General features: G+C 36.8%; 1 long non-coding RNA gene across 1 annotated transcript; it reads right to left on the reverse strand.

The window, feature by feature from the left end:
• Positions 1 to 66,575: 66,575 nt before the first annotated feature.
• Positions 66,576 to 121,497, reverse strand: LOC148223393 (uncharacterized). The gene is made up of 3 exons (XR_015804665.1): positions 121,329 to 121,497; positions 120,875 to 120,978; positions 66,576 to 69,125 (listed from the first exon to the last, which is right to left on the reverse strand). It is a non-coding gene; the product is annotated as an uncharacterized LOC148223393 (long non-coding RNA).
• Positions 121,498 to 121,896: the final 399 nt, after the last annotated feature.

Consider the following 121,896-nt stretch of genomic DNA (forward strand, 5'->3'; position numbering starts at 1 on the left):
GTATGACATTGTGGGCCACTGAACTAAGATGTGAGTACACGGAGTGAATATCTAACCCCAATGAATCGATAGCAGAACTTACTTACAGTTAAGGTAGGATTTCATAGCTCTGTGATACTTTGAGCAAGTCACTGAACTTCTGTTGGCCTTTCTTATGCAATGTATATATTCCCTCTGGTACAAAAGCTTCTGGTTATGTTGTGGTAATATTCTAATACAGATGGAGTCTAGATCTCAAATAGACATCAAGGCAAAAACAGATTGTGCCTATTGCACTAAATTACCAAGTCCAGAGAAATTCCTAAATTCAAATGTGGTTGCACACTATGATCTGCTGAACATTTCACCAGAGAATAATTCTTTAGAGTTCTCAGTCCTGCCCTGGACCATCTAAAAGGCAGAAAAACAGAGCCAGTTGCTACCAGCAGTTAATGTTGATTTCCAAGACCCCATCAAAGCCAAAATTATCCAAAGAAAAAATTGATGCAAGAGTCTTGCACTACCAGAAGGAATCAAAGGGAACTCCATCTGTTTGGATGCCCCTGCCAAATGGAGAATGTCCACTTTCTAAAGACTCTGTGCTCTTTGGCCTGAGAGCAAGCAGCACATCAGGAGGTAAAAACACAGGATTCAGCTGGATGATATAACCAAATGAACAGCAGGTAGATGAACACACTGCTGTGCAAAACAAAACACAAAAGCAAAAGACAAAGATCAGCCTCCAGAGTCATAAGACTATGGAAGAAGGGAAGTGACACAAGAAGAAAATAGGCACGTTTAGACTCTTATTTAGTGTTTGTGATAGTGGGTTGCTATATCAGGGGCTTTAATCACCACTGAAAGGAGCTTGTGATCACAGAGAGAATTGGCTAACTTGAGTGTTTGCCACTTTTGAAGAGTTCTGCATTTTTTCCCAGGTGACAAGAGTTCCAGGATGTGAAAGAAAGACCTCTGGACTAAAACTAAATTCCCTAGGGTTTTAAAATAGCAAATTCACAAATCATAAGGACTTCTAAACTCTCTAAACCTTGAGCATAGGAGGAACAACAGATTCACGGCCAGATCAGCTTCACTATCCAGGTTCAGTTGAGAAAAGAGGGAAAGAAATGTATAAGTCTAGCAGAAAAATATTGGAAGTGAATGAAGCAGCACTGATTTATTTAACTTGGAGTCCAACAGATTGCTAGAGTTGGGAGTTCCCCTCTTCTCTTCAGGCTTTAGATTGCAGCTACTTATGTAGTTGACTGCCTTAAAACCAAAGCTTCTAATTTAGTATGGATTGCTAATTTTATTATTTTTCTTTTTTTAATTTATGTCTTTAATCCTTATTTGTAAATCATTAATCTAGCCTCAATTGTTTCAACTTCTGCCAAAGGACAATACAAGCATCTCTCAACCTCACTATATGAATTTATTCAGAAGTACTGTGTATTTTCAAGTTTATATTTGATCTTAATCTTGCTTACCTCCTTGGATGTGTGTCTGGTATTATTCTCTCTCAGAGTAAACTTAGGATGTTGTGTCTAAAGGAATTTTATTAAAAAGAAAAAACTACAAACAACACTTCATAAAATATGTAAAGCTGTTCTAAATATCAAGTACTTCTGTAGTTACCCAAAGACAAACGGAAGCAGGACTGCATCACCAAGGAGGAAGAGCTCCAGTGTCATCACCTTCACGAAAATAAGTTTGTCAAATTTTTCAAAGCATATTGTTTTATCTATACTAAATACATGTAGTGAACAGCCTCTGGTATGGAAAACCTCGTTTGACATATGAAAGATGTTAGAAAGAACATTTTCCCTGAGGCTATTATTTACAGAAAAGCAAGAAATGAAGGCTTTTTTAGCTTCCAAGTGTCTAGATGAGCTCAGAATTATCCTATGCACAGTCTTCTGTCTTCCTCTGAGAAAAAGTCAATTATACAGCTGTGTGAGACTAATTAAAATGCCAAAAAGTGTCAATAATGACAGTCAGATATAATACAACATGCAGAATCTTAGACAGTGTTTAGGAGTTTGCTTCATCTCTTGATCAGAGAGGGCTCTATTTTTGAAAGAGAAATTACAAGTGGAACTTTCTGAAAACTTCCTGATGTTTTTGCACAGCATCCCTTCCGGCAGAGGCTTTCCTGCCCGGGAGCATCGTGGGGAAGTGAAGGGTCCCAGGAGTGGCTGCTGGAGGGCACAGCCAGATTTGTACAGTCCCTTACAAATCCTTTGAGATAACTCCAAAATATTTTCAACTGTTCACCTCAAACTTGCTCTTGTTTATTTATTTTTTTTTAGAGCAGTATGGATTGTTTTTCAGCTATGCCAAATATGAAGATCACTGTTGAATGTCAAGACTCCTTATCAGCTCCTAGAGCCAGGACACACTATGTGGGTCTGAATTTACAACTTCTAAAATGTCCTGTTGATTTTACTTGTGTTTTCCTTCCATTCACTGGAGGGAAAAAAAAAACAGGTTACATCTCCAAATAGTTCTTAGATGAGATTTTAAGCTCTGTGTTTTTAGCTCAGTTCCACCTAAAATTATCAGCAACCAAGTCTTAAAGATGTGCAAGTGTGTTCAGAAAAACTGCAGCACTATAAATTAATCTTTGATTATGTGGTTTGTGTACCAGGAATTTGTGCTTTTATTTAATTTACAGGCAGTCTTCCAAATGTCCTAGCGTTCTCGCCCAAAATTTATGGGAGTTTTGAAAACCAGTTTGGCAACATTTTTCTAAGCTTCAAGGAAGAAAAAGTAATTATTTTCATACTTCTCTGAATGATCAGCATAAGCCCAGAAGCATGAGACTACTGTAATACACTGCCAAAACCCATGATTATCAAGTAATGAATAAATCTCTTACGTCTCACTCTACCGTGCACTGGATTTTTTGGCCTACTTCTTGCCATAGAAAACATTGCAAAAAGCAAAAATGTATGTTCCTTTTCCCTGTTCTCTTGGTATCAGAATGAATCATGATCTTTTGCAAGTTTTGTACTCATCCAAGATAAAAATCTCATACAACCATAGAGCATTCTCTCATGAAATTTTTGGTGTGACTAGCAGTCTCACAGGACACGATCATCCCCATAAAGCATGGGCAGCTCCCAAAATCCACATTTAATTGCAGTCTGTTTAAAGAGATGCCCACACATTATACCCCACAGTAAGTGTTGCCATCATTTTCACTGAGAACGTGTTTCACAGCATTTTGCTGGCATAGTGCTTGTGGTAATCAGCTCACAAAGTCTGTTAAAATATAACGATTGCAGTATAATAAATCTAAAATCTTCAAAGGAGTAAAGTTTACTAACCACAGGTTTTGTCAGTCTACGATAACTGTGTTAAGCCCTGAGAATGAAATTTTGTTATAAAACTTAAACTGGAATTAGTGCTAGCTTGTACCCTCTATATAGAAACAGAGAAGAGACCTGTCAAGTAAAAATTATTCCTGTTCTTTTTTACTTCGCTAGATATTAGGAGTATAAGATCCACACAGATAATGTCCATGGATAACGGACTGCCTGAAGGCAAAAGAAAAATGCTGAAGTCAAAATGATAAGGCTGAGTGAAGGCTTTAGTACATTATGATTTTGCTGCACATTGTATGAACTTAACTGGAAAAGCATCATAGACTGAGACTGCGTTGGTATTTTTATTGATGAACTATGCATTAAGGAACCTGCATAAACCCCCAAATTCTCAACAGTTCTAGCTACATGGAGAATTAGAGAAAAAGAAAGCCTGGGAGCAATGTAGTTAACAAAGCAGCTCAGCAGCTGCCCCAGACCTTGTACAGATGTAGTTAACTTTGTACAGAGTCAAGGCAATACCCATCTTCAGATGGAAACTCAGTCTGAGAGCGAAGCAAATTTTACAGACAGATTGCTACCTGTTGCTACTCTTCCTGCTCCCTTAAAGTCAACCTTTAGAAGTGTGTAAAGAGCAGTCTGTCCTTATGTTTTTGTTAAAATGTTTTATTCAAGGCATATGTGTACGATCAGGAAGAAAAAAAACACTTTTGCATTCATTTCCAACATTGAACAACTTCACAGGTTAAAAAGAACAGAAAAAAACAACTCAACCCGGCCCTCAGGAAGATTTATCCACGATTTAGCAGGTAATTATTTTGTAGAGATAGTTGACAGTAAACGCAATGAATGCAAATGTCAAAAAGGGGGAATTAGCATCACTATTTGCAATAGTATATAATGGCACCTATAGTATTACCAGATTTTTCCCAGGCAGCTTGTATAGTGCTTTTAACTTCAGAGGCATCATTTACTGCTATTCATATCCCTAAGTTCATTGAGCAGCAATGTCTATTGGTCTATTTGATATAATACTGTGTTTCAAAATTTCCCATTGTTATTTTATGATTAAATTTTTTTTCTTAGTTTCCATTAATTTCAATTATAATAAACGTTTTCTTTATTCTTCAAAAAAAGAGCAGTAGTTCAGAAATGTTTAAGATTACAGTCTTCATCTTAACTCCCTGAGAAGTCTATACAATGAACCTTCAAAAGACTTTATTTGAAAGAATATTAGGAGTATAAAATTTGCTCCTAATGATTCATGTAGGCTTATGAAATAGAAGAAAACAGAAATATTTTTGAACACCATAGTTCTGACTTGTCCTTGAAAAAAAAGAATGCAAAACAGTATACCTTTTCAGAAAATCAAATTGGGTGAATTTAGCAAAAGTAATTCAGAAGGCCAGTTGCTTAAGACAGAACACTACCTTCTCTTTTTCATCATAGCAATATTTAGAATTCCTAACTTGTCTCATCTGATAATGATTTTACATGGTTGGAAAATGACCAACATCTTCTGAGGAGTTGTGGCATGGGGAATGTTTTTATTGATAGTTACATTCTATATCTTTGCAAATCATAGTGTCTTTTCCTTTTTGGTAGACCATCAAAGCATAATTCATTAATATGCAAAATAATCAGGTTTTAAGAACATGTACACTTACTTCTAGTTCTACTGATTTATTTTGGACACTTTAATAGCAGCCTGTATATATTCTTGCAACCTTAACACATTAAATTCTGCTTAAAGACTCTTAATGGACAGGTATTACAGCATTAATAAAGTCTTAGATACAATTCCATAAAGTCAAAAGGCTTTTCCAAATTGTTTTATAATTTAGAAAAGTAATTTCAGGAATCAGAAACATATCAATGTAAGATCAGTCAAAGAGAATGTTATGGTGGAAGAAATAATTTGCCATGACAGAAATTTACTCCCTTCTTCATACCTCACCTAAATAAAATTGTCCCACTGTACTTGATCAGAACGAAAGGAAATAATGCAGAAAAACTTGGGAACAACCAGGAAGACAGAAATTCACAGATCTATTCCCAGAGGCTGGGTAACCTTATACTACATTCAGGATTCACATATTCAGCATTCAATATAAATACAAACTTGAAGCACACAATGAAGTTAAACAAGCTCATGCACCACTGTTTAATATTCACAAAGGCTAACTTTTTATTATATCAAAAAGCTTATGTTATGAAAACCAAAGGCAATTATAAAAAGCTGGTTAGGCATTTTGAATAGGCAATACATATTCATTCCATTCTTTCCACTTACTAAAATGCTACATCCTATTTATCAGTTTTATAAAAACTACTCTAACATGGAAAAAGAAGAGATAAAGAAAACTTCAAATCTGAACCACATTTAAATATTTTATTTAAAAGAAACAACAGAGCTTTTAAAATAAGATGAAAATTCAACAACTGAAATAAAGTTTAATCTTTCAATCAGTTAAATAATTAAATTAATGTAAAGAATATACTATTGTATTTTTATATAAATTCAATATATATTTATATTTAATATAAACATATAAACAGCTGTAAAAAAGATGGTTAGTTATAAGCCCTAGTGAAGATGTGATGCCACACATAATAAAATTCAGGACTTGAGACAGATCAAACATTTTACTTCAGAATAAGTCAGTATGTAGTATCCAAATGCTCGGAGCTATGCTGCCAACACCTCACTACAGATATGTCTGCACTGCACTCTTGTCAGGGTGAATTCAGGGTGCCAGGCATTCCATGAGATTTTGCTCCTAGGCATATACAGACTTGACCATAGCAAGTCAGACCCATCATATCAAAACATCTAATTGTCTGAGAGGCAACATGGACCTTTGAGAATACAAATACTGTAGATGTCCAAAGTCAATCTAAATACCTGGTCAACTTCAATAATTCTCATTTTTCATACAATATGAACTTTTTCATGGAAATGAGATTGACAGTTATATATGGAAAAAATGCTCTGTCAAGGGAAGGGATCTTCTCTCATGCCGTGACAACCAAGAGCATGCTGAAAGTCTCTGAGGAAGAGAAATATGAGTCTCGTGATTTTAAAGCTCTGGCTGCTGAATTGACTTACCAAAAAGTACTTCAAGACATGTAATTTCTTAGTCAAATGAGCAAATTAGTGTCATGCACATCTTAAATAGCTCTCCAACTTTTTGTCAGGAGTAACCTGCTAGAAATGAAAGGTCCTCAGTTTCCTGAGAAGCTGCAGAAGCTTGTATAAGAAACTGTAAGGACACTGCATAAGAATTCGGAGCATGGCTGAAGTAGCCAAAATTCTATGACTATCTCTGGAGTTCAGTCCCACACAAGATTCGTAGTTCCATGTTGCCAACAGCATCTACATTCAGACTGCCCCACCTTAAACACCAATCCAGTGCTGCATTCCTATGGGTCACTGCATACTTGAGCCAGAATGCCAGACTGACCCCAGGTATCAAATAGAACCTAGACATTTTGATGCAAACCAAGTCGGACAAAGTAACCAGTTCTCCTCCAGTAAAGTACTGGAAAGAACTTTCAAAGCAGAAGCATGCTTCTAAGCACAAAATAAAAAGTATTGGATAGCAGAATGACTTGCCCATTCTAATTTGATAAACTCAAATATTTATTTCTTTATGACAAAAAGAAATCCCGTTTTAATTGTGTTTACAAGTTAGTCAACTGATTCAAAATTCTGCAGACAGAAGCAAGTGAAAAATCTGATTTTGAACCTTCCATTGTGACTTACTGAAGTCTGAGGCACGTCATCCTTAACTAGAGCCAGTTAGGGAAAAAAACCCTTAATTAAATTAATATATAAATTTTTCAGTTTCTGTAGAAATACTTTAATAATATCTGCATTTTATCTTCTTCTAAAATCTGGAAATTGAATTTGTAACCATATCTGAACATCTGACACGGGTTTTTTTTCATATTAAAAGCTAGTAATATGTCAAGGAGCTTACAGGAGTTTTGATCTCTGAAGCTTGCAGAAAGAGTAGGCAGCCTAGATATTTCCAACACAGCCACTCATTCATCACTAATTCAGCAGCAACCTAAAATATACACCTGTACATCTCATGCTGACATGTCAATCAGCAAAATTATTTGTGGAAATCTTATATTCACAAAATGAGCTATGAATCATACACCCTATTTTTTTTTTTTTATCTTGAGAGATAAAAGCTGCATTATAAGCTCATAACATGAGACCATATGAGAAATTCCTTTTATACAAAAGGTCTAAATTAAAATTATGTGCAATTATCCCTTTACAATATTTCCATTTATCACTTTCTTTCACTTCCTCCCCAAGAAGAGGGGATATGATGTTGTGCCTTACCTGCCTTATTCTATTAACAATTTATTCCATATGACATGTTCCAAAATTATACAATTCTAATATCATACCTGGAGAATATAATTTCTTCGTCAGTTAGATTGAAAGGTAGATTTTTCTGTCTGCCATTCCAGCAAATCAAATTTATAGTGTCAGCTTCACCTTTTAATTTGGGGCCTGAGGGTGGTGTTGCTCTTTTCATTTTATTTTGCTTTTTGGTGAAGTCACAGTGCTATTATGCAAACATACAAAACTTCTTCTTTGTCTCACTACTATTTCTTACATTTGACACTTTCAATTTCTTTTTTACATTTTAAAACTCTTTCCCATGATTACTGAGCCATTATGTTAAATTGCTTATGTGTCTTGCACATGATACTTGGTCTCTCAAAGACTTTGATTTTTTCAGGAATAATTGGCTTGACTTCACCTGAATCTGGCATACTTTTCAATCCCCTGTATTCCCTATTCACAGCCTGTGCATCACACAGACACTAAAATCTATTATTGGTTACAGAGCTTTGGAAAATACTCAGTCACAATGTATGATGCTAATAATGTAAAATTTAAAAAATCCCAGGTTTTGCATATGCAGTTCAGTCTGCAGAAAGGAGTTTATTATAGACATTCAGTGAGTATCACAGAATCATAGAATGGGTTTAGTTGGAAGTGATTTAATCATCTAGTTCAAATCCTCTACTGTGGACAGGGACACTTTACACTAGACCAGGGTGCTCAAATCCTCATCCAACCTGGCCTTGAACACATCCAGGTATGGGACATCCACCACTTTACTGGGCAACCTGTTCCAGTGTTTCACCACCATCTGAGAAAATAATTTCTTCCTAATAACTAATCCAAATCTACCCTCTTTCAACTTAAAATAATTTCCCTTGTCTATCACTATTGTCCCATATAAAAACTTCTCCTTCCGTGTTTTGATAATCCCTCTCTTGACCCTGGAAGACCTCAATGAGGTCTCCCCAAAGCATTCTCTTCTCTAGGCTGAGCCCTAGTGCTGTCTCATCCTATCTTTGTTGGAGAAGTGTTCCAGACCCCTCATCATCTTCCAGGCCTCCTCTGGACCAACAGCTCCAAATCTTTCCTGTGCAAGGGATGCCAGGCTGGATGCAGCAGTGCGGGTGGGGTCCCACAAGGACAGAATGACCTCTCTGCCCCTACTGCCCACACTGCTTTGGATGCAGCCCAGGCTTCCCGTGGCTTCCTGGGCTTGAGTGCACATTGCCAGAGCAATCCCCAACTCATTCTACAGCATTTAATATATAATTTCCTCAAACATCTCTCAAACATGCAAAGTGAGTTAAAATTAACAGCAAAACTCTTTAATGTTTATGCAGCACTATGTTAGACTGCAAACAATCTGAAAAGATACTTGAGATACACAGATGGGGATTTAAAAACCCATAACTCTATCTGAATCATCTGTTGCTTGACAACATACAGATGCATATATAGAAAAGTATAACACTATGGTAAATATCAACCTACATAACCAATTTGTTTGGGTAAGATTTTTGAGAAAATGTTCAGAATGTTCTAATGTTCAGAAAATATTACAGACTTTTTCTTTTCTTAAACATGCTTAAAACGGATTTTTTTGGTCTTGTTCTTCTAAAAATTGTCAACTTTATGCAGCAACAATGACCACAGGTAAGGGACAAAAACCTTACTGATGACTAAAACATCATTTATTTCATAATGCAAACACTAAACAAACTGAATACAGGAACAAAAGCAGGCCCTAGTCCTGCACAGATTAATGACCATTCTTAAATACAGGAATATGTGAACAGTCATTAGAGTTACTCACTTTAAGGTAACTGAGACATTTAAAATTTAGAGGCTTCTTTAATTTTTCCACAATTTAGTAATACTACTGATGTATCTGCCTCAAACATTAAATTTTGCTGAAAAATAATTCCATATCTATATCTTAAAACAAAATCTGATAGAAGCAGGACTGCTCAGATCATGCCACAGACATTGCAGTAGGACCCAGTAAAAATCCTTACTCAGAAATGCTATACAGTGAAAAAATGTCATGTAAATAAAGCAGAAACTGATGAAGGCTTCTCCTTTAGCCTATTACAGATTTATATTTTGGTTTCTTTCCTGAATTAACACCTAACTAGAACAAAGGTGTACATTTCTTTGCATAAAGGAGAAGAAAGGTAGATTACAGATATTATGTTATTATAAATAAACAAGTCCAAGAGGCAATTAGCTATTTTGTCTTCACTACTGTGTACTGTAACAGTTTTGTGATTTAGCTTGCTCCGCATTGCTCACAGAAGCTTGTTCTTCTGTCACTGCATTGAAAGGCAATGATATCTGAGTTTTTATCTGCTTTTTCCTGACTCAGTACATTCCAGCTTAATGCCAGTTGTTTCATTTTGAACAAGGAAGATGGGACTTGAAAAGAATAAAGACTATTTATATTATGTTACTGTTTCAGCTTTAAAAATAAACCCAAGCTGTACAAGATGTCTATTCCTGTGTAACATGAATTCATCTATGGGATATTCTTGCAGTCAGGACTTTCTTGGGCAGGAAATAAGTCATTCTCAGCAAAGAATCAGCAACTTGTTCAAGATGTATTACAGAGGATGACTTCTTAGTTACACAGGTTTGTGCAATCCAGATTTTGTTACTCTGTGATGAGAGAAGCAAGAAGTGAATAGAGTTGTTTGGTAGCTGAGTTCTTTTGCCTGGGTGCTCAGCAAAAGCCTCAAAATGTAAAGTTTCTGGTCCCATGGGGTGAAGAACCACCTCAGCCAGAAGTACAAGAAGTTGAGCACTGGAAGGACTTTTTCTTCTCCGGTTTGTCCCTGGAATAATGATTAAAATTCATATTATGAGAAAAAAAAATCCCACAGCCATCCTGTCTCCTACAAATTGCTCTAGTCTTAAAAACAGATTTTATGAGAACTCACACCTCTATTTGGCCTAATCCATGACATCTCTGTCTATGAGTTCCTGAAACTTTTAAGTTCCGTCCCAGCCTCTCCATGTTCACCCTCCAGCATTCTAGCAGATGGCCAGGGCTGTGAACTAAGGCCACTAAAGGAGCTTTAGTGGCTGATTGGTTTTCCTGAGAATTTGCTTAGGATTAGCTGCTGTAACATGTCTGGGTGCCAAAATCCAAGGCTGCAAACAAGTATCATGCTAAGTAAGAATAAACAGTGAAGCAGACAGGTGCTTTCCTCACCACTTTCTTGATTTCTCTTCTATCAAGCAGTTTATCATCCCAAAGATGAAGGAAATGGTACACAGCACACTTCAGTGCTATAGGGCAAGAGTGATTTATTATGTAAGAAACTATAAAAGTTTTCATGTTTTCTGAGTGTTATCTCATTTTCATAACCATAGAATAATAGTGAGTTTTGAATTTCCCTGCCCAGCAAAAATTCATTATTTGCGAAAACACAAGCATAATGTTGCAGTTCAGCAAAGATGATGAGAACATTTTTGTCTGCTTGCTCTATTTTTATGTTAGCATTGAAATGCTACTATATACTGCAAACCAACCAGAATGCTGAGATAGCTTTGTACTGCACAGCAGACATCACAAAATTGTACCTTCAAACTAAAAACAGCAAGCAGACAACACAGATGGACTTGGCTGAAAACATAACTATTACACGACTACGCTGGATAAGGTGTCAGAATCAGGTACAGCACTGACTTCAGGTTATTTTAGGAGGTTTAGTAGGGAATTCATGCTTTTTGCACACTTCGTTAAATCTGCAAATACCAGACTTTTCCACTTTTCCTATTGCTACTGTATAAAAAACAAGAACATTTATATCACTTCAAAGCACATTGAAATTTTGGGATGCACAACTAAAAAGCAGAACTATGCATTTGCACCAAAAAAAAAAAAAAAGTGTAATTGGAAAAATGTAGCTCTCTATGATGGACTGACAAGAGAGCAAATCAGAGTGCCAAAGGCTTTCACACAGAAAGGTGTGCTGCTTTGTAAAAAGCTCATGATACTAGAAAGATCTGTTCCTTGTGTGGCCACAAATGCCACATCAAAAGACAAAAAAAAAGACCATTCACATTCAGCAGTTACTTGTGAATCCAGATAGTATATGAGACAAGGCATAAAGCTTTAATACAGTGCAAGATGATGCAAATGCATGCGAAAAAATCTCTAGTACAATGGATAGGAGGCCAACCCAGACAAGAACTCTTAGCTTGAAAAGAACAGGTTTGTGACATGATGGCCTTGAGCACACAGATGGAACCTGGAGGCTGCTGCATCCCTGTTTACCCTAGTGACAACACTTTTACAAAGAGGAGCTTTTATAGCTTTCATTATTTCCTATTGCCTGCACTTTTATTGCTGTCCTGTGGTTGGAACATGTCATCACACCACTCTAACTCACTAGGCTAGTTTTTACTATTTTCCCAGGCTAACCTCAAAGTCTTGGCATTTATTCTAACCTAGGAGTATTCTCTGCACTTGGAAAATGCCTACCAAATCCTAACATCATAGGGAAAGTTATGCTATCAGCTGCAGGAGACAAGGCTTCTCTGAGAATTAGGACAAAGCTTAAAGGATATTGCTTCACCAAGCCAAAATGGAGTATGAAATTAATTTTTGGAATAAAAAATTTCTACTATTAATTCTTCAAGATGCAAAAGAGACAGTGGAAGCAAAAGAAGAAAGAATTGTATGACATTAGAGGAAAGGAAAAAGGTGTGATTGAACATTGCCTAAAAGTGGAGTCTGTACAGAAACAGGACTCAAAACGTATGAACAGCATACAGCACTTCTGCACTCTCTGAGAAGGAAAACATATTCTGAACATTAAAAGCCTAAAGTAGAGAAATATTTCAGATAATCTTCTGACTAGCCCAGCTCTTCCCCTTTGTAACATTTCCCTTCAAGCCATGGAAAAGACTTCCATGTACACATCTCCCAGAACGTCTTTTCAGTAGGAGGAGAGGCAGTCTATAACATAATCATCAAAATTCAACTGAATTCAAGTGATTGCTCATTGAGAAATAGTGATAGAAAATCCCAGCAGCAGAATGGCCCCACCTTCTTTAAACTGTAACATTTGGTGTTTCTATATTTTTAATACATCTGTTACTGGTTCGTTCATATTCTATGTACTTGATGATCTAGACATACAGCATATTGTATCTAAAACTACATTACCATACTTACTTTTTACTTTTTTTCTCCAAGCCTTTTTTTGAATTCCTTACTTCAGTCTTGTATCCAGGGACCAAGAAAGCTGATGTGCCCTCAGCAATTTAACGTGGAAACTGCTGAACTCTGCTTCTGGATCCATAAAAGCAAAGGGTATTGGTCTACAATCTAATTTAAGTAGATGTTATAGAATAGGCAGATGTTTTTAAGGCAATAATAATTAGTAAGACAGATGTAATTAACTGGTTTTTGCATGACTTTATTTCCCCATGCACTTTTAATAAGGAATGGTCAAGGAAAGGTATTCCTATGTCTAAAACACTGAGTAAAATTCTCTCAAGAACTAATCCTATAAAACAGTAATTCCCTGTTATTCAAATTAGAAAATCAGATTATCACTACAAAGGCATCACTATATTCCATGAAAGGATTTCTAAAAACACAAATTACTTAGAAAAACGAGCTTCTTGAAGAAAGCCACTCGCTTAAAACTTAAGCATCATCATAAGTGACTGACCTAGGAATTAACTACAGCAGCTCCACTACTCCTTCATTTATGTCCAGAATTGTTCCTAAGATTACGATGCACCTATTTTCTAATAAAATCTTGGTTTCACACTAGAGCTTTGTTGAGAAAGACAAATACATTTTATGGAGGAACTTGGTATTTCAGAATTTGATTTTGTCCCCATTAGCTCAAACGTACTGACACCATAATTTTCAGGAAACCCATAAAGGGAAATGTTAAAAAATCCGGGGACTATCTGAAGCCATCCCAGGAAAAACTGTGAAATCATGTCTTTCAACAAACAAAAAAATTTACTGCAGCCAAGTAGTTTTGCTCAGCAAAAACAGATGCAGCAGCACGAAAAATTTTAAAAAATTACTTCAGAGAGAAACAGAAAAACAAGTCAACAGTGAATAAAGCAGACAAAAATAAAACCATGAGACTAATAAAGGAGCATAAAGAAAACATTGAAATGACAGTGCTAAATAAATCTAAAATATCAAAAGGCACTTATTAAATGATTAAGAAGAAAAAGGTCTATGTTGGTTATGTGTAGGTTAGCTCCTAGGAGTAAATAGCAACGGTTTCAATAATTAAGGAACAACCAAACTATGCTCATTAGCTACGTATTTTTTGTTCTTGGAACAAAATAGGAGTCTGTATCCAGCTCATGTGCTGTCAGTGACAGGAAAAACAAATTGCTATCTGTAACTGTACTTGGTAGGAAGCATTTTAAACATATTTCACAGAAAGAATGAAAAACACAACAGTGTTGGATATTTTCTCATCAATTTATACAATTTTTATAGCTAGGAACTTTTTATACCAGTAATATTTCTTTTAAGTAATCCTGGAAAATGGGGACAGGTCCAGAAAATTGCAGGAACAGTGTTCTTAAAAGGTGTAAGAGTATTAGGAAGGAATGAATATCAGTTAGCTTTGTCTCATAAAAATAAATCCAATCAGACATTGGTGGCTTTTTTTAAGGATTACTGAACAAAGGATTACTGATTCATGACTTAGAATCACAGAATTATAGAAAGGTTTAGGTTGGAAGGGACCTTAAAGATCATCTGTTTCCAAACCACCCTGTCATGTGCAGTGGCACCCTTCTCTAAACCAGGTTACTCAGAGCTCCATCACACCTGGCTGTAAACAACTCCAGGAATGGGGAGTCCACAATCCCTCTGGGCACCCTGTTGCAGTGCCTCACCACCCTCACAGGAAAGAATTTCATTCGACTTTCTAATTTAAACCTACTCTGAGTTTGAAGCTATGCCCATCATCCTATCACTACCTGTCCTTGTGAAAGGAAAAGTCTCTCCACAGCTTATTGTGTGCTTCCTTTAGGTACTGAAAGGGATTTGATTGCTTATATCCTCTCTGGTCATAGCAGATTTCTACAAGCCATTTGATTTATTATCACATGAATCTTGATTTTAAAAACTTACAAAGAATTAACAGAATATCTATTAAAATGGTACGAATACCATATCTCTGACAGAATTGGAGAAGCTTTTAATGGGAAGATATTGATGTAAAATAATAATTCAAGCATAACCTCAGAGGCTGTATCAGTACCACATGAGTACATGTGTTTCTACTGAACTGTGAGTATCACAAAGGGCACACGTCTGTCCACCCTGATTCTTTAGTACCTGTTCCTTTGCTGGAGCATGCTCCATCACACCAGCTATCTCACATACCTCTGTGCCTCACCCCCAGACCCTTCTTGCAAACTTGTTCCAAATCATGCTAAGTTCTGCTGTTGCTACTGAGTTCAGTGAGGAACTTCATTTGGCCATATGCCCCCCTGGGAAAGGATTAGATGAACTAGAAAGAAGTGGTCTGAGCAACTCAAAATCCATTTTCAACAATGGAGGAAATTACAGCCATCCTGAATGCCATGGATATCAAACTCAGCTTCAGCTGTTGCCGCATCCAACACAACATCCAGTAAATTTTCTTTTATGGCAAATATTGTTCTAGAGGAAGTTGCTTGGAAGCTACTGTTGAGACATTTTAGTTGCTAGATATGGGATAAGAACAGAGTTCTCAGAATAAGGAATATACCTTTTAAAACATGTTCTACAATCTGATAGTCTTCTCCCACCAGGAGCACTTTTCCTCCAAGGCATGCCCCAGGGAACAAAATAAAATAAATCATAAGTTGCAAAATGTTTCTCCCTTGGCTGTTTTCTATCTCTAATACTAGCAGACATAATAACCCATTTGTGTGAGGCAGTTCTCAGTCCTCAGAAGCTTAGGGTGTCATAATGTCAGATCCCAGGAAAATCTGTGCAAATGTGCAGATACACAGGAAAACTGGAGATCCCTTGGGAAAACTAGATTTTCCTGAAGTCTGCAGATAACAGACATGCATCCTTGGATTCAAGATTTTTTTTTTTCTGCCAGACTCAACCATGTTCAACATTAAAGGTATTTTTCTATCATTGTAATCTTGAAATATTATTCTATTACAGTAAAAACTTTATTAGAAGGGAGCCATTACCAATATTTAGGTTCAGATTGAACTGGTGCTACTACCAGAAATCCTAACTCCCATAGTCCCTGGGACATTTCACACTGTATCTATCTCTGATACATGGTATTCAAGGAACTCTCAGAAACAAATTCAGGGTTTCTTTTTTGCATAGGGTTTCTTTTTCGTTTTTTATTGCTCACTGTAAGCAAATAAAAACAGAGAGGCCACTTTTGAGTGTCAAGCCTTACAAAAACATCAGTTCATAGTCTCATGGGCTATTCTGCCAGAATATAATAAATAAGGAAGGAATATGTGAAAGGAAAAAAATTTCAACTGAGAACAAAAATTCTTATTAATAGAAAGATTAAAAGCCACCTTCTAAAGTGACGCAGACACATTTAAGATATATCTACTTATTTTTATGGGATTCAGTACATTCTTATTAACTTTTTATTGATTTATTATCAGATATGTATTTCTAAATGTTACCTTTTTTTAAGTGCTCTCTTTGCAATGGTTGAAGATTAAAGCACGGTAAAAGGCAAAATTTTCTAACCTATGTTGTACACATGTTGAAACAAACACTCAGCTTGTACTTATCAATATCCACAGTCCAAAGGATAAAACCTTGTAACTGCTATGATTTACCATAACATTAAAAACAGCAGGCATCCACAATGAGTATATAAAATATTGGGTTTATACTGGTAAGAGAAACTTATCTTCATAGAAACTTCCTTTTCTTTATACATAGCCAGCACCCCAAACATTATATCTCAAGCTGACTGAAATGACTAGGTAGACCATAAAGGCTGAAAAATGTTTCTTTTTTCTTTTTTTTTCTAACTAAGTCATAAGGAAAAGAGAAGCATAGATTACTACATTTCCTGCCTAATATCATCCTGCAGGTACAAAAGCCATCATTATTTTGATGCTGATAAATTGCACTTCCTAGCACAGAAGGTCCTTCCCTTTATGAAGGAGCACTTGATGAAGGAAGCCAAACCCTCACAGCCAGAAAGGCCACTCCACAATAATAATTTTGCCCATCAAACACAAGGCTCTGTCAGCTGCACTGAGCATCACCTGCAGTCTGATTGATCTCAGTTAACATTCCCCTTTTTAAAATTTTCTGGCATTTTAGCTGCATTAACCCTATCGTGTAACGAATTTTTTTGGTCCCCAATTCACCCTGCTGGTGAGATAGCAACACAGACCAGAAGATATTTGTGAAACCTGTCAGAGCTTTGGCAGTTTGAACTCTCTCCTTATGTCAAAATAGTTTATTTTTGATTTTATAAAAGTTCACAGAACCTACGATGACAGCTGCTGCAAAAAGTCACTTTATGTTTTCCTCAAAATAATATGTTAACACAGTAATAATATATTACTGCATTAATAAAATGGTTAGTATTTCCACAGTGACTGACTGATACCAAATTGAATATCCCTCTAAATCTGATATGCCATAAAGAAAATTCCCAATCCATTGTGAAAGTAACTCTTGTTGAGCATCAACATATATTCTGAGTTCGTACTGGCCATCAGTATTGCTGTTTTAACACCTACCATGAAAGAAAGCCTAATAACCTCTGTGTTTACACACCTAAAGTGACAAATACCTGTTAGAAAGTGTAAGCCACAAATAGCTGTGGTCAGCTATTGAGACTACTCTGGAATATATACATACACATATATTTTGCCAGTAGTCAAATGAAGCAAAAGTACTTTTAAAATAATTTATTATTTTCCTCCCACATATAGAGATGCAATTTGTGTTCCATGCTTCAACATGGAAAGAAAGCATGATTTTAAAAACTGAAAGATTGAACAAACGTCCCTAAAAGAAGAAGCTGATCAGTAATGCACACAGAGTCAACACACCAGGCACTATGCACTATTTTTCAAAATAATTTTCATTTCTAAAGATCTGTAGCACAAGAATTTCTCAAAGTAGAACTGACATCCTTGCCTAAGCAGACCTTAATAGCTTTTTCTTCCTCACATCTGCCCAATCACTTCTAGATGAATGCCACATTATAGTACCCACAGTCACTGCTGGCAAATAATTACGTCTCCATGTAGCAGAAACTGCAAACTAGCTTACCCTTTTTTTGCTGCTTTTTTTTGCTGCTAGTTTTAATGGACAGTAATAGGGATTTGTATTAGGGAAAGAGACAGAGAACAATCATTCCCAATAACTCTAGATTTTATAAGCCTTCATATCCTCTCAGTATTCTCTGAGCCTGAGGCACACTAGTTTACATAATCCTCAAACAAAATCATTTAGCCTCTCTGATCATTCTTATTTCCTTTCTCCATAACTTTATTTCTTTTTCCTTCAAATAGGTTAATGACTATTATAAACACTTCTGAAAACAACAGAAGACTGATACTACTGTTTTTGTATTCTTTACCCTTAAAGTTCTGAAGTTTGAGCTAACATTTTTAGACTAAACTTATTTTCTTTCAGCACCAGTGTATATAAATTAATATCTGGCTCTTAGATACAAGTGTAGAGTGCATAAGAACCTGTGACAAAGTTAAATTTAGCAGAGCCAGAATTTACACCCTTGTACTCTAAACCTTTGGTAAGGATTCCTTTCTGCTCTGGAAGTTCATGTACACTGCAGGAATAGACCTGTGCTTTGAGAATATTCAGAAGCAAGAAAACTAACAGGCATCAAAATTAAATGGTCTGCCCAGGTCATGCTGTGTGTGGCAAATTTAAGATTGAACTTCAACCTTCTTTATGTCAAAGTAGTAGCTTAACCAGGACACCATTCCATCTATACAATATGGTAATAAATAAAAACCTGGCAGATTATCTCAGATAAGAAATTTCACATTTCATGTGTTGAAGTGAAAATGGCTGCCAGTGACAAAATACATAGATGACTTAAAAGCCTGGTCAATGGTTAACATTCAAAAAAATTGTAATTCATATAGTTCTGCAAGTGACTTGCTGCTTATTGTCATTTGGGGATTTTATCTTTCTATTGTTAGAGAAAGGGATTATGAAATATAGTGAAAGGCAACAAAAAATGCTGAGAGCTTTTCAGATGTTGAAAAATATAAACTAATTCAATTATTAAGTGCTTTATGATAGTTACATAAGGACAAATTAATATTTAACATGAAGATGAAAATACCCTCAAAGAGAGATATTACTTGGCCAGATAGAAGTTTTTTAGAAACTAGCTTGCAGAAAGCACTGTGGAATACCTGCTGCTGATGGGTCATGAAATATTTACAACTGTAAAATCTTCTGTTTTATTCCCAACATTTTTCATCAGTTAAACAGTCTCCCAAATATAACCCTCTAAGAAAAAACAAATAAAACTCCAAAAGCCTTCTCAAGGTAAAAACCCTATATTTAGCATCATAACTCTGAAAGTAATCTGCCGTAAAAGCAGGCCCTGTAAAGCCAAAGGCAAGACTTAAAATGATTTGTTTGATGGCAGTCTTTCACTTACAGCTTCAGTGAACTACCCCTGAAATGCAAGTGCAATATTCCTCTGCATATGTTACCTTTCATTTGCAATTCCAGGTGCAAGGGACTTTTAAAAATCTTTCATGGGCATGCATCTGTTTGTTTTCCCACATGTACACTGACAAGCTGGATTGGTCTAATATTAAGTTTGCAATGTTCCAGGTGTTACTCTGACATCAATAACAAATCATTGCTAGAGAGGAACTTCAGCCCTGGTATTTTAAGTCAGGATCCAAATTCTGCTCAGCCCTCAGGACTCAGCTTTAGGACCATGGCCCTGGGAAGTCAGTAATCTTGCACCCAGATCAACACCCATCACTGAGGACCACCTCCCAGCCAAACCCAAGAAACACTTCACCTCAGCCCAAGCCCCATTAGCCAACAGGATCCTTTCTCACATCGAATGCCTTTCCATTAGTTTCAAATTTATATAAAGTAGCACTGTCTCCATATTTGTATTAACATCATGTTAGTTGCTTACTTCAGTGTAATTTATGATTACTGGCACCATAAAAATGCTATAAATCTTGCTGAAAACTTTCTTATCACTTATCTCTATTCCTGGTGATATTTTGCAGATAACATCCTGGGACAATAAAGAGTAAACATAGACATGTAAGAAAAATATGGTCACCAAAAAAAATACTGATTACAGTTTCAGACACACAATTTGGTAAAATTTTGTTTCTATAACAAGTGTCCTGAAATTAAAGTTATTTAGCTTTCAACTACAACAGCAATTTGCGGTTTGAGGTTTTTTTTAATAAGATGTATTATTTTGATTTGTCTCAGGGTTAATCTCAGGAATGTTGTACATAATTATTTGGCTCCTTCTATTTAGTTAAAAATTTTATCACCATACTAGCACTACTCTCACAGTTAATTAATGATGGTTTTCCAAGAGAAAAAGCTTCAGTTAATCCCCCATATTTACTACTGACAGTGCCAACATTTCAGAGCTATTGTCAGGCCTAAATCAGAAGAAATATCAGGCTTATAGGACTATTTATAGTCACTTTATCCTTCTACTTTTCTACCAACATTATTAACAATAGTGCAAAATGCAATGGTGAATTTGTAAACACAAAGCTGGCCATTAGATACCAAATTGAGACCAGCCTGTAACCATGGCCCTGAAATGGGAGCAGTATTCAATATTGTATTAACTCAGACTGAGCTAAATTGCAGCAGAATGTAGCAAAAATACATATATTTGCAGTTCAATAAATGAACCATTCTTTCCAGCCCTCCATTACACATTTATTTTCTAACATTTCTAACTTTTAATTGTATTAGCTGTAGAAAACTGAGTCCAATGAACAGGCTGTAGTTACTTTTTATATAAGGTTTAGACTTAATTTTAAAAGCAAAAATTATATTTCAAAGCTTTTATGCCATAATTCCCTTCCTGAGTTTTCAAAGGGGAATGTACTTACATAACTTCTATTAAATTTTTAATAAATGTATTTCCCACATGTAAAAAATATTTCATTGGGAATTGGAATAATTTACGAGCTAATTACAGGCAGCACAGATAGTGCATTTTTCAGTCCAGTAATTTTCAGATACTCAACAAAGGAGCAAAATAAGAGTTTCAATAAAACTCAGTAAGGCAAGAAACTGCAAATAACGGGTGAAAAAGGCTTGAAATGTCAATATGTTTTGTTATGAGTTATCCAATTCAGCCCTTCTGCAGTAAGTGAATTATAATGGGAATCAAGACACCAAGTCTTTGAAAAGCTTGTTGAAAATGTGAGTTATCTTTTAAGCTTGTTCCACCTATTAAAGGAAAGAGTAGCCACTGGGGAAAGTGCTCTGCACAGCCAGCTGAGCATTTCTCTAAATCCTGTATATGCCTATGCACACTCATTTATAAATACGGTAGTCAATGCTTTCCAAAGCATAGAAAAGCCATACCTAATCAGTACTCTGAGTTCCTCTGGGATTAATTCATGCAGGGGAGAAGCAGCCCATGTCTGCTCACACTGCACAGCAGCACAGGGCTGGCTGCAGGCCAGCTGGAGTGAGCTGGCTCATGTCCCACTCCCCACCACTCATGCGCTCTGAAGTAGAGCAACTGCAGAATGCTCGATCCAGTTCTCCTCTGGGCCTTTGAAACAATTGCTTTTTGGTCATTTTCCACTTCAAAGTGCCCAAAATGATGAAACAGCACGTCAAACCTGACAGAGGAATGTTTTAGTAACGGGTTGTTTTTTTCAATAATAATCTGACATTAAGGGTACTTGTTTTCTGTCCCAGAGCAAGGCACGTAATGCACACATGTATTCAGCTTATTAGCCCTTCTTTTCAAAGTTAATTAGGTTCTGCTTGTTTAAAACTAACTCAGATATAACTTTTCAGTCACGAGATATGCTATGTTCTCAGAAATTAAAACAAATGGAGAAGTTACTACTCTTCCTATCCTGTAGCACATATCCCAGAGAACTCTGCAGAGCCACATGGCTGCACATATAGGCCAGATGATGAAGCCTTCTAGAACTGTACAATGTACAACCTTCTAGTACTGTACAACACTCCTCTCAGACAATGGTTATTGCCAAAAGTGGCCTTGAGGAAATGTTTCTGTAGCATAGATTTGTATCTTGGGCTTCCTTTCACTAGGAGTCCTCTTCCCCATTTGTAGAAACAAGGTTATGATCTTCATTTGCCCATACTCCCAACTACAGTCTCTGTGGACCATCACAAAAAGAAACAAGCCAAAATCCTCCGACCAAATTCTCAGAACAGTTCCAGACAAAAAAGGGAGATGGGGAAAAAAAGCAAACCCCAAATAAAGCCAAGGGAATTGCTGCATGAAGGACTTTGGGTGAACAGGAAAATGAACCAACCAACCAGCCTGCACAGCCTCCACTGTGTGGATGTGAAAGGAGCAGCCTCTCCAAGAAAAAGAGAAAATAGGAAAAGCTGCAATATGAATGTGAGTATGACCCTCCTCTGTTCAGCCATCTGCTGATATAAAAAGTTTGGAAATTCATGGTGATAAGATCTCTATCCCTTCAAGAAATGCAACTAAACTAGATTAGTGGAACTCCAGAAGCTCAGAGATCCTTCTCACAGGACTGTAAGCAGTTCCTAAGGGCAGAGAAACTCAATCCAAAAGACTAAACTGGTTATTGTCTTTGCTAGACCCCGAAGGTCCAACTCTGTAATTCTCCCCATTGTCCATAAATATCCTTTTTTCCCCTTTGGACTATTTTCTATTTAGGACTTAGTTTATTTGCTTACCAGTTGGAACCAATCTTTTAGCCTTCAATATCGTCATTGTCTACTCAGAGAATTAAATAGAGGGGATACTCCCAGAGATATAGGTGAATATGGTATCCTTTATTTGTGAGAGAAGAGGAGGATCCCAGATAGCCCTCTAATAGCAAAAGCCCTGGAAAGCTAGACTTTTCAAACTATATTTAGGGAATGTGGAAGCTCATCTGTTTTAATGTACTTAGAGACATACAATTAAGATAGGATACTTGAAATTCAGATACCATTAGAATATTAAATAAATCTTAATAAAAGGGGCATGATTTGGAAATAAATGCACTAAAATTAATATCGCTATACCAGAGCAACTGAAAATTGAAGGATGCTTTCAATAATTACTGCCAAAAATTGCCTTCTCTGCATCTCATTTTGTAAAGATTAGCCAAGCAGTGAAATACTGGAATCAAATACATCCATTAACTGGCCTTCAGAAATTAGCATAATTGATCATGTGAGACATAACTGACCCTAAGCAATTTTTAAGTTTTACTAAGCTTATATGGTTTGCATTTGATCATGGTTCTAATGCAATCCTGTTGAGCCAGACAGGTAAAGGATGGCATCCCTAGATGATGCCCAAAGCAACAGAGTATTATTCCAGAAGAGAAAAAAAAGATCATCACCCAAGTGAACAGAAAGAAAAAGTGAGGATCTAAACAGTCAGGTGGTGACAACTATCTTACACAGTGCTCAAAGCATGGTAAGATAGGAGCCAATTCCAATTTTTTAGTTAGGAGACTCTATGTCAGTGTGGAAACTGTATTTAAAATCTCTCTGACAGGGGATTACACAACAGAAAAGATTTATGATGCTTGATACCACAAATAAAGAAAAAATATCAGTTTTAACTAAGTAATAAGGAGCTAAACAGCTTCTAACTCACCTATGATGCCTAAGAGGTATCAGGGTGCACAACACCCTATAAGAACAATTGTTTTGCTTTTTAATGCTCTCAAAATAATTATTCTGTGGCCCATCACTGCATAGCAGTAGTGTGCTGGTTTTACAGAGAGAAAAGCAAGCAAAGTAAAGAGGTGACATGCCAAGGTTTTCTGCAAACAGCACTCTGGTTTTTTGTCAAAATTCAATGGTATTTGTTTGACATTTAATTAAAACTCAGGGCCATTAAACTCAAAGGCCTAGCAATGTCACCACATTTAACTTGTTAGAAGGTACACTTCTTGTGGCTCTTCAGTTCAACAGCTTAGGAAAAGGATGAAAAACAAAAGGTCAACAGGGGGTTTTTTTTAAGATGTCTCTAACTAGTTGTCTTATCAATAAAAATAGCCATTCAGCTTTCTGAAATGGAATGCATGGAAAGCCATGGGCATGGAAATGCAATTACTCTCCTGTAAATTGGTAGCACATTAGTATGCTGGAAGGGAGAAAGAAAGTATAGCTTGGGCTTGGAGAGCCATGAGATTGATAGCCACCAGGAAAATGGTTGCTTTAATTAATTTTCTTCTGAAAATTATCCAGACCGTTAAAACTTCTTTAATACTTGCACGGAGTGAGAGTTGGCTCTAACTTATGAAAAGCTGATGCAACACACAAGACGACACAGCAAGAAATTCTGAAGGCAAACTAATTAAAGCAGTTTTAAAATAAATTTCTTACTAACTAATAACCATTTTCTTAAGGTTTTTTTCTTCCCTTGAGAATTTAGAAGCATAATTACTGGCAAATAGTCATTATTTCCCTTTTTTGATGGAGCATTTTAGTGTGTTCTATCACTGTCTAATAAATGAGCAAGGAATCAGTAATGTTTAAGTACTGATAACTAACCTAGAGAAGTGAGACTCTTAGGGCTAATATCAGTATTTATTATAGAGTACATGGAGAATTCAAGCACTCTAGAAAATGTAGGCAGAACATTTGTTCTGTCAATCCAAGTCAAGGTTTATTAGGATCCAGGACCAGCAACTCTGAGTATGCCCAGCAGCATAGCATTAGAGATCTAGGAAAAATTTTTTATTGACAAGGGAAATTTAGCTGTCCCCAGTATCAACTGAGGGGGGTTCCAAAAGGAATCTTTATAAACTTAGCATGAATAGGTTTTAAGTCCAGCCTTAGAGTAATTACAATATTTTTTTTCTTAGTCACAAACCACAAAACTAATATCTTCAAAAATATAATTCATATAAGTTATAATTTAAGATCACTTATATATACCTGATTTTCACTTCAAAAGTGTCAATATGTCTAGTAGTAGTCTGAAGGGAAAAAGAAAATGACACACCACAAGGGCAGCAGTCAAAAACACTAAAAAATTGATAACTTGCTCTTGCAAATCAATATGAAAAAGATGACCCAGTTCCTTTTCTAGTCTTACTGAGACCTTTTCTCTATAAGGTGCTTTCTGTTTCTGAAACATATCTTTCATATGACTCATATGGGAAACTGCCTAGACTGGGGTTTGGACTATACTTGCTGCAACATGGTGAGATATTTTCTTAAGACCTGTGGTTACTATTAGCTAGCAGATAAATCCAGCTGTATAAATACAGCCCAGTAGTTCCAGGTATCTCTGGTTTTGGTAACACATACTGCCTGGAAACATAAATCATAAAATAAATTGTCAAAAAAAAATTGCATAGACTTTCCAGGGTTGGAGGCAGCATGCAAGATCTACAGCAAGGTCTTAGAGCTGCTGCATTGGGCAGGGGCATTCACCATGCTCTTAAAGGAATTTAGAACTACCACTTCCATACTTAAATGGCACAGAGTGATGCCGTGCTGTGGATGACCTCTTTTCAGAAAACACCACTACACAGGATTCTCCTGTTTACTAGTTTCTGAACACTGCAGTTTGCCTAGTTCAAAGTAAAAAAAAAAGATGAAAATTTCTTTCTCTTACAAAATCAAGTCATACATTTACCTTGCCTTGTGCATTGTGCTACTGAACATGTCTGGTTTGAGCAGCTCAGCACAGAGAAGCAGGGGAACAATGTGAAGGGGAAGAACTTGGTAGATGGGTAAAATGCAGCAACATCTGTCCTTTGTTCTCCACTGCAGTATGAAACTTCAGGTCTGAAGAAAGATAATAAATAAGTAGTTTGAGAGAGCATAAAGCAAGCTGTAGGGATCAACTTGGCATTCCTGAGGAGTATCACTAGTCTGCTGCAGTACAAAAATAAAAATATGAGAAGTGGGCAAGATCCCTGTCAGAAATCAATCAGAACCTGACTGTTGTGACTTGAATGAAAGTTTCAGAGTAAGTGGTAAATTAAGTGTAGGGACTAGGAAGGTCAGATTTAAAATATTGATTTCCTTTTAAAAAAAATTGTCAATTATATTTACATAAATAAAATATTTTCATTAAAAGTCAAATTTTATTTATCTAACAAATATGTAGCATAACAATGAAGTGATGTACTGTGTATTTTCTAATAAAGATTGTTGTAATATTTGGAGAGGAAACATGCTTTTAGTGCTTCAGATAAAGAACCAGACGTCCAAAAATTGCTTTCTGAAAATTTCTTTGTGGCAGTAGAAAAGGCACTAAAATCATAATTGTCAAAAATTAGCCATTCTTAGTTTGTCACTCTTGGGCAGACCTGAAAGTGTTCCAAACAAAGAGGGGTTCCACACACAATAGCACAGCAAAAAATTGTCTGCCTGACAGCCTGCTCTTGAGTGGCAATGAATACTGTGTCAGGTTAGGAGTAACAGGTGTTCACTGGCTTTACAATCTAAGCCGGCATTTTACAAAACTCCTCACATTTAATAGGAGCTTAACAGATAAAACAACCCAGCCATTGTACCAGACACCCACAAGTATTCTTAATATTAAAGAAGGCATTATTATATGTGAGCACTCTTAACAAATCAGAGAGGCATGTGTAATTCTCTCGATATTAAGCCTTTTTTTTCAGCTGTTTATAACTTCTCAAAATTGTTTGGACTCAGTACTTTTCATGCTTTCTCTTTATTTTGGGCTATTTTGCTTTAATTTGAGATTTGCTTTAATATGCTTCAGCTGCTAAAGAATTTTGTTAAGAAAAGTGTATTGCTTTGGAAAATTCCTTCTGGAATGTAGATTAGGCAGTCCTAAGGTTCACAAGCATTAGCTTTTTGGTTCAAATCCATAGTTATCTTTTTGAAATTAACACTCTATACCTAGTGCCTTTATTTATATCATGAAGTGGGCTTGACATTCAAACTACATACTTGAGATGAAAGTAAACTCAAAAAAGAGTTTCCTGCAGCATACCTTGTGCACTCCAACTGCTAAAGGTGTTTCACTACACTGCACCTGTACAGGAACAGGAACAATCCAACACCAAACCACTGAAACACATAATGGAGACATCGGGTTTGCAGCACTATCTGTTTGACTCCCCAGATGCTCTTTGTCATTTGACATTACCAAAGATATGAGCATACCCTAGCACAGAAATCAGCTCACAGAGTGGCTGTGACTGACCCTTGCTGGACACCAGATACACACCAAAGCCTTTGCATCTCTCCCTTTCTCACTGGTCAGGGGAGAGAAAACATAACAAATGACTCATGTATGTGTCAGTGAGAGATCATTCACCAATTACTGGCTCAGGTAAAATAGACTTGGCTTGGGGAAATAAGTATAATTTATTATCAATCAGATCAGGATAGGATAAAGATAAATAAACCCCAATTCTTAAAGCATCTTTTCCCCCTTCTTCCCAGGCTTTATTCCCAATTCTCTACCTCCTCCCCACAAGCAGAAAGGGGAGAGGAAATGGGACTTACAGACAGTTCTTCACACCTTGTCTCTGCCATTTCTTCTTCCTCAGGGGCAGGAGTCCTTCGCCTGCTTAAGCAGGGCTCTCTCCCACAGGTGACAGTCCTCCATGAACTCCTCCAGCATGACTTCTTCCCACAGACCACACTTCAGGACCTGCCCCAGCATGTGTCCCTTGCACAGCGCACAGTCCTTCAGGAACAGGGGCTCTGATGTGGGTCCCCCAAGAGATCACAAGTCCTGCCAGGAAACCTGCTCCAATGTGGTCTTTTCTCTCCAGGAGTCCACAGGTCCCAGAAGGCTGCTTCAGCACAAGCTTTTCAGAAATTGAAATCTTAATACCATAAAAGTGTCCCCGACTCATTTATACTCTGTTGGGACAAACTTAATATCTGTGTATGCTGCGTTCTATTCACACAGAGTTTGCATAGGCTTTACTTGAAAAAAGCTCATGTTATTCACTTCAGAAAAATACTTTTTTTTAATTTCTGAAATTTAAAAATATAAGGCATAAATAATAATACCAGGTAAGTCCAATAGCATTAATATTTTTGGTTGTCTGTGTGCACATGAGCAGCCAAAGCTATAAAAATGGTGGAAAATTGCAAGTGTGCATTTGGACAGAACCTTCAAATGTTCTTCCAAACATATGCCTCCTCCAAAACTGTAACCCTCTAATACCCTGAATCAACTGGTGTCACAATCAGATTCATTGCTGAGAAGCAGGTTAGACTGCAGTGAGAATAAAGCAGAGATAAATGGGGAAAGGGGGAAGCAATGTCCTCCTTTCCACAAAGTTGACATCCAGCTGAAAGAATTGGCTATATTGCCCTAGAGTCCTGCATACAAATGTGGATCTGATAACACACCCACACAGCCTCACAGAAAGTCCATGAAGCATATTTCATCTCTCAGAGTTAATTCCTCTGTGTCCAAGAGTATGTCTTCATACCCTAATCACCTCTCTAAAGGTTCCCTGAATGGATTTTTTTTGGTTACAATCCCTCTCAGAAAGAATCAAGATCAGTTTTAGCCTTTGCAACCAAAGTTAAATTTGGCTCATGCTTATTTACAGATGTGATCCTGCATTCAAGCTCCATCTTGAGACGACCTTAGAAGAAAGATTAGTGTGCACCCAGGTGTACAGTGGTTTATTTGTAGTCTATCTGCTCCACAGACTCATCCCTTACTGCATGACTCTTTACTACACATGGCTCAATGTAATACACTGCAAGAACAAAAGGGATGTGTAGGTGTTCCAAGTTCACTGTGGATGGCAGCAGATAAATTACAGGCAGACGATTAAGAGCAACATGGACATGAAAAGATGGATGAGGGAGCACACTAACCTTGAACCTGTTCTCTGACCAGGCAATTTAAGTTAAAGAGGGTGAATCTGTTATACATTGAAGGTTCAAGTGCAAGTGGTGATGCACAGCTCCATGTATTCACCAACACAGGTTCAACTACTGACAGGGCTACCAGTACCCTGATGGAATGAATTAATAAATTAATAGATGAAACCAAGCAAGACAAACACTACCTTAGTGAGCAGAAAGAAGCCTTTGGGAGGGCACTCAGAGTTCAAAGTCCTTTGGTTAAAACCATATGTCTATAATTAGTCACTTTAAATCCCTACTAACAGTAAGATCTCCTGCTCTGAAGTCTGCTACCAATAGCTTTCACCACTTCAACCTCATACTCATAGAAAAAGACAGGTCACTGTTTGTTCAGGAGTTCAACCCCTTCTGGTTGGAAAACTACAACACATTACAGGTGATGTTAAAATATCCATGTCTACAAAGTGGTGCATGGAAATACCAAATATAGTAGGGATCTAAAACTAATCTTTAGCACCACAGAAGGCAACAAGACCTGTAGGCCATTCCTCCACTCTCAACCAGCAAAAATATGGGAACAAATGTGCAGTAAAGTGTCAGCTCTAGTTATAAATATCATCAGATAATATGTCCAGTAAAAGAAACCACATTTTTTTTCAAGATATCACCAATGCAGAAATGTAAAATATTCTAACCTAGAGCTTTCTAAATCTGAATTATGCTACTGAATCCATCTTTCAAACAGCTGTGATACTGCTTCACATCAAGTGGACTATAATATATTAGACCTCTTTAACATCATCCTTAGAGTTTAATGACCAAAATGGGTCCTGCATTATCCTTGGAAGACACCAGATGTTTAAAATAAAGTTTACAACATGGATAAAACTTCATTCTTGTGCACCTCACTCCAAACTTTCAATTTAAAGCATGGTTTATATTCTAGTGATTGTTTCTTTTGCCTTCCCTGCTAATAAGCTTTCTGGAAGAGTGGGTATCGTGAACACAGAACTAATACAGAGTGCATGACAGATCTCATTTGCACAACAGATCTGCAGTGCAAACAAAAGCCAAAAATCCTTCTCTATTCATTCTATAAAGAAAGAAGGATTCACTAGATGAATAAATACTGGAGAGGTTTTGCATTAACAAACACCGGGCATATTTACCCATGTATTTTCTCATTCTACTGTCAAATACTTGTAGAATTCCTGATCTCATTGTAGTGATACTTTTTAAAAAGGGGCCAATGCAAATGTCTTCATCTGCATACCACCAAGAATGCAAGCCTAGTATCCAGGAGACACTAAGGACTATTTTGAGAAACATTTTCATGTGACTGAAAGAAAAAAAACACAACAGGGAGGGGGAAAAATATTCTACATAAAGATGAATCAAACAGGTATTTCATTAGACACAAAACAAAATACTAATTTTATTTTAATATGTCTGACTGAAGTTCCATTATTCACAAGTAGCCAGCATAATGGAAAATGCATACAGTATTTGGAGGCAATACTTACATACTAATATTTAGGATAAAGCAAATAAAAATAATTTTAAAAAGTTAGGGGATCAGAGAATCCTAGAAAGGCTTGGGTTGGGAGGGCCTTAAATATCATCTAACTCTAATTCACCTGCCATAGGCAGAGATGCCACTCACTAGATCAGGTTGCTCAAAGTCCCATCTCACCTGGCCTTGAACATCCACGTGTGGCATCCTGCACCTCTCTGGGCAACTTGTACTGGTGCCTCACTACCCTCACATTGAAAAGTTTCCTCCTGGTATCTCTATCTAAATGCCTCCTCTTTCAGTTTAAAACCATTGCCCCTTGCTCTATCACTACGTGCATAACAACTTGCTCTCCTTTTCCATAAACCCCTGGTAGGTACTGGGAGGCAGCTCTAAAGTCTGGAGCCTTCAGCCTTTCTTCTCCTGGCTAAAGAACCCCATCTCTCTCACCCTGAGCTCCTTTGAGAGTGTCTATTCACAGCTCTCCTCATTCCACTCTATCCCCATCCCAACAGCTGCAGGTTTCCCTGTTCTGAGGATCCCAGGGCTGGATGCAGAATTTACCAGGGCAGAGTAAGGGGCAGGACCACTTCCCTCAACCCACCAGCCATGCTTCTTTAGAAGCAGCCCAGCACAGAGGCAGTGTTCTGGGCTGTGAGTATGCATTGCCAGGTCATGTCCATTCATCAGAACCAAGTCCTTCTCCTCATGGCTGCTCTCAGTGAGCTCTTCTCCCAGTCTGTGCTCATGCCTGGGATTGCCCTGACCCAGGTGCAGCATCCTGCACTTGGACTCACTGAGCCTTATAAGGTTCTTGTGGGATGCAGAAAACCAGAAAGACACGTGTGTCTCTTGCAAGCAGGAGGAAACTGCTCATGTAAACGGTGTAGTAAGGAGCATCACCCATAACATGATGGAAATAGAGATCCTGAAGTATCTTCACAGATAAAGCTAAATGTAAACATCCTCTAGTCTGACCTCCACTCAAATACTGACCAGAGCTAACTTCTCTTTGAATGAAAATACTACTTTAAAAAAAGATCTTTTAAAATAATGGAAACATATTTTTTTATGTGTCTAACTTACCTACCTTCTGCATTATTTCCCAAATGAGTTATTCAAGTTCTAGCTCTGGTACTTCTGTTTTACACCGTTATAATTTGTCATTGATTTTCTCTTTATTAATTCTGTCAGAGTATCCTCTTCCTCTTATGACAGCCATAAACCAGAGTAAATGAAAGGGTGAGAGAAGAAGCCAGTGATTAAACACTATCAAAAATTGTATACCTTTCAAAACATTGAAAGCTAGAGAAGCAGAGTAAGTAAGGGTTGTCTAAAGCAATGTAAGATAGAGATTGTGGATAATTTACCTTCCTTCCCTCCTCTAAAACAAGTACCATGATATCTAAACTCATCAGCACATAGTAATGTGCAGTAGAAATTAATATCATATATGTGACTGTGATTTCAAATTTTTCATCCTTGCCCAAAAAAGCACTATGCCTCTCAGTGACTACAAGTCTACAGTTTGGGCTCTAGTCATACAGAAGTCATTCTGATTTATCACCTCAGCAGGAGAGAGATCATATACAAGTTCTATGGATATTTGAACAGTAGTGAACAGTGAACAGTCAAATGTTTGGTAGAAAAAAGATTAAAATTTCCTTTTGGAGGAATCAACTACTAAAAAATGGGATAGCAGGAGATGAGGGAAGGCTAGAGAAATTGAGAAAGAAATAAGGAAGAAAAACACTTTCCACGTGAAATATTTCTAAGAGCAAAAGTAGAAGCTGTTGAATCCAGTTTTTGGTGAGTCCAGCATGCAGCAATACAATTGCACAAGACCAACACAAATCATTTTGCTATGATTCCCTTCAGAGCTTCTGATCTTGGCCGTATTTGGTTTGAGGTATTATTTTGACTTTTATTTCCACTTCTACTCACCTGTTTCCATAAATTTTGGAAAAAACTTTCTTGCCAGCTTTTTACAATATTCAAGACAGACTTGTGTTAAGAATAGTTTATAATATTAATAAACACCAAATGCTATTTCTTAAAGGTTTTGTAACATTTTCCAGGATGTAACAACCAAGCATTCTTCCTTCTGATTTTGACAGGTCAATATGACATATCATGCTTGGTTTAATACAGGAAGTTGAAGAGAGCTTATCTACAGAGCAGTCCTCAGTGGCTGATACTTTCCAGAAAGAGTCCCAAACAGGCAGCATAGCAATTTCAAATATTGTTCTAGATGTCCTAATATCATCATTACACACTACCAGTAACATTGCTAGGGAGAAAAAACTAACAATGCTTAAAACTGTGTGTAGAAAGCATGAAGGATAAAACTCACAGCAGCAATGACCGTGATACACAAAACCTTTTTCTCTTACCAACAGATCTTGCCTTTTACCTTGGAGCATGAATAGGGTCAGCACAACTACTACAAATTCTCATCTTACTAGGAGTGTTAGTAAATAATAAAGCCAGATGGACAAGATAGCTACCTAATTTCCCTTTGAGACAAAGGTGGATATCATTATTCTTAGTAAAAGTCTCAGCAAAAACCGTAGTACAATTAAACATGATGAATAGAAAAAGAAAATACATTTGCACATTTTTCTACACCAGATGCAGAGACTACTGTCATTAAATTTTGTAGCTCAAAGAAAATGTGATAGATGAACAGAAATGTGAATTTAGCTCAGTTTGAGATGTGCTAAACAATATATGAAGAAATTATGTTGTACCCCTAATAGGAGATTTAAATGGGTTATGTACAATGTCTAGAGAACTGCTGAGAGCTTAGTCAGTATCTGCAATAGTGCATGAAAAGATGAAAAAACTATGAAGTGACTGGAAAAAAAGATTTAATTGTCAAACTGCCAGAGAGAGCAGTTCTGTCAGGTTGGAATAAAGAAGTTATTGGGACCTGCTGATTTAAGAATTTCTAGTTTAGTAGCTGTTACTTAATCTCCTTAATTACTGCAGGAAAGCAAAGCATATTACATCATCGAGTTCCTTCCCCCTTTTCACCAAATACTTATTCAATGTATTTCAATATTCAATATTTATTGAATATCTCTGCCATTCCTGCATTCAAATGATCAATTCTACTACTGCCATCCAGAAACATACTGATAAAATTTCCAGGATTTATTTTATTGTTCATATATTTAATCCTCTTATTTTTCTTATTTCTGCTGACTATATATGCCACCTTCTGTCCTTCCCTTATCAATTCTGTGCAATTTTCAGTTTTTGATTTACACCATTAAAGTCTCCTTTCATCTATTTTTTACATACACTTATTATTCATAATAGCATTTGCATCTCTGCAGAGTCACTTTCTAATCAGTGTAACTCATTCTTCTATGGATTTTTGGACATTTAGTAAAGCGAACATTTACCAATTGCCATTGCTATTTTCAGTCATCGCTGTTTTCTAGTTTACTGCAACTGTTCCTTCCAGGACATGAAGACACAGGCATTTAATGTCCAGTCCAAAGCAAATAACATCCATTTACATGAAAACCACCAAGAGATTCTAAGACTCTGATCAATTCTATGATGCATCAAAAGGAAAGGCCCAAACTTTGCATAATACTTGGAGTTAGGAAATAGCTTGATTTATTCTGTTGCATCAAGATTCAACACGGATTGTGGAAAATCATCTGCAATTTCATAAATTCAGAGATTTCAGAGTTGGCAGGATGGTCCATCTGCAGATGGAAGTCAATCACCATAATTCAGGTAAGACATCACACACTATATTGGGACATACAGAAGAAAAAAGCACGATAAGAAAGTAAGCAAGGAGCCAAGCTTTTATTTTTGTTCACATTTTTCTGGTTCCAGACAGTTTCATGTCCATTGAAGAAGCAGTATTTTAATTTTAAATCCAATAAAACCTGGCCATTTACAGAAACCAAATTTTTAGGAACTTTTACTAAACTGCCATCTATAGTTGCACATAGGTACACTACAGCAGTGTCCTCTGGGCCAGTGTTTAGCACACCTTCCTGCTGCAGAATTATTGTTCTAATAGATCCCAGTTATGAGCAAGTTCTGAGACACGACTGCCTCTGACAGGTACTATAGGTATAATTTAGATGCATCTTTTTTCCTTACTCATACTGTTCCCCCAGTAAATTTGATCCTTGCTACCCTAAATCAAACTTTTGTTACTGTAATCATTGTGTCTTTTGCCTGCCTACCTCACATGGCATTTGCAGATACCTTTGTGTCACATTTAGAAAAGAAAGGGAAATTCGGGCCTCCTAAAAGTCTCGAAATGTAACAAACGAAACAAAATTAATATCTTGAGGAGGTTAGGAAAGTTCAAATTGGATCTTTTTTTCCATGTTGATTTTCTGAAGCTTGCAGCAGTGGGACATATATATTTGTATCATACAGGGCAGAAGAGAAGCCAGACCAACAAAACCTATTCTAGGATGATAAATGTATTTAATCAGAAGGCACTATGAAACTTGGTTTTGCAGGTAAACATAATAAATTTATCTTCATCTAGGTAGATCAAGAAGTTGTCAAGAAAAAGTAAAATTTCACTTTATTGGTGAAACTCTCATTAAATGTGGCATAGGCAATGATGAAAGGTGTCCTACTCCAATACTAGACCTGAAACTTAATAAAACCTATAACACTGAGAGGATATAAGAAAAGGATTTGGTTTAAAACACCTGAGTCTATGGAAATTGTATGAAGATCCCTAGATACACAGAATGGTGATTTCAGAGTAATAATATTGCTTTCATATTTTTTCATATTAAATGTGTATATGCATACACAAACATGCACTCAGAGGCATGCCTCCTAACCAGTTCTGCTACTACTTTTTTAGTCAAATTATTTAAATTTGTGAGTTTGACAGTCGAGTCAATAGATTGATTTGGTTTGACTATTTTTACTTTAGTAGAGGTGTTGTTTAAAATTAGTTTAACTTTTAAAAGGTTTCACAGCCTGATTTAAGAGAAGTTTATACACTGAATCATACCAATCAAAAACTTCAACTGCTGTTCCTAACAAGTTTCCTACCTATCTGCAATACTCTCATCAATTAGAGGAATGAAATATTTGGTTTTACATTTTGAGTAGCACTCAAATATTTTAAAAAGTCTTTAGGTATTTAAAGTAGCAAAAAATCTCTAATACTAGTAGTCAAGAAGAACTGCAGCTTTCAATTACTCTTAAATTACAAATAATTTTGATCAATATCAAGAAGGGATGGATGACTAAATATATTTCTGACTGCAGCACTGATGTGGGATATGCTGGAAGATCTTAGGTGTCCTATTACTGACCTTATAATTGCAAGCCTAAAAAAAACCTAAAACATGTCTAAGGCTTTATTATTTAAAGACAAGTCTAAGGCTTTATTATTTAAAGACAACCTTTCAGATGTAGTTCCAGTTTCCATGCCCCCTTATGATAAGACAGTCTGGATTGTTTAGCACTATGGACAGACAGGAACAACTGAGAGATTTCACCTTCCTATAGAACATTAGGCAAAGCAAAAATACACCCTATAATTAAGCTAAGCTAATGAACGCCAAAACGTATGAAATTATCTTCATTATTGCCATAAATATCTTTTATATTTGTTTGTCTTTAAAAAGAACATATTTTTCTCTTTCTTCAGTAGAATAACTCAAGTAATCATTTACTTATTTCAGAATTTAAAGGTGCCAAGCCCTTTCCTACTCCAAACCTGCTAATCACAGTAGGAGAGTCTTGCCTGTTGTGGGTTTGGGATTTTTCTGTTTTTCCTCAGCATGTCCAAAGATCTACTTTATTATATATAAACAAATTGGGCAAATATAATTTGAAGTCTTGTCATAGACTTTATTTGATGTTATTTCTATAAAGAGCCTATTAACTCCTGACACAGAATAGGTCCAATTTGGTCCCACATTGTGTCAGTAAGCACTTCAGGCAATACAGTTGGAAACTGAGCTACTTAATACATTTCTTTTGACAGACATTCCATTGTCTGCTACAACTTGTGCCTTTATAATAGCACATCTGCATTCTTCCTTCTGGAATTTCACCCACAGCTTTCTATTTTCAGACTTCTATTTCTACTTCCTTGGCAGTTATTTTTTTTCAAATACTTACATTCACTAGAGCTTGACCTCATACCAATACACAGATTGTATGCAATGAGCTTTAAAATAATTTATAGAAATGCTTCCAATCTTTGGATGTAACAACATAATATTATTTCTCAAAAGTGTAACTACAGCATCACTCATCTTTAAAAAGAGAGCTTGTAGACATTATTCAAATATATAAGGTCTATATTCTTACATAATTCTTTCAGGTATTCCTAAATATATGGTCATACAGCCATAAACTTAACCATAGCCTCATCTACCACCATATATTGGCACTAGTTTCTCTCTTTGACCAGGTCATTATTCAGACACTGATGAAGAGGAAGATGTTCTAGCCTTTGTACATAAATATAATTATCAAAGTTTAAAACTTGAAACTAATGCATTTAGTGGTCAGTGAAATTTTGCTTTTAAATGCTGAAATAACAAATACTATACAAGTCTAAATATACCAATAAGAGATTTTAAATCCCATAGATCTCAAAGGTCCCACAAACCTCCCACATTTTTCAATACACAACAAAATTAACTGTGTGTGTTTTCCTGAAGTCTTGTTGTTCATAGACTTTGGCATTTAAGAAAACAAAATTTCCAACTGAATCCGTTCCCAGCACAGGACATAAAAGGAATCTGCATGGGGAGATTGTTTAACATTTCATAATACCTACTTCTCCACTGGCACATTTTTAGAATTTTCCTTTTTTACCTGTCTGCCTATTTTCACAAGCCTTTTCTGCATACATAAATTTGGAGGGGTTTTTAGCAGATATGCTTCTTCCAGCTTCTGCTGAAATTACTCAGTAAAGTCAGTAATATTAGAAATTTTAAAATTGGCAACTTAAGAGAAACAGATTTTCCTGTTGAAATTCACATATGCAGATAGTCTGCTTGCTTAAAGTCACATATCCATAGAAAATGACCTTAAAGAACAGCGAAGAATGAAGGAATTCAAAACATCTATCTAGGTGTTCAGCACAGTGCACCAGGGGAAAACTCAGCTATACTGAAAGTCCAGATCTCTGTGCTCTTTGAGGAACTCATTATATGCAGTAGCATGCAGACTTCCATGTTTTGTACAACTTCCTGAGCTAACTCAGTTACTGGCAGCAGTCTAATTACAGAAGCATAGAGTTCACTATCTATAAAATTACCCTTCTTCCTATAGCTGCATTAGCTCATTTAAATGTAGCTTGGATAACCTCATGATCAGGATGAACTGAAACATCTCTTTAGCTGTTGGTGAAGAAGAAATTAACCTGAGAAGCTTGGGATTTTAGTGATTTAGGGGGGTTGCATGGTTTTCTAAGTGAAAAGTGCAAACTGTTCCTACAATGACATCTACATCTTGGAAGTTTCCAGAAACTTAGAGAAAAAACACACCAAAATGGCCAATACTTGTGATTTACTCCACAGTGTCAGATGCAGAAAAACGACTCTGTAGAACTGTACCACAAATTAGTTTTAGAAAAGTACCATACAAAAGGCTGGATTGTGACTCTCCTCTACTACATTTAAACTTTAGAAAGTACAGATACTTATATATACAGTTTATTTATTATGGACAATATTGGTAACAGCTGATGCTAAAAAAGCATACCTTCTTTAAAATCCAGTCAGGAGTGAGATTCCAGAGCTGGCTGATGCTGCATGTGTTGCCTGGAAAGGCAGGTGGTGGCAGGAGCACCAAAGCATGGGCTCATCCATGGCAGCTGCCATGCCCCAGGACTGTTCAAACACACAGCACAGCACCCCCTCACTCAGCCCACAGCCCTGTGCTTGTGCTGCTGGCAAATAAATACAGGGCTGCCTTTGCACAGATAAAGCAGGTGCAATCTAGGAATGCTGGGAGATTGGTCTTCTCATGTTCGCAGTTTAGTCAAAAAAGAAGTTGTCCAAACTGTGGGATAGCACACTAATATATTAGCAAACTGTCACTCTGATGTGCTGCTGAGAAGGAAGTCACCATCTTTTTCGAGAAATCTGGTTTGCCTTACTGACATGGTCAAACTTGTAAAGTTTTCACATGTTCTATTTGGCGAATGCCTTTTCCCACATAGACAATGTGTACCCCACCAAGGCTAGAGAAGGAGTGGGAGAAATTAACTTCTTCTTCAACAGAGTAACTGCCAGAGTTATCTAGACATATTTCACTATTATTCCTGCAATTTAAAGGACTTAAAGACTTGTTAAGTGTTAAGTTAAGTGTTAAGACCTGTTAATTTCCTAGGTGACACAGTTCTTAAATTTAAGGTAAGGAGATAAAAACTTGAAAGCCCAGGGTAGGTCAGACTATATGATTCAATAGTCTCTTTCACACTTTAAAAAGCATACATATTCATATTCTTCACTCAGTGTTTAGGAACTGCTTTAATCTGTAGAAACTGTAATACTTCACACAAAGAAGCTACATCTCTGTAATTTTCATCAGCATAGTAAGTACAACCCTCTCAGAATACACCACGAAAAGAGTAAACATATTCTCTTTGGTAGCCTCTGAGGTAGCTGCTCCTGTGACCTACACCATGTCCTGGAAGAGACTAACATTACAGTTTCCATCTCCCAGTTGGAGCTGTTTGCTGTTGTGCTTTTTCCTTCCCATCCCAGACCCCATACCTGTGCCATCTCTTCTCAGAAAGGTCTTCTAGTGTGCTCACCTCTTAGAGCAGTGCCTGCTGATCTCCCCAGACCATCAATCACCAACAACTGAGACTACTAACAGGATGCTCATCCTACCAGCCTCTCTAGGCACCAGTGCTGGAACCCCATTCTAAGAAAAAAACATGTTATTATTTATTGGTATACCAGCAGGCCCATCATCACCCTTTCTCTAGGCAGCCATTCTACAGCCTGCTCTGATAAGAAGCATCTGTTAAATCCACACCAAAACAACCTCTCCACCAACAGTTTATTTCCACCTACTATCTACTGCATCTGGCAGGGATAATGAGACACAGTTGGCCCTACAGCTCAAAAAAGGGCAGACTAAGTTCCCACTCTATTCAGGGTTCTGGATGTTTGCTTTACATGGCTTCTTCTTCTGCTTCTCATACTTAACTATCACACTGTTTTTTGAAAACGTGTAAGGTTCCTTGATACTCTATCTGGCAGCCTGAGAAAGAGGTTTATCACAAGCCCACCCACACATGCTGAAAGCACTTTTCTGATTTTGAATTCATACTGCATTAAATGTTGCTGGTTTTGTTCCAGAGTGGAAAAAGGGGTCTTTTTACAGCTGCACCTGTTTGTATAATAGACAATACCTCCTTCCACAGACTTTGCTTTTCCTTGAATAAAGAAATACTAAGTATTGCAACTTCACAAAAATCTTGGTGAGAACTTTAAATGACTGAATCTAATACGCATTAGCAAATACATTTTAAATTCTAAAATGTACTCAGATAAAACTGTCTAACAGAAGGTGAGCAAGAATTTTTTAGAGTAACACAAACAGTATGAAATCATACATTGTACCTGTGAAAACAAGAGAAAATGCAAAAAGATATCAATTTAATACTGTTCAAAAAGGATCTTAAATAATACTGAATTAAGCACGATATTGAATTGTGGTTAAATCTTGGAAAGACATATCTTGTGAGTTAACTGAACACCAAACAAGAGTCACAAAGGTATCTTAAGATGTAATAGACAAATCAATAATAAATGCTGCATGTTTATTAATCCAGCATCCATTCTGGAGATTCAAGATACTTTCTAGTTGTTATGAGGTACAGTCACATCCCAGCACACAGTGCTTTCAGTGTCACACAGGATTCACTGGGGAGTGCACAATCTCCAGTGAACAAACTCGGACTCACATCTGACTCCTTAGCTGGCACTGGACCACTGTCTTTGTGCCCCTGCTCCCCCTCTTCATGAATGAATGGGAATAACACAAAATAAATGCTGCTAATGGCCCTTTATTTTATTCTGGAAACTATAGTATTGACATTCCCCTGCATCACCACCTCATCTTTTAACAGCTGCATTGCAGGAAATCTAAGCCCTGACAGAAGACATGTGTATATATTACTGTTACTTATATGTTCAATTAAATGTTGATTATACAAAATTTTGGCTTGTAATAAGTTTAAAGGGAAATAAATTTTAAAAATGGGATATCTCTCTATTATTTCTGAAGTGCTCAGAGTTGTGTATATGTAACATAATGTTGAAGCTTTATTGAAAGTGTCTTTAAAGTCAATATAATGAAAAAGAATTGTATATTTCAGGAGAGTGAAATAAGAATTAAAATGTTCTCCTGCCCAGGAATAAGGGTTCTTCTATGAAAAGCAAAGGAAAAAACACATCTGAAGCACTTAAAAACACTGAAAACAAAATTCTTTCTTTCAGCTATTTATAGAATAAGGATTAAATGATTTTCAGTTTTTAACCAAATACAAAGGCAGTACTACACATGACTGCAGCAGAAAAATAGCAGGAGTAAAAATTCCTAAAAGGAAATACCAAACCGCCGGCAATATTGTCAATATATAAATCAAAGCAATAGTTTTAAATATATCTGTATTATATATATACATATATAATGTATATAGAGAGCTATTAAATCTAGAAATGAATTAACACAACTTTGGACATTGAATAGCTGGTCAGAAGATCAGATTCTATTCATACATAATCTATATTTGAAAACTATTACTGGTCCTCTCAGCTGTCCTGGATAATATTTTCTGCCACCAATTATTTTCACTTTCCAACCTTGAACAAAATAGGATATAATATGGCCTCGGATGTGGCAAATAGACATTTGGTTAAGTGCTGACTTCCTAATGGTAACCCTGGTATGGATAGGTGATGTCAGGACCCAAATTATGACAGCAATTCAAGAATTACCATGTTTGAATACAATATTCTACATAAAATGGCAACAGATTAAAAAACCAGAAGCACAATAATTCAAAGGTCATTCTACTATAAATGAAATCTTGTTTCACTACTCATCTCTTAATTTATATATAACAAATTGGAAGTATAAAGTTAGACATTAATATAGTTAGAAAGCAACATTATGCTATCATAGGTAACTGATACCTGATTAAATTTATATGTTCTTCCACTACACTAAGACATGTTGACAGATACCAAAAATATCTACACTTTTAGGGGTCTCTAATTATGAAGTAATTACTTAACATCTCGCTTTGCTGTCTCTACCTACTGTGAACATACATTCAGTGGTTCTCACAGCAACCAATTTATATTTAATAATGTAGCAGAAGGACTTATCAGACCTACATTAAAAAGCTATATTTGATACAAGCAGTAGCACATAATAATAATAGTTGCTGATTAAATTAATCAGATTGGTACAGAAAAGACTTGAATCACAGAATCTCACACACCAGAGAAAGAAAAAGACATATGATTTCATCCAGTACATCTATGTACTACTGCATAATTTATCTCTGGATATATTTTGAATTTTTCGTCTAGCTCAATTTTAAATGTCTCCAATAATGATACTTTCATTGCTTTTCTACAAAGCCTAGCAAATCTTTTCAAGAGAAACTTTTTTTCAAGTGATGATTAACTGAACTAGCCTAAGATATTATTTGTGTTCCAGTTATAACCTTTAGGTATTAATGGATAGCAACAATTTCACCAAATCAGTCCTGGGTTTTGTCCTGTTTTTTCATATATAAAAACAGTAGTTAAAATAAAATATATCAGTGAGACACAGACATTTTTCCTCTAAATTACTGGCAAGGATGTTGAAATTGCAATCAGATGAGTATCTATCTTACAAATAAGCTCTACTCCTTTAGCTGGATTCTCCACAAAGAGAGCATAATTAACAGACCTTAACTCATGATGAAAAAAAGTAGGATTTTACAATAAACACCACAGTTTGGTTAGTATTATTTTAAAGGAAATTAAAAATAGCATTAAATGAGTGAGCTGTGATGAAAAGGGAGAGATCAAAACCATTCTCCCAGGCAACAGACGAAAACTGGCTAGTCAAAAACTCTCATTAGAACAAATATATATTTTAAACCTGAAAAGTAACTTTGACAAATAGTGTTCTAGTAAGATTCTGTTGTGTACAGTCTAAGAGATATCTTTTTGACAAAAATCTAAACCCCTAAAAGAAAATAAGTAATTCAAATTACAAAGATGTCTAACTCATTAAAATATGCAGGCTTCATAGCCCTGACTTAACACCTTAAATGGCAAAATTCTTAGGAATACAAGCTTTTGATGGAAGGTTTGGGATTCTGCTAACCAGTTTCCTTCCCCTTTCAGTCCTTTTATGAAATTCCAAAAAAATGTCCATGTTCCCTGAACAACCTGGCATAGGATCTTCATTAAAATACTATCGTGGCACACAGGCAGGAAAGCAAAATTAAAGCACAGCACCTTAGAATCTTCATGTGAGGAGACTCAGACTCTACTCTTCCCCCTCTTACAAAATCCCCATACAGGCTGATAGAGGCTCATGTGGGACAAAGGATGGTCCAGATCTCTCTGTGAAGGCAAAGTGCTTTACAAGGAGTGCAAGATTGGCTGGACTAGAAAAATAGCTTAGGAGAAGGCAGAGTTCCTTCACAGGGATCCAGACACTCAAGAGAGAGAAGTCCTTGGACTTCATCATAGCCCCAAAACATATTTCAGTCATAATGCCAATCATTGCTTAACATAAGGTGCATAAAGCTGTCCTGGGAGCAAGGGTTAAAGTCAACCACTCTTCTCTGTCCATGACTTTCCATGGAAGTCTATAACAGATTCATAGCCTGTGGACCTTTTAAATGGCCCTTGCTTAACATGAAAAGCACATTTAGGCCCTGTGCAGAAATGTCTGACCATGACATTTTTCTGGAGATAAGACATTATTTTTAACCTTTCTGATGAGGCTTTGAAACTGAATACCTGAATGACTGCTGTAATTACTATGCTACTGGATTAAAAAAAAAAAAGGCAGCAATATAGGTTCTTGTGACCATAAGTTAGAGATCTTGAGTGCATGTGGAACATACTTTAGATGTAAAGAGAGAATAGAAAGCATAATGGAAGAGGACAATGGCAGCATTTTTCTGAAAAGTGAAATAGTGAAAAATGGGTGTGTATGTGTGTGATTGAGGGTGGTAGAAAACTAGATCATTATATAATAGCTGTGATCTTTTTTTTAGGAATGTCAATAAACTTTAATGATCTTTTTTGCCAATAGATTTTATTGTACTTAATTTCTGAAGTAAAATACTCTATCCCCAAAACAAAAAACAAAAGTAATACCAAAACCTGCCAGTATAAAGATCTAGACATTAAGATTACTGCAAGAATACATACACTGTTCTTACTCAATGTCAAAGGAAATAGTACAAGCAGAATAGGTCATCCTGCTGCCAAAATCCAATGAGAGCTGACTATAATTGTGGTCCTACCCAGGAAAGAAAGCCTTGAGCTCTTTTTGAGCTTATATCCCCATCTCAGATGAAGGCCATATAGTCTCATCAGAGTTCAGCCTTTATTTTACATTTCAAAATACATATCATAGGTGGCTCACCCAAAATTGTAAACATCTATGAACCCCACCTGAAGAGCCTGCCTTAGCCCATAAACTGCACCATTTAGAATTTTAGCTCAGGCCTGTGGGTGCCACACTGAGAAACAGCTAAAAATAAGCAACAACAAAGATCACATGCAACATTTCTCTCTGCCTTAATTCCAAGTCTTTACTACAACTAATGCTGATATCTCACCCTAGGTAATGGCCAAATGACAAGGAGATAGTCCCTCTTGCTACACTACAGTAATTGGTAATTCCATTCTCATTGCCAGGAATCCTGCCCTCAGATACAATTAATTAAAACATTTGTGGAGAGGAGTTAATAACAATACAGGGACTCATGAGCAGGTTTGGTGCAGATAGATAAAAGGGCAGAAAGAAAATATAAAAATTGTATAACCCAGGTTTTGTTTGCAAAGATGAATATTTTAAAAATCACCCACTCTCCCAGCAGAAACTTTCTGCTTGTAATTGAGAAAATCTAAACTGCAGGACAATAAATCTGAAACAAAATCAATATAACCTTATAGTGTGATTTATAATGAGACACTTTTCAAAGGAAAGGCACTTTAAAAGCCAGGCTGTTCCCTCTGATTGAAGGTTTTCACCATGAAAATGTCTGGCTAAGAAATGGCAGATTTACAGGGTAGGCAGCAATTGCTCATTAGGTGAAAGCAAAACTTCATCCAAAATTACTTTCTCAGATTTTTATATAGCCCATTTGAAACAAATTTTTGGGCCTTCATATCAAGGGTATTCTTGTGCACAGAAAAAAACCAATCTTACCTTAAGCAAATGTTCCTCCTAGTAGCTGTCTAAACAGTTTCTTGAACACAAATGTTAATATTGTAGTAAAAATATTTTAAAAGTATGTACTGCATTTTATTATTTATTTATTATATGAATAAAAGGGAAAAAATGTTTTTAAGTGAGCAAATTCTTGCAGAAAACTTAATAAAATTTTATCAAATAATTCAGAGAGTTAAAACTCTGTTATATTTTTGCTTTAGATGTTTTGGTTTTTCCTGCAAAGGATAAAAATATCCAAAATATCCGTTATAACTAACAGGTGGCTCTTTATAGCAAAAACACTAAAACAGAAGTAGCAACATCTGTGAAGGAGGATATCAAAATCAAGAATATTAACATGAAGCATCATTTGTTTTTATAAAGAGATATTTATTTTGTGATAATGGATGCAATTAATACCAGCATATGCTAGAGTGTTCATGGAATCAGTAATTAACGTAGCATTAATTTCAATGGGTTTTTAAGTGCATTTGCAATGCTACACATATTCAGATCTCTCATAAAGCACAAACCAATTTGCTTAATAAATCAATAGCCTCGAACATATTTTTCCATAGCATGAATGTTGCAGGTATGTCAGTTAAGACTTGATTTTAATAGTGATAACAGAACGAAGTGTCTTGTGCTCCTAATTGAATAGTTCAGGCATTTAAAATATTGATCATAAGGAGTGAATGGTAATTACTTAAGCTAAGAACAGCTGTGAACAGACATCATTAATGTTCATCTACCATAATTTATGCTTGTAGCAATATGGCTCTTTTCAGCAAAATTTAAATTAAAGAAAGCTAGATTTAAATTTGAAAGTGAAGAAAGTGAAGATTGTTGCATGAAAAATTATGCCATACTGAGCTATAAATGGCATAACCCCACCGCAATTATTGGAGCCTCTAAAGTTTAACTCTAGACCTCTCAGGCAGTAGAGTGAGGATAATTAAATATGTAGCCATCTAACAATAATTAACACTTTCTCCTTCTGTTATGCACCTAGTAAATGGTCTCAGTGGTCTTCCTAAACATAAATGAATGAACTGAAACACACTGTGAGGTACAGTAGGTTAGAAAGGATTTGTTCCCATCATATAGATGAGAAAACTCATGAATATATGCAGTGCAGGGTGGTCTGAAAATTAATAAGTTGATAAGTGGCTACAAGTGGCTACAAAGCAGTACAATATCTGGTGCTGTGACATTTATTGGGTGTGCAAAACACATGCAATCCACACCAGCTCTATATTCTGTGGAAGTCAAAATCAGATCCTGCTATAAACAAAGGTTTTTCTCTGGAGAAATATTTGCACTCTATTTAGACTAATGTCAGTGAATTATATGGTGCATTGGTTCTTTTTTACTTTTGAAAAAAGGCTCTTGTCAGACTTCGCCACTCCTGTGGCCTGTCATGTATCTTTAACTGCACAGTAAATGGTTGAAAGCAATCCTTATTGCAAAACACTCAAGCTGCAGGCTATGGGCTGTGGCCTTAAATATCAGCAGTCCAAACAGGAATTTGGGAATCTAAGTTTTAGAGTTAGTCTGTCTCCCTGCGTTGAGGATCTCTTCCCTATAGCCAGTTTCCCCCTGCCTCCCCAAAATCACAAATCTCCCTCTTTCTCGATTTTGTCACACAGAGCTGCCTGCTAAAAGCAGTGATGAGACTCCTGCCAGCAAACCGAAGGTAAAAATAGCTGAAACATGCCCTGAAGAATCCAAAGAAATCCCCACTCTTGAATCCAGCCCCAAAATTATTAAACAGAGCAGACTGCTTAGACTGCCTACAAGACACCTGTGTGTTTGATAAGTGTTTCTAATTAGATCCTGAAATTCTGTCCAAAAGAAAGTGCCCATTCACACTGGGCACCTTGATGGGGTCACATCTGAGACACACAGTGCATGAGCAAAACCAAGCACATTGAAATCCTGTCTACACAGACACCCTGAGCCCACATGTTCCCTATAGTATAACCAGGCTAGTTTTAAACAGAAAATGTTTAATGTCCTCTGCAGCCAAGGACCACGATATGTCCTTAACCTGACAGGACAGGTATGGTCCAGCTCTTCAGAGCTGCCTACACACACAAGCATCATCTCATAGGGTTTTGACCATTGTGAAAATTAGAGTAGGAAAAAAGAAGCTTGAGTTGCTCTGTGGCCAGTCTGATAGGGTTGAGGTAGTTCATGAATCCCAAATTATTTCATTTTAAGAAGAATCTCTTGCCTAAGACTGCATCTGGGGAGCCATTTCCTGATGTAGATTTGTAATAACTCACACTAAATGCTTTCTTACTCCCTGGGAGGCAACAGACACAGAGAATGATGCCTTTTTCCCCAGCAAGACATTTTTAGCATGGGAAAGATCTTTTCTTAAATTTCTTAAAAGAGATGAGGTATTCTAATTCAGAAGCTTGAATGACTCAGGAATTCAAACTGCGAGAAGTTAATAAATTCCTTTCCTGTCTGACAGAAACTACATTTTCTCCCTTATTTTGCTGGGCTTATTTGGTTGTGTTTTTATTTTCTTTTGTGAAGAGAAGAGCAATAATTTATTACATTTCATGTTACATTGCAAGAATTGAACAATAGCTATGCAACTACAGAGCCATTACCAGAAGCTTCTAGCTCAGAGAGATTTCAGGCAGGCAGCAGACATTGCATGAATATTATTATGAAAACTCTTTTTTTGTCTTCATGGAAATTTAGAGCATTTTAAGTTTTAGACACTTAGACAGAATTGCATGTGCATAAGGTTCTGAGACAGGAAATGCAGCTTGACCTCTACATTCAGCAATAAACCAGACTTGGTTTTGTTAGCATACAGGCAAAATAAGTTGTTTGTTGCAGTCGGTTAAGGAAAGAATCACATTAAAAATATGAAAGAATGATTTTCAAACTGTATTCTGTTCTTCAGTTCTTTGTGGTTTTGGGTATATACTTTTCCAACATCATACAATATGCAATGTTTGAATGAGAACTACATTAGCTGTGGACTTCTCTGTATAAATATTTAACATTTCCATGTTCTCTTGGAAACTAAATGCCAATGAAATCATAAAGTTGCTGGAATGGCTCAAATTACATCATTAGATAATAGAAAATGTCCATTCTTTTATGTTTATGGAAGAACGTGATTATTACATATAATCATTACTATGGTTTCGTTTTGAGATGAAGTTCACCTGAACAAATATAAATGTTTTAAGAGAAACATCTGAAAGATTTGTCCTCACTTTATTTGTAGGAAGCAACTAGACATTTCAAGGATAGAGTTGTGAGAGGCGTTTGAACTGCCTGAGGCAGGCCAGCCTGGATAAAGGAACAATCAACAAGTTTTGTTATTTACTTCAGAGTTTTGTTTAGGAATATGAAAGGAAGGGACTGAGTTCCTGTAAGGGGCACATATGAAAACACTGTCCGTGCTACCTCTGTGCCATTGTGCTTTACTGCTATTTGAACTCTGTGGAAAACGGCAGGAGAGACGAAAGAACTGCCCCCAGGATATTGTCTGAAAATACCATTGCTCACTACCACTGACCAATGCCCAACCTGTCCCACAGCAGCAATTGGACCATTCCAGACAATTCCTTCCACCTTATATATTGAACATGACAATCTACACGACAGAATATTCCTTGGCCAGTTCAGGTCACCCTGCTCCCCCCCAGCTTCTCATGCACCTCTTCACTGGCAGAGCCTGAGCCCTGAAAAGTCCTTGACTTAAGGTAAGGACTTTGGTTGTGGCTCTACTTAGCCATAACCAAAACATCAGTATGTTATCGACTTTATTCTCATACTGGATCCAAAGCACAGCTCTGTACCAGCTGCTAAGGAGAAAAGGAGCTCTATCCCAGCTGAAACCAGGACAGACACATATTTGAAAGCTGTCGAACCCTGAGTTGTAAGCATGCATCTATCCTTGTGCAACAGCAAAGCCCTTGTGGCTGTGAGTCAGCTCAGAACCACAGTCTTGCCATTTCATGAGTAACACCAAAAAGGAGAAATCACCGTTGAAAACGGTAAGACATGGACAAATGGATAGATACACAAATAGGAGTGGTCAGCCTGGAGGTATCCTAAATTACCAGTGTAGGGAGTAAAAGCAGCTGTTGGCTTGAGTCAGGGAGAGTCTTCTTCAGAGAGAATTCAGTCTGGAAGCCCTTTTTTCTCTGTTCTAAAGAGAATAAAGATATACAGAAAGTGTGTGGAGGTAATTATTCATAAGGGGTTTCTTCTACAATTTAGAAGCATAAAGACAAGCTACAATGGGGGGTTGGTTTTTAGTGCCTGTATCTCAGCACCTGCCACTAGCCTACCCCAAAAATGAGTATATAAGAACCAAACCACAACAGGCTATTCAAATTCCACATACTGATGTGGTTCCTACATGGCTCTCAACTTTATACATACTGAGAATTTCATTCAATATCTCTCCTAGCATGTGAGGTGAACCATGAATTGTACTCCCCTGCGAACAAAGCTCTCTTCACATATATCTAGCTGTCAATCATCTTTCTTTAAATGAAAATCGGCTTTTTGGTGGATAAAAATGACTGAAGATAGTATTGCACACATTAAGAATTTAATCTAGTAGGCCTAGACCCCAATCCATGCAGATGTAATTGAAAGATTAGGGTCATGAAACATGACCATGGTACCTTCCAGAATCTCTTTTTGTATGAAGATGATTCAATGGCTTATTTTGTAATTATAGTTTCCTTGACTCAAAACAGTCTCTTACTGAAAGCTGTAAGTAGTTGATGGTCTTTATTAAATATCTAAAAAAGAAAAAGAACGCTATTACCTACTACTGTAACCTATTTATTAAAAATAGAACATTTCAAGATTAGAGTTCACCTTTTTTTAATAATCTTATTAAAAAGCAATTTCCATTCAACAATATGAGAACAATAGAGATTTTTTTTATTTCCTTATGATGGAATTTCAATTTAACGCATTTGAATCCACCAAAATACTTCTCATTTTTGGCCTTAAACAATTGGGCTTTAATTTATCTTTGAAATATCTTCAAATAGCCCAGGAATTAGGGAGAGTAGGACCTACATAAGCCTGAGAATCCTGCTCCATTGAGATACTTGCACCATTCTACATCACAGAAAATTAGTAGATTTGCAGTACCTATTTTAGTCCTAACAGAAAGGGCAGCATTAAACCTTTCCCTAAGCATGAATCCGTTTTGTCTTCTCACATTAAATCCTGAACTTTCTTAGCAAAAATGATGTTTTTTACTGGTCTTTACTGTCACCTATCTACCATTTTTAGCAGGAAGTAGTTTTGCAGACAAATGAGAGTTTTAATTCGTCTTTGCTTTTACACAAATAGTAACTTCAAGGCAAAGTAAGTGCTTCATTCATTTTTTCACTCTCACTGATGCTTTCAAATGTGAGGATGCTTACTGGTCATTCAGTTCACCTACAACATGACAAAAAACACATGATGTAAAACACAACATGACAAAAACCCCGCAGCTGAGGCACCTCAGCAGCTGCAGCACCTGCTCAGTTGCTGCCACTGACAAGAATCAAACTGGGCTCTTCAGTACTCGCTCTTTCAAAAGCGGATGTGCTTTTACAGCAATAATAATACATAAGACTTTTCTCAGTAAACAGCTGTTATTTTATCATGAATTCCTCTTCATATTACAATGCTTACAATGTTACACACAATCACTTGCAGTAGTTCTTCTCCATGAAAAAGAAGATATGACACTTTTATACCAAGCACTGGCACAGGTCATCTAGAGATGTTGTGGAGTCTTGCTCCTTGGGGATATTTAAAAGCCACCTGGGCATTTTTCCTGGGAATGGAGTCTAGGAGGCCCTGCTAGAGTAGGAGCATCTTGTACCAGGATAACCTCCAGCAGTCCCTTCCAATCTCAACCACTCTGTGACTGGCAATCTTTTCCATTATCTTTTTTTAAATTGTTTTCAACAGATGAAAGTTCAGGTCTTCATGTGGGCTGCACAGCAGTCAGGAAGTTGTGTGTTGTGAGTGTGGCTCAAGGAAAACCTCCAAGATCAGCCAAAACCAAAGCTTTGCACAGCTGAAGCAAGAGCACAGAATTGAGCCACAAAGATATTTAGGCAAATCAGGCAAACTAACTATTTTACAGCCAAACCTCTTAAAGCCTGTATTGGATTTACCTCCCCAGGAGCTTATCTAGGTAGTTAATCTAAAGACAACAGAAAAACTCGATTTTATTTCAGGAAGCTTTGCCTCAGCTGTCTTGTTGACTCAGATGCTTAGCTTTCAGAAAGACATCACTACAAACATGAATTACACAACTCAAAGAGCTTGTGACAAAACTAATCACCTCCGTGCAGGACCTGAACCACCAACATCCTCCAGTTTGGTTATGGTAGGGGTATAAGGACGGATAAGAGGTGAAGGCAAAGGGTGTTTCTCATATATCTTCCTCCTTAAAGGTGGCTAGTCTTCCTCTTTTTCAAAGAAAATATTTTCTTTTCCTCTGTTTTGGTTTGTTTGTTATCTCTGAAACACCCACTAATCCTCTTTTTCACAGATCATTTTTGTGCACAGGTAATTGCTTGCTTTGACTGTCTGATTTGATAGCAGCTTATTAGACATTTCAAAGCTGCTGTCACTGATGCTGTGTTGTTTTTTTTCCTCACTTTAAGCTTCCATGTTTGTAAGTTTGTCAACCATTGCTTTGCATTATTTAGGATGAACTATTAACAGGCAAAAATATTCATAAATGTTTGACTTTTCCTTCCTCTCTTCTCTTCCAGGCTTTGCAACCAAAGCAAAGAGCAAGGTTTTGCCTTAAATAAAGCAACTGAGGAGAAATAACAACTAATTTAATAAACTCTGATTTTCAAAAGAACATCTTTGCCTTCCTCCCAGAGATACTCTCCAAACTCAGCTGCCCATGGATCCATTTGTTGGCCTGAAAGGATTCATACAAAAATAAAAAAATAAACATAAAAAAATAAAAAATAAACATTCATAAAAAAATAAACATGATGACCCAGAACTCATTCTTTAGTTAAATGCACGAAGGGAAAGTAAAAGAAAACCAGTATTCAAAGGCACAGTCATTTGACAAATCTACAGAAGTAACAGAGACCCTGAATGGAAGTTTCTGGTTCAAATAGCTTATTTTACCAAAAAAACACCAGAGCAAATGTTGTTTTGCTCATTTTTCTTGAATTTTGTCAAAGAGCTGTAATGGAAAAAATAAAATTAAGACAACAAAATATCTTTCTAGAATGTTGAGTATTTTCTGTGTTTCAGTTTGAACTACATTTCTAACATTTCTTTCAACTCAGTAATCAAGAAAACCCACAAGGAAATCTATACCAGAAAAAATGTTCTGAAATCCAAATGACAGCTCTCGCTGGGGGATGAAGATAATACTTCATTCAACATAAAATAATACTTTTTGGGTCTTCTAAATTATTCAATAAAGAAAGCTGTTAAATTGCCTTTAGCTGTTAACTAAAGTGCCAGCAAACAAAAATTTATCATGATTAAACATGAAGCAACTTTGGAAAAAAAACACACTGTGTAATGATCTGGTTATATAAAAGATGAAGAGTAATTAGTTGTTCAGTTTACTTGTCAGGTTTTTTCTTATCATCAGCTGTCTAAGGCAAATCTCTGAAGAAAGTACAGTGTATTTAGGGTAGTGTATTCTTCCCACGAATTTAAACATAAATTTCATTAAAATATTTCCTCTCTTCATAGGTTTAACTCTGAAAAAAGTGCAGAGTATAAACTATGCACTTGTTGCATCTATATTTAAGTAGAGTTGTTTTGTTTTAATTGAATAAATAAAGTTAATAATAAATGGTCATTTTGGAGATATGAGCAAAAACACTTTATAGTAGTGTCACCTTTATAAAAATCACACAAGTGGTTTGTGCAGTATCCATGTTTCTGATTCAGGAGTTTCTTACTGTGTTGATTAATGCCTAGTGCTTTTAGAACTTTTTCACTCATTCTAACTGTAGCTGTTCACACAGTCTATACACCTTGAGTGCTGTGTCCAGTTCTGGGCCCCTCAGTTTAGGAAGGACATTGAGATATTTGAACGTGTCCAGAGGAGGCAGCAGGGCTGGTGAGGGGCTTGGAACACAAACCCTGTGAGGAACGGCTGAGGGAGCTGGGGTTGTTTAGCCTGGAGAAAAGGAGACTCAGGGGTGACCTCATCACTCTCTACAACGCCCTGAAAGGCGTTTGTAGTCAGGTGGGGCTTGTTCTCTTTCTCCAGACAGCCACTGACAGAACCAGAGGACACAGTCTTAAGCTGCACCAAGGGAAATATAGCATGGATATTGGGAAAAGATATTTTTTACAGAAAGGGTGATAAAGTACTGGAATGGTCTGCCTGAGGAAGTGGTGGAGTCACCATCCCTGGATGTGTTTAAAAAAAGACTGGATATGGCACTTGGTGCCATGGTTTAGTTGAGGTGTTAGGGCATGGGTTGGACTCGATGATCTTGGAGGTCTCTTCCAACCCAGTGATTGTATGATTCTGTGTGTGAATTACAGTACCTGTTTAAGTAGTCTAGACTGACAATTTTCTCCTTTGTCAATCTGTTTCTACCTTGCTTCCTAAACAGTTCAGAGACCCTGAGTAGATTTTAGCATTCACTGCTGCTTATTATTCTTAAAGAAGAAAGCAAACCACAGATCCAGATCCAAAATCACCATGAATTTCTGATCCTGCTGGTAGCAAAACAGCCAGTCCTAACAGCAACCAAAGAGATCACTGATGGCAAAAGGAAGGGCTGCTGGTGTACTCTCACCATCATATTTAATAAATGCAGTTCTGAAAACAGAACTAATTTCACTGAGCTAGGAATATAACCATCAGTTATGGAAAAAATCCATGGATTTTCATCCTTGGTGCATCTTTTGGCATCAAAATACTTTTTTAACTCTGTTCTTTGCACTGAAAAACCCCAACCCTATTTGATACATTTTTGTCTGACTGAAGTGAAATAGCATATTAAGACAATCACCATAGTAATGCTGCATGAGATTTATTTCTCCAGAGATATTATTTTTGTAAGATGCATAGCTTAGCTAAGTACTGAATAGCACACAGTGAAACAATTCTCTAACAGTTTAGTTTCTGTGGAAGATTATACTTTTGATTTTACCTATGTTTGTCTCCAAAAAAATAGCAAAGACTGTTTTTGTCAATATCCTTGCAGTAAGTAAACTCCAGTCTTTTAAAAATTCTTATATCTCACAAAATGTTGTTTGTTTACTGGTACAAAGTAGAGAAATTATTCAAGGCAAGAAAATGGCTGTTTTATTTAAGAGTTACAAGAGATAAAGTATTGTCAAGATATCTGACAGCTGTATTCATAATTTATGCTTCTTTTTCCCTTTTGAAAATACAATCTCTGCAACACTATGAATCATTGCTTTGTTTCTTACCATGATACTAGATAAGTTAAATTCAAACACTCTATGGTGCAAGGTAGCAAATCACAGTTGTTCAAAATCAAAGGCATATTGAACTCTTTTTTCACAACAGGACTAATGAGGGAGAGAATTTCTATTACTATGAAGTGATAAAATATACTCACTTTTAGTAATAACAGCAACTAAGAGATACCAAGTGTGAAAGCACAAACAAGGACTGGTGGGGGGTTTTGCCTATTTTTCTACCCAGCTGAGCATGACACTGAACTAGAAGGCTTCTTTCAGTCCTATACTTTTATAAGAAGAAATCTCAGCATCACCAAGCTGTGAGGTCCTTGAATGTCAAAATCAAGTTCCATATTTTCAGCCTTATGTTATACCAATATGTAGTCTTCAATACCAAGACCAGAATTCTAAGATTTGTTTTTACCCTTGAGTGACTTGCACAGTTCACTCAGATGCTGTAAATAATCAGTTTCCATGAGCTGTTAATATACTGTACCATTGCCTGTGTCAGACACCACACTGTAGGTGAATGAAGTACAATTTCCATACAGATGACAAAAAACTAATGATTAGAGCCATGCTTTGCAATTATTCTAACAGTAAGCCATCAAACTTCCTCTCTTTGTGAAAACAGTTAGTAATTATGCAGAGTGTCCCATCAATACTATAATAAAATAGAGATGTTGAACAAAATTCCAACTACATTATTTAAAAAACTCATAAGATTATACTGCCCAACCAAACAATTCTACTGAAATATACTCTGGAAAAGCATAACTTGCCTCTGAAACAGTAATAGTTTCCATTCTTCTTTCCACTAAGAATTACTTAAGTGAAGACACTATTTTGGAGAAATGGCTGTCTATTTCTAGTAAATGCAGATGATCCACTCTGTCATATAATTTCTCACTACATCCCACAAAAAAAATATTCAGATTATATTCTTATTGTAAAGCTGAAATCCTTGCTTCAGTCCTGCATTTATTCCTCTGGAGGAAACGGCCATTTTCATAGATTTTGTTTTCTGTTTCAGGAAAAACCATACTAATTCAAAATGGAGCACAATCATTAAGTTACTGCACATATTAAAAGGGCTCTGTGCAGTGTTCGGGTAAATATCAAAAGCTTTTTCTTGAGTATTGTGCTACAGAAAAGGTGGTTCTTCAAATGAACTGTGAACCTGGAGAAAAAGCTGACTGATTCTTGGTTTCTTTATATGTTTGTTTTACCAAGTGATAATCTTTCTCTAATTCTGTTTCCCTCAGGTTATGAGGTATGAAGACAAAAAATTATGAGGTAACTCAATTCTGGAACTTTTAGGTCTTTTTTCCATTTGTTTTGCTTGGGGAGTGTCAGGTTTGTTTCTTTGTTTTTGTGGGGGTTTGGAGTTCTTTGTGGAAACAGAATGCTTAAGTAGTTTTCTTGGTTAACAATACTTATACCAATGACCCCTTGCTAAATTTATTTTAACAGGCAGAGCAAGGATTAGTTTTCTACTAGTTTGCATTTGACTTTCCCTTTTAACTCATGTTTTCCTTTTAGAGGGAAAAGTTTTATATCTCTATATAAACAGCAGTGTTACACTTTGGAGTCTCACTTTTTCCAGACCACCTGCATACTATTGCACAGACTTCATGGGAGTCATGCAACAGAGAAAACTTCCTGGACAGTGTAAAAGCAGTGCTCTGCAGATATCCACAAAATCATGCAATTATTTTCAGAAAGCTACTGCTGTTTTTTCAGGCAATAATTTTGGGGATTTGTTTAAACTGAAACTGAAAGAGGGTAAGTACTATAACTCAGCACAACCACTCACTCTCCTCCTTACTGTGCAATAGGGAACTGAATGTGATGAACAAAAGTGAGAAAAACTTGTGGGGCCTGCTAAGAGAGTTTCATAAGTGAAGGAAAGATGAACCAACTCAGAGACCTGATCAAGAGGCTTACAGAAATGCTCTATTATTGGTCTCCAGAAACTAGAGTTCCTTGCACTTTCACAGGGTGTCCTGTACAGCAGTGCTGTGTACTGTTTAACCACATGTAAAATTATTTTCGTTGCTGATTTCTTCTTCTTTTATCAAGAGGAAGAGATTAAAAGAATGTTATGCATTTTAACTTGGCTGCAGACATACAGTATTTAAAGTCAGGCTTCTCCAGCATTAAACCTGTGGTAATTTAAATCATTCTTGCATAGTCTAATCTCCTTTGCATAAAATGCTCTGGGGAATAACAATCTCCATCCAACCTTACTTGCTCTGTATCACAAACTGCCAGATACCACTCGTGGATGCTACACTTAGCTCTGCTATAAAGGTTTACTTTGTGGAGATGCTGCTTCAAATGAGCCGTGGTGTATTACATTCTTGAGGAGCAAAGGAACTCCTGCTTCTTTCTGTGATACGGCAGCTGAAGTCACAGAAGAAACAGCAGAGTCATTAATGTATTCAAAGCTGTATTTGTAACTTGGAAAACAACTGTCATTTTATGGTTTTGGATGTCACCCAGGAGCTGTGAGCTGAACATTAAAAGCTCTAAAGAGCAAAACGTTGTCACAGGCCTTGGCAAGATAGGTTAAAACAGTGGCATAAGCAAATTGTGATCAACTGATACAACCCAAACTGTGAAAGACAAAGTTGTTCAACTGGAAATTAGAAGATCATATGCTATTCTAATTAATACATTAACTTTTTATTCAATATTTTTAAGAAGAAAATTGTGTGCTACTGAAAAATAAACATAAGCTTTAAACTAATTTCCTGAACTTGGTATTTTATTTAGTTCTGAATTTATCTTGTAATAGCTGGTATGAAGGAAAATGTTTTACAGTTGCCCTCCTGCTAGGAAACAGAAATGTAAATGCAAAACCAATATTTTAGTAATTACCTGTGTGAACAAGTATATATTAGGAAAATTAATTCTTTCAGCAACATTATCCATAACTAAGAATGGGAGTGATAAAGCAAAACCAACATATTCTTAGGAAGTTCCGTTTTAACAAAAGCACTCACAAATCATTTATTAAACTTTTTATTATGTTTTCTGTTGAAATTACATCCCGTACATGTGATATTTTTCATCTTTCCAATATTTGAATAGTTTCACAATACTGAAATTATAAAGAATTATACTGCTCAATTTTTTTATCTACTTGCTGCTTTATAAGTCAAGAATAGTCCTGTAGAGGGAAAGTACAAATCTAAATTGAGACTTCAAAATAAGATTTCACTGTAACTGTGTTGGTGTACTCCTACACCTGAAATTTTATTCAGGTTTTGATTGGTGAATTTGGTTATTAAAAGGTGACATCTTTGATTTTATACCGATTAACATTAAAAGTCTGAAATTCCTCAGAGTAAATGTTCCAAGTAATTTATCAACACTAACAAAGTGGGAGTGTTTACATATTCCGTTCAGTTTTACAAAAGTACTTTGGGCACTTTGGAAGGCTATTCACATGCAGACACCCACATGAGGAGGTTACCTCTTTTTCTGTAGTCAATTTAGTCAGACAGGCTTCTGAGTTATCCTGATATTAAGGATCATTTTCTGTTGTCATACACCATTTATGACATGATAAAACTGCATGTTATAGCAACCTTTCAAGTTTGCTTTGAGCGAGGTTACAGTGGTGCTGTTGAAGATCTCATGCTATGCTGGTGAAGTAACCACTTGCATTGAGATCCCACAGGAGAAAAAGGCAGGGTGTTTTTTGGACTAAATGAATTATGGATTTTAGAATCCTACCTAGGGCTACAGAAGAGCTGTTGTCCTGATTGCATAAAAGCAGATAAAAACTTGCTTTACAGTACTTAGTTTGATTGTACAATCCTATTCATTAGCAGATTCATTTCAGTAAGCTTTTTACTATTTAGGATCATGATAAATGTTTTAAGTACTAATATGCCAGACTGACACTAAACCATACACTTTTGTGGAAGCTAACAGTGTTAAAAAACAACGATTCAGTGATTAAGTGATTTCCCAGGACTGAAAAACCCTACAATCTCATTCCAGCTCACCTTATGACCTTTGTGACCTTATTATCTTTGACTGCAATTTTTAATCTACTAGATACAATAATTTTTAGTAAGTGTATTGCAAAAGATATAGTTTTAAAGTGCTACATTTCTAAATACTGTACTGGGTGAAGCTTATTTCTCTGGATTGTCATCATGATAATACAGAAATTCGCACAATTCTACAGATAACTTCTTTCTCCAATCTTCCTACAAAGTCGGGTAAAACATATCTGTGGCTTTGGAGGTGGAGGAAGGTATTGGCCATTGGAATTATTCTGAAGTGTGCAAGATTTATTTTTCTCTCAGAAATTAGTTTTTGTTTGTCTTCATCAGTGAAATTTAGGACAAATATCAAATAACAAACTCGAGGATCACACCCATATTCCCAGTTTGCCAAGGTTTAAACATGCAAAGACCGGTTTTTTTATACAGACCTAAATAGAGGAAGGAAAATTTATTCCTCTAGGTCTCTTTCTTGAACACAAGAGGGTTTTAGTAAGGATAAATGAATTCTTATTTGTGCAAGTGGGTGGTTGTTTGCATCTGATCCAAATCAAGATTTCTCTTTTTGTTAGATTATAAAGTCTTTTTGAAAGATTTGTTTTGTCTTTTTGGGCTACTGAAAACATGTATAGTCACTTCTAAAGCTCAGTACTGCATAGAACAAACGTGCTCTTCAACTGCAATTTTCCATCATTAATTTACTTTTAGTTTCTATACAGTCATTTGTATCTTTCCTGCAATAAGTATTTCAAGACAAGAGAAAGGTCTGTCCATTTCCAGAAAACTGGGTATAATATTCAAAATTTGCATTGTAATTACTTATAAAAAGAATGCCACTCATTTGGTTACTGCAACTCATTTGTCAGATGTAATTGAAATGACCTCAGGTGGCAGGTTAAAATAGCACAGTTGAGGCAAGAGAAAACCAAAATTTTCATAAAATGAAATATTCAGTGAATTGTAGTGGACAAGAAAGCACAGAGAAACCATCTTACAAATAAGGACAATACAAGGATACAAATATTTTCCAGCTCAGGAGCTAAGAATGAGAGGAATTAAATAATGATAACTCTGAAATTATCTAGTCAAAATAGGTCAACTTTGAATGTCCTGAAAATATTTTTTAGAATAAATTAATCCATAATGCAACTTTGTTGGAATTAAACCTGCAATGAATGTGAAGCCACTTTTTTACAAAATTCTGTCAAGAATGTTGTATAGGACTTCTAATATTAAAAGAATTCTTGAAACAAAACACAGATTCTCTTTCTTGAAAAATTTACAATAGTTCAGCACTGTAAGCCATTATTTATGGCATCAATTCATATATTTTAATAGATAGATCTATTGATAGATCTATTAAAATCCCCAGATCTACTTACGTGAGAGGTATTTTATCAAGTTACAGAATGCTTGGGGTTGAAAGGAATCTCTAAAGGTCACCTCATCCAATCCCCCTACAATGATCAGATACATCTTCAACTAGAACAGGTTGCTCAGAGCTCAGAATGTTTCCAGGGATGGGGCATCTACCACATTTCTGGGAAACCTGTGTCAGTATTTCACCACCTTTGTTGTAAAATATCCCCATCTTCCTCATATCTAATTTGAATCCACCCTCTTTTAGTTAAAAACTATCACCCCTTGTCCTGCTGCAATAGGCTGCAGTGAAAAGCCTGTCCCCACGTGTCTTATAAGACTCCTATAAGTACTGAACAGCCACAACAAGGTCTCCCTGGAGCCTTCTCTTGTCCAGGCTGAACAAACCCAGCTCTCTCAGCCTGTCTTCATAGAAGTGCTTCAGCCCTCGAATCATCTTCATGGCCCTTCTCTGGACCCACTCCAAAAGGTCCACATCTTTCTTGTACTGAGAGGGCCCCAGAACTGGGTGCAGCACTGGAGATGGGGTGTCACCAGAGTGGAGGAGAAGGGCAGAATCCCCCCCCTCCACGAGTTAGCCACTCTTCTTTTGATGCAGCCCAGGACATGGTTGTGCCAGCACACATTGTCATTTCATGTCCAGTGTTTAATGCACCAGTATTTCCAAGTCCTTCTCCACTTGTCTTCTCTATCTACTCATCTCCCAGCAGGAATTGACAGGTGACATAGGTACAGGATTTTGCACTTGGCATTGTTGAACCTCATGGGACCAATTCTTGTCCAGGTCCTTTTGGATGGCATCCTGTTCCTCAGACATGTCCATCACACCCTTCAGCTTGGTTTTCTCTGCAAGTTTTCTGATGGAGCAGTCAATCTCACTGCCTATGTCACTAAAGAAGATATTAAATAGCACTGGTCCTAATACAGATTCCCTGAGGGAGACTACCTGTTGTTATAGTGTAAGGCCTTTGCTTCCATATTAAAGCTGCATTTCTTATTGTTAGCTCCATAGAACAGTCACAATGGTTTGGGAATGATTCTCTTTCAGTTCTTTCAAAAATATGAATCTACATGTCATTGTTACTAATAAAATATTTCCCACAGCACTTAAATATACTGGGGAAAATAAGTAAAAAAGTTACCAAATATTCTGCCTAGGTAGTATCTACTGTTGCCCTGGTTATGACTAAACAGCAATTCAGTCTGGCTAGTAAACTTACTGAAGGGAGAGCAGCACTCCTAGGTAAAGTGTTCTGAGATCCTGACAGAGTTCAAGTCCTTAGGAAAAACAATGGCTCAGAGCAATATGAAGTCACTCCAGTAAACCTCCAGTGGCCCTTAGGCCAAATTCCATGGTCATGATCTTCAAATCAACAACAGAGCAGACCAAATGTTCCTTCTCACTCTTTCATTTGTAAGCAAAATACTAGTTATCACTGGTGAGAGCCAAAGATGCTCCACACTATACCAGAAGCCAAATAACTCTGCTGATAACCAGAGTACCAGAGATTGCATATTTCCTTGATCTTTGCCAATGTTTCTCTGAGCAGACTGCAGTCCAAACCTTCCTTAGTGGAACTCTGTTAGAAATGCTCAATATTGAGGTAGATGGTTGCTCTCCATAGGCCCATCCATTAGGCTGGTATCATCACACCCACTTAGGAAAGGCCATGCCAGTAGATCTGAGTTTAAAGTGCCAGCCAAGGATAAGTTTTATGGGGATGGGTTTCAGAGAATGCCTTTTGTCAAAATTTCTTTGCATTTGGAAAGGAAAGAATCCTATTTCTTGTAAAAGGGGGAGATTATAACCTGAGATACAATGGATTGCTAAAGACAAGTTTTAGAAATGACTTTTTTTTTTCTTTCTAGGAAAAGTCATTTTGTGATACTAGTGAGACAGTGCAGCATGACCTTTGGAGTAATCTCTTGAAACTGGTTAGACTCTTAACACATCTTAGAGATTTACAAAATGGCTTGTTGGAATTTTATATGATGTGTTCATGCACAATATGTTAGCTTGAAAACCAATGAGACACAAAAAATAAGAAATCTTAGTTAGGTATCAATCTGAAACAAAACCTATTTATGTGAAACCTCTGTATTACAAGCTGTTAATAATGTGCCAAAAAAACACGGACATGATAACAGTAATCCATAAGAAAGAGACTGAGGAGAGGAAGGAAAGGTGGCCTTGTCAGCAGACAAGGATATTTTATCTTTCCTCAGAAATTATTTGTTCAGAACTGCCTGCTCCCCAGCAGCCTTTCATGGCACTCACAGCAGGTGTTTCATCTTAACAACTGTGCTAGCCTTTTTATTTTCTTCCTTTTCAGTACTCACTTTCTGCTTTGTCATCAGTTCAATGTCATTCATTACCAAGAATATTCTCTCAACCGGCACATTAGTGCCTGTGAAAGAAATGCCAATGCAAATTTGGAGAACGCTCAGGGAGTGTGAAAACTAGAAGGGATTTCTTTTATTAGGTGAAAATCTCTCCATCCCTCCTGTAAAAATGTCTTCTACTCTCCTGCAACACATTCTCATAACTTCATTTTTACCCTTTATTAGAGGATCTAAACCTTTGTGTGTCATTTATCGCGTTTCCCCTAGAAATTAAAATCATTGAAATTTTTCTCACCTTCCCATTGCGGAATGCAAAATACAAAAGTACCATCCTTCAGGAATATCCTTGCACAGACTGTAGTCATGAATAGTTCACAGCTCACAGTCTTCCTCTCTACGGACTCTGGGGCTTATTCCTAACATTGGCATTAACCCTAAAACCCGGTAATGCTCCTAAAGTCTCTAGGCAGTGAAAAGAGATCATTTCCCAAATGTAACTCCCTTACTACCCTGACATGAATAACAGAATCCTGGCAGGGTCTTTGCTCTCGCTGATGCATTGCAGTAAAGCCACACTACTGCATGGATCTCCAGTTGATGCAGTGCAGCAGGAGGCACAGCCTCAGTCTGTGTCTCAGCATCCTACTGGCTAGACAGATGAAAGCGACTCAAGGCAAGGCAAAAACAATTTGAATTGTTAAAAAAATACCATCCATCCCCATTTTCTGCCTTCTCAGTTAGGCTTGATAATTCACTGACTGGAACTCAACAACACTTAGCTGTGAACTTTGTATGCCAACAAACACATGAAAAATCTGACTTTGATCTACTACTAAGAAAGGAATAAAGGCATCCTTCCTTTCTTCTTCATGAGGATCCAGATCAGAATTGGAAGAACTCTATGCTGAACTCAAGCTATTTGCCTTGAATCTTCTCAAGTATCTCTGCAATAAACAGGGAATTAAGTAGCAAATTCCACTTGCATGCATAAATGATACAGGTAATTGATTAAATGTGCAGACATTAACTGATATTTGTGAAGAATGCAGCACAAAAGCAGAAACTCAAGTTGTGTGGGAAAATATTAAAATATCAGAAGTTGTTTCCTATTAATTCTTAACTTAGAACATTTACCTACTAAAGGAACAGCTGAGCAGCAGGACAATAGTCTATTTTGAGCATAAAAAGTAGAAATCTGGCACAAATATGCAACAAAGATGTAATTAAAGGAGGCATCATCTTGGCAGGAAAAATACATCAGTTGGAATCCTAATGAAGACACAAGAATTTGTTTCATTTTTTCATTTAAACATGAGTGGGGAAGAAAGTTCATGTCATGAGAGGTTTCAGGAGTCTTCTGTTCTGCTCAGGCTCATCTCTTACCTTCATTAGCCCAGCCTGGCCCACACAAAGCCGTTCTGCTTCCTGTTCTTGCTGAGAGACATGAGCACGAGTTTCATTAACACACTTTCTCAAGTGCTATTTGCAATCAGTTAGCCATTCTCCAAATATGAAAAGGGTAGTAGGGAAAACACCTATTGGTTTCAAAAATCAGTTTTAAAGCCAAATGTTTATGTTTTATTCTTGTCTACCAAAATAAGCCAGTTCATCTTACTATGAAGAGATCTACCACAGGAGTTTTGTGTGATTCAGTGACCTACATGTATTTTTGTACTGACAGAATTTGCAGTAATTACAGGTGAACAATGCAAACAGTTACAGTTGTCACTTCTTGTGGTTATTGGGGTGTTCCTGTGCAAGGCCAGGAGTTGAATGGTTCTTGTGGTTTCTTTTCCGTTCATGATATTCTGTGATAGATGTTCTGACTAGTAGCTGACTGTGTTAGAATTAATTGAGTTTGGGATGAAGCTGTTAGTCACATAAAGAAACATTATTTTTAAAAAATCTGTTGCTAACTACAGACAGAAATCTGTTTTCTGATCTTAATACAGATGATATTGTTAAACCAAGTCATATGAATTTAATTATTTATGTTCTATTTCAAATACGTTGTTTGGAAGAGCAATACTTCCCAATAACTCAGTTTCCTCATTTGTAAAATAAGGATAATGGCAACCAACCTCTTTTATAAACCTGGAAACCTGTGGTTTAAAAGTTATATTAATCTTAACTATTTATTATTTCTTTAGTTAGTTCTTCCTAGGATATAAGCTTAATTCTGTTGACAATGTGTCTTATGTGTCTGAATTAACAGTTAATAGACCTATGTGGATGCTTTAGAGGCCTTAATGTGTAATGTTTTTGACAAAACAAATCTGCACAACACTCCTCTGAAAGTCTTTCAAGTCCACTCTATTTTTCCAGGAATGGCCATGCTGGAGAACACTTGGTCACAAGGCATACAACCTTTTCCAGTTTTCCTAGCTTGGGATCTTGACAAAACAGTTGACAGATCATTTATTTTCTTTCCTAACTCTGGCAAGGCTCTGGATGAAAATAACATTTCAACAGAATATCACAACACAACTTTCATGTTTCCTCCTCCGTTCATCTCAACTCCCTCTACTAGTCATCCCCAGAATCATATTAAACCTGGAGGACTGCCATTCTTGGACTGTGCATGCTGCCAGCCATCTGAACCTCAAACATCAAATAAACACACAAAAGAGCTGCTTTTCTCCAATGTTAGATGAAACAAATTTGTGCCCTGACATAAAAGCACTGAGATGTCTCACACAAAATACAGATCAGTGAGGACCATCTGGTTGGTTTCGTTTACGGCCAGACACCAAAATGAGGAAAGTTTGTCACACTACAAGAAAGGATTTTCCTTTGGAATTACTGCAACATGCTGGATTGTATACTGTGTCAATGGTTTGTTTAATATCTAGCTATAAGAAAACAAAGAGAATGAAGTGGGTTTTAAAGCTAGTAACAGACTCTGAATCTAAACAGACTAAACTCCTCAGCAGAAAGGGTTAATGCAGCAGTATCACCAGAAATCACAATCATCCAAAGGCTGGAGTACCTCTCCAGTGAAGACACAATGAGAGTGTTGAGCTTGACCAGTCTGGAGAAGTGAAGGCTCCAGGAAGACCTTAGAGGATCTTCCAGTACCTAAGGAGAGATTATAAGTAAGATGGGGATACATTTTTTAGCAAGGTCAGTGGTTTCATACTAAAGGAGTGTAGACTCAAACCAGATATAGGAAGGAAAAATTTTGCAAAGAGGGTGTTAAAACACTGGCACAGGTTTCCCAGAGAGATGTCCTGGGAGCGTCCCAAGACAAGTTGAACAGAGCTTCTGAGCAGCCTGTTTTGGTAAAACTTATCTCAGGGGGGTTGTACTAGATGTCCTTTAGTGGTACCTTCCAAGCCAAGCTTTTCTATGATTCTAAACACAAATTTATGAAGTCCACACAGTGTGGCACAAAGATCTAGAATGGTATCATCTCTCCTTTAAATGGCCAATAGCAATTTGTCTTCATTTATTTTTCTCAAGTATTTTGAAGATATGGGCATGCAACACCCATATGATTATTATTTATTAGTGTCTTCAGAGTCAAATCTTGGTCTTGTTGGAGCCAATGGGACCATGTAATGTTTTTTTCACTCCTCTGTCAAGTATAGACTGCTATAACTTTTCTGAATCTGGGGCACAACACAAACCTATTATTTTTCCTAAGATTGGGGTCCACACTGCTGCTCTCACTCAACTGATAGACATCTTTGGCTGTTCTTGTAAGGAAAAAAACTGCAGAATCCTGATTTAATTTTTTTAAATTACAATGTAATGCACAAGTGAGTATTTATTTCAGTAATCTTATGTATTTAATGTAATCTTACTGGATTTAGTTCATCCCCAGGGTAGATACACTGACATTAGCATTCTAGCTCTATTGGAATGACACCAGAAATGAATTGGGCATATTAACTGCAGCAAGGCTGCACAGAACATATATCAGTGCAGAATATATCTGTTATTTAATATTACATTTTGTTTATAGTAACATTATATGAAAATTTAAAGCCCCAGTCAGCCGTTGGCATTTTAAAATGTCTAAATTGCACAGATGTTTGTGTACCTCTCACAAAATAAGAAAGTTTGATTCAGAATCTGATGACACACAGTGCATTTCACTGACTGCCTTATAGCAGAGGTAGTACTGTTATAACTTTTCCCACATGAAAACATTATTAAAGAAGCAAAAATAACTGTGCTTCATTTTCTACATGCCTTCTCAATGGCAAAACACATGCACATGAACATATGTGATTATGTCTCTATAGCACTGTGTGCTCACAGGAAATTCTGAAATTGTTGAAGTCTAGTTAAGTTTTTTCCCCCACAAAACTTCTCTTTATCAGCAGACCTGCTCCTTTTAAGTAATGTGCATGACTTATTATCTTCCTTTGCCCTGTCCACACACTTCTGGTATCAATTTACTTGGGTCTCATGAGAAGTTCTCTGAAAAGGGAGACCAATTTTCATATGGCTCTGCAGAACATGATCACCAGAAGAGCTCTACTCTTGCTGTCAAGTAAATAAATTAAGACAATGGTACAGCTTTGTCACTTGAGCTAATATGGGTCATATATTCAGGGCAACCCAATAAGTTTATAATTGTCCTCTTGCTCCATATATGGGTATTAGGTGGCTGTTAGTGTTCTAAACAATTCACTTCCAATTTTTTATTTTCAAATGAAGTAAAAAAAAGAAAGTTTTAAAAATAAAACTAAGGAAGACATCAGGCTACATTAGTATATTTATTTTGTTTATTTATTCTTTCTTCCTTTAAATCACAGAACTTATTTAAGCAGCTTGTTGTCTGCGCAAATCCTTTGACTTATGTGGAATTTGCAAGAGCTTTTTCCTGTAATTTTTTCCTCAGAAATTAAATCAAAACAAAGGAGTATATATATATATATATGCAGTCTATACATACAGAAACTCTTTTAATTTTATTTAATTTGATCTTATCTCTAGTCTTCCATTATATATATATATGAGTACAGGATTAGTAATAGAGTTAACTTTGAAACAGCCAAATTTTTTTTGAGATTTATCCCCCAAGATCAAATGCTTGCTTTTTAAAAAAATGCTGGTTTAACACTAGTGAGAGGTCTAGTGTGCTTCAAAGCACAGAACGTTGAAATTTCACTTTGAATTTTTATGACAGCTTTAACAGCACAGACTTAAGCGTAATTTTCAAAAAGTCATAATTGCTGACTTTTATTGGTAATAGTAAGTTATCATGAGATCTCCTAAAAGCTGTAACAATGAGCAGTTATATCGAATTTACATAAAGTTAATTCAAAACATTTGTATGCCACATATTTGCTAACTGCATGACTATAACACCTACAAAATAGACTCAGTTATGTGAGATGCTATATCAACACAAGGGGAAAACACTTCCACAGTAGTTTCATTAGTGTTATGCATCCTATTAAATGGATTACTTATCTATTAGTCATTGCAATAAAAATCAGTGCAATGGGCTGATTTTGAGAAACAATCTCATATTTTGTCATTAAATATGCATTCAAGTGACATTATTTACATATATTAATTCAGAATACAGTACTTTGATGATTCATTTAAATACATAAACATGAAGGATACACTAAAGGAAGCAGAAAGAGTTTTATATATTATGTTGTTGAGACCTGGGAGGATAATTAATAGGATGCTGAAATCTTTATTATTGAACATAATCATTGATTCTAATGGATTGACTCTTAATTTAAGTTGCTTGATTATACCACATCTCTAAATGGTTATTATTATCTGGAATGACATGTAACTAAACTTAGAGCACTTAGAGCACTTAGGTCTTCTGCAGCTGTAATTTAAAAAGTGAGACAAATGTCCATCCAGATATACATACAGACATACATATATATATATATATGCAGACTCTCCTTGAAGATGCTTTCCCCCTGAAATCAAGCCCACAATATAGTAAGACAACCAATGTCATACATGATCTCCAGAAGATTTGAAATACAAATTCAGTGTGACCCCAAATTTCATTTCTTTTAAACAGGAATAACTGGACTCACCACTTAATCATAATATACAAGAGGATTGGTGCAAGTATACAGGTAATGTCCAGATAAAATTAAGAGGAAGGAGTTTCAGATTTCCACTGGTAATTAAAAAAATTTAAAAAGCAAACAAAAACCCCACAACAATTATGGATATTTCATCACTGCCTAGAGATAAAATTTAACCAACAGAGAAGGTTACAGTCATTTTTTGCAAAAGCGATCTTGCAAGAAAAGCGATCTATTCTGTAAAACCATGGTTCATATGAAAAACATAAGTCAAGCACAAAATGCAGCAGCAGATCAGCTGAGGAGAATTGCAGGGATCAGTGACAAGTACAGGGTGCAGTGATCACATCTGCGAGCCAATGTCCTTCCCACTGAAGTGACTGATAAACTTCCTCCTCCCTTGGTGCCAGAGAGCAGATCTTTACAGACACCACCCAATTGCGATTGCTGCTTTGACAGTGGTTTCAGCTTTCTTGCCTTAAACTTTTCTCATCTGTGGAAGTTTTGATTGTTTTACAGGGATACTTTTGACTTCCCATTTCAAATTTTTACCCACATCAGTCACTAGTATCTTCTGGGGAAGATGTTTCTTTTTTCATTTTGTTGCAGTAACATAACTACAAAGACTTTAGTGTCCTACTAGTTACATACACAGGAGGAAGAAAAGAGATATCCTTAATATCCCCCATCATCTTTCTGCATAAAGCATTTTTCACCAGGTATCACAGCCCTGGGGTAAATTGTGCTTGATGTAACAGAAACAAAACCAAAGTATTTTCCAAATTCTAACCAAAGCTTTCTCAGTCTCTGAAAAACAATGTTAGCTATGCAATTCCATGTTCTGGCAGGCAGAGGACACAGATCTCTCCAAAAACATTCTAGGAGAGACCTTTTTCCTCCAAAAGAAGTCTGGCTGGGTTAGAGACTTTTGGTTCCTGAAATCTGTTGGTGTTTTGTCCCCCACAGAGAGCTTTCTCTGGCACCTCATCTTTCAGAGGATCGAGTCTTGTCATCTCTGTTTAACATTACAGGAGAGCTCCTTCTAAAAAAGATCAAATAAGTCTCTGGCTTTAAGAAAAACAATCATCTTCATCATCCAACTGAGAGTGACTGGCAAGCTATACTCACGGCGTGAAGACATGTCTAAAAAATGTTTTCCCTGGCTGAACTGGAATTCTCAAATCTTTCCACAGACTCTTTCAGTGTTTTAACAAAAACATAGCTTCACAGGTATCTCTCTTCCTGGGAAAATTGCTCAGTTCTTGTTCTTTCTCCAGTTGTTCGCTGAACTGTATGAAAGTAAGAACAGCAGTGCTTTATCAGGAAAAGAATTTTTAGGAATATGTCTGTTATCACACCACACTTGTAGCTTTTTAATGTGAGAAAAGAATAAAGCAATAGCACTGAACCTCAGCACATAGGAGAGTGAACAGCAGGTTAATATAATTTTACATCTAATAGTTATATGTTTAGTCAGACATCTCAGGAACAAAAATCTAATGAGAGAGTAAGTGCCTGGGTGCAAGAGTGGCTTTCTGTGTCTGACCTTGTCCTGAAGCATGTCCCCAGGCACCACACTCTTTATCAGAAGTCCACATATAAGACAGAATAAAATGATATTATAAAATACACACTTCATATGCCCATATAAATATACACTCTCCTTTTACATTTTTTGACCTGTTGCTTTACTTATGTTAACTCCTCAGCCTATATCTAGTTTTGCTTCTACTAAAGTGGACTGGAATTGATGTACCTTTCAGCAAATGTCTTACATCATTGAACTGAGTCTTATTAAGATGTCCAGAAAATCTCTTCAACCCTTCACTGAGCTAAAAGAATAGCATGGTATGCACTAAAGTTAGTCAAGTATTCTCCTGAAAAGTGACTGCTCTTTGCAGAAGTGCAAGGCTAGTTTATGCACTGAGAAAAATAGTTCCCTTCTCTGAGTGGCATGTCAAGGTTCCCTTGGTTCCCCCTCTTAGAAACTGCACTTGTTTAAAAGTAAAAATTGCCCGGTCTGTTTCTATTACTTTTCTCAGGACTAAAAACAATGGTCCTTCTTTAATACCAACTCCTGCAAGGTGTGTAGCACTTTCAGAAAAAGTGACGGGATTGTTACAGTAAAACTTCTGTGCTATGAACATATTTGATCTTCCTCAAACTTCCTTTCTTAATATCAGTGCAAATAAAAACAAAATTTTCCTTCCACCAACGATGCCAATGGACATTTTGGCATTAGCTTTATTAGAAAGTGAATCAGGCCACAGAAAAGAGATAGCAGAGTATCACATGAGATTGTCAGTTCTTTAAGTAATTTATGATTTTGAGAAGTAGTTTGCAACACTCTTTAGCTAGGTCTAAATAAAATATTGGTATGGAATGCCTCTTTCCATTTTAATTTCCTTTCATGCTGCTTACTGGTAACAAAACACTAGCACAACCAAACAAAGCATAGTTACCAACAAAATATAAGCAATGTTTAATAAGATAGAGTGGAGATAAACTCTCATGAGTTATGATCTTAGCAATGTCTCAAAATCAATCAGAAATCTTATTCAAGGAGATTTGTGAGTGCAAGACATTTTTCATAGTGTGGAACTGGTCTATTTCTATTGCACTTTTCTTAGTAAGAAAACCTCAAGGCCAATATTTCCCCAAACCCATTGCTCTGTAGTTACCATTCCTGGCTGTACTCCTTTTCAGCTGCTAACCAAGCTACCTCTGGAACTGGAAACACACTTTGATACACTGCTCCTGTTGTTGTTAGCCCTATTAGCAAGTGGAAGTTTCAGCACAGTGCCTTTCCAGAAATAACACAGCTACACACTAATTTACACTGTGTCAACATAATCGCTCAGTGAAAGCTACCTAAGGGATTTCCAGCACATCATTTCACTTTGATTTAGAAGTACATATCTTGGACCCAGCCTGCTATCTCATATTTATCCCTCACACAAGGCACAGAACAACTTTGAAAATCCTCCCTCTATCAGCCTGTGAGTTCGAATCAGCCAGCCTTTCCCTGTAAGGTCTCTCACAGATGGGCACTGCAGCACGGAGCACCACACCTCAATGCTGTGGTACTTTCCCAGCATGCATAAGTATAACATGGCTCTGCACAATTAAAAATATTCCTCAAATAAGAAGGCTGTGTTCAGTGGGATCCAGAGTCCAAGAAAATTTATAGTAACAAAATGATATACCAGTTTCAACAAAGGACTTGGAGATGTCTTTTGTGTATTGCCAAGGCGTCTAACAAAATAGTATGCCAGAAACTAAAGAAATTAAAGTATCCCTGCATCTAGAAACATACAGAAAAGCTAACAGAACTTTAACAGAAAACATCTCTCCTCCATCATTTGAGATTTATGTTTGACAACAGAAAGAAAACATCCAAAGAAAGTGCACAGAGCCCCTGACTATTGATCAGTAAGTGTTGGGTAGCTGCAACATTCATGTTAAAAGAAGGATGGTAGAATGGCCTTCATGAGAAGCCTCTTACAGTATGAAGTTTGGATGACGTGTGAGTCTCCACTTTTCACTAGCATAAGCATTTGGGCAGGATGTAGAAAATGAAATTAAAAAAAAAAAAAAAAGTAGGTCAAAAACCATTATACACACTTCTTTTCAAGGAAGGGTTTGGTACTGGTGGATCCTTTGACTGCTATGAATGTGATGTCTCTAGTTCAGAGAAGCACAATATATTAGACACAAATGGTTTTGCTTATTCCACAACAAAACACAAACTCCATGTGTCCATTAGGCTTTTAATCTTCCAGTAGTTTCCCTAGAGATTAAATCCAAATGCTTCTAATTAGCCTTCTAAAGGCATTTCTGCTTCAGCCCAAGGAAAGTGAACCAGCTTTAATCAACACTGTTAGTCACTACCTACACTTATTGAAGGCTCAGTAAGCACTTTGTCTCATCAAATTTCCCTTACCATGTTATTTGGGTCTCAGCATGGGGTGTTTTTAAATGACCATACAAAGCCAACAAGGGCATTGTGGAAAGACTTCCCATATTTAGGTATTCAAATAGGTTGCAAAATACTAATTATATTTATGATTCATGGAATAGTTCTGCTCTTGTCCTAGATTCTCCTACTGTCCTAGATTAAAAGAAGCACTTTTGTATCCTAATAACAGTCATAAGGTTTTCAAAGCAAAGTAATCAGTAGCCTACAGCTGCTTTAGCCATGCTGTTACTTAGCTTGACTTCCAGCATCTGCTAGCTTTTTGCTCCTGTTTCTTTCTCTAAGTGCACCTCCAGCATGAATTCAATTTACTCCATTTTAAAATTAATTCCATTTAAATCAGCCATTAAGAAGTCACTAACACTTTATACAGCAGATGCATCATGCACAGATGATTTTGGAAAATGTAAAAATTTAAGACGTGTGTTGTGCTCAAACATATGTAAGCCCAGATTCCTTCCAGTGGATTTATGTCCAGCTGTAAACACATGAAAATTCCCAGAGATTATGAAGTAGATTCTAAATGGATGTTGCTGAAATCTTTGCCTTTGCAAGAGTTTCTTTCCACCTGGATATCCCTCAGCCCAGATGGTTCTTCTTCCATATTGCTTTTTGGAACAGTAAAAGCTATGCAGGGTTCTTTGTTGGATATGCAGTAATTTTGCAGGTAAATTTTACAGGATACATACAATTCATTAAAACAAAAATATATTAACTATTACTAAAACATTTGGCACTTCTAGAACAGCTAGTATATTAGAAAGTAATTTTTTCCTATTTTTAGAGAAATATAATAGTATGATATAGTTTTATATTAAGAAATTGGCACAAATTAGTACAATTATTTGTGAAAAAATTGTACAACACAATAGGTTTTAATTTTCAGTGCATTAGAAACAGTGTCCCCTTATATTCAAAAAATAATATAAACAGAGATATTTCTGTGTTGGCATACCGGAGAAATCAACCAGTATCTTTTGATTTCCTCTTCTGTTAAGCCCTCCATTGTTTAAATTGCTGACTGAGATCACCTGAGATGTATGTGAGAAAGTAGAGCATATAGCAATGCTAATTTATAGACCCACTTATGTATTAAAGTGAATTTTGTCCTCATAATAAACATAGCTTACCTTCATCAACCAGCTCTCTTTGTCTTCAGATCTACTTGGCATGTAGCTTATAAGCAACAAGTACATTTCTCTGTTTTATTTCCAGCTGAGGCTTCCAAACAATCAAAATAAAGACAAGTTCACCAACTCTGACCAAAGACTTTTACAGCACATTTCTAATGTTCTCTTTTACCATAAAATAATTCCAACTTTTCTGCCCATACAGACACAAGATATTTGCACTCATTTGGATTCCAAGACTTGCATGTCCAAAAATGCAAGGGTGAATCATACATATAGAGCAGGAATTGGTAAAGATCATAAGCATTCTGTGTAACTACTACAAAGGAAGTTGTGTAGGTGACTGCTGCACCTGTGACACTCAGTACACAGGGACACTGAGCCACCTCGGGCCAGCAGTCCAAAAAGCACAAGTAATCAACAGAATATATTCATATGGCTTACATCCTACCTACCCCATAATCTATAGAACTGGTGTACATGAATATTCTTCATTTAATAAAATGTATAAGAAGGACTGGGAGGAATTAAACCTATTCCAGTGAATGAGCAAGTCTCAGTACACAGGTTTTTGTGTTTTCTCTGCTCCAGTAAAACTTTGCCTGAGCCCCTCGTGAAAGAGTAAAACACTTTCCAGAGAATGGGTGGTACTTTCACATATTTCTTCTCAGCCTAATTTGCCATCTGTGGTATTTTCAAAAGTGCTAGATTTGTATTCACTGCCCTCTAAGGAGAATTTGATCCCTGCAATTCTCACACCCTCGCCTGTTCTACTTCTGTTTCTAGAAATTTTCTCCTTGTCAGTGTGTGCAGTGCCCATTTCATGTGTCAGTCTCATAAGGGGCTAAAGAAAAACATGGTCTCTGTTTTAAGAGATGGAGCTTATCAGCCACATGCTGTTCTTGGTCCCAGTGCAAACAGAATTCAAAGAAAGAGACATCTAAAAGGAGATCCCCTTTACCACTTATTTCATTTAGCCATCTCTGTTTTACCCAAATCTAACAGCTTTATATTGCTGAATTTCTACTCCAGTTGATCTCAGATCAGTCAATATATTTATGAGCCAAAGACAGTGTCAGCCGTGAAAATGGAATTCACCCTTGTTTACAGAGGCAAACATGAAAAATGAAGATGTTTACTGTTTGTTTACATGAAATTGGTCATCACAAAGCTTCGGAACACACCACCACAAATTCTACTTTCATTGTGGGCATCCACTTACTTAAACGGGCCTGACATTTTAGGAAGTAAAGAGATGCTATAATATAAAATTAGACACAAGATTTGTAGAAGAAAAATTTCATTGATATTTATTGTTAACAGGGGAACACCGGTCATCTCTGGGAAAATAGTATATTCAATGCTAAAGTAGAATTTTTATCAAGCTCAGAACACAGTTGATACTCTCTTTCTTGACAAAACTTATCTTGAGCATATGTTAAATTTGCTTCTAGTATAGCCTATAACATGTTTTATTTTGCCTTGACATCTCTAATGCTCAATGCTGACATAAGAAACATCAGGGCAATATTTCTGCAAACCCTTCAGTAGGGATATGCGAGATACATAGTGGTCTGATGAGAGAATTAGTATTTGGTAGAATGTGGTGTTTATGAATATCACATCTTTTATTCAAATAAAAATAGGCCAATGGGAAATTCTGAATATAACCTAAAAAGAGTGCAATTCTTGTTGCTCCTATGACTTAGTACTTCAAAGGAGGCAGGCAGACAGATAAACAACTCAGGCAACTGGCTGAATTCCACAGCCCTTTGGAGACACAGGGGAAGTTGCATGTTTCTCTCTTTACTCCCCATTACCATAAACAATATGCTAATCACTTCCAGGCAGACCACCACCACAGTCAATTGCATCCAGTGGAGCTCATGGATCACACTCCTTAAACCATGTGGAGAAGAGTTAGGCTTTATCTCTGAGCTTTCCAGTACAAACATTTTAAAAGGGACGTTGTTTTGCAGATACAGAATTCAAGAAGTTACGAAATGAGAAATAATTTAAAACACCCCATGACAGCAGTGGAATTTGAATGCTACGATGCCTTACTGGATGTGACCCTTTTGTAACTAAAGTGAAACAGGTTTTCATGGAAATAAACTATATAACGATTGAGATGCATTAAAGAACACTGCCATATGAATCCAAAACTGATCATAACCAGAACTATCATTTTAAAATGTGGTCTAGCATCTGAGCTCTTGCTTGAAATAGGCAGAAAGCCATCTGGCACCAGACATTAGCCAGCACCATTCTCTTTTAGCTTCAGCCAGGCATAAAGAATGTAGAATGGGAACTGTCTTCTGTCACAGCCATGGAGTCCAGCTGTGTGTCACCACCAGGCTGTCTCATTTTCCATATATCTGAGAAACCTCACAGGCCAGAAAGCGAGATGCAAGCAGACAAAATGTTGTCTCTGGGTTTGGTATTTTGGTGGAAAAATAGAAAGACTGTTGGTTAATCAATACCACACATATTTTGCCATAATCAATCAATACTTACAATGGCAGAATTGCAAGGCTCAAAAGTAAGATGAATGTATTCATATTTATTTCCTTCAGTATGTTATTTACTGTATTTAATCATTATATTAATCTCTCTTTTAATGCTTGATGCCTGGTAGGTTGTGTTCAAAAGCACAAAAGAAAATCTAATTTTAATTTATTTGGTTTATTTTGTTTTTTAAACAAGACTGTCTCAACTATAGCTACTGGCATTGTTTTTAGAAGCATAGCTCATAGTTGACAAGAGCTATCAGGTGCTCAACACATTTGACAATCAACTGCATTCTTGCATAGCCTACACTTGGGCTTACCACTATAATTTACTTACTTCTTTCTAAAAGTCTTCAAAATGGAGCCTAAAGTTCAGGGTGCAGATTAAGGTCACAGCACACTAGACTTCAGCACTTTCTTAAAACAAATATCTTACTAAGCCTCATATAGTTTTAAGATATCCAATGGATGGAGGCCTAAATTTTCAGGTAATAAAAACCAGAGAATTACAGTATAGTCACTGCAAAGACTGTGTACAGTGATTATTTGTGTCTGATTTTTTTTGGTTCTTTTGGAGCAATCTCCCCAGCATTTTCTGTCAAGTCAATTGGAACAGAACTTAAGAGTTTTCAACAGTGCTGAAAAAAATAAAAACAACCACAGAAAACACCATTCTATGCAGTATCTGTTTAACTCCACTCTTAACTCCACTATTCTAATTCATGTCTGCTAAACTCACAGAGTTGTTTCATTTGATACTTTTATTTTACCTTCTTTGTTGATCATAACCTTTTTTTCAAATGAAATGTTGTTTCAACTTCAAAATGAGACATTAAGGAGTTTTGTGGTAGAAAAATGTAAAAAAAATTCACTTTGCATCCCCAAAGTAAATTCTCCCTTCAAGTATAAGAAAATTAAATGCTTCAATGGTTTCAGGAATTTCCTTATTTCCTCCCAGCTGTTAATCAAACATAACTGAAATCTTCAAATATATTTTTGATTAAATTGAAATTTGCTGTTTGTCTCTGAAATGTAATCCAAATCTGGTTACATAATTATTTTAAAAAGTCACAACTGTAAGCATGTAAATTTATTTCTTTAACATATTATGCCACTATTTTGTGTAGAATTATATTAGTCTGAGTAAGAAATATACTTTGCTTATATATCATTTCTCCACTTACTGGGTTTCACAACTGTACACATCTGCTTCAGGTATGGTTTGAAACCACAAAGAAAGCCTAAAGTCCGTTGTGAAAATTTTTTCACAGTGTTTTACACATATATGAAACAGAAAAGGAGGGATTTTGCTCCCAAAACTGGTGGTTTACAGCTGAGGGCAAATTTAGATTAGCAATGAGCAAAAATTAACTACTGGAAGAATGCAACTTCCACGAGGACTGGTTTTCTTCCAAAGAAAACAGACCAGAAATCAAGCCATGGCTGAGGGCTTAAAGCAGAATGCATTTGAATACATCATTTAGTCTGTATTGTTAGTACTTGAAGTACAGGATTCTTTTTTTTATCCCAGTAAATTTAACATTTCTTCCTTTTATTACCTCTCTTTCTATTCCCTTGCCCCCTCCACAGCTCTCCAGGTGTTTGGATTAGTATGTTTGACGTGTCCTACACAGCTTTTGTCACCAGGTGTTTTATATGAAGTTCCATCCCTTCAAAAAGGGGCATTATTAATGAATGCATATCAACTCAAGATGAAGTTTTGAATGAGAAGATTTTCAATATAAAAGATGAGAATGATTGATAAAAAATGAAACCTACTGCAAATTAATATAATGTATATCAGGTTCAGACCTGAAGCAGCTATAAAGGTGTCAGCATGACCTTCACTGAAATAAAGCACATGCATTCTCGTTGCTCCCAATTCTTTGACTTTGGTATAGCTCTAAAACCCATTATCAAGTCCTTTTTAAATGAATTAATTAAAGCAATTTTCACTGGAACTCTCATATTGCTTCTAAATATACATGAAACAAGAAAAATAGTAATGTGTTTCAATGCAGTCAAAGTTTCTTTTTGGATGTGTAATTCAGATTGGTCAGTTTACAGAAGCTTCACACATGTAGAAAGTTTAAAAAGTTGTTTGTTAAATTCTTCAGTTATAATTCTTTTAAAAATCTTATTATGTTTGGTTACACAAGACTGCATTTAATATACTTAAAGATGTAGTACTCCTTAGCTCTGACATATTTATGGGATGTGCATTAAGAAGTTTATAAAATAAGCAGTTTAATTCTCAGTGTCAAACAGTTCTCAATGAAGGCAATTATTCATTCTGTCTGTTTGTAATTAGGTATGAGATAATTTATGATTATGAAGATAAGTGAGCCATTTTTTTTAAGAATACTATATTTTCCTACAGAAATGTTCCTATAATATAGCCAGACCTCATAAATTACTCACCTTATATTTCAGTCAGATTTCTTGTGGAATTAATGGACATATGGATTCAATCTCAATAGTATGGGTCAAAAATAATGAACAGGATGCACACTATCAAGAGATTCTCCATAACTTGATGAAAATAAATCCAGGCTTGACATTGACTTGTCTGGGACTGGCAAGTGATGGAATTGATACTATCTATATCCCTTAGAAAAATGGTGAGGACAGAACCTCAAAAGCTTCCTCTTAGATAAGGATTCAAAGGTTGGATGCTTATCTGTTTTATAGCCAGTTTTATCTGCAAACTGAGTGGAAACCTTTTATGATCAGACTCTCTTCTAAGACTTCTATTGAAATTTCGCACAGTACGCATGTCCTACAAAAATAGCCTCTGTCATTGCATTATAAGCCTTTGGTGACAACAAAAAAATTCACAGTTAAAGGTTTTATTCTAACCACAAGAATATGAAAGAAACTTGGAGTTTAAGAGCAGTTTAGTTTAGTTCATACAGATTTTTTTACTTAACTTTTTATACACACTAGTGCAGTTTGGATCTCTGTATAAGGCCTGATATTGAAATACTATGGGCAGAATGTACCCACAGAGAAATTCTGGAAAATAAAGCTGAGTGGGAGGGTGCTTCTCCTCTTTTACCCTTCTCTCAGCTCAAAGAAAGGATGTTCTCAGCTATGTTCCACATATTTACAGAGGCAGGATGAAAAACCATCTCAGATCCTGCCTCCCTGCAAAGCCCTGCAGATGGTCCCAGCCAGACATCTTTGTGCAACAGTAGTCAAAACCACACAAATAAGAAGCAAATAAGAACAAAGTGGATCCTAAAAAGCTCCAGAGAAAAACTCACCACACAGCTAAAATATGGTACAAATTTCTTAATGTTTTCCAGAGGTGTTGTTTTCCATGCCTGAAAATTTGACCATTATTAAGGCTGTCTTCCATGTACATGCAAAGAACATCAATACTAAAGTCTTTGATCTAGGGGGGGGGAAAAAAAGGAGTCACCTTTGACATTAAAATAAATCTCAGAAATTTTACCTAACATGTAAGCCAGTTTCTACTATAAAATTGCCAGTTTCAAAAAAGAGGGTGTGGAAATGAATGTGCTTCTTCAACCATGACAATAGTATTGCTACTTCATTCTCATAATGTTATGGGACCCCAGGCAGCTCCCAACCTCATCCTGGAATGATGGCATATTTCATGATTATGTCCAACTCTGGCAGATAAGAGCATTTATATGCTAATAACAGCAATATGTGTAGCTCTAGAATTTCACCATAAGCAGTGAAGCTTTTAATCACAATAAGCCTTATGGGCTCCATTTATCTACTTTTTTTAAAAAGAAAGGTTATAATACCTACATAGGTGTTCCAAAATGTATTTCCTTTACATCAACTTTTAGGGCCCTGTAAAATAAGAGATGAATGGGAAATGATACCTCAGAGTATTGGATTATTAATAAGGGGTGGATTATGCTTAACTTCTTCAAATCACAAGAGAAAATGGAAGCTATGTCATAATGGCTGGGTGGTGTTTGGATAAATGGAGAACCAGAAGCTCTGCCAGGAACCCACAGAATCATCTTTCCAGAGGAAGCAATAACCTACAGCCACCACTGGAATTTGTACAGGCCATAAAGGAACAAAACTCTCCTTAGCACTCACCATGCTGCCTGTAAAAGTGGTTTGGTCTGTTTCTACCAGTAACTATTAGGAGCATGCCTTTTTTATAGTTGACAGCCCTGTGTATCCAGGTGGTCTCACTGTTTCAATTACATGTTCAGTTGGGTCCCATCTGGCACAGAAACTCACTTGCAATTTTGCCATCATGCTGCTCAGGGCTGACTTCAAGAGCACAATAGCTATTTAAGCTTCCTACCATCAGAACTGCTGGACAGTGGCTTGCACTGGGGAAAAAAAAACTGAAAGAAAGAAAGAAAGAAAATTGGAACTGAGTTTACATCATCTCTTGTAGACAAACCACTTAATTACAGTGAACTTTGGTGACATCTCTCCTCTCTCCATTAACTGCCTAAGGATTCTGTGTCCAGCACCCCAGGACAGTTAACAGTTTGAATTGCTCCCTGTTTTCTTTAACTCATGCTGCAGGAGTGCTTCAGGTCACTGTTAGATGATAACATCTGTGATCTGAGGCAGGGGATTTTTCACACAGCCGTATGGAGGGCAAAAATATTTCAGAAATGAAAAATGTCATAGGATGCTTTGAAGCTAGAATGACTCTGATATTATTTTAAAACTTGCAGCAGAACAGACTTCAGTTTTGCAATTTTTTTATTTAATAATGTACACATGACATGAAACTTGTCACCAGAATTTTTATCAGCATCATATATACCCTTTCTAACTGAATTTGCTTCAACTCTGACCACTTCAAAGCAATAATCTTATTTCAAATATCAAAAATCTGCCAATATTAAGTGTTAAATTATTTACAATGCATCAGAGATTAATTAATAAAATACATGCTTCATTCTCAGAACTGGATAAATGTCAGACACACAAACGCTCATTAAAAAAGATAGGTCACAGATGTCCATGAAATCTTGTTGATTATTACCCCTTTCGCAAAAATCCAACATTTCTAAAAGGTTTAAAAAATTATAATATTAAAATCTATACAAGTTGTTTCCATTAAGGTATTTAAACCAAGTCAATAATCTGATCTGACAACATAGCTGGCTCTGCTTTGAGCACCAGGTTGGACTACAGGTCTCCTGAGTACCTCACCACCTGAATTATTTTGTGACCGTATTAAGGTCATCACTTGTATTCTAGACAAATATCACATATAGTCCAACAGATACAATCTTTTATAGAACCCATTAAACAAATTAATCCTACTGAAAGTTTGCTAAGTTACTTTCAATATGCAAAAAAAATGAAGGCATTTTGAAAGGCAAACATAAGAAAGAGAAAATATTGATTTTTGCTCTGAAACATTAATTCACAAATCTGCTTTAAGAATTCTTCATGCCGTCTTCTAGGTAAATTTCAAAAGTATCTTTAATGTCTGGAAGAAATAGAAGAAGTAGCAGTTCAGGACTGTTCATGCAAATGTCACAGCTGCACAAAGAGTAAAATAAAGGAACGAGACAGCAATGTTTTTTTTTCATTTTAACACATGGATCAAATGTAGCATAGCCTGTAATTACATTCCCAGAGAGTAGCACAGATAGCAAAAATTGATATCTATCATTTGGATTATACAGTTACTATTCAAATCTCCTCTAGAAAAGATAATCGTAGGCAGTGGAAAAAGCTAATATCTGGAATTTATTATTCTGAGGTAAAGCCTGGTCTTCTTGGAGACCTAATTTTCCTTCATCTCTCTGACTATGCACAGAAAATCTAGGTCCTGGGAGCTAGGCCATCCTTACAATTTTCCTCCCTGAGCTCTCCTAATTAGACAATAAGGGCTCCCCCAGCACAAGAGCTTCCACACCTGGCTCTGAGCAGGACCAGCTGCACAGGTGTGCTGTTATTGTCCTTTGCCCAGTTATAGCATTGACTGGCACTGGTGGAAACTCCACCCCCCAAAGATCCCTTAGGGTGAGATACTATGGCTATAAATGCAAGCTGTCTTTAAGGCCATCTAGTTCATAACAGCAATCAGTCTACCACCTCACCACTAAAGATGAAGAAATGCAGAGAAAATGTGTTCCTTCCCTTCCCATCTCTTAGATAGCAAATTTAACCTCCTCCATTAAAATCTTTTCAGATTTCTAAATTGCATAACATAAATTGTAATGAAACAAATATGGTATTAGAACAAATTTTTTAAAACCATAGACAAGAAGTGACATTAAAAACTGACTCAAACTACTGAAGACAACTATCCCCTCCACATACAGCTTGGCCTGAGTGCCCACTGCCAGCCTGAGGCACCAAGGCACAGCTCCCAGTGGCCCTTCAGCTCCCCACAGCAAAGGCAGCGTGCTGTGCCTAAGGGCTGGGCACATCTGGAGCCACCACACAGCTGCCTTCTTAGCAGGGCTTGCACCACAGGAAAAGCACACAGAAACCCCCAGAGATCAGCCTGGAAAAAAACAAAATCGTAAGACTTATTATTTACTTTCCAGCAGAACAGCAGGGATAGCAGTGAGGACTACACACTGAAAATGTTCAGCAAGTCATTAATGCAATGCTGGAAGATGCTTAGGTATTACAGTGATATAAGGACTACAGACTTTGATATAATCTGTCATAAGATACATAATAAGACACCTTTGACAAATTTTCAGTCCTTAAATCAGCTGTAAGTGCTTGTATAATATGAGGAAGAATTTGACTTTTCTGGGTGCAAGCAAAACGCCTGGTGGGTCACCACACAGGGTCCTATATATGCAACAACTATGCAGTATACACAGCTAAACTCTGGTTATGCTTATTAAATAATTTGGTAGCATTCAATGAAAATTTAAACCACAATCCTCTTCCATTTAATTTCATAATTAGGACGCTTAATCTGAACCATTCTTTTATGTGAGCAAAGCCACTGAAATAAAATGCATCCTTATTATTTTAAAGAGATAAAATTGTTAAAAATACCCCAAAAGCTCAGAGTAACACAGATTTGGGTTGCTTTTATCCTTTTTTTTTTTTTGACAGAAGGCATTTCATTGGCAGTATTAGAAATAAAACTGTGCTTGCTGTAGTCCAAAGCAGGTCTTGTTTTGTTTGTCATTTTTGATTTTTTTTAATACAGTGTGAACATTCATTGCAAATTCCTGATGTAATTTAAATGATTGAGTGCCTAACTTTCAGTGTAACCAAATAGTTTAAATGATTGCACAGATATGGTTGCACCATAGCAAAATCATAGAGGCATTAGAATTGTTAAGGTTAGAAGAGACCTCTAAGATAATCAGGTCCAGCAGTTATCATAGTGCTACTGAGTTCACCACTTAACCATTTTCCCAAGTGCCACATCCACATGACTTTTTAAAATTTCCAGGGATCTTGGTTCCATCACTTCTCTGGGACGCCTGTTCCATTGCCAAATAAAACCATTTAACTGAAGAAGTTTTTCCTAATATCCAACCTAAACCTTCCCTGGTACAACTTGAAGCCATTTTCTCTTGTCACTTGTTAGGAGGGTGAAGAGCCAGGCTGCAGCCTCCGTTCAGGTTGTACAGAATGTCAAGGTCTCCCTCCCATGAGCTTTCTTTTGTCCAGGCTGAACACCCCCAGCTCTCAGCTGCTCTTCACCAGACCTGTGAAGGTGAGGGGCCCAAAACCGAGCACAGGATTGGAGATGTGGGCTCATCAGTGCCAAATACAGGCACTGCTGAGGAGGGGCTGGCTCTGGTGGGCACCTGGCAAGCAGCCAGAGTCAACCCACCACTATGTACAGCAAATATATATTCTCCTACTCCTCTTCAAAACCATTGCTCTTTCTTTCTTCATTTCCAAGTAAAATAAAATAAATAAATGAATGTCCAGCTATGCTAAAGCCTGAACACTTTAGCATAGAAGGAGTAAATTTTCCCACTACTGAGCAACTGAATCTGAAATGTTAGAATAGAGACAGTTTTGCAACATAATCTGCAGCGGTCGCTTCTGTTCCCATAATGAGAATTCTAATGATAACACAGTAAATCCCAAATTATTTCTGCTTGTAAAGATTTACATTATTACAAGTGGAACCAGGCAGAGCACACAGCCAGGTCTCAGCTGCAGGAATGTCTCAGATTAGCCCATTCAAATTACAGATATGGAAGACCTTACACTGCCTTTGCTCAAAGCAATGTTTAGGGAAAGGTTTGAATCCTTGCTACTTTTCAGTTTTCTTTTTTTTTTTCCCCCCCAGATAATTCAGTACTTTCAGAATCCTACCTGACTTGATATTCAGAGCCAAAAAGCAGAGTTTTTCAAGATAAAACTTTCTTTGATGATAACATTTCAAGCCTAAACATTATGCCACTGGCAGAGAGAAATATTTATCCCAAAGCCACTTATTTATTTTATATTTTAAGAGATTGCAGCCCTTAAGAACTACGGTGCTTATCCTCTCAGAAGCACATACTTGAATAAAAATAAGATGGAATTAAGCGAAATTCAGGGAGGAAGAGCCACACTTTCCTTTGGTGTAAAGCTGCTGCCAGGGGTCTAAGCTGATATATAGCAGCTGGCAGTTTGGCTTGTGTATTTTTAGAACATAAAAAAAAATCAATGCTTTCAGACTCGGCTTCCATTCTCTCATGACACAGTGGTATTTGAGAATCTTTCTTTTCAAATATCCTGTAATTGCCTCTGGTAATTATTAATATGCAAAAGAGAAATGAGAAATAAATCAACAAACGTACTTGTTCAAGCAAAACGAAATGGCCCCAATAGGCTAGATGACTAAGCATGTTCTTGTGGTTTTATGTCCCTGAGGCTGCAGGTGGGAAGACCAGTGCAATTACATACACAAAGAAAAAGGTGTCATTGTGGCTTAGGATGAATCAACACCTTCTTATAAAATTTGTAGAAGTAGATGGTGATCATAATTCCCATCACAGTTTTTCATTTTATGCCAGAATCTTTCAAAGCCACCATTAATGCACTGAAAATCCTTATGTTGTAAGTAATGTTTCTATTATCCAAACTTTCATATTTATTCTCTCCACACACATAAAGATTCTGTCCAAATTTTCCTCAAGAAATATTATTTCTTGTCTTGTTAAAGACAACCTTTCCTCCCTTACAAGCACTTGGAACACTACTGCAAATACTATAACTTCAGCTTTGTAATTTGATTATTTCTCTGAGTCCCCCTTCTATCTCTTCTCTGAGTCCCCCTTCTATCTCTTCACAGACATGGCACCTCACAGCCCATTTCTTCTTTAATTTCTAGTGCTAATTACATAGCAGACTCTGATCCCAGACTCATTTCCTGCAATGTCATCCTTATAACAATACACATTTGAGCCTTGTTTCCCCTCTTCCACATTGCTCCTCACAGGTGAAGCAGAAATTACCCACCTTTGCACAAGACTGTTCTTCAAACCTTTCCCTCACCAAGGGAGGCAATACATTTGCCAGCCAACAGAATATCACTCATACCATTTCAAATAAATTAATTCAACATCGGATTTCAGATTGTTTTCCCCCTTTAACTAGCATGGACTACACAGAAACAGGGTTTTATTTCATGCAGGAGGCCAAGTGGGCTTCCAGAGTCAGACAACTCTTACAGTGTAGCTCACTGAGGGAGCCTTTCCCCACTGCTTACCTCAGGGCAAGGCTTTCTGATTGCAGCCCGCCTTCCATTCACTGCTGGTGGAAAAGCCATGTGGTCACTCAGTTCTCACACTGACCTGGGTTTTCTGTCACAAAGGGCCTTCTGCACTGCTGGAACACCAGTCTGTGAGCAAAGGACTCTGCAGTAATACCAGCACCAGTTCCTGGCTGGACACTGCCAAACAGACCATGATGGGCTCCTCTGCTATTCTAGGAACAACTCCTCTTTTCCTGTGCATCCTACATGCCTAAGCTAAGCTGTGCAGGCCCTTGCTTCTGATGGGAATAACAGCATGCATTAACTACATTTCAGTCTGTTAAAATATGTAATAACTGCACCTATATGCTGAAAAGAAAAATTGCTCTTAATAGAGAATCCCTACTTATTAAAGCAACAGAATTCACAGTGACTGTTAGACAATCATGTTTGAACTGTGCATTCATATAAAATTTTCTCACATATTTGAACATGTACAAAAATGGCATCACTCTGCTTATTCTAACTGATACTGTGCCTTCAATATCACATGAGGATCAGTATGCTTATTGAAGTGTTGTGGGTATATCCTTTCCCTATTTCAAGGAACAGGAACATGAGAAAGAAAGTAATCTAATGCTAAATTTATCCCTGAAATTAACACTTATATTTGCCTTGATTTTGGATCACTAAAGAAAGCAGTTATTAAAACTTTTCTGTTTATTAATTTGGTTTTTGGATTTCATTCTTATAAAAAATTAAAGACGGGCTTCTTAATTTGATTTCCTGTGAATAAGTAATATCCTTTTTTTTCTATAGTTACCTCTTAATGAAAGAGTGAAAAGAAGGAAACTATTTTAAGCAAGACTTTTTTACTCTTCTGGAATGTAAACAATAAATTTAAAATCACATTGCCTTAAATATGTTCGTGTCTATAAGATACAGAGAAATTAAGATAAGGGAAAAAAAAGAAATTAACTTCACAACAGACAAGTGATACCAATATTCTACCATATTTTGTGCTTTTGCTCTCAAAGGCAGATTAGTACAAATTGAATTTTGCACTAGCTCTGCATGCCTGTGACTCCTACATTTGATTCCAGGGAATATGATTAATTTGAATTGTTTAGGTGCTGCATGAATAGCACCAAACCAGTTGATTGAATTCTCGATTGAGTTACATTATATTTGTGTGGTTACATATAGCCAGTGTAATTATTCTTATATTAAGGCTAAATAAATGCACCCTTTCGATAAGAAATGGTGTCTGTGATTTTTCATTTGTATCATGTTATTAAAGATTTTGCTTAGGATACAATGAAATCTGGCTAAAGGGGTAAAAATAAAAATAATTTGCTGAGCACTAGTGCTTCAATTAATTAACTTCTGTTTCTGCAAACAGCCGTAAGTGAAAGAATCAAACTACTGTGTTTTGTAGATGAATGATCAGCAAATGCTCAAAGTCATCTGTCATGGTCTAGTTTTGTAGCTTGACATGAAAAATGAAGCTAGCATTTTCTGAATTCATAAAACAGTTTGGGTTGCAGTCTACATAATATCCACATTTAATTAGAGTGGAACCATTGGAGACATTGAATCCCTCTTCAGTCTGGCAGTAGGGTAAAGGGCTTATCATCTATCTTGCACAAAAGGTTAACACAAAGTTCTTACATGTTTTCATGTCATCTAGCCCTTGGTTCAATCACGTTCTCAGCTTAATGTAGTGAGTGAACATTTCTGCAGTCAGAATTTCTCATTACGGATATGTTACTTTTCTAGGGATTTAAATGCTCACTCAGTTCACTCGGTTATCCTGCCAGGATATCCTTTGCCAAGAGACTCTAGAAATAAAACATTTTACTGCACTGTGTTAGTAGAATGAAAACTCATTCTTTCTCATGGTCTTGTTTTTTCTTTTAGAAGAAGAAAAATTATTCCATGGTGTCAGATAACTATGTCACTGGGGAGAAAGCCTCTTTGTAGCAGGTTGCATTTTTTTCTTGTCTACACTGCTCTGTCTACACATAGCACTGTGCCAATATCATAACTACATTTCTGTGAAGCAGCTTTGCTTATCCCAGATGCATAGATAACTTGCAGAGAGCTGTTACTCATAAGAAGTGTTATTTACAGATCCAGAGCGCCTGAAAATGAAGGGACAAATATTTGAGAGCTCAGGGTAAGCTTGAAAGTTTCTCAAATCATAGTTTCATGCATATAGAAATAACTTACACACACTTTGTGGCTACAGCTGTGTTTCTCTAGTCATACCTCCATCACTTCCTCTTTAATTATATAATCATTTCTATATTATATATATTATCACAGTATGCATAAGTCTCACACACACATGCATGTAAATAAAAAGCTCTATCACCCAAGGCAAAGTGCTTTTAAGTAAAAATCCATAGATTTTCAGGCAATGAGGCTTCAAACGATTGGAACTTTTGGATTTTTTTTAAACAATCAAATATTAGACATATGCTTTATAAACTTGTACTTAAGTATGTTTTTTTAACTTACCTCTCAGCAGGGCATATGATCAAGCACTTTGTCGGACAAGGGGATCTTTTACATCTTTTCAGTTCCATCAGAGTCAGAAACCTACAATCTTTTCTAGCTCAGACAGGAAAGTTGTCTTAGTTACATGTGAGATTAAAATCTTTTAACCTCAATATGAGTTACATATGTCACAACACACAGTCTTGTAGAAATCCTGCAGCAGTGTTACAGACTCACTGACTTCTGATACAAATACAAAAAGTCTGCTTGAATCTGTTTTTCTTTCCTCCCTTCAAACTCGATACGAGCATTAGATATTTAGTTTAGCTATGGGACAGACAGCTAAACCAAAACCTCACAAATGCCATTACAATGGAATTCATGCAGGGCTCTTCTCCAAGGACTGCAGAGCTTCTTGTGTGCTCCCACAGATGAAGATCAGCCAGCTCAGCTACAGCTGGCTCAGCTTCGCCAGCCAACACCAACTCCTTTCTTCTTCCTTTTTTTTTTCAGTGACCATTATCAAAGACATAGAGAAGTTTTAAGTTCAGCAGGAACTGCCCACAAGCCAATTCTTAGCTTTTAGCATTGAAATATTTTGGCCACTGCACTACTTAGAAAGCTGCACCAAAATAAATGCAGATACCACAGCTCCAACTTTAAAGGGAAACTTCATTTAGAAGAAAGAACCTGCAGCAGCTAAATGTCTTCTTTAACACAGATCATTCCTGACAGAGGAAGAGTACATATCTGGAAAATCTGTTGTCTCTTGAGATTGAAGACATCTCTGTTTTTCACCAGTTTTAAATAAACCAAGCCATTTTTCTAGTATTGAGATGATGGTTCCCCGTAAAGTAAGTAACTGTATCTTATCATAATCCTGAATAAAACAGTAAATCTCACCAACTGTCTGGTTGCCTTGCACTTAATCAGACTCTGAGCATGGTTAAACCTTCAGATCAGCAAAGAATTCTTACCCTGTCCCAATGTATTTCTGTTTTGTATGTGCTCTACAGCTGGAGTCAACAGATAATATCACATATAAATGTTAGCTTGAGTATAATCTATCCGACCCAGCTCAAAACGTTTTGGTCACAGAACAGTTTATCCAGAGATATCTCTAAGTTTTTAAGCATTAAATCCCAGAAGGAAATCTCTTTGTTCTTCACATGCAGGCAGGAAGGCATATATGAAATACAAGAAATACAAGAAAATTATAATTTACTTCTCAAGGGAAACAATTTCTTTTCTTCTGAAATCAATCATTCATGTAAAGAAATAGTATGTAACTTCTTTTTCCTTCCTGTATATTCAGTTTGTACATCTTGAAGGAGCATTTAGAAGCTAACAAATTATTTTTCAAATCATGAGAACACCAAAGCACAAGAGATAGATGATTTAGCTACTTAGTACTTAGTTGTCCAAAACAGGGAACATCTACATAGACTTTCCAGCAGCTCATAACCCTGAGCCATAAACAGGAAGAATAAAATGGTTCTAACAATTTACTCAGAATATTTGACACTCTTTGTTAATTGATAGAACTAGCTTAAGCAAAACTTATGAAAGTCCTTGCAATCTGACACAGTTTTTCTACGCATTTGGTCAACTTCTTTTTACTTCAAGCTTTTCATGTTTTGCCAAACTTGCAAAGGAAAAAGCACCCAGATTAAACAGATTGAAAAACAGACTCTGTCTTCAAGAGGTTATCAATATCACCAGAACACTTTATTTTGTTGAGATGACTGGTCAAGCTTAAATTGTTCTAGATTGGATTGAATAAAATCTCTGTTATCTGTTAAAGTCTCTTCCTTTTTTTTCTGAATTCCCAGATATTCCTAACCAGGGATGTGCTCCATACAAATGAATAATTTCCAGATTTATATTTGCATAGCAGCGAACAACAATTTGACTTTAGAAATAAAAATGAATCACTGATTCTCTATGCATTGTCTTAAAAGTCTTACATATATTGTACCACATTGGGAAGCCTCTTAATAAATTGTCTTTGCTACCATTATTGAAGAATAAAAACTTGACTTGTCTGGCCCACGAAATGAGGGATGTCATGGAGTTTGTAGAGGAACCTGAATAGTACAGTGTAGGCTGAGAATCTACAAGAAGTGAATGACAAAGTGTCTAATATTTATGAGCCCATTGAAGCACCTGTGGGTTTAGGATATAGATTTTTTTTCCTACTTATCCCTTTGTTCTTACAAATGCGCACTTGAGGAGGAAATTCATGGAGTTGTCAGTCAAACCCCGTAAGGTTTTGGGAAGATTAACTGAACCATTAGGGAGATTAATCTTTAAACACTTATACTGCCTTTTCTACCTCAAATGTCAACGCCAGACAGATGGCCTGAAATTTTTGTTGCAAGGGATACCTAAGTAAGAGTGTCTCCGTTTCCTTATAGTCCATCTATTCACAAGTCATAGAAAGATTGAGACATACTATATAAGAAATCCATATGTCCCAGAAAGGAGCCAGCTCTCACCAAATTAATTAAGACAACTGCTTCTGAACAACACTTAAATGCAAAGCTGCTGATCTGTTTTTCTTTCAGCTTAGGAGCTTGAAGGGAGTTCTCTCCACTACAGTTATTCCACTGAATGATACTGAATTCCTGATTTTTAGGGGAAAAAAAAAAAGAAAAGAAAAAGCTGAGATAAATAGATAGATAAATATATAAATAGATAAATATATTCTATGTGCTTGAAGACTGTGCAAGAATATAAAAATGCTTCTCTGTTGCAAGTCCTATATAGCATATAATCACACTGTGTAATCTGAAATGATACACATAAAAATTAATATGAATACAGACCTGCAGAATGAGGATGACATATTTTAGTATTAGTAAAAAAAAGTTCATTAAAAACATTAAAGGGATTATCTTACTTTGAAAATACACAGAAAATTCAGAACAGATGGGCTGTAAAAATTCTTTTTACATCATATCTATAGCCTTTACTTTGTACTTGCTGTTAACTGAGTTTATTCACCCATGTGATGCAAATAAACAGGATGCCTAGATGTTTCCAGTTCCTTCCTTTTTCCCCCCCTCCTCCCCTATCTTATTTTCATAGATAGAAATTATTAATTGGCCAGAGGAGCTGTTATTGTTGAATTTTCCAAGTTAGATTTACTCTGATATTCAGACTGAGTATTGCTTTATATACCAAGATACATGAAAGGCATATCTCATTTTTAAACCTGAAACAAATGCAAATTTAGAAGAAAAGGCATGTAAAGGTGTCCTGTAGGAGCCATTTGCTTTCTTAGTGTCAGATCACAGCAGATCCACCTACATGTCCCAGCAGCTGATCCCCCTTCACCAGTGTGAGCTCACTGGCACGGGGAGCAGTTCCACAAGCCAACCTCCCTGGCTAGGGGCCATGGCTAGCTGAGACACGTGGCTGTGCAAGGTCCTCTGCCTCAGAATAAACACACAACAAGCAAACACACACGGTCTTTTCTTTTCCTACATCCTGCATGGGTTGAGACCATTTACGTGAAGCTTCTCCCAAAAAACGTTTGAGGATGTTCAAGAGGGGATCACAACTCACAAAGAAAACTGAAGGGTTTTCTCAGAGCTAGAAAACCAGGCTCAGAACTAGAATGAGAAAAGGAAGTAAATTGTCATCAACTCAATTTTTCTGTGACTATAACCCCATATTAGTGATGTACATAGACTTCTGTATAAAAAAGGGAGCCAATGGGAGCCCTGTATCTGTCTGCATAATTGTTCATACACATTTTTCCAATTCTACACATTCTTATAGAGTTTTCTACCTTATTTTTTCTGAATAATCATCCATTTACCCTAAGAAAGCTTTTTTATTTATCTCTTATGAACATCATAACATTTTCATCTTTATCTCTATTTTGAATTTACCATATGCTTAGTGTTTTTCTCACATTGTTGTCTGCCAATTTTTGAGATACTAAAGGTATTTTAAATTTCAAAAATTTTATTTTTTCTGTACTTGCTCTGACAAAGTCATATCAGCCTTACATTTCTGAACTGCACCACATTTGTAATGTGATGTTGGGAGTAATTCTGGGATTGGCAACTCCCAGACTGTCACAATTCTAATATAAGTTCTTTGAGTGATTTCAGACAAATTGAATACCTGCTTTAGTTTCTACAGCAACCAAAAGAGATAAAAGGTATATATTATTTAGCACAGCAGTTCAACATAGAGTTGTGTTAGGTGCTATATGCATAGATGCACAGAAAGGGAAATAATATAATATTTAAATGCTTTTCTTGTCTACTTTATGAGGGTGACTTAATGATTATTTTATTTCTCAGTTAGTTTAAAACCCAAGTAACCAATTCATAGTACTGAACATTTTACTGTGACTCACTACAGAGAGATGTATATGAAAATGTCATTTTCCCTCTCTCTCTACCTCAAAAAGTGAAGCATAGACAATCAAGGTCACCAGGGAAACTCCCCTGCCAGATTTCAATTCAATCTTGCCCAGCTTTTAGTGGAATACTTTAAAAATTAAGACACATTTTTGAAAGACTGTCTCTCAATGTCATGAAAGAACTTACATTCATGAAGAATATAAGAATTTTAAAAGTCATGAAAAAAGGACTCTAAGAACTTGGAATTCTCCCCCAAAAAAGTTACAAGATATAATAGAAAGAAGATGGCAGATTATTGAGTCAAATCCTTTTGTGAAATGCTAGATATTATACTAGCAATAATATCTTAAATGATTGAAAACTAAAAAATATTCATTTTTAAAAGACTAATTTTAAAATATATTAGTGTTTTCCATATTTTTGTTTAATCTCAAATAAAAAGTAGCTGATTGGTAAAATTGGAACCAAGAAAAGGGAAAGTAAAAGAAAAACAATATATATGTTTCAGCTGAATACTAGGCTCTTCTTTCCACTAATTTCTGTGATGCCTGTATAACTTCCATCAGTGAAGAACAATAAACTTTTTAAACCTTTGGAGAAAAAATAGAAGGGAAAAAAAATCACAGTATATATTTCTTTTTATATACAGCTGTGGGTCTGATGCTTAAATCCACTACAATTACATGGTTTTAACAGCTTCTAAGACACTAGGTAATAGCTTCCCATTGGGAATAATTGTTTTCCCAGTCTAACCTAACAATCCTGTGGTTTGGGCTAGGCTTCTTTATTATTTTTCATTCTTTTTTTAGCTTTAAACATATCAGTTTCTTTTGGTGTAAGTCCAGCTATGTGTTTTATCCTCACAAGAATAATTATGGAGGCCAAATACTTGAGGTCTTCAAAAGAAGCTACTACTGAATTGAATTTTTTACCAATGAAAAATCAAAAAGACATCACAGAGCTAGTTGAGACGGGTATATATTAGGATATAAAAAGGCTCTCCCTGTGGCTTTTCCATACTTTAAAAGTTAAATATGGCACACTCATATTCAAACAGTGATCTTGAAAGGCCTTTGCAGCTAGACAAGTAGCAGTGGTGCCTGCAACCACAGGAAACAAAATTTGCAAAAAAACAGTATAGCAGCTAATCATCAGAACTTTATTTCCAAAAGACTGGTACAAAAGAGCCAGATTAAGTATGAAGGGAAGCTCCAGGAAATGGAAAAAACATCACAACTATTCTCATTTTCAGGGTAGCACCAGTATTCCCACCTCTTCCTTCTGAATGTAGCAGCAGCCATACAAAATATTTTTGCAAGTTCTGTAAAGCCCATCCATCATTTCAAAACTCAATACAACCTGAACCTAAGAATCACTAGCAAGATAAACTCACAAATGTACAAAGGAAATGAGAAAGATGTAACCAATTATGGCTTCTTTGTGTTGCAACACTGCATTCTGTGGCAGAAAGGATAATTCCTTATACACTGCCATAACTGTAAGCCATCAGAGTTTAACAGATTGCATTCTGGAGTACATTTCAATTTTTTTTTTTTCCATTTTTCATGATTAAGAAGGAAAATGACAGAAATAAATATGTATGCTATGAGGAATATAGGTGCTCTTACTTCAACCTAAATAATAATGCAATATTGACATAAGATATTATGTCCACACCTGAATTTACTTCTTCAGAAACTTATTGTGATTAATATAGTAGTCATGAATCCTTTGACCTCCAATATGATTATAAGGAAAACACCAGAGTAAAACAGCTGGTTTTACTCACCAGAAAGATAAGTAGGTGCAAGTATGAGAGACAGAAAATATAATACTATGGAGCTATTAGCTAAACTTTCCTTATTGCAGGTCTCCCATTTGACAAGTGGCAGTCATTAACAATTGGAAAGAAAGACAGCAAATGTGCTTCAACAGACATAATGGAAAATTTCTGTCAGAATTAAAGGATGCTCTAAAAATGTCACCTCCAGGGAGCATATGTACCCACTGATTTTCTTTTTTTCTTTGATTTGAAAGGTTCTGAAGACTAATGAGGGCTCGAATATGCAGACCTGAGTCATGCTTCTCTCTTTACTTAAGCAATTAAGTTGTCTGTCAGCCTCAGTTATACAGTTCTAGAAACAGTTAATATTCAGCACAGAAGCAGAGATGCTGAATGAGAAAGAAAAACAAAATAAAACAAAACACCAAGAGCATCTGACTGTCCTATAGCTATTAGAAAAGCAGCAGAAGCACAGACAGATTTCAAGAAGCTTCCTTATGCACAGGCAAAAATACAAAAGCATTACTGTGCAGCAGCCAGAGTAGGAGCAGAGACAGCTGCTTCAAATACATTTTAGGCAGCAAGGCAGCAGTGGCACTGCTTCTCCATCCTTTATAAATATATCCATCCTGGTATTCCCTGCCTCTGAGGAATGATGCTCTGGCTTTCCCTGAGGCAGGATTAGCCAGATAACACAGACAGATCTGTGGGTGTGTGTTTCTCTGTGATACAAGAAGGAATTTGAGTTTCCAAAAGTCTTGGGTTTACAACTATATCAGTTGGTCTACTAAAGTACTTGAGTCTTTCTATGTGCTAAAGCTTACACCTACATGAACTGTCTGTGATCAGAGGGCTGAGATAACCTACAGGCAGATCTTTCCAAGGTTGCTATTAGACGAATAATAGTTTTGGCTTTATTTGTTCTTTGAGTCATCTGTTGAAACTTGTGCAACTTTATATGAAATTTTTCAGCACTTCTTTATCATTTTCAATCTATCTTATTTTTACAGAAATGCAGGGCACCTGTCTTTGATGAGTTATTGCTAAGGCATGAGGACCATGCAAAGTGAATGTGTCCGTGATTTTTTGCAAGGACTATTTCAAGTATTGCCATTAAGGCATATGGAAAGACACAAGGAGTATGTTTTTTCTTTCATAACTCCCACATCATTTCCATAAAAAAATGAACTGATGAATGTGTTCTTAGAGTCCAGGAATTTATCTTCCCAAGACTAAATCAGTATATTTTTAATGAAAAGTTCACCCTGTGCTCTTTCACCAAGCATCCATACTCAGATGCACATATAAAGAAATGAGACCGAGTCAGCAATCTCTGCTGCCATCTTCTGCTGTTACTTTCCATGCAACCAGTGAACAAGGGACAGAAATACTGAAATCCCATGCTTTCTGAAAGTGAGTGTTACAAATGAAAGGCTATAAATCAATAAACAAAGCTCTGTCACACAATCACAGAAATTTGGGAAGAAATTACCTCTGAATCACACTCAGTCACCTTTATAGCACAGAATTATTCATTAAGATATGTGCTCCAATCTAACTGAGGCTCTGATATCTTGTATAACAAGTTTTATATTCTCCACAAAAGCTTCTTTCTCCTAGCATTTCCTTAGAGCCAGAGACAGCTGCCTTTTGTCACGGGGTAAAGGTTCCCTCTGTAAGTACCTCATATTATTTTAATGGGGCACTAATCCACCCAATCCACTTTTTGAAACAATATAGATGTTGGAGCACAGTCATTGTAATAATAGAATGTTTTCCCCCTCCAGTAGCTATCTCCTCAGAGATTATTCCTTCATCTTCTCAATGGTTGGTGACAGGTCAAACACCATCAGAATGATCTCTTCTGAGAGATGTAGCTTGTTTGTCTCCCACTATCCTAAATTCTGAAACTCTCTTCTGAATATGGGTTAACTAAATTACCTTTACTCTTTATATGCATTTGTATTTTGTGTTTAAGTCCTTATCCCCTCCCTTATGGTCACTATTTTCTATGGTCTTTTGATACTTGTGATTGTCAGCTTCTGAGTAGACTCATCCAGACCATTTCTGCTGATTTATAACCATGAGAAATTTATCTTCATTCACTTCAGTAAATCTCATTTGTTTCCTATTTCTATCAAATCTCAGTTGTCTATTGCACTACATCTTCTGCAATGAAATTATCAGCATATACAACATGGATTTGCATGAACTGGTCAACTTTTCTATTAGCCTTACCAATAAATGAAAGGGAAAAAAAAATCTGCTGCTTATCTGCAATGTCAGAGCAATCAGATAGCTGAATCTTCCTAACAGTTTTATTAAAGATTCCAAAGTTTTGTGACTTTTGAGTGCAGATGATACATCATCACATGCCCTTTTAAATCTGAAGGGATAAAAACCAAATATTTTTACAATATTCCTCATTATTCAATGGAATAAATACATAGAACATAAATATAGCAAGAATAACAGAATAATCAAGAATAAATTAGGCATTTTCCTTTGATTTCTTTTCTGAAAGTTACCCTTTTACCCCTAGATTTTTACTCCTCTTTTTGTTCTTCTTCTATATATAGATCTACACATTTCCCATCAGGGGATTAAAATTTAAATATTTCAGTTATCATTTTTATCCTTCCTCAAGTACCCAGAACGGACTGACCCTGTTTCTTTCTGAAATAAGTATTAAACTTGGTCTTCAGTCCAGCCAGAAGTTAACATACAAATGGCAGTCTATGGTTTATGTCCTAGAGGAAAAACTTTGATTGTTGCCAAATGCAGTGCAGAGATTCCAGGATAGATTTTAGTGACATTCTAAACATACCCACTCTCCTCAACTCTTGCACTATAAGCTTTATAAAAACAAGGTCCTTTCATAAATTTTTCCCGTCTCTTTACTGTATCCTTTCTTGTGACCATGCTGTGCTTCAAAAGAAATATTTCTCATTAAACTTTGTCAGCTGGTTGTTCTATTCCATTACTCTTAAGTTTTTTATCTTTCCTACTGTTGCCTGTTTTTCAGAATTCACATTTAAACTATCTCTGCAACATAAGCTAAAGAACCTTTGTGACCACATCTTTAGAGATAAAAAGGATAAAATTCTGTATCATCAAGCATAAAGTATCCCCAAAGGATTTGCATAAAGAAACATAAATTAATGAAAAGCCATATATCACTTTTTTATTAGCATTATAAGCCAATATTCTGCCCTTATTCTCCTCAGTGCCTCAGACTCCCTGTTAAACAGTATCACCCTTTCACTGGACATTTCACAAATGTGGTCCATGGTGGTTTCTGTGACCTTGGTAATCAAAATAATTTTTTGGTCAGACTTTTATTTTTGCCACTTCACAACTACTGCAGCAAAAACCCTCCCCTTGTACAGCTCTTGGTACCTGAAAATGCCTTCCACTTCTTACTATCTTATATACAGCATCATTCTGCTTCATTGTATTATTCTCATTTAAAATATGTTTGGAAAATATGTATTAGTCTTACTTGCTTAATCTCTATTCTTTTTCTCTTTAAATCTGAACTCTATAAAAATGTTCCTAACTACAAGCCTTATCTATGTAAGGAGACATTATTCAGTGGGAACGTTCTGCCTCATTTGTTGGGCATAGATTAAGAGACAGGCAGAAGTAATAAGAAATGCAAGAATGCTGTCTTTTGTGGGTAGGAAGAACAAAGGGCTTTGTCATGATTGCATTTAATTTTGTTAGAATTTCTGTAAAAATGACACTTATTCTTTCAAACATATTCCCAGACCACAAGGCAACACACGGTCCTGTGTCCAGTGTAATATGAGAAAATACAATGAGAAAGCAAGTAAGTAAAAGAGAAACAAAACAACATCTACACAACTTCTTAGCATCTGTCCAACACCACAATTTGTTTCTTGTCTGTAGCAGAAATAAATGTTGGAGTTGGAAGTACAGGAGCATGGGCGACCTGCAATGATCAGGGAGTTTGGGAACACGGTCCAGCAGTCACTTGTGTTGGCACATCCTGTGCTCCCATCACCACAGGCTTGCTCAGGCCTCACTAGCAAGCAAGTCCTTACAATTGTAGTCTTCTGGAAACCAGACTTGTTCCTGAAATGGTTTTGGTCCTGAATAGCTTGTCATCCACCCTGGCTTTCCATAAATACTTAAATACTTAAACCTCTACAGAAATGGGCACATAAGACTGATGATGACACTTGGAACAATGTCATTTTCAGAATAATAATCACTGTTTTCTCCTCCTGTTTCTTCTAAACTCTCAAAATTTTAGTAGCATCACAAAAAATCTGCTTTGCCACTCTTTCTATTTGACTATATGTAAGTTAAATTTTCAAAAGTGACTCCTAGTTTCACTCATCTCAATTTGAATTCTAAATTTTCAGTTTTCTACTTCTCAGTTATGGAAGAGTTACATATTTACATCTTCTATTAACTGTACACATATGGTCATTTAGCCCTTGCAAAACTGATTTCTGGATATCTAAAAATGATTAATTAAAAATCACCCCCAAACATCATATTCATGAAATAGAAAGTACTTCACCCCTCTTTAATCATTCCCATTATTTTACAGTACTAGTCTATTTCCAGTTGCATGAAGAATGAGTAAAAGCATAATCTAAGCAGGGCAAACATGAACAAGCTGCACAAAATGGATTTCTGAGCTGCTAGTTTTACTAGTTCACTTATTTCTTTCTGCTTTAGACAACAAAACAGCTATGTTTTTTTGTTAATGGCAGAATTCAAACACATTCCTTCATCTATCCTTAACCTTAGACTTCCTGCAAATACCAGGCTGTCAAGCAACATTGTTGGAGTCAGCTGCACACATTTGATTGAATGCTGCAATATCTCTGCATAGAGCCATGGCTAAATGCTGCTTTTCTTTTCTTCCTTATCACTGACACAATGTGTTGCTGAATTGTGCATCAGCAGCCACAGCAGCTGCACCCCTAGAACTGTGAAAAGAGTCACAGGACTTTTCCCTTTAATTACTCTAAAGTACAAAACAGCCCAGTTTCCCCTGGTGATAATATTCCTTTGTGATGAAGTCTAGATTGGATTTATGCTTTTGCTCCAAATGGCAGATTAAAAAATGCATGAATATTAATTTGCAGTATGTTTTGTAGACTATGTTTACAGTAATTCTGTGATTACTCTCTGGTAATTGTATACTAATAATGCTAGTTGTTTATATACAACTTCAAAAATAAACATGAAGCAATTCCATTAGCAATGGACTCTCAAGAGAGATTTCATAATGAGGATAAATTTCCCGTATTTAATATGGAGAGGCTGCAGATATATTCAGATACAAACAGGTGTAATATCACTAAGGCAGACAGATGCAATAAAAAAAACTTACATGCATTTTGGCTGGATTCGTATCAACTACCTTTTAGGCATTTAACTGAGGCACATAAATTAGACATCTGGTCTTGTTCCACAGTCAGCAGAGATTACTATAAGACAATTTAGGCTATGAGAAATAGGCAATAAAATCAGAGAACAGAGCTGAAATTAAATATTCAGGGTGTAGGTCAAGGCTTTGTTTTATCATAGTGATCAATGCATTTAAACACCAGAAAGAATCCAAAGGATTCTCAGGGTCAGTGTGAATGCCAACCTTCAGCAGAAATTATGATAATGGTAGTTCTGAACACATCACATCTTTCTGCACCACTGTGCTAGCAGGGCCATCCAACTCAAGTGGCATGTAAAATCACACTTTTAAACTGAGATTCATGAATGAACCCAAATAAAAGGTGGGGGTGTTATTACATGACCAAGTCCACTTTGGAGTGATATCCACACCCCTTCACTTACTTCTTTTCGGCCTTTTCTTGGACATGCAACAAACTCCTTGCTTTCTGCACCTATCTGATTGCTACTGAGCAGTTGCTATGTGGTGAACAATTAAATAGCTGTCAGGGGTGGCAATAGATGATGATGGATTAGGCAATTTTGGCAATTCCTTACTGTTGGCAATTTTGGTCAGTGAAATTTGGAAAGAACTTCAGCATCTTTGGCTGAAAATCCCTCTATTAATGCCAGTGATTAATTATCAACAAATGTGCTGTTATTATTTTAATAAGCTTCTCAGCATGCTTATTGAGCTGTGAAAAAGCTCAGAACTCTCTTTAAAAGTTTGCTTCAAAATACACACACATTCTGTCTCCAGAATGAGCCTGTATCCATCCCCAAAGGGATGTGCTGTGTCCAGATGACAAGCCTCACAGTGTGTCCATTTCACAAGAGCAGCGTGAGAGGTCACAGCACAGCAGACACAGTCCTCCTTTTCAAGTGCAGTCTGGAGGTCTGCATCCAAACAAATTATCCACACAGTCCTCACCTATTGGGTTAAAAAAAAAGCCCTGGGAGTCTTATCGCTGCCAGCAAGGAAGGTCCCATTTTTACTGCCAAAGGGATCTTGGAAGCACCCTTTGCAGCCAGAGCTCCAGCTGTCACAGACTGAATACCAGATTTGCTGTCCCTGAATGGCTCCATCCACCTCCTGGTACACAGCAACTCTCACATGCACCAGCAGGAGCCAAAATCACACACTGCCTACAGCACACCAGGAGAAGGAGCAAGTCTAGGTGCTACTCTCATCTCTATCCAAGACATTTTTCCTTGGAAGAGCCCATTCCTTCCCAGCTGGTGCTGACTGTCTGATAGCCACTGGGTATCCCTGAGTGCCAGCCATGTTCTGCTGAGGGTTCTGGGGGCTCAGCATGGCCCTGGCAGATCCAAACCCCTGCCATCTGCAACAGGGCTCCCCTTTGTGCACATCCCTTGGGGTGGGCTTGGGATTGGACAGGAGCCTTGTCCTGGATCAGCCCAGTTTGCTGGGAGGCTCCAGCAGGAGCAGAGTCAGGCACAAAGCAATTCTGGGGTGGAAGCTCTGAATGTGTGCTGCTGTCCCAGGCTGTTTCCCACTGTTCCTAGAGCTGGAACAGGTCTCATGGACGATGTTCCCTCACCAGGGAAGGACAAGCTCACAGGGAAGTTAGGGTGATAGACTGAATGAGATAGCACCAGAAAAGTTTTCATTGGACTCCCTAGAAGAATGTGGTTGACTTTCCTCCTCTGCATTTCACCAGAAGATATGTGTTTCAATAAAAATCCACCAGCAAAGATTATCCTTGAAAGACTTTGGACCATCCTGACCCACATCCTGCTGAAGTCTCCATGAGGCACCTTGGAAAGGCCATCATGTTCCCCAGGGTGCACACACCCAGTCCTGCTGTGGACAGCGCTGACTTTGACTCAAGTGCTGGACCATGTACCTCTTCTGCACTCAAGTCTGCAGACATCATGGTGTGTGACAGAGGCTGCTTGCCATGAGCACATTCCCTGGGACCCACACCCTTACCTACTGCAATCCCAGTGTCTCCCCCAAACATTTAGCAGATACTGTTACCTTCCTTACAGAGGGAATTATAGGCACTTGATTGCGCATTTTGTCCAGTTTATCAATAAGGAGATAGGGAAAAAACTCAATAATCTATCCAATGCCACAAAAGAAAAACCAGTGCATTGGTGAAGACTAAAATTCCCTGGAAAGTAATTTTTATCTTGTCCCTTTCCATTTTCCACTTACCTTTACTTCATCCATAACTGCTATCATTCATTAATGTTTCCAATCACTCCAAATACATGTTAATCCATCCTTTTAATAACTTTTTTCACTCCTCTCTTGTATATCAGCTAGTCCATGGAGTAACTCTATTTTATGAATCCCAGAATTTCTTGGTTGGAGATATTAATCTTCTTTAAAAATAGACTGGGAAAAGGAGATGAGAACCTAACTCTGTAACAGATGTCTCTGTATGTCCTTGATAAATGCACTATACACTTATAGCTATTGTTACCACTCTTGCAATTCCATTCTCAACTTTTGCACCTGTTTATGTGGCCTGCCTGTGAAATATAGTCATAATCTTCATAAAATTTAACTTTCATAAACACTTTCCATCTCCAAATGGAGATGGAGATCTTTATAAACTTCATTGAGTTTTTTTCAGGCTGTTGCATGTAGCTCTTGGAGGAGATATTGTAGAAGATATTTGAATTCTCCATTTAAAAAAAGAAAATAATCTTGGGTCTTCTACCATTACTTGGGTATATGTCCACTTGTGCTTTTATGCTGGATGCTGTGACTGCAGAATCCTGCAAGTTTATTCAGACAGTGAAATGTACCTTGGAGGTACTGTCTGCCTTCTAACTCTTGCAGCATGCTGCATAAGAAGTTTGACCTCTTTGTCCTTCCCTATCCCCTGGATGAAAAACTGACTTAAAACTCAAACAGGTGGTAAAAATGAAAAATCTGGTATAATTCAACATTCATCCATAAATCAGTCACGTAGGACTTTGCCAGTTTCTTGGCAAAACCCTTGTGCAGCCACAGAAACCACATACACGACCAGTGCATATTAAAAATACATTAAAGCTCTAAGGAGAAGATTGGAAGGAGAAGAGTACATACACTTCCATCCAATCTCTTCTACTCAGAGAATAAGCATTAGCTCCATATAGGAACGCCTGAGCAGCAGTGTCCATGTCACGGTTGTTGTTTTGAGTCACATTTATTTTAGGATCACAGCTCTTTTAAGATCATTAATCTTATGATCTAACAAGACAACAGCTAATGTAATAATTTGTCTTGGGCCATTTTATTTTATAAGCAGCATGAAGGAAAATGTTTGAACTTGGATTTTGGACAGAGAAAAGTGTGGATGAGGCTACATATTTAATGTGTAAACTTCTAATCAAATACATTTCCTGTCTCAAAAAAATGCAAGGAATCATCTTATCCTATGAAGCAGCTGTGTTGCAAAAAGAAATTAATCCTCCTAAACAGTTTTAAATTTCTGAAATGAGAGAGTTAAGTGCTGATCCTCCTCCCTGATAATGGCACAGAAAAAGGTAGGCTGCCCTCTCTAACATATGTCCAAGTGCCCATGATTATTAAAATACAAAAGAATAATAATGAAGCAGACTCTTATGAACATTAGAGGATTCACTAAGAGCATATAACCTACATCAGTTCTTCCCTCCATAAGTGTGCTCTGCATTTTCTGTATTTTAATTTACTCACTGGCAATACTCAGGCAAACTGAAGCAAGTAAGCAGGACAAGCAGGCAGAAAACAATCTGTAATTTAGTATTTCTTCTACGACTTTTGACTATTTTACTTCACTGTTTTTAGCAACAAACAGAACAATGTCCCAAATGTATTTCTTACATGGAACTATATCAGCATTTGGGCTTTAAATCTGAATTTGAATCAGATTAAGTAGTACCACTGAACGCAAAACTTCACAGTAGTGTGTATTTCACTTAGTTGTCAGTTGTGAATAATGAACATCCTTTAATGACATCCAAATTTGTTCACTGGTATTATTCTAGTTCATGGTGCTGAAGAGCTGCATACACACTCCAGTAAAAGAATAGAAATCAAAGCACATAGCTTATGCAGCTTACCATCATACCAATTCTAAATTCTAATATTGACAACTGAAATCTTGCTTGTCCTGAATCACTCCTCTCAGCATCTCTTTTCCTCAAATATTTGCATTCTAACATTCTCAGAAGGAAACACAAGACATTTCAGGACAGAATAATTCACAATTGATGCTTTTTCCCCCCATTGTTCACTGAGTCCTAGTTAAGGTCCTCATGAGAAAAATAATAAAAAGACACAAGAAAATATTTCAATAAAAATAATGGGAATTAACTGCTCAAATGTTTTAACTGAAGAGATACTCAATCCTGACACTCTTTATCAGAGGTGAGATAACTCTAAAAGGATTTGACAAAAGATCCAAATCAATTACTAACTCTGAGAAGGGGAAATAACATCTATAATCTTTGTCTCCAGATTCATGAACAGGAAGACAATAAATTGTATAGGCAAATGTCAAAGGGAATATCCATCCTGTGTAACTTAACACATCTTTACCAACAGATCTATCTCAGAATTTAATATGATTTAATAAGGAGATCAGGCATTTGTAAATATAATAAAAATATCCACAGACACAAAAATAAATAGTTATCAATATTCTTGGGAAAAAATTTGTAGATAAGTTTGGTGTCAGTTACAATACTCAGGAACTTTAAACTCATGAAATTAATTATGTTGGTAAAGAAGCAGAAAATGTTTCGAGATTGAAGTTTAATGAAAAAAGGCAAATGCTTTAACAGTAAGGGTCCTAAACAGTGCCACAACTCTAGCAGGGGTATAGTGAATTCTCCATTGACAGAACCTTCACAGAATCACTGAGTTTTGAGGGAGTTGTAATTTTTTATTGCTGTTTTTGTTTTCCTCTTGAAATATTGTAGTCCATTGCAGACCCTGGTGAAGGAAGAACTGCTCATAGAAATCCTCTGTATTCCACAAGAGGTCAGACTAGAGGGTCAAAATAGCCACATCTCTCCATTAAAAAAAGCTATGAGCATGTAAAACTTGACCTGAAAAATAACTTCTCCGTTTGGATGAGTATATCACTCATGGAGAAATGAGAATGTAAAAATTGGACTGACTGAAGCCGATATACAGCTAAACGCCTGAGTCCTGACACTTCACTTTCCTTTGACCTTTGATAAAACTATGGATAAATCCTTTAACTTACCAGTACTCCTTGCACAACTATAAAATATATCAATATGTTCCCACTGCTTAGTTTGTTGAGCTGCTTAATTGGTAAATATTTATAAAGGAAATCTAAATCCTTGAATTAAAGAGGAGATATGCAAACGATTATTGAATGCAGGTGCTCACAGCTCAATAGTAGCAGAGAATGTTATCTTCCCTTGTGCGTTATAACATCTTAGAAATAAATGTCAGCTGTCATTTTAAAAGTACTAAGAGCAAGCATAATAGGATGTTCCTGGGCAATTTGTCCTTCTTGGCCCCAGCTGACAGGGATGAATTTTCTGTATCTTCATGAATCACCTTAATGTAGTCACTCAGGAGATGTGTAATAAGATTTGCATATTTGTAACTTTCCTGGGCTACAGGATTTGCAATTCAGCTTTGAAACATCAGCTGCTTCTTTTCACATTTATTTCAAAGGCTCTGGCAACCATTTTTACAATATATCACATGAATCTGTCTGTACAATACCTCTTTCTCTAATAAGGAATTTATTTGTTCAAGATTCAGGCAAAAGACATCTGAGGCATAGTAGTGCACTGTGTTGCATCAGAAAAAGACCTGGACATGCATTTAGGATAACAAAGATCTCTGCTTTAGGGGCAGCTGAGACTTGGCCTGAGGGTTACAAGTGTCTGTATTCCCTTGAGAGCTTCTCCAGCATCCCTGGAGCTGGCAGTCACAGCCAGCTAATATCTCTGGAGAAGGAGGGTCTGTGTAACCCTTGCCCCTTTAGCCCAGTGAAGGAGTGTCTTGTCATTTTATTTCAAGTCCTTTCCAACCATTAACCATTTGGTAATGGCAATTAATATTTGGTAAACACTAGTATTAGCTGTATTTCCAAAACTGTTTACAGACCTATGAACTGTGCTTCTATTAATATTACTTTCAGTGACGGTAGCTGAACCATTAGGAAATAATCAGCATCACAGTGGTTTTTACCCTAGAAGCTGTATTAATTAATTTTGCTCTATTTGCTCTCCCCCTTTTTTTTGTCCTTATTTTGACAGTAAAATCCTTTATTTTATCCTTATTGGATGGGATGCTGAGACAGGAGGTAGAGATGGGAAGGAGACAGCAGTGAGAGGAAGATGTTTTTAATGTCTTGTTTTACTTCTCATTATCCTGCTCTGACGCTGTCAGTAATAAATTCACTTTGTATTTCTAAGTAGGAGCCTATTTTACCTATAATGTAATTTAATGTGAGATCTCTCCTGGAACTAAACTCATGAGCCCTTACTTAAATTTTCTCTCCTCCATCCAGTTTGCAGGAGGGAGTGAGTGAGCAGCTTTGGTGGGTGCCAGGAATTGGGCCAGTGTCAACCCACTACACCAGCTCACTAGGTGTTTCTGCTGCATGCTTTTATTTGCCTGTAGGATTCAAAGCTAACCCACAAATTCCGAGGTCCCTGCCACTATTTCCACTGGTTCTAAAACGAGCTCTGCTCCTCCTCCCGTTGATGTAAGGGGCAGGGAATAGTATTCATGCAGAGCAAAAATCCATTCTAGCCTGAGAGACTGAAAAGATTTTATTTGTAATAATGGAGGGAAATTATAAGCATTAGCTCTAGGAATCATTTAACCAAGGGGCCCAAACATTCTGAAATTTTACCAGGAATAGATGAGAACCAACTGTTTTCATTCCCTATTGAGATCCTCTGGATACTGGAAAAAGAAACAGCTTTTCTGGACAGTCTCAGAGCCTGATGGTGGGAACATGTCTACAAACTGATGCTATCAACAATCTGTGCTGTATCTTTTCTTGAGGTGTTCTTCCAGCCTGTTCTTTTTGTTTTGCTGGACTCATTTATTATTTGACATAGACTTTTTGTATAAATGCCTGCAGCACATACTGTGGCTCAGTTTGTCTGTAAGGTGTACTTTCCAAACTTCATACCAGATTCAGGATGTGAATATCTTCTAGTGTGCCTCTGTAGCTGTTTCTTCAGGATAGAGATAAATAAATAGTGGGAACCAACTTTCTCTGCTTACTTCAGATGTAGAAGCATCTTCTAGGCAAATACTGAGTACCTCAATGGAAAAAACGTGTAACAGAACCTAGGACGGTCTGTTCAGTAAAAGACACGAGTGAAAAACAGTTACAATTACTCCAACTTGCTCCAATTTTCTTTAAAAATAATACAGTTCTTTAAAAATCCTCCAACTACTTGGGCTATTGGGGGAAAAAAACTCTTTTTGTTCACTGTTTCAGGTCTAGAAAGCTTCTTTCATTGAAACAAAACCCACAGCTGACTTCTGCCTCACATTTGCTCTTCACTAGCATCTCACCCATGTATCAGAGTGCATCACACAGCTTCTCCACTTCATGGCTGTCTTGAATTATGGAACAGCAGAAAAGTCCCAGCACAGAAGTGCAGCTCCCCAACGAGGAACATATGAAGAAAAGTGTCTCCCAAGTGGCTCTCCCTCCAAGAAGAGCTGTTGAAAGCAACCCTTCCCACCTGCAGCCTTGACATGTGGCCATTTTCCCATCAACTGGTGCCAGAGCCCCAACACACAAGTGGAACACATTCCACTCCATGGGACAGAAGAGCACAGTGTGCCTAGTATAGATGCAGCATTGACGTGAAGGAATTCCTTCATGTCTGAAGATAAGTTACCATGGCTGGATATGTTATATCTAATTTCTCTCTCCTGTAACATAACAGTCAAAAGTGCAGTCGAATAAAACAAAAATACTGACAAAATACTTTCCACTCCCTCGTAGACATTACTACATGCAAAACACATGGCAGGACACATGCAGCTCACCACTGAATATTTGAGCTGTATGTTCAAGTCTATCTGAGCTGAAATTTAAGCTCCTTCTTGATATTGGCCCAGGAGAAGCTGAGCTCTCAATACTCCCTGTGATTTCTGTTATGTGGAAAGTAATCAAAATTTCAATGCATTGCACTAAATCCATTTCCAAGCTTCTTGTAGATCGGTACCATAGGAAAGCAGTTCATTGAATTCATAGAAGATTTATTTTACTCTCTTCCAGGTTGTGATGGTATGGAGCAGACAGAGCAACAATAACACTGTGACAACAAATCAGTATATCAGTATATCAATATATCAGTATATCCCATGGAATCTATCCAAATTTGGTAAGATTAGTTTTTCACTTTTCTTAGCCTTCCCAGTTCGTCATCTTGGGGAATCTTACATGAAGCTCCATATTTCAATGGCTAAATTCCTTTTATTATCTTAGAACATTAATTTAAGGCTGAACTTTTATGCATCTCTTCTATGCTGCATTGTCCAGTACAGACACATTAGAAGAGCTGGCTGTAATGAGCAGTCAAGACAAAAATATCCTCCCTCCTTTTCACTCCATGTCTTCTTCAGCTAAATTCTAATTTGCAGAGGACAGATAACAGTAGAGAAACTCCACAAATATACAGACACTGTTTCCATAAATCGTATTCCGTACTCATAATATTATTAATAATGAAGATATTCCCCACTGCTACCATGGGACCCCATGTCTGAAAAGGCTAAACTGAAATACTGCATGTACCAGATATTCATGCTGAGTAAACAGAAGAGATGGTAAAGATTTCAGTCCAAAAAATGGCATGAACTCAAACTTGTAAAAATTGGAATAATAAAGTCATTCTTGCTCTGGGGATAAACCAGTCTGGCAAGAATAAAGAGCATGAAGTCCTGCAGCACGGAGAAGAGAATAAAAGAATTTAAAAGTACAGGATGTTTTCTTCCAGACAACTGTAGTCATTATGAGTAACATATTTTTCTTGCTTTTTGTCATACTGAAATTTTTTTCTTTGATAAAACAGTCGAGTTTGGGGTTAGAAAAATACATAATGTAGTATGTGGGGACAGTCCAATATTTGGATGTCTTTTTAATGTAAGGAAATGTCTAATATGACTTTAAAAGCTCAGACAATCCTTATAGTACTTTAGGAATTTACACTTGCAGACTTAAAAATGAGCAAAAGACCTACATATTGTGTCCAATAATGTGTGGAGAACAGAACCTTTTGCTACCCATTGCATCTCACTGACTGAGCTAGCTGAAACCTCTTAATTCAATCAAAACATCCCAGGAGAACACAACACTTGAAAATTATGTTTGGCAGTAGGTAGCACCCTCCCATTTAAATCCCATCTATTCACAACAGTGGAGGAAAGTCCAGCTGCTCTCTGAATAGGAATGCATCTTGTATCCAGCTGTTCTGGAAAATCCATAGCTAGCACTTGAAGACATTAGATTTTAAGTTATTATATACACACATCATTAACTTTAAAAAGTAGAGTAAATGGACTATTTTTCTTATATATGCTAGTCCATGACATACACTTGTACCAGGCATGAATTTTGTCCTTGTTTTAAAGTATCTATATCTCCATAAACAGGGATACAATTTTCAAATCATTAAAATGGATTCCTAAACTTCTGAAAGGCTGACAATAAAAAATAGAAGTAGCTATCTCAATTAAAAGCCCCTGGATAATTGATTATTTGATTATACGCCTTTGGTGAGGCATTTTTGGAACAATTAATTATAATGTCTAACTAAATCGGGCTCATCAACTCACTAATATTCAATGGAAATCTGTGGTATTTACTAAATGAATAGTTTGAATTACATTCTTTTAAGTAAATTGCCAAGTTTATACAGAGTGACAGTAAGTTATCTTGTGCATGCTGCTGCACAGATTGGCTTTTCTACTAGCACTGCAAGTGCAACTGATTTGATTTTGGAATGGGTTTTTCATCCTGTAAATAGCAAGAGAACGTTTTTGCTTTTAACTCTACCTCTTGTATAACCCCATAATCAGTGGGGCACATGCAAAAAGGAATACAAAAAAATAAGCTTATACTAAAGATAACATCACTTTATGATAAGCCAAGATTTGAACCTCAGTCTGATTCATTTCCAATTACTTGGTTCTATAAAAGAGCTCCTGTGGTTTTAGTTATGGCCAAGTCAAACCCGACCCAGACAGGAACAGTTTCCAGGCTCTGACCCAGATGTATCTGATTGTGTCTTGAAGGAAAACCTGAAACCTGAAACCTGATCTGCCAGAAAACCTAAAAGCTGAACTCTAAGGCTGTGGCTAAAACTTCAGCAGTGAAACTGCTTGAACTACCCCGGGTAACCAACACCACCAGTTTCCCAGACATTTTTCTATTTTGGCTTTTTGCCACCTTTTTCCTTCCCCGGTTCAACCCACCACATAGCAGCTAGTACAAACATTTCTGCCAAATCAGCCCAGTGGGCAATTCCAAGGGCAAGAGTGAACAGAAGGAGGGAGACACTGACTCCTTCTTTTTCCACTGGCCCTAAAAATTCATTGTGAAGTTTCCCATTTAGCTTAGATTTAGTTTGCATCCAGATCCTCATGAAGACTTTAATACCTACAGGCATGGCCACAAACAATAATTTTCCATCACCAAAGACTCACTGATTCTGACGATGACAACAGCAACTCACAATGGGAAGATAATAAGATAGCTGGTAGCCAGAGTCAGTGCAAAAGTGCAAAATGTAAAATGTCCTTCAGTCACCAGCAAAGGTGACAAGACATGAGAGACTTATTGCAACATTTATTTTCCATTCCTTTCCAGAGGAATTGAATGAAGATGGCAATATTGTTTTGTGTGTTTGCAGTCTGTAAAATATCATATTAGTGTTCACTCTGGTTTGTGTCCTCAAACACTGGTAAAACTGAAATGAACTGCAAAGAGAAATGCTAGTAATCCATCTTAATTGATTGACCAATACATCAACCCTTGAAATCTAACAACAAACCAAAAGGTTGGTGTAGCTTAGGGCAAATAATTGGAATCATGTTTTATGCTATATTGCCATGATGGAAACCTCCCTACAGTGCACAAAGATCAATACCCAGAATGATAGATGAATAGTTTTGAAAGCTTCAGAAGTCAGCTGGCTGACTTCTAGTTCATGAGATACGAGAAATGTGTCAACCATTGCACAATTGCACCATTAGTTTTGGAAACTCGTTTAATATGTGTTTGTGAAAAAGAACAAAAGGATTTGTGACCTGCCTGTTTAATACCTTTCTATACATGGGAAGGCTGCTCAGCTGTTTTCTAACTCATCAAACTTTCTTCACACCTGGGAATGCAAAACTGAAGTATAAATTTTGAAAGTTTTTATTCTACACACTGGGTTTACTTTATGAAACTCAAGTTTTATTGAAACAAATAGTAGAGTAAAGCCAAGGACCATCTTTGGCAGAGAGCCCAGATCTGACTGCCAGGTTACTTGCAAAGCAGCAGGTTGAAGAGAGGGTTTTCCAATGCTCTCAGGTTGACAGAGGAAACACATGAAAGTGGAAAGGAAGGGTCATCATTTAATGAGGCTTTCTCATTGATCATCCTGGAGGAAAACCTTGTCAAAACAAAGAAGCTGGCTCTGCTCAACTTCTTGTAAGGTTGTCAGGCTTTAAGCATTTTACCAATGAAGACTTCTATCCTTGGTCTTTTATTTATTGTGCTAGAACTCAGATATGTCAAGATATGTAGTAATGGCCTCAAAGGGTTCCATGATCACTCTGATACAGAAGGTGTAAGCACCTGGATAAATGCCCTTTTTTCTGGCTAGACAGAATTTTTAAGATGCTCAAAGGTTTGGTTTAGTCTAAATACTTCAGGTAGAATAGGGTAGCATACCTTCACTCCACAGTGAGCAAATGCATAAGAGGCTAACAGGGCAGCCTTTCAAATTAGATATATATCCTATAAGTCCTGTGCTTCAGTTGCAATGTAATGGTGCATGGGGATTCTATAGCCCATATTATGAAATCCTCCTTTGTCCTTCTATACACCATTTAACTTCTCAGTAAAGCATATGCCAGAATCTCATCTTTCAAAGACTTAGCAGAAAGCATTACACAAGCAATAAACTAAGAGTGAACAAGGCAGTCTTGGTAAGTGGATGTTAATAGTCCTTGGTCATCTTTCCAAATGAAGACCATTTACTTTCTGGGACACAAGAAGGTGAACTAACTCAGCAGCTGCTCCTCAAGGTCACACAGATGCCACCATCAAGAAGCCCTGGCTTCTTGTATTACACACTGCATCTACTCTCACACTGCAGGTCACCATTTCCATTTCTCCTCTCCTACTGTCTGCCTTTGTAGCTGTGTGCCTCTTTGGGCTCTTACACGGTCCCACAATAGGGAGAGGGAAGGGAAAGGGACATCAAAGTACATCACCCAGAGGCAAAGATATAGCAACCAGATATGCTGCACATTTTCTGGCATCTGGTGGTCCAGATTCAACAGAAGATATGAAAGAGGCAGCGGATTAATGATAAAGGCATCCTATGGTAAAACAGAAGAGCAGATGCAAATTGCCTGCAGCTGAGGTGAATTTTAGCTTCCTGCACAGATTTTCTAATCAAAAGGTGATTCTACCATGAGTATTTCTCTCACAGACATATTTTAAATTTACTTGACTAGGTTTTTTTATGATAAGCACAGTACTTCCATGGTGCATTAAGTGTCATCTAGAAAACCCTGACCAACCAGGATCTCCAGGGACTTGGGAAAAAATCAGTTTTAAATGGAAGAAAAGGGCCTAAATATACACTCAGTAGCAATGGAGTTACCTGTGATTCTGCATAGCAGGACTTTGAATGCCATATCAATTTTTCCAGGGGAAACATAAAAAAATCTTCTTACAATAGGTGTATGCTTCATTTTGTTTTTACTAGATGCATCATTCTGAGCCTAAATTCTGTGTAATATAAAATCTTCTATAGTCAGTAATAGCGGCATTTTTGACAGTTTCTTCACTTTAAGAAAATTTTTTTTAGTGTACCAAACATTGTCTAAATGAAGATTTGCAAAGTAGATAAGGTTAGAACAGCACTCGCCAGTCTAAGTCTGCAGGACTGCCTGTAACTCAAATCTTCACGGATTTCTGTACTTGCCTCCATTCTCTGCTTCAGCTCTCAGATAGCAGTTGGATGTAACGTATCAAACACTATTCAAAGCAAAACCTTCCCACATAAATTCAGAAATGCTGCACTCAACTACTGCATCATACTTTTGGGTGTCAGTGAGCTCATATTGTTATAAAATGCCTTATCTCTTCCTCAGAACTTCTCAGGCTTTGAAAAGTTTAAACACATAACAAGTGGATTGTAATGGAGTTCAAATTTACTTGTTACCAAACCCCATCACATTTTTCTAATAATTTTAAACGAAACTGGGTTTAATATTCTTAAAAGAGATATATTTGAATCATTAAGTTATCTAAGGTTAATTTTCAACAAAGTCTGGGCAATGAGTCAGCCATGACACCTTGATAATTCTTCCTTCAATATGTTGCCCACTATATTCTTTTTACTTTTTTTTTCCAAATTGTAGTGTCTCTGTGGATAGATTTTCATGTCCATGCATTCAGATACAAAGAATGTGATCTTTGATCTGTGGAGGAAACCTATCTGTCATGAAGAACCAAAATCCTTTTCTAGCACTTAAGGTGTGGAGCAAGTCTTGTGGCTTATCTTCAATATGTTACTTCTACAGAATCTATTATTTTTTTAGGATTGGGTGGTACATCCACACTTTTATGCTAAACAACAAGGATGCACAGTCCACACTGTCCTTACAATGTGGAGCATCCACATATTTAAATATCTTGCTGTAAAACCAAACAATTAATTTCTCAGTGTTTGGTACAAAGCTATACAACAGCAATATGTAGCACCAAGAAAGAGGTGAACTAGTATTTTGCAGAGTTAAAGAAATCTCTTGAAATTCCTCCTTCTCTGAAAAATTTTCAGGAATCTTACAGATCAAGAGCACAATGTAAGCTTTAGGAAAACATGCAGGAAGATATGGATGAGTGCACATGGCATCAGAGTAGAGGCAATGGACTGCCCCCCCATAGAAACTGTGATCCTGTCCACTCAGAACCTCCAGTGCCTCCGAAAGAGAAACAATACATGAACAAAGGTCTTGCCAGAAAATGCAGAAAATGTTGACTGGCAACATTCTCAGAATCAATCTTTTATATTTTTGTCACAGCTGTCATCAACAAACAGAGATCTGAAATGCTGTTAAGACCTCTTTTCTGAGGTCTGTCTACATCTGGAGAATAATAGCTGTAAAGCACATTATGGTTTATTAATATCATCAATAACTGTAATCCAGGTGTTCTCTGTGCAGGAACTGATCTGTTGCATCACTTCAGTTTATTCAGATATCCCGAGATCTTCCCTTGCTCGGGCAACCCCATCGTTTCTTTCACTGTTACATCTAATTTATTTTTCTCTCTGCATACAGAACAATCTTTCTGACCTTTTTCTTCCTTCAGGCATTTTTCCCTCTAGACAGACTCTTCTTTAGGCTTACCTTTTGTCACAACAAAGCTGCTTCTTCCAGTTTTTAACTGAGAAGCTGTAAGTTTCATTTAACTGCTTTGACGATTTTTGTGAATAAACATAGTAGATTGGACCACTGCTGCAAAAGTTATCCTACAAACCAGATTAAAAAGGACAAGTGAGCTCTGAGCTTTCCTAGCTGCAACATAGTCTCCAGAAATGGTAAGTAAAGCAAGAGGAGCTTAATACCTCTAATTAATTTATCTGCTTCCAAATGAAAGCATGCTCCGTCTTCAAGATAATGTTAGATCTCAGTTAGACCATCAGTACTCATACAAAAGCAACCTCTACAGAGTAAATTTAAGTCGAGTTACTTGGACTTGTAGCTAATTTTCCAGTATAATATCTCTTGTATCAATGACAAAGACCCAACAGAGGCCTTGATAAATAATGTACTCAAACAAAATCTTAATTTCCCAGCTGTTAAAAGGTAATGATGATATTGCTCCTTATTATCCTTTGATGATCTTGTCTAGTGGGAGAGCTCAATCTGCGTGAAAGAGCTCTGTGCAATCTTATAAACTAGGAGCACAGGAACATGTTGAAGCCCAGAAATTGCTACTGTCTACAAATAAAAGTCCTAGCAATGGATGTAGAGACCCTAGGTAGAATATAGGGACATGAACAGAAGAGAACTAACAGTTTTGGTTATTGTAATGAGAAAAACGCATTTTTACTTTGATGAGGTCTGGGTTGAATTTCTAGCTGATTTTTGTTTCATTGCATGAATTAGTTTCCTATTTCTAATTATTATTAGCAAGACAGTAAAGAAGCATTCGATTCCCTCCTGCTAAAAAGTGAAGGGAGAAATAAATAAGATTATTTATGAAAAAAAAACAAAACAACAAAACAGAGCAAATAAGAATCACAGGTTCAGCCTCGTCTGAAAAAAGATAATCCACAAGTTCTCTGAAAGAAGGAATTGCACACCTTCCTGTAGAATGCAATAAATTTCCTTTAAAAAATGAAGTAATTTTTGAGCTCTTGAGTGTAAAAATTGTACTTAGCTTATGAATAAAGTGACAGCACTGATATTAAAATTTGATGTTCTCAGTATTTTAATGTTAAAATAAATCAAAGTGTTAGAAGCTGTGAGATTCCTTTATTTTCTTTCTGAGAAGGGCAAACTTCTTTAATTTGAATGGAGGTTAGCTTATGATTGAGATGCAGGTTCTTGATAGGAAATTGTATGAATTTGTGTCTCTGTAGCAATCAGAAGAAGCTGCATACATAGTTCATAAAACATGCAGTACATTGCTCTGTCTGTCAGTGCCAACTAGCATTCTGGGGCTTTATTAATACAATAGGTCATGGGGATGACAAGCTTGCAGCTAGAAATAATGATCTAATGATTGTTTTTAAAATTATGCTCCCTTGCTTCAAGGTACAGTGTGGGATTTTTTTCTTATTAATGTACAGAGCTTTCAAATACAAAGGTAAAGGAAGAATTTCGAAACAGAAGATAATGCATTTAGTTACTGGCAGTAATTACTATTAGAACAGAACTGCTTCTTTTACACCCAAGATATTATAGTGTAAAGAAGAAAAGGTTCAAGGCCATATTCTAGTATGCCCACTGCCCAAGAATGCATAAATTGAAAATTTATGTTGATAATATGAAATATCCTTGATGATACCTAAGGACCAACACTAATATTGTTCCAGAAGAGTCTGAAACATCAAAAAAGTATTTGCTTCCAAAGGACAGGGCAGATGTATGTGCTGCTCCACACACACTTTGGTAGATGTGCTGAATGGCAGCAGAATTACAAAATTACTTCCTCAGCATAAAACTAGCTATAAATTAATCTCCTCTTATACTGCAATTTTTCAATTACTGACTTATGGGTATCTTATATTTTGCTTTAAAATTCACTTTTTTAAAACAGAAAAATACTTAGAGAAAAAAAAAATAACAGCATTAGAATCTGGCAATCAACAATTTCCACCTTGAGTTGCATTTTCTCCTGCTGGCAAAAGAAGGTGGAGCATAGCTGAGAGCAGGGATAAGTTATGTGGAAGAAAAAAAAGCAAAAGCTGAGCTAGTGAAGGAAAATATGCAGGTGGTGGAAGGACTCTGTAGGAACCAGTTAAGACCAGCTGTATGATACCAAGATAAAGAGACTGTGCCAAAAAGATTTGGAAGGTACAACAGCATGCTTGATACTCTTCAAATTGCTTTTTGGGAGAATAGCCTTGATATTTCTGAGACTGAATTGGCTACTACAGTTCTATCCAAGATCTTCACATCTCTCCTCAAAATCCATTCTTCCTGGGAGCTGTCCCCATGTCCAGAGCCATAAATTTTACAGGAGTTCCAAGTCAGAGATTACCCACCTGTTTTATCATGTCTCCAGAATAGCCACAGACTAAACTGCTTGAGAAAAGGTTTCAGCAGAAGTGAATGCAAATATTCACAATTAAGGGAAGCAGAAGATCTGTTTTCCAAATCCCAAGTTCTACTCAGTCCCAAGACTCTGCTAAGTCAAAAAAATAAAACTAAACCTCTTGTAGGTGCTAAGTGTAGGCAAACAAAGTAGTGGTTTATTCTACAAACATCTGGAGCTGCAAAGAAAAAAATTATTATTCAGAGGCAGTCATTGTTTCTGATTAAAATTGGCAGAGTGGTGAGAGTGATTAATCTAATTCTCTTAGAATTGTACTGGGAAATTAAGATGTTAATGGAGAAGAATCAGAAAAATTGCTTCTATGTTTCTTAGGAAATAAGGTACCATTGACTCATAGCTCATGTGCCAGGTCAGCCTCCTTCAATCTTTCCTATTCCACTAGATGCTTAATTATTCATTGGAATAGAGGAAAGGGAAATAAAAGTTCTGGAATTCAAAGATTAAGGTGACTAATGGAAAGAACATATCTCATTTTGTCTCTTCTGGGGGAAAAAAATTGAGGTAGCCTAGATTTTAATAGATATTTTCCATCTTCCAGTAACTTTTCTTTATGACACAAGGATTCTCTCCTAAGCCTTTCTAAACAGCATCTGCACATACTTCTGTGTGATTTGTCACTCCTGTTCACAGGCATTTTGTTTTCCTTGTGCAATGAACTGTTATGCAATATTTCTGACTTGGGACTGAATATTCTGCTGGTTGATGGCAACAGAAGCTTACATGCTACAGTTACCTAGATCTAGGACTAGGCAAGAGCAAGGATTTAACCACTATAAAGTGGAGAATCCAGCAGCCTCTGACAGTCAGGTTTCTCTGATTTTTCTGGTAACTCTGGTTTCTCCCTATGACCCATGAGCACTTTGTCCTTACTGGCTAGATTAGAGAGTTATCCTGCACTGAGACCTGTCTCATCAGGATCACAACCTTAGTCCCTGTATTCCTTCCTCCATGAGGGTATAATGGTTCTGGTAATTTGCAGGCAGGTTCAGAGCAGAGGCTCTGCAGACTATCTTGTATTTGGGGAACTAAATTAACTGCAAGCAGTGGTGAATCTTGCAGCTACCACTGTGATTAATTTATGAAGCTCTGAACTGTGTTCTGATTGCTTTATTTCTGAAGCCCCACATTACTTCTGCTTGGTAGCACTATCACCTCCATCTTAGAGAAGCAAATCTCAATTGAAAACAGGCCTAGTACTTTGCACCAGGTCACACTGAGGAATTGGGAAATGTTTGGAACTAAAATCACCCTTTCACTCTTTCTGTCTTCTGCTTTAAGGCTTTGTTCCTTACTAATAGAAATGGGAGAGTAGGTAGGGAAGACCCTACACATATAAATATTTTACCTGCTTTTTCATCACCAAACCAGCTACCTGACATTTCCTATGAGAGATTCCATAATTTGGAATGGGAAGGGGAAGCTGTTAAAGAGAAGATTTTCCATCAGCCTAACCAACATATATCCCCCAAAGCAACATTTCATCAGCACTGAAATGCAGCAGTGAAACTGGATTTTTTCAATAATACACATGTAAATTTTTATAAAAAACTTTCTTTCTTAACTTCATCTTCCCTTGTGCTCGTATTCTAGGTATGATTTATAGAGTACCCAAACATTTCATCAAACACTGAATGGGAAAGCAGCAGCTTTTTCATATAAACTGATTTGTTAGCAAAGAATAAATCAATGTGGCAGGCAGAAATACAGTGGAGATTATAACAAAAATGGTAAATGTAGAAGGCCTCCCAGATGGGAAGGGCTGGTTATTGTAGGGGGAAATCAATGATTTATGGTTTGTAAAAGAAGAAGTTTCCTTTGTAGTGATGTTACATTGCCCTTAAACGGAGTCTGTCATGGTTTAACCCCAACCATCAACTAAGCCCCACAAAGCCACTCACTCACCCCCTGGTGGGATGGGGAAGACAATCAGAAGAATAAAAATGACAAAATTTTTGCATTATATAAAGACACTTTCATCAGGAAAGGAAAAGCCACATAAATAAGCAAAGCAAAATGAGGAATTCATTCACTACTTCTAATGGGCAGGCATCATCCCAAGGAAAGCAGAGCTCTATCCCACATAATGGTTATTTGAAAAGACAAACATGTCCAAGTGTCCCCACTTCATCCTTCTTCTCCCAGCTTTATGCACCAAGTATGATGCCATATGATCTGGAACACCCCTTTGGTGAGGTGGGGCAGCTGTCCTGCCTGTGTCCCCTCCCAGCCCCTTGTGAGCCCCCAGCCTCCTCTCCAGTGGGGTGAAGTGAGGGAGCAGAAAAGGCCTTGAGCCTGTGTAAGCTCTGCTCAGCAGTAACTAAAAAGTCCCTGTTATCAACCCTGCTTCGAGCACAAATTCAAAACATAACCCCAGACTGTCTGCTCTGAAGAAAATAAATATTCGAGTGGAAATGAGTACAAAGCGTAGGGGAAGAAAAGGAAAAAATTCTCTCAAATATACATGGAATGCAAGGTGGTGCTTCTTGAACTACTTTGCCACTAAGGTTTTATTCAGGAAAGTACTTTGTCATGAATCTATAGTCAGGGAAAGGAATAGTCTGGAGAATTTCTTAACATATTTATGAATTGCTAATATGCATGAAATATGAAAGCCAGACAAAAAATACATTTGTTAGCACAAGCTGGAATATTCACACAGTCAGACAGCTACTACCAGGCAATTACATTAAGGAAGTCAAAAGTTTAAACCAATCCTAAATGCCTTTAAGAAAATATTGTCTAAGTTAGGCAGGCATAAGCTTAGTATTTTACATTTCCAAATAATTACAAGTCTAGCAACTGCTGTTCCTTAGCAATGGATTAAAGACTTCAAAATTAAGAATGGGTTTTGCCTTGCCTGGATCTTTGAAATACTGCAAATGGATCAGCTGGGGATGGAGAGGCATGACACCAGCAAATCTGGGTCATGCACTTAAGTCACAGACTCACGTCACAGACATGAAACTCTCATGTTCTGCCCAGGCTGCCTTATGCTGCTCAATCCATGGTCATCACAAGCTAGCTACCCTGCATTAATTTTATGTATATGGAATACTCAAAGGAAGTAAAGCAGTGTGCCCAGTACTGCCAAGACAATTAAAACCATATTGCCCACAAACACCTTTACTACAAGGACAGTCACACACCATATTTTTGGTTCTAATTTAAATGCCTGAATAAGCACCCTAACCTTCATACAGGCTGCACACAGTATAATCAAGGATTCTTCAGAAGGATATTCATCTAAGATTCATCCCATAATGTAGAGAGCTCAAATGGCTAATTTGGGCTTCTCCTTTAAATGTGTAATCCACCTGTGAGTAATCACTGCTCACAGATTCTTTACTTCAAATGCTGTACAGGCACAATGCACAGTGAGGAGCATGAATTAGAAGGCAAATCTAATGAATTATTTTGCCTTACCACAGCAAACACAATTCACATGGGTTTATTCTGGGAACATAACAGTGGCTATACTCAAACAGATCAAAACTTCATTTAAGTCTGTGTGCCACCAACATCAGGGAATGCTGAGACCTAGGGAGCACCCAGTGCATAACAAGGTGGTGAGCAGACAATGATATTCCTCTCACTTTCCACGCTTTTTCCAAGGCCTACAGTGTATTACGTTGTTACTTGTTTACAGAACAAACTACTTCCTTTCACCAGCAGCATTTCTTTCTTTAACTGGTTTTAATGGTACCTTGTGAAATGCCATAAAGTTGAGTGTGGCTCCTTGCTCAGCAAAGAAGGTCTTAGGCAGAGATCTGTATAGTCTATAGAGATTCTATGAATCTATTTTCTTTTTCAAAGAACAGCTTTTCTGAAAATTTCTTAACAGCCCTGGGAAGTATTTTTTCTTTTTTTCCCCTTTTTTTTCCTTTTTTTTTTTTTTTTTCTTTTTAGTAGGCTTTTGACTTGGGTTTAGTCAGATGAGAGGAACTTGTAGACAGCTCAAATTTGGCCTTCTTTCTACCAAAATCACGTGTTCTGTGTGGAAACTATGTTCCAAACTCTAGTGGTAGTCCCATGGTTTGAATGCAAGCTCATTCACAGGAACTGGCCTAGGGTGACCCAGTTCCTACATCATGATCATCAAACATGCATCAACAGACAGATTTCAACATCTAAAATATCAGGCTGCATTTGTCTGAAACCTGAACTTAAAGTGCTCTCTGCACTTAAACTTCAAGTCAACTGGTTCCCAAATTACACTTCTAAATAAAGTTTTTGCAGCATGTAAAAGCATTATTTACTCATTTTAATAACTGGGCAGGACCTCAGCAGGTTTAAGCAGGCATAACCCTTCATTGAAATTAATATTATAAGCTGATTTATATTAAGTTAAAGAACTTAATTTTTCTTGTACTTTACTGTAAAAATTTATTTCCTCTAAATGAAGTTTGAGTCTATACTTTAGAGAGAAGTTGTAAGATTATGTTCTTATACAAAATCTATTTTTAGCATAATCAAAGCAGATAAACACTGCAGTCTTTAGTTTTTATCAGTATCATTCGAAACATACCCTATCTGCCTCAAAATGAATCATTCTTTTCATAAAAAGCAACAAAGTTATTCAAAGAGATAAAACATTAATCTTAAGGAAGGGAATAAGAGAAGAAAAATCAAAATCTTAAATTTCTTACCTTAAGCCTTCTTGCCATGAGGATTCAAGAATTCACTTCTTTTGCACAGTAATCATTTGAGCTACCATTGGGAAGAAATGTTCCCTAAATCAAGTTCTACTTAGCTGTTGGGAGGAACATTTTCAATATTTAGAGAAAGCAGTAAACAAGGATTCCTCAGTTTTCCCCTTCAATTGAGATAGAACCACACAACTTATTCTGGCCTCAGTTTCATTAGTTGAAATGGGTACTTCACATTATTTCATAAGGCTTCATTAGTCACAGACTAGAGCAAATAGAGCTAACATGGACAAGAGGGGATTGGGTGTCACAAAGGTATTTCCCTGCACAGAGGACAAAGTGGTTGTGTTTCACTCTGATTCTTGGAGAAAACATGCACAGAAAATGTGGTTTGCCTTTAGTAGAACATGAAATAAGGATGAAAACACATAACTAGTTAATTGTCTTGGTTTACCTGAGAAAAATATTTTCTTATGTCCTCAGGTGATAAAATCATAGAAGAGCAGTCACAGTGTAAAAGTATTATTGTCAGTCTCCATTCAAATGATTGTCAGAAAACATCACTTATTGTCTCTGTAAAGCTGTTGCTGTTCTTACAGAGACTGGAGAGCTTTTGAACATATGTTTCAATAAGTTTTTTTCCAGACTTTTCATTGGTGACCTCTGAAATAAAAAGAGCCCCACAGAAGGAGCTGGAAAAATACATTCCTTTTACAAAAGCACCTTAAAAAAATACATTATCCCTCCCCATGCCCACCACCATATGCACAGAGATAGACGGGAAAAAGTATTAAACATTAAGTTACTGATATCTACTAGGTTACAATTAACTAAATTGTGGAGAAAATCAGCACCAACAACTGGGGAAGAGAGATGTACTTTAAAGTTAGGTTGCAAATGAGAATGTTTGTGAGAAGGAATGATCAAATACAGCAATAAAGCAAACACAGCAAACGTCCAATATAAATTTTATAATAAAAGTGAGGCACCTGGATTTTACAGTGAAAACATCAAACTGTAAA

The sequence above is a fragment of the Sturnus vulgaris genome, chromosome 6 (genome assembly GCF_052056855.1).
Source record: "Sturnus vulgaris isolate bStuVul1 chromosome 6, bStuVul1.hap1, whole genome shotgun sequence".
Taxonomy (NCBI): domain Eukaryota; kingdom Metazoa; phylum Chordata; class Aves; order Passeriformes; family Sturnidae; genus Sturnus; species Sturnus vulgaris.